The sequence below is a fragment of the Eptesicus fuscus genome, chromosome 20 (genome assembly GCF_027574615.1).
Source record: "Eptesicus fuscus isolate TK198812 chromosome 20, DD_ASM_mEF_20220401, whole genome shotgun sequence".
Taxonomy (NCBI): Eukaryota; Metazoa; Chordata; class Mammalia; order Chiroptera; family Vespertilionidae; genus Eptesicus; species Eptesicus fuscus.
In genome coordinates, this window is record NC_072492.1 from 37579267 (window position 1) to 37715566 (window position 136300).

The following is a 136300-nucleotide window of genomic DNA, read 5'->3' on the forward strand; positions in this document are numbered from 1 at the left end:
CCCAGGCCCCACCCCTAGTGGGGTCTGAAGGAGAGGGCTTGGGGTTGGGGGAGGCAGCAGTGAGATGCTGGGAACTGGGAAGAGGGCCTGGGGAGGTGGCCACAGCCAGGAGCAGGGGAAGGGATCACCGGGTCACGGTTGCCTCTTTTTGGGGCACAAGACAGAGACATAGTCATTCACTGGCTAGAGTTAATCCATAGGGAAGTTTCTGTCCCTCGAGGATCTTCCAGTACTTTGTGGGAGTGACCCCAGGACGGGGAAGGGGAGCTAGTCATGGGTGCTGGGAAGAGGGGGCTTCCCAGGGTCTGCTGGATGGTCTGCCTGGGGGGTAGTTAAGACAGTTCTGGGAAAGATCTGATGAAGGGTGGGGGTGGAGTTGGCAAAGAGGTACCCAGGTCCAGAGGTATGGGCCGATGTAGACAGATGGGAAGTGGAGGGGATTCCGGTCCTTTCATGTCAGTGAAAGGTTCTTGAGGGCCGCAGTGGGGAAATAAGGCTGAGGTGCTAGGAAAATACATGAGGAGGCCATTGTCCCCTCCCACATTTCTGTGCCCACCTTCTGGAGTGAAAGGATTGCTTCCACACTTACCCCTTCACTGAGTGACACTGCTGTGGTCCAATCAGCTTCGGACGGAAGCCCCTTTCCTTCCCTCTCCCTCCACCCCCCTTCCCCCCGCCCATATTCTTGGTCCTGGCTGGGTGTGGAAGTACAGGTCCTGCCCATGTGGGCCCCAGTTTCTAGGTAATCAGATGACCCTGTAGGACTCTGGACCAGGGAGGCCTGAGTGCCACCCCCATTCCCAAACACAAACACAGGGCTCTGGGGGAGATTGGTCTCACAATCCCCCCTCTGTCCCCCTTCTACTCCAAGCAGTTGCCTTACCCCCCTCCCCCAACACTGCTCATCAGCCCTCAGCCCCCAGTTCTCTCTCATCACAGGGGAGCTGAATCCATAAGCCTCCCCATACACCACCACTTTCCCTCCCGGCTCCTGCCAGGGGCTGCCACATTCCCTGCCTCAAGCCCCTTCCCAGCCTGTGAGCTGGGTGCCTACTCCCTCACGTTCTCTCCCTCCACCCGCCTGCCTTCTCCCTGGGTGCTGAGCTGTGGAGCAGAATGATTTCCTGTAATTGGCCAGCAATCCGGCTGCCCGACTTGTTCTATCGACATGCTGGTTAGCTGGAAATTGTATTGGAATCTGAGCGACAGGGAGGGGAGGGGAGGGGAGGGGAGTGAAGAGAGGAGACTCTTTGGGCCCCAGCTCAGTGCAGCCTCAGCTCTGTGGGTGGGATAGAGGCGCCACCAGCCACATCTTCCCTTTATGGGAAGGAGCAGGAATGCAACCCACAGGGCTTCCCCACCTCCTTCATTTTGCTCCTTCTCTCTGGCCGTCTCTGGGGGTCTCCCCTGCCCACCCCTATGTGCCCCTACGGCCTCAGGTCATCACTGCCACCCCATTCCCTCTCCTGCTCCTACCACCAGTTCCTCCTGGCCTAAAGGTCTTAGCAAGAACCAGGGGTGCCCAGCAGACGTGGCTATCCCTCTCATCCAATTTCTAGCCATGGAGGCTCATCATGGAGTGCCAGAACCTCCCCCTGCCTCTCCCCAAGCAGAGAGAGGCTAAACATCAGAAGAACTGACAACAACTCCTAGATAAAGCGCCAAGGTATAGTTAATGGGGGCAATGCAGGTAGTGAGAGGAGCACTGTTTGGGGAGCCCAGAAATTTGGCCTTTATGCCTGTTGGTTTTTGTACTGCATGGCTCAACCTCTGAGCCTCTGGGAAATTCTAGCCTGGCCTCCTTCACAGAATCAGGAGATTTCAAGGAGATAACCACAGGAACGTGCTTTGTAAACTGTAAAGCTTTGCGAATTACCCGAGGGCCAGCCCGCTGGTGGGATGGGGCCTGTCTGTCCCCTTCATTCCCCAAGAGGCAGGTGTGTGTGCTGCCCTCGCTGGTGTCTTCATTGCTCCGCGTCAGGGTGGTAAGGCCCCACCTTACCACCCTGAGTGCAGTGTCCAAGCCCAGCTGAAGGGTGGGAGCCCAGGGGCTCTTGCCCTCGGAAGGGTGGGTAGGGCAGGATGCGGACACAACACAGCTTCTTTTTATTTTTAATACATATTTTTATTGATTTCAGAGAGGAAGGGACAGGGAGAGTTAGAAACATCAATGGTGAGAAAGAATCATTGATGGGCTGCCTCCTGCAGGCCCCACACTGGGGATCGAACCTGCAATCTGGCCGGGTACTGAACCTTGATCTTCTGGTTCATAGGTCGACGGTCAACCACTGAACCACCCCAGCCGGGCCCAACACAGCTTCTTAATTAGCGCCCAGGACCAGGGGGCCGTGCCTCTGCGCGCCCCCCCTTGTCTCCTCCCTACAGCCCCTGCAGCAGCTTGGTGCTTGGTGGAGGGGGCCCTGCAGGGAGGGAAGGCAAGAATGCCACTGGGAGAAAGTTAGTAACTTCTTCGCCAGTGCCCACTGCAGAGGTCGGACCCCAACCCGGGCGGGTGCTGCCACCTGCCGGCCGGAGGGGATGCTGCCCGCTGGGGTGTAGGGCTGGGGCTCCAGGTGGCCTGGCTCTGGCTGTTTCCAGGCTGTTCCCAATCTGTCCCAGGGCCTTCGGAGCACCATATATGGCCTAACCGTGTTGTCACGCCCCTCGGGAAAGTAGGCCTTTTTCTAAGGCTACCTTGGGCGTGAGGAAGTGGTGAGGAGGGAGGCGTGAGGACAGGAAGTGGGGTTGTGGCGTGACCAGGGCACTGGGGAGGACCTTCCAGGTTGGCCATCCTCTGACATTCTTGCATTAAACTCGACAGACAGGGTCACAGAAGAAAGTAATCCTTCGGAATTTGACAGTCTGCAAAGGGTTTTCATGGTCATTCATTAGGTCCTTTGACCTAAGCATCATGCCTACCTGATAGAAGACACAAGGCCAGGAGGCCAGATAAAGAGGAGACAAGACCAGGTCACAATCCCAGAACTGCTCCTCCTGGAGGAGGCTCAGGGGGACAGTGGGCAGAATCCTGAAGCTTGGCTGCAACCCGAATCAGATCCCTCCACTTCTCTGGGCCTGGAATCGGAATAATCAATGTTATGTCACCTCTGGAGTATTGCACATCTAGCAAAGTCCAACACATTACAGCCATTCATGGAGAGTCATCTTCTCAATGGCTGGGGTAATAGGACACTTGGTTACCTCAATGTGGGGTCCATACCTTTCCTCCCTTTACCCCTCCTGCCAGGTCCCACTAAACCCAGGAAGCAGCTGCTTTCTGCCTTTCTCACCCTGCCCCAGCCCCACCCCAAAGCTCAGCACCTCCTGGCCCAGGCTTTGCCCCTGGGGGTTTGCGGTGAGTTAATAAGCTGGTCTCCAAGGTATGAGCAGCTCTGGGAAATGGGGCACTAAATATGGCCACCGGAGCATTCACATTTGTCACATTCATTTCTGGCCTTAATAGGCTGCTGGCCGCAGGATCACATCAGCAGGTCTGCTAGCGCTGGCCAGGGAAAGCTGATGTCTACACTGGTCTAATTGGCTTGGGGAAGGAAGATGGAGTAAGGGGGTGTGATGCTGCCCCAGCACCTCTACCTACCTCTCCCAGGGGCACACAGGGACCTAGCTGGAATCCTCCTGGGGCCCCAGGAGAAGGCAGGGGGCTACTGTACCTTCTGGGGCCCAGGCTTCCGTGTGGGAGGAGGCCAAGTGGTATCAGCCAAGTCTGGGCACCTTAATTGGTCCATGGTGCTAGGGGAACAATGGCAGTGCCGGGTATTTCAGATCAACACACTTTATTGAGCACCAACAGCAAGGCAGGTTCTGTACCAGGAACAGAGATGAATAAGACGATCCCTGCCCTCAAAGGGCTTACAATCTAGTAGAGAGACCAACCAGCTTTGGGCTGATTACTATATTATGGATTCAGATAAAACATGATGGTGGTATCAGAGAGCACCTAACCCAGCCTGGGGCTTCAGACAGCCTGAGCTGGGAGCCAGTTATAGGGGGAAAACCACACACACAATTCCAGGTGGGGGGATAGCACAGCGAAGGCACAGAGGTCAGAAACAGCCTGGCGCGCGTGGACTCCCAAGAGTTCAGGGCTAGGAGTACAGGGAATGGAAGGTACAGAGTGGGGAGAGGTGGTGAGCAGGGTAAGGGGCGTGCTGGACAAGTGCCCAAGTGGGAGAGTGGGTCATCCCAGAAGAGGCTTTGCCTCTGCCAACTACCGCATCACCCACAGGGAATCCTCACAGCATCCTGTCCAAGGCACCAACCTAAGGGAGAGTCCTGTTTGAAGATGGTAGTCCTTGGTCTTAAATGATTTGCCATGGTCCATGAAGGAGGTTTTGGCCACAATGGAGCATGTGTTCAGTTCCTTGGGCCATGTCCAAGCCCAGGGAACCTCCCAGCTTTAAACACTGCTGGGCCACAGGGATAGTGTTCCTCACCCCCACCCACAAGAAATTGATCATAGTCTCCCACGGTTGCTTTCATGTCCCATGACATAGGAGACAAGACCAGGTCACAATCTCAGATCTGCTCCTCCTGGAGGAGGCTCAGGGGTACAGTGGGCAGAATCCTGAAGCTCGGCTGCAACCCAAATCAGATCCCTCCACTTCTCTGGAAAATGGGGCACTAAATATGGCCACCAGAGCATTCACATTTGTGGACACTGTAAGTGGTTCTAGAGGGAGGAGCCCTAGGGAAGGTAGGAAGGAATATCTACAGACAGGGATGTTTCTTTGCCTCAGACAGAATGTACCCCAAAGAAGGGGCAGGGCTCCAGCATCTATCTATCTATCTATCTATCTATCTATCTATCTATCTATCTATCTATCTATCTATCTATCTATCTAGAGAGCGAGCGCTGAAGAGGCTGAGGAAACAGGATGCATTCGTTACCTAGCTTCCGAGGAGATCCAGGGGCTTCCTGCCTTGGAGTGCCCAGCTAGGGGGAAGGCAGGAGGTAGCGGGTGAGCAAGTAGAGGAGGCTAACAATGCCGGCCAGACCTGTGAGGACCCCGAGCCTCAGGGGCAGGTACTCTAGGGAGCGCTCCAGCTCGGCGTGCAGAAGGATGACCTGGCGTTTGGTGATGCTCCACTCGCCCGAGTTGTCTAGAACGTGGCGGGCCATGCGGGCTTTGTCCTTCAGGGGCAGCTGAGCATTGATCCGAGCCTCTGCGTCCTCGAGGTTCAGGTTGTTCCGTCGCATCAGGCGTGCCAGCTGCGTGTCCCGATCACTACGGACAGGGCAAAAGGGCTGATCAGGCTTTGTAGGCCCCAGCCTCCCTCCCCACCAGCAAGTTAAAGGGGTGGGCAGCCCCTTCTCTCAAATCAATTTAGGGTCCCACAGCCAGGGAAGGGGGCCTGGCAGCTCACAGGCTCCCCGCACCTCACCCTACTCTGTGTGGACTCTGGTAGCATGGTGGGCTTAATATAAACAAGGGAGAAAGGCTGCAAAAGCTGCTTTCTGCCATCTGGGGCCAATCTGCTTTACCACCAGACCTGAGATTTCCTAGTTAAAGATGGGAGGATTTGATCTCCTACATCGGTGACCTTTACTGGAAGGCCTGTGCCTGCAAGCGCAATGCTTTCTGCACTTCCCCTGGGGGCCGGGCCTGCTGAAGAAAAATATAGCTTCCTGGGCCACCCTCTCCCTGCCGCCCACTCCCACCCCCACTCCCACTCCCACATATTTAGAGCAAAAGGACCCTGCCGGAAATGGTGGCTGCTGTGCTTGATGCCACCTGTGAAGAGGGACGGGCCAGCCCCAAGATGCTTCTAATGGAGCAAAGACTTGCAAATTGGATGCCCCCAGTCCTTGGGACAGGACAGAGCTCTGCCCATTAAGCTGAACAGCCCCCAGTCTCCCCACTCCAAAGGAAATTCAAAGGATGCTTCTTTGGCCCACTATGGTATTACCTGGGTCCTTCCTCAGGAAACTCCCTGTCCTGCCTGTGACTACACAGGAACTGCCCGCTGTGCTCTGGAATAGGGTAATCTCTAACACCCCCCTAGCTCCGTTCTAGCTCTGTGACCACCTAAGCCCCTCGACGGGAACATAGGAAAAGGGCCGCAGCAGCTGCTTTCTGCCATTGGGGCCTCTCTGCTTTGCCACTAGGCCTGAGATTTCCCAGTTATAAGATGGGATGATAGATCACTATAATTGGGTCCTCTCTTAGGGTCTGGCCTACACCAGAAGGCCTCCTGGGATGTGAAGACAGACCTAAGGACAGATATGACCTGAACACTAGCCAGTTCCGTTCCGATTCCACTCAAAATGCAGAACAAAATGCTGCAGAAAGTCATTTCTGGCTGGATGATCAGGGAGACCTTTCAGAAGAGATGGCATTAGTAATGGCCTTGAAAAGTAAGTAGGACTCTGATTTCCTTTCTTATGGGGACAGCGTGCTGTCAAGGTCATGGGGCCAATCCCTGCCTGGCTGAGAACGAGAACTATATCCAACCTTAGAACTATATCGAACAAGAATATTTCCGGTCTAGGGCTGGGAAAATTGGGGTGAGAAATGGAGATGGCTTAGGGACCCCTGAGTGCACATCCTTTGGAAGGTGTGGCCTAGACCAGAGGGCCTCTTAGAATGTGACCCAGAAATAACCCCATGTGGACAGTTTAAGGATTAATGCTATCTGTAGTAACGAGATTTTTACCAAACACTTATTCCACAATCATGCTTTGGTGAATGCCCCATACTATTTCAAACGCATCAGGATTAGTGTGACAGGTAAAGGAATCCACGAGGGAAACCTCATTTGTAAATTTACATTGTAAAGTGTAGATCCCTTTTATGAAAAGCAAATAATTACACTCATTTATTCATATCTCTGGCCTCTCTTTTGAGCCAGACACCCACATGTGCCAAAATTGGGGCATGAACAGCACCCAGGACTTTGGCAAAGGTTCCTTGGCTGGTAAGTGGGGCTGGGGGATCTCCAGGAGAACGGGAAGAATCTACAAAGTCCCATTTATCTGCCAGGAGCCATAGCTATCTCTGCCATTAGCCAACAGACCCACCTCGAAGGAAAGTGCAGAAAGAGGAAGGCGGCAAGGGTAGGTGACTGCAGATGCAATCTGTTTGCTCACCTGCACTCAAGATCCTTTTTATTTGGATCCCTTGGTACAAAGTTCCAATTGTATTAAGACTCCAAGGCAAGAGAATTCCAAGTCTTCGTGGAGTTTGCTTGGCCTCAGTTGACAGTCTTTCACAAACAGGACAAAGAACCCAGAGGGGTTGCAGGTTTACAGGGGGAGACATGGGCCCACGCGGGAGCTATGAGGAAGCCAGTGTCTCTACCCCAGGCTCAGCAGACTCAGACGAGGTTTTAAATGACAGTCTATGGTGGGGAGCTGGGGGGCAGTGGGGAGGGCGGGCAGGGTGATGCTCAGGACACTGAGCACTCTGGGCCCCATCTCTAGTGTTCCAGAAACCTCCCAAGCATTAGCCTCCTGAGAGCCACTCAGTGCCCACGTGCCCGCAGAGCCAAGTGCCCACTCTGTGTCTGCTTTACTTGTGGGCGGCATCCAGGAAGTTTCTGGGAGACAGAGACACTCATCTGTTCTCTCACCCCCTGGGACTATGACTCATTTTTTTCTGACAGTTTGATCCTCCTCTGTTTGTCAAACCTGGATTCGGGTTTGCTTCATATCCTGGGGGATTCTGAGAACAAAGCTCCTTCCTTAGCTGGGCTCTGACAGTTCGCTCTCTGCAACTTTCCATCCAAAGGTGTTGCCAGTGGGAGACCTTGGACAAATTCTGTTACCTCACCCCATGTACCACCCGCCCTCCCCACTCCCCACCCACACACACACACGTTTTCTCTTCTATAGCTCAGAAGTATCAACGTGAATACTTCACGTTGAAAAGTAAATTGGGTGAAGTAGTAAGTGTGGGAGCTGTTTGGAAAGTTGAGAAGTGCTGGAGGAGGGAGAAGGGATCCAGTGAATAACAACATGGTAGCCCAAGGCAAGGCTTGCAATCTGGGCTGAAGTGCCTCCAGCAGCCAGCAGGGGGAGTCCTCCCCAAGCACTAGAGAAGCCTGGGGCCCATCCCTTCCTACACCTACCCGGGGGCATATCTGGGTCAGACACAGAGGTTGGTTTCTTTGGGCTCTGGGCACTGCTGCCCCTACCTCCTGTGCTTCTGGGCCGCCCTGTGGGGAAAGGGCACAGTGATGTGGGCCATTTCTCAGGTGCATGCCTTACTCAGGGACCCTGCTTTCTAGCCTCAGTTAGGCCAGGCAATGCCACACACTCACCAGTATACCACCACTGTGTGCTTCATGTACTTGAGCAGTTTCTTGGTCTCAAACAACAGAGGGATATCCAGAATCACGTAGCGGTATCCTGGAGAAAAGGTGGGAAAGCCACAAGGTCAAGTCTGCAAGCACACACTGAGGACTTACTATGTGTTAGGTGTGGGAACTGAGTTCGCCACTGGCTCCTACCATTGAAAGCTCCCCAAAGAGGGGGAGGCCTTCCAAGGACAGGCATAACCTGACAGCTAGCCAGTTCCATTCAGAACAGAATGCTGCACAAAGTTGTTTTTTGACTGGATGAGCAGGCAAGACCTTGTAGAAGGAATGGCGTTTGTACTGGCTTTGCAAGGCATGTAGGACTTCTGATACCTGAAAATGAATGGGTGAAAGTGAGGGTTCCAGGAATGGGAACAGCAAATAACAAGGAAAGCAAGGTCCTATTGCTCTGGCTGAGGTGGAGGCCTGGAGCAATGTGAGGCAAAACTGACGAGGTGGTCAGGCAGGCACAAAGCATTGAGTTCACCTTGAACTTGAATCCAAAGAGTCATTTCTGAGGAGGGAAATGACACAGCCAAAATTGTAGGAGAGTGGGGAGAGTTTCCAGGAGTAACTGGGCCCTTTCTGCCCTGCTTCACCCACCTTTGTTTAAAAAAAAAAAAAAAGTTTTTTCCCATCAGCCAGGTCCAAGCCTGGCTCCCTGCTGAAGAGTCCCATATGGCTATCTCTACCAATTCTCCATGAGAGACTCACATGGGGGTGGCAGCAGCAGCCCCGACCGGAAAGAGGCTGCTTCTTAGGGTCCGAGGCAGACCTCCAGCCTGGGAGTGCAGGGATGGGTCTGGAGGTGCTACGGTGGTGATGGCTGAGACTAAACTAACTCCAGTGGGACAAAAGCACTGGCTGGCCCTCCTACTACAAGCCAGGGCCGGTCAATGGTGGCACCCTCACCCACTGGGAGCGGGCACATCCCTGGGCTGCCCACCCAGTAATACTGTGGGCTCCACACTCTTAGTTCTCTTTATGCCAGTGACCCCGGTGTAGGTGCAATAAAGCTGGCGGGGGTCCAGGAGCCGTAAGAGGAAGGAACAGGCACTGCTCTGCCCAGAGACCCCTGCCTGGCTTGGATGGTGCCCCACTGCAAACACTTCCACCTACAGAACCAGACACACATCACGCACCAATTCCACGGGTGCCAAGGGTGACGCAGGGAACAGTGACCACACAAGCTGCTGGGTTTCCTGCTCCCTAGGATCTGTTGCTCAGGAAACCTTCTACTCAAGGAGCGGCTAAAAGAATGGGCTCTGATAACACGCCGGGGTTTGAAGCGCCCCACTTTCTTACCATGTCACTTCGGGCCCCTTAATAAACCTCATCTGTGTAAATGAATGAAAAGACTACCTACTTCACAAGAAGATGGGAAGGATTAAATGAAGGAAGTCATGTAGACCACACCGCACCCCCTCACCCAGACCCTCATTAATAATAACCATAAATGATGGTTATTATTACTACTCTTCTCTGAAGAGGGGAGGCCTGCAGTACTGGCTCCCCCGCTGCCCCCCCCCTCTCCAAAACAAAACTTAGAACAAGAGCCAGGGCCAGATCCTCTCTGGGCCTCTTATCTCTCTTTCCTGCTCTGCTCCCATCCCTTCCTCTCCCCTCACTGCCCTTTCTCCTCTGCCCCTCTCGGGAGCTCGTGGCCAGTTCTTTGGTTCACCGGCAAAAGGGCTTTTCAGCTGTCACATCCCTCCTGCTTGATAAGCTCTGCAAACTATCCTGACTCTATTAAGACATCCGCCTGCCTACACAGAGACCTCCCCAACAGCTGGTGATCTTATCTGACGTTTGATTATACCAGCTCTGACAGTTGTATTTGTTACAGTCATCAGGGAGAAGCTGGGACTGTGGAAGCCACAGCTGTCGTCCCCGTTTTTCACCTTATCGAGCTGAAAAGAGCTTTCTGGCTTTTATTTAAGTGGTGGTGGCTGGCGAGAGGGGAGGCTGGGTGGATGACACTGCGGGAGGACTTTGGAGCAGGTGACATTATCCGACGCTTAATTTCATAAGGGGAAAGCCACTGTTCTCCCAAAGCCCTGCAGATGGACTTGCAACTGGCCTGGGAGTGAACGCGAAAGGGCACAAATGAAAGGCAGAAGGCTTCGCGCCTGGGTGGGGGCAAGAGGGGATCCTGGCACAGACACAAGAGGCAGAACAAAAAAAGAATCTAGAGACTCTCCTTGAGGAAGGAGGAAGGGAGGGAGGAAGGAAGGGAGGAAAGGAGGCAGGCCTGCAGCAAGGTACTGAGATGCAGAGCAAAAGCCGGTCCAACGGGGAGGATGCACCATGGATGTCTGTGAAGTCATCCCTTTCCTTCTGGAGAAAGCTTCTGGCCAGACAGGGGTGGGGTTCCCCACTCTGTACATGAGAACTTGATGCCTGAGAAAGTAAGGGATTTGGCCACGATCACAGAGCAAAAGCTAGAAGGAAACCTAGAAGCCTCGCTCATACCCTCTAGGAAGGAAAGTCTCGGCATCATGACTGACAGTGGGGAGACACGCAGCCAGGCCTTCAACGCTGAGACGCAGACTGGAGGCCACATATGCCAAAGGCTGCAGGGGCCCTGGGCTAGCCTCTCGCCTGATCCCAAGCCACTGCTCTCTGCTCACCCACTTCTCCTGGTGACCGACTCCATCGTGGACACTAAGTATTAGGTTACCCTGCCCAACACCGTCCTGAAGAACAGGACCTGAACTGTGGCCTCTGGTTGGGGAAAGGTTAGCAACAGCTGCGGAAGGTTCCTGCCAACTGACCACAGACCCCTGCTTTTCAAACACTCTCCTCTTCTTTCGGTCCAGCAAGGCCCCTGGCTGCTGCTGCACATGCCAGGCTAACTCCACTGAGCCCTAGCCTCAAAGGCTCATCCTCCACTCAGAACCCCTCCACCACCCGCCCTGGCCATCCTGGGCCCTCTCCAGTTTCCTGTCTGCTAACTCCCTTTCCCAGGAGGCTTGACCAGCACCAAATCCGACTCTGACTGTGGTTTCTATTTGTGGGGTGATGGACAGTCACTGACGTGGGCTCTTAGTCACCCTAATAGCTCTGCAAGGTTGGCATTATTAGTCTCACGATGCAGATGAGGAAACAGGCAGAGGGGCTGGCTCATGGACAAAGCCAAACAGGTAGAAACTGTGAGGGCCAGGCCTCAAACTCAGGTCTTATGACCCCATTACTCATCAGCTGTTATTACTCCCATCCCTGCTAGAAAAATCAACTTACTTCCTGGGGATCATGGCTCAAAAGGGTCTCTTCTCATTAAACTGTCAACCTCCTTAAGAGTTGAGGGGCACGTGCTTCTTTCCTCTGGGACTGGTACGGGGCTCTGCATGGGGGGGTGCCAATAGTGTGAACTCTACAGCCCGGACATCCAGCCTCCCCCACCCCCGCCAACCTTTCTGCAGAGGAGAAGGGCCCTGGCCCTGGCCCTGGCAGGAGAGGGCTTTGCCCACACCTGTCCCAGGCCCTGGGTCTCACCCCGAAGGAAGTACTTGAAGGTCTCCTTCATCATTTCCTTGCGGATCTCGGGGTGAGTGATGGTGTTGAGCAGATGCCGCCGGTCGGGCTGGTTAAATATCAGGTCCCCCAGGACCTTGCGATTGATGTCTCCGTTCTCCAACAAGACCTCAGTGCCAAAAGCCTCCACGATGCGCCGGTGGGCGGGGTATCCTGGCTGGACAACTGTGGCAAGAGAGGAAGGCTGGGTCACTCTTCGGAGCCTCTAGGCCAGCCAGAGGACCCTCAGTAACTAGAGGCAAAATGATGGGGGGAACCAGGGTTGCTCCTTTCAATAGAAGCGAAAATGAAATGAGGGGAAGGAAGAGAGCAAAGTGCACAGAGTCCCTCAAATTGGTCATGGGGGTGCAGTGAAGGCGGGGAGACCTCTAACGAGATGGAGGAATAAAGAGAAAAGCGAGCCGAAACCGGTTTGGCTCAGTGGATAGAGCGTCGGCCTGCGGACTGAGGGGTGCCAGGTTCGATTCCGGTCAAGGGCATGTGCCTTGGTTGCGGGCACATCCCCAGTAGGGGGTGTGCAAGAGGCAGCTGATCGATGTTTCTCTCTCATCGATGTTTCTCTCTATTCATCTCCCTTACTCTCTGCAAAAAAATCAATAAAATATATTAAATAAAAAAAAATAAAGAGAAAAGCGAGAGGACAAGCATGAGGCAGGGAGCAGGACGTCAGACGGGGTCAAAAGGGAAGTCTTCCCCAACTCTGAGGCCTTGGAAGGGCTTATGAAAAGGAAGCACAAGGGAGCTGCCATGTTTAATCCCACAACTTGACCCCTCCACTCACCATGTCGGGCGATGACATCGACATCAATCACTGCACAGCCCAGCTGCTGGAACACCTGGAGCACGGAGCTCTTGCCGGAGGCAATGCCCCCTGTCAGGCCCACCAGGAACATCTTCCCAGGAAGAAGGCGGTCAGGGAGGCTAGGGTCCCAGAAGGAGGACAATCACTGGAGTAGCAGTAGGGCAAGCTCAGCCAATCAGGATGAGCCACCACAGGAATGCCAGGAGGACCTGCCTGTGGGACAAGAGCAGGCCTGATCAGTGCCGGGAGAGGAAGGCAAAGGCAGGGGAGGGAGACACAGCCTGGCCGGGCAGTCAAGCCCAGAGCTTGGGAGGCTCTGGGCCCATCCTGAAGCAGAAAACCCTTTCAGGAAAGGCCCCAGTATTATTTAAAAAAACACTCATAAAGAAGGCAAACTAACACAGTCTAAATTTAGCCAAGTGCTGAGGAGGCAGAACAAGGTCGGGTGCTGTTAAGCAAAGTGTGCTTTCCGAGGTGGCAGTAACTGACGTAGGCACACTGCCAGTAGGAAGGGGACACCTGTGACCCCAAGGCACTTTCCCGTGCCCACAGAGCAACTCTCCCTCCCCAGCCTCCACTTCGTTTTAAATTGATTTGAGGGAGAGAGAGGGAGAGAGGGAGGAAGGGAAGGGGGGAGAGAGGTGGGGAGGGAGGGAGGGAGGAAGAGGGAGAGGGAGAGAGAGAGAGAGAGAGAGAGAGAGAGAGAGAGAGAGAGAGAGAGAGAGATCTATGTGAAGGAGAAACACTGATCGGCTGCTACCTGCACGTACCCTGATGGGGGATTGAGCCCGCAACCTGGGCATGTGCCCTGACCGGGAATGGAACCAGCAACCTCTTGGTACACAGGAAGTCACTCAATCAACTGAGCCATACCAGCCAGGGCCCCAGCCTGCACTTTCTAGTCTGCCTCACCCTCACACCAGCAGTAGGACTATCTGGGTGGCTATTCTAGACCGAGATGAGTAATCCCTCCTCCTCAGCCAAGTGGACCAGATGAAAACCTCAACGGCAAGCAGTGGCTCAGTGGCCACCAAGTCTGAGGTTTAGAGAGGTATGGGTCGTGCCAAAAAGGAGTGCGAGGAAGGGGTGACAGGCTTGGGTGGGGATAACTTTGAGCGTGGTGTGACTTGCAGCTCTCAGACTGAGCAGCAGCATACAGCACAAAGGTTAGGGGCATGGACCTCTTCAAATCCAGTTCCTCGCTTACATGTTGTGCAACCCCAGGCCAGTCACTTGCCTCTCTGAATCCCAGTTTTCTCAACCATAAAATGGGGGTGATAGAACCTGTCTCTCGCCCTGACCGGTTTGGCTCAGTGGATAGAGCGTTGGCCTACGGACTCAAGGGTCCCAGGTTCGATTCCGGTCAAGGGCATGTACCTTGGTTGTGGGCACATCCCCAGTAGGGGGTGTGCAAAGAGGCAGCTGATCGATGTTTCTCTCCCACCGATGTTTCTAGCTCTCTATCCCTCTCCCTTCCTCTCTGTAAAAAATCAATAAAATATATAAAAAAAAAAAAAAAGAACCTGTCTCAGAGGCTGTTGTAATGACTGCATGAGAAAATGTTTATGAAACTCTTGGTACACTGCCTGATACCGTAAAGGAAGTGAGGATGGTGATGTGGGGTGGAAAGTGGGGGTTAGTCAGATTGCAAGGGAAAAAAAGTTTTCATAAAATTACGTCCCCATTCCTGCAACCTCAAGACCATCTCACAATAGATTAGACATCGTCCTGATACCCCTAAGTTGCAGGTTCCATCTCCAGTCAGGGCACATACAAGAATCAACTAATGAATACATGAATAAGGTGAACACAAGTTGATGTTTCTCTCTCTCTCCCTCTCTCTCTTTCTCTCTCAAAAAAAAAAAAAAAAAAGTCATGTTGCATTATCTGAAGTACACAGGGTTACCATGTCTTGAACTTTGTTGCCAGACCGAAATAAATTAAGTTGAAGGTCAGGTCTTCCCACCCTTCCTTCAGCGTCAAACCACGTCTCCAGAACCTTGAAATCTGTCATGACTTTTTGTTGTTGTTGTTAAACAGCAGATTTACTGTCCTAATTACATTTTGCTTGAGCTTATACTGAAAGGAGTTTGCTTCCCTGAGGACACACCAAATGACAGGGGAGGCAGCTGCTCCGATGAGGGCTGAGTGGGTGGGTGGCTTGGGACCAACCTAAAAGTTTAAATCTACCCGAGCTCCTTCTCCCCCAGGGAAGCCAGGGCGGAGAGAGGGAAATATCCACCAGCTTCATCATCCAAATGGAGAGCTCTAAGCTATTAAACCACTTACACAGCATTTCTTCTCAATCTGAGACTGGAGTCATCTCCAGGGGGTCTCCCTCCAGCTCACAAAAAGGAGTGAAGGATAGGTTCCGTTGTCAAAAAAAAAAATTCATCTACTCCACTGAAGTTGGACAGCCTTTTTAATCCCAACTTTGTCCTGATGTCTCTAAATCAATGAGTCTGCTGAAGACCCACCTGGAACAATGGGAATGGGACTTGAGAATAGGTTGTGGCTGAGCGAAAAGGCAAAAGCTAGTTCTCCACAGGGTCCTGACATCTCAACAGGGGAAGCAAGCCACCGTCTCGGGTCAGTGGGGCTTTGCCAGAGTTGGTTGAAAGGGCCTGGAAGGCCATGTGGCTGACTACCTCCTGCCCGTCCACAGAGCCGGGACCCTGTCGAAATCGACTGAGTCTGAATCCTGGCAGTTCCACTGTGTAACAGAGCTTGGGATAGACTCTAACTCTTCACTTGCAGCAGCAGAGATGGAGGACCAGAGAGCGGAAGGGCCTGGCCCAGAGCCACAGCTGTTCGTGGAGGCTGGATAGAATTCAAGGCTCCTAACTCTGAGTCTAGACCCCTGCTTTTCTGTACTCAGGGAACGAAAATTAATTTACCTTTAGTCCAGGACATAATAAGGATGGTGAATCTGTCTGCAGGCAAATCAATTCAGAGCCAAAGAAAAATGATTTCTCGATCATATTGGTGTTTTTCCCTCGGCAGAATAAGGGTGGGGTCTTATGGAGAGCAAACAGGGCACAGATGTGCATTCCAGGCTCCGCTCAGCCCAGGCTCCTGGGGTAACCTAATGAATATCCGCCCTTCTCCGTGCCTTGGACCATCTGCGGAAACAGACCAACAGCTGCTTGGCCTCCATCAGGAAGGCCACGGGGATGGTGGAGCACAGGCCTGGCCCCTGGGCTTAAAGGGGCTGGACTAACAACAGCTGTTCCTGTCCAGCACACCCCTCCGCACTCATCCTTCACTAACCACTGACTGAGCTCCCCGGGCTTGGCATCATGATGCCAGGGACTCTCAGGCAACCAAAGGAAAACAGAGGCCTGGCCCCTCAGGAAAACTGGAGAGGCAGACAATAACGAAGGCAACCTGCTGACAGGCAAGCAAGAGTCGCCATGTGGTCCTCACGCTGGGCCTGGATCTGTGTGCATGTGTGTGTGGACCCACTCACAGGTTTGCTCACAAACCTGCCCAGGAGGGAGCTGCAACCAAGAGCCCACTGTCCCTCACGGCTTACCAAGAACATGAAGGCTTAGGTTCCAAGCTGCCGCTAAGTCCCACCCACACCTGTCCCCGCAGCTCCTCTCCAGGCACCACGGAGAAGTGACCGCCTCTGGTAACCTTCAGTGACCCTCTTCCTGCTCCGGCTCAAGTCCATGCTCCAGAATCTGCTCATTTCTCCTTATTCCACGGCCATCTACACGGAGGAACTCCTAAAGCTGGTTCTGATCTGAATCCCCTCGGAAACGTTAGAAAAGGTACAGAAACCCAGGCTCCACCCCAGCCCACTGAATCTAGGGTGGGACTTAGCATCCCAGCCAGCCAGGCACCAGAACCACTGCTGAAATGCAACGCTGTGGGCTGGAAGAGGGGAGGCCTGGGTCCCAGTCTCTGAACGCTGCCGCAAAACTACCTGTAGGACTGCAGGAGTCCTTCTCACCAGCCTGGCCCTAGGGCTGGAAGTTTGGGGTAAGCTGAGCCCCAAACATCTGCCCTTCTCTGAACCTTGGCTTCCACACCTGTAAATGACAGAACTGGACTTCCATCGCCAATACCAGCCTCGGCTCCTGGGGGAGGCTGTGAGTCACTCTGGTGCCTTCTTCCTCTGAAAGCGCTCTTCCCAGAGCAGCCAATAAACGCCCTCCCGAATAACCAAAGAACGGCATGACCCTGGGGCCTGGGAATCTTCCCCCTCAACATCCCAAGTTGTTCACAGAAGTACTTTTGTTTCACTATTTCCAGCACATTAGATAAAATAAGCTCCATGAGGCCACAAGCTATGTCATTTTGCACCCTTTGTCTCCAGCATCTAGCACAGTGTCTAATGTCTGTCTGTCACTTACCAGGTGAGTGATATTGGTCAAGTTACTTAACTTTTCTTCGATTCATCTGCAAAACCGAGCTAATGGCACCTACTCTCAGTTGCTGTGAAGAAGAAGTGAGTTAACACATGTAAAGTGCCTAGGATAGTACCTGGCACACATTAAGCACACAACCAATGTTCTTTATTAGTTATGAGAGAGTGTTTGATGAACTGTTTATAGAATGAATGACTGAATGACCAGGAGAGGGGAGGGAAAATACTTGGGGTCCCATTCTCCTGTCAGTGCCAAAGGGGAGGCTGAAACCAAACTCCCAGCCTCCTCCCTTTTCCATCACGATGTGCGGCTTGCTGCTAGTAAATCCCTCTGGGGAAAAATGGAAACAAACAAAACACCCAATGGGTTAAACAGAATAAGGAAGTGATAACTGAATGAATCCTCTTCCTTTCCTCCCTTGGGAGAACTGAGGGCTTACGTTGGAAGTGAGTTCTATGTTTTGCATCTCCCAATCAACAACCCAAACCTGCTTGTGCTGGGGCAGGACCTGGCTCCCTCATTAGCCGGCAGCTTCGTTTCTTCCGCCTTTTGCGGCCTCTCAGGATCTCATCCTGGGCACGACTGACCAGCCATGAATGGCTCTTCAAAGGGTCTGTATCCATTTTGCTCCAATGATCAATATAATCATCCATGAATATGAGTCACTGCCTGTCTAGGGACCCAATTATTTTCTCGTGGAAGCAGTGGTTGCAAAAATATATTGTTTTCCAGTTAACTAGTAAGTGCTATTTTTATCAATGGTTTTCCCATTGCTAATCTTGTGTGATTGGTGAGACGCTGCTGTTTAAACCTGAGTCCAAGTTCCCCTGCCTGCTAGGTCTATTTCGTTACCACCTTCTCCAGGCTGCCAATTATTTGAAGGGGCCCCAAGACAAGGGGTTGGCAGTCAGTATTCCTCTTCCTTCTCCCCTTGCCAACACCAAGGGAAGGGCAGAACAGGTCTCTCTTCTTGAGCACTCTCTGAGCACAAACCATCACTCCAGAGAGCTTTTATGGGTGAGCATGGAGGCTGTTTGGACTGGACTACTATGCTGGCATTTAGGCAGAAACAAGATCAAAGGGACTGTCACCTCTCAGGAACTTCAAAGCCACAGGGACCTTCGCTGACATCTCAATCCTGTCCCTTAAACCAGCCATGTGGCCTTGGGCAATAGGCCAGCATTGTGGAATTCTGCTAACTTGCGTATAAAAAAGGATTCATAATGACTACTCACAGGGGGTTTTGTCAGGATTCAATGAGGTAACATATGTCACGGTCACCTCATCCACACTCAGTGTGCGACATGTCACTGAAGTCTACTCTATTTCCCTAAAGGGCACCTTCATCCTTTCAAATGCTTAGGCCCCAAACCCGAGTGTCCTCCTGGCTCCTGGCTCCTGGCTCCCAATCTCTATCCAGCCCATCAGTGCCCCCTGCCTCCCACCTTCACAACCAGGCCAAACACCCCCTTCCCATCTACCACCATCGTCTTGCTCCCAGGTTACTGCAGTAGCCTTTGAGTGATTTCCATGTTACCACCTTTGTTCCCCAACAGTCTCTTCATAATACAGCAGCTAAGCTAGTGTGTCCCTTTAAAAATGCAAGTCTGATGACATGACCACTATGCTCAAAACCCTCCAATGGCTCTCATCTCACTTAGAGTGCAAGTCAAATCCTGATTCAGGTAGATGCTCAACACTGAGCCACACAGGCCGGATATGAACCAACTTTATTTCTTTTCTTAATATATTTTTATTGATTTCAGAGGGGAAGGGAGAGGGAGAGAGACAGAAACATCAATGATGAGAATCATTGATCAGTTGCCTCCTGCATGCCCCCTACTGGGAATCGAGCCCACAACCCAGGCATGTGCCCTAGACCAGAATCAAACCCGGGACCCTTCAGTCCGAAGGCCGACACTCTATCCACTGAACCAAACCAGCGAGGGCTGAACCAACTTTTTCAATGCTTACAGCCATGGAATAAAAAAGTTGTGCGCATTCTAGCAAATATACACGGATGAATGCATGAACTAAAACAAGTACTTCCACTCAGCTTGTGAAAAGAAGCATTTCAAAGAAAACTTTCTTTGTTTAACAATTATCAAAACTAGTAATGTATTTATATTTTTGATCCATTGTGTATTTCAAATTGTAAAAACTCAATCTCAAGGAAAATGTTTAATATTATGACAACACAATTTTCAAAAATGTTTTAATTTTTTAATATATATATTTTATTGATTTTTTACAGAGAGGAAGGGAGATGGATAGAGAGTTAGAAACATCGATGAGAGAGAAACATGGATCAGCTGCCTCCTGCAAGCCCCCCACTGGGGATGTGCCCGCAACCAAGGTACATGCCCTTGACCGGAATCGAACCTGGGACCCCTCAGTCCGCAGGCCAATGCTCTATCCACTGAGCCAAACCGGTTAGGGCAAAAATGTTTTAATTTTTGTTGCAGAGAAGTAGGATGACAAACCAAAGGTTTTCAAGCATAAAATATATTATACTAGAAAAAAAATTCTGTGGAGAAAATAAAATAGAACTATGAGTTCAAGAACGAAAAGGGCCAGGACCGGTTTGGCTCAGTGGATAGAGCGTTGGCCTGCGGACTGAAAGGTACCAGGTTCGATTCCGGTCAAGGGCATGTACCTTGGTTGCGGGCACATCCCCAGTGGGGGGCGTGCAGGAGGCAGCTGATCGATGTTTCTCTCTCATCGATGTTTCTAGCTCTCTATCCCTCTCCCTTCCTCTCTGTAAAAAATCAATAAAATATATATTTTAAAAAAAAAGAATGAAAAAGGAACGATGCAAAATTTCAAGTGTTAAATAAAAACTGGTTCGTGTATTTTTTTTCCCCAAAGGATGAGGGAAATCAAATCACTATGGTATTTAGATTCCACTGAAGATTTAAATTCCTGATGTTTTATTTTTTAATGCCCATGTTTATAATTAACTATAAATTATATCCTTTGCAACTACTGAAACTTTCAGAGAAAAATCTCAGCTACCTAAAAATGTGCAAGTGTATTATGAATAGACTGTAGCAAAACAAAGCTAAGCTCACTGTTTGCCTGCCTTCAGCTATCAGCCCTCATCTTTTCTCCTTCAGGCTCAGGCAAGGAAGACTCTGAACCCTTTACGTTTTATCCAGGGCAGATTCCGACTGCTCCAGATAGAAGCGGATTTGGTGGGAATTTAGGGCCCTGCTAGGAAAAAACCACCCAACCGGCCTGTCCACTTTCTATTCATCAGCATCAGCCAGCTAGCTCGCTCTCTCTCTCTCTCGCGCTCTCTCTCTCTCTCTCTCTCTCTCTCTCGTCTCTAGCATTTCACTGTTTTCCAGGCCTTTGTTTGCACCCCACCAAATCAATCTGATTTATTCAGGTAAAAATCACCAGCCCTTATTCAAAAGCTTCCATTTCCTCACCTTTAGGACTTAGTCCAAGTTAATTTGGGTGAAAAGTTTCCCCTAAGTAAGGGAGAGAGAAAAAACTTTGAAAACTTCATAAGCAAACTCAATGTTAAGGGTGCCAACGCCTCTATCTGGGGAGCTGGGAAAGGAAGATAAGGCAGGCGGCCCAGCCGGCCTCTAACTGTGCGCCAAGGGGGTTCTCACCAAAACGTGACAACGCCTCTATCCTCCTGGGGAGGAGCGCGGTTTGAAAAGCGAAGATGATCGCTCAGAAAAACAGTTACCCAGCACAAAACTTTCCATCCACCCTGACATAGGTAGTATCATTCTCATGTGTTCAGATGAGCAAATTGGAGAGTCGGAATCGTACCCAAAGTCACTAAACTGGGCACGGCAGAGGCTGGATTCAAAAATGAATGTTAGGTCTGACCACAAAGTTCTAAAGTGAAGTAAGTGGCTTTGGACTGAACCTGGGTTTGAATCCACATTTCCCATCCCTTTCTACTTGTAACCCTTTCTCCACGGCTGCAAGGCAGGAAAAAGAACACCTTGCTCAGCAGGGTTGCTCTTAAGGCAGTGAGCCGTAGACGTCAAAGAGTTTGACCCGGTGGCCGCTACACAGTATGTGCTCACTAAACTGCAACCAAGGCTTGAAATAAAAGGCGCGCACTCTACGCCACGCTGCACGCCCGGGGCCCCTCGGGCGGTGGTTCTGTGCGCCCAGAGCCCGGCCCAGCTCGGGGCACGGGCCGAGTGGCCCGGAAACTGGAGAAAGCGAGGCAAGCCCGCCCCATCCCCGGGGGCCCAGCCACCAGCCCCCCCGCCCCCCGCCCACGCGGCGTGCTACTTACCCAGGGCCTCTGATCCGGCCGGCGCCGCCGCCGCTCGCCCAATCTCGGAGGCGCTTACTGGGGGGTAGGCGGGGCTTCGTCAGCGCGCGCTCGCGAGCCGGAAGTCCAATTAGCGGAAGGGGCGGGACCGAGGGTGGGCGTGCTCGGGCGTAGTGGGCGGGGAGAGAGAGAGAGGCCCTTCCTCCCCTGGCCAGGGTGCGACCGGAGAGTAATTCCTCCTTGGGAGCCGGGTCCCACGCGGGAGAATGCGGGGGGAGACTCAAAAGCAGGCCTGGCCGTCCTTGGCTGTGCAGCCTCTGGCAAAGGTAACGATCGCCATGGTGAACTGAGCACCCTTTACCTGACGAGTCTTAAGAGCACGCTCACTGAATCTTCCGTCCTTGAGGTGGATGCTGTCACCATCCTCATTTTACACGAGAGGAAACTGATATTTAGAGATGGGTTCCCCCGCACTTACAAAGAGCCAGTTGGTGCAGAGTTCAGATGCTGTGCACAGAAGCCTAGCAAGTCATTTAGCCTCTCGTTCTGGCTCCTCTGCGAAAGTGCAAGCAATCGCTACTGTGTTGCTTGTTGAAAGGATTGGAAACCCCCCTTTATCCGCGGTTTTGTGTCCACGGTTTCAGTTACTCATGCTCTACCTCCGTCTGAAAATATTAAAGGGAAGATTCCAGAATTAATTCATAAGTTTTAAATTGCGGGCATTTGAGTAGTGTGATGAAACCTCGCGTGTCCTGCTCCATCCCACCCGGGTTGTGAATTATCCCTTTACAGCTTATCCACCCACTACACCCACCTGTAAGTGACTTAGTAGCCATCACAGTTATCAGATCAACTGTCCCAGTATCAGTCCTTGTGTTCAAGTAGCCCTTATTTTTTCTTTTCTTTTCTTTTTTTTTTTTTTTGCAGTGGAGATATATTGGCTATTTTATTATAAACAGCACCACCCAGGAGAACTGGAAGCTAATGCACAAAAACCTGAACTCCCCAATAGTGTATATAAGGTTATATAAGGTAAAATCACAAGACACTGTGGGTTAGAGCCGTGGTTGGCAAACTGCGGCTCGCGAGCCACATGCGGCTCTTTGGCCCCTTGAGTGTGGCTCTTCCACAAAATACCACGGCCTGGGCGAGTCTATTTTGAAGAAGTGGCATTAGAAGAAGTTTAAGTTTAAAAAATTTGGCTCTCCAAAAAGAAATTTCAATCGTTGTACTGTTGATATTTGGCTCTGTTGACTAATGAGTTTGCCGACCACTGGGTTAGAGGATTTAGGATCATGCTGGGAGCTGACTGGTCAGAGGTGAGGTAAGGGTAATAAGTCATTTCTTCAGGTACTGAGGACAGTTCTGAGGTCTGTTCCAGTGTCTCTCCTGGTTTCTTGGTAAAGTAGCCAGGGGTCATTCCACCTTAGGGCTCAGGAGCTGAAATATAACTTAGGTCAAGGTGTTATCGTTAGCCTGTCATAGTGTGGACCTTGTGACCATTAGTCAGATTCAGGCTAATGTTCTTGCTGATTATCCGGGGGAAGGCTAGGTTTCTGAGTGTATATATATAAAGAGATATGATTTCTAGAGCTAAGATTTGAAGCTAAATTTAATCAATATCATAAGGACCTTCGGATTCAGGTTTGTCTAGAGCCTATTTAATACTTGAAATATTTAAAAGATACCACAAGGGTCAGAGCATGAGGAAGCTTAGGTGAAGCCATCAACTAGGACAGAGGTGGTGGTCTATACTGGAATGCCTAAGGATCTCAGCTCTTACGCCATAGCATCCTTACCACTTAGGTTTCTACTATTTAGTGTGCTAGTTTAAATTATATCCTCTGACTCCCACGTACAACCTGTGCACCAATCATGGAGCTTATTCTACATTTCCCCTTTGCTCCCAATTTAAGTTGTATTTCTACATTGTCAGAGAATGCTCTTCAATTCCTATCTCCATATTTTAGTCTTAGATTTATAATTAAAACTATTCAATTTTCATTATCTGTTCTTTTGCCAAACTTTTCCAATCGTCTCTTAATTAGGTGAAACTTGACCCCTTGTAGAATTGTTAGCAGGAGTTCTTAAATATAAGATTTCTTGAGTTCCGAAAGTTTAAAACTAAAATCCTTGGCTCACTTTTTATTTGAGTTTTTTTAAAATGTTTCTTCACTCGTACTTTCTGTAATCCTATCATGTAGTGTTCGTTTCTTTTTTTTAAATAATGTTTTATTTTTCAATGACAGTTGATGTACAACATATTAGTTTCAGGTGTACAAACCATATAAATGATTAGACATTTACATAACCCTGATAAATCTAGTACCCATATAACACCATAATATTTTTTTAATGTTTTTATTGATTTCAGAGAGGAAGGAAGAGGGAGAGAGAAACATCAATGATTAGAGAGAATCATTGATTGGCTGCCTCCTGCATGCCCCACACTGGGGATAGAGCCTGAAACCCAGGCATGTGCCCTGCCCGGGAATCAAACCGTGATCTTCTGGTTAATAGGTCAACGCTCAACCACTGAGCCACTTTGGCCGGGCTGACACCATAATATTTAATAATTATTTAATAATGGCCCCAAAGCCTAAGAGTAGCGAAGTTGGCAATTTGGTACACCAAAGAGAAGCTATAAAGTTTATTTTAAGTGAAAAGGTATGTATGTAAAGAAAAAAACATTCATAGGGTTTGGTACTATCCGCGGTTTCAGTCATCCACTGGGGGTATCAGAAAGTATCCCCACAGAGATTTCAACCACGTGCATAAGGGACACATTCAACGAATATTCAGTGAGCGCCAAAGCTTTGCTGCACCAGGACCCGGCCCATAAACGTGTCTCCTGCACAGCAACTCTTCCTTTATAGACAAAGAGAGCCCCCCCAGTGACACCAACAACAATCAAGACTTAACTATACAAAGGAGGACCAAGATGGAGGCATAGGGCGGAAGCCTGATTGTTGCCTACCACAACAACTTTGAGACTACGACAAGAGAGCAGAGCAGACACCATCCAAGACCACCATAGGGCTGGCTGAGTAGATGCTCTACAACTAGAATAAAAGAGGGGTATGTGGGATGATGCTGATGCCGGTGACCCAAAGACCACACTTTAAGAACTACGGCTCAGGCGACACAAAAGAACTATGGCTCAGGCGATACAACAGCGGCCTGGAACATGCTCGGCGCAGTTCCCCCGGTGGTCTCCGGCTGAGGGGACGGCTCCACTGGCAGCCAAGCACGGACAGACGAACCCCTATGAGACATGGGGTGGGAGACTCCGCGCTTGCTGACCTCTGAGTCCGTCAAGAATCTCAACGCCTCGGAAGCGGCCAGCCACCAATGCAGACCCAAGGGCCGACGCAGCGACGCCAGACTGGCCCACCGCCATGCACCGGGTGCACCGGAGCTTTGCCGAGCCGCCGCCCGACGAGTTCTGCAGAAGCCATACTGGAGCTCTGGAAGGATGGCCAGGGGAATTGCTGAGGGGGGATTGACCGGCAGGAATTGGGATCGGGAAGACGGGGCCCCGCTGAGACCCGGGTGCGGGCGGGGTTGCGCGCCTCTGGGCTCGGGTGTGGTCACACGCCTCTGGGTATAAGTGAGGCCTCAAGTCCCTGGGTCTAGGTGAGGCCACATGCCCCTGGGTCCAGGTGAGGCCGGACTCCGGGTCCGGGTGAGGCCAAGTGCCCCTGGACCCGGATGACGCTGGATCCCTTGCCCGGGCGAGGCCAAGCGCCCCTGGGTCTGGGAGAGCCCACACACCCCTGGGTCCAGGCGAGACCATGTGTCCCTGGATCCGGGTGAGGCCGCGTGCACCTAGGCCCGGGTGAGCCCAAGTGGCCCTGGGTCTGGGAGAGGCCAAGCGTCCCTGGGTCCGGGTGAGACCATGTGTCCCTGGATCCGGGTGAGGCCTTGTGCACCTAGGCCCGGGTGAGCCCAAGTGGCCCTGGGTCTGGGAGAGGCCAAGCGTCCCTGGGTCCGGGTGAGACCATGCGTCCCTGGATCCGGGTGAGGCCTCGTGCACCTAGGCCCGGGTGAGCCCAAGTGGCCCTGGGTCTGGGAGAGGCCAAGCGTCCCTGGGTCCGGGTGAGACCATGTGTCCCTGGATCCGGATGAGGCCTCGTGCACCTAGGCCCGGGTGAGCCCAAGTGGCCCTGGGTCTGGGAGAGGCCAAGCATCCCTAGTCCGGGTGAGACCATGTGTCCCTGGATCCGGGTGAGGCCTCGTGCACCTAGGCCCGGGTGAGCCCAAGTGGCCCTGGGTCTGGGAGAGGCCAAGCGTCCCTGGGTCCGGGTGAGACCATGTGTCCCTGGATCCGGGTGAGGCCTCGTGCACCTAGGCCCGGGTGAGCCCAAGTGGCCCTGGGTCTGGGAGAGGCCAAGCGTCCCTGGGTCCGGGTGAGACCATGTGTCCCAGGACCCGGGTGAGGCCTCATGCACCTAGGCCCGGGTGAGCCCAAGTGGCCCTGGGTCTGGGAGAGGCCAAGCGCCCCTGGGTCCGGGTGAGACCATGCGTCCCTGGATCCGGATGAGGCCTCATGCACCTAGGCCCGGGTGAGCCCAAGTGGCCCTGGTTCTGGGAGAGGCCAAGCGTCCCTGGGTCCGGGTGAGACCATGCGTCCCTGGATCCGGGTGAGGCCTCGTGCACCTAGGCCCGGGTGAGCCCAAGTGGCCCTGGGTCTGGGAGAGGCCAAGCGTCCCTGGGTCCGGGTGAGACCATGTGTCCCTGGATCCGGACGAGGCCTCGTGCACCTAGGCCCGGGTGAGCCCAAGAGGCCCTGGGTCTGGGAGAGGCCAAGCATCCCTGGGTCCGGGTGAGACCATGTGTCCCTGGATCCGGGTGAGGCCTCGTGCACCTAGGCCCGGGTGAGCCCAAGTGGCCCTGGGTCTGGGAGAGGCCAAGCGTCCCTGGGTCCGGGTGAGACCATGTGTCCCTGGATCCGGGTGAGGCCTCGTGCACCTAGGCCCGGGTGAGCCCAAGTGGCCCGGGGTCTGGGAGAGGCCAAGCGTCCCTGGGTCCGGGTGAGACCATGTGTCCCAGGATCCGGGTGAGGCCTCGTGCACCTAGGCCCGGGTGAGCCCAAGTGGCCCTTGGTCTGGGGGAGGCCAAGCGCCCCTGGGTCCGGGTGAGACCATGTGTCCCTGGATCCGGGTGAGGCCTTGTGCACCTAGGCCCGGGTGAGCCCAAGTGGCCCTGGGTCTGGGAGAGGCCAAGCGTCCCTGGGTCCGGGTGAGACCATGTGTCCCTGGATCCGGGTGAGGCCTTGTGCACCTAGGCCCGGGTGAGCCCAAGTGGCCCTGGGTCTGGGAGAGGCCAAGCGCCCCTGGGTCCGGGTGAGACCATGTGTCCCTGGATCCGGATGAGGCCTCGTGCACCTAGGCCCGGGTGAGCCCAAGTGGCCCTGGGTCTGGGAGAGGCCAAGCATCCCTAGTCCGGGTGAGACCATGTGTCCCTGGATCCGGGTGAGGCCTCGTGCACCTAGGCCCGGGTGAGCCCAAGTGGCCCTGGGTCTGGGAGAGGCCAAGCGTCCCTGGGTCCGGGTGAGACCATGTGTCCCTGGATCCGGGTGAGGCCTCGTGCACCTAGGCCCGGGTGAGCCCAAGTGGCCCTGGGTCGGGGAGAGGCCAAGCGTCCCTGGGTCCGGGTGAGACCATGCGTCCCTGGATCCGGGTGAGGCCTCGTGCACCTAGGCCCGGGTGAGCCCAAGTGGCCCTGGGTCTGGGAGAGGCCAAGCATCCCTGGGTCTGGGTGAGACCATGCGTCCCTGGATCCGGATGAGGCCTCGTGCACCTAGGCCCGGGTGAGCCCAAGTGGCCCTGGGTCTGGGAGAGGCCAAGCGTCCCTGGGTCCGGGAGAGACCATGTGTCCCTGGATCCAGGTGAGGCCTTGTGCAACTAAGCCCGGGTGAGGCCACGTGCCCCTGGGTCTGGGAGAGGCCAAGCGTCCCTGGGTACGGGTGAAGCCAGATCCTGGGTCCGGGTGAGGCCGTGCGCCCCTGGATCCATCCGGGTGAGGCTGGGTCCCAGGCCCGGGTGAAACCACGTGCCCCTTGGGTATGGGTGAGGCCACGTGCCCCTTAGTCTGGGTGACGCCGTGCCCCTGGGTTCGGCCGAGACCAAACCAGAGGGAGTCGGACCTCCGTTACCACCATTTGTCCACCATCCAGAGCTGAGGGGTCAGTGCTGACATGTACACATAAGGAACTACTGGACATCGAAATTGGGTCTCAAAAGAACTGTTGGTCCAGGGGGAAGCTCGCTACAGATTGATTCATTTGCCTGTCAGCATAAATATTATTGCTCGTCTCACATTCAGTTCTTATTAGTATATATCTAGTGACATATGATCTCGTTCATCTAGAGGAATTGATGAACAACATAGACTGAGGAACAAGAACAGAACCAGAAGCAAGGAGGCATCGATCGGACTATCGGGCCTCAGAGGGAGGATAGAAGAGGGTAGGGGGAGGGTGGGGGGGAGGGGGAGAGTTCAACCAAAGGACCTGTATGCATGCATATAAGCCTATCCAACGGTTAAGTTCAACAGGGGATTGGGGCATGCATGGGGAGAGGGGTGGGAGGGGGATGAGGACAAATATGTGACACCTTAATCAAAAAAAAAATTAAAAAAAAAAAAAAAAAAAAAAGAAAGTATCCCCACAGATAAGGGGGGACTACTGTACATAAAAGCATCTAATGGTGCCTTACATACAGTAGGTGGCCCTTAATTAACTCCTGCTCTGACTCCTTTCCCTCTCCCTAAACTGTACGTCTGTGCTCTGCTTCCTTTAAGGTAGTAATTGTGTCTCTCTTCACCCCTAATATCCCAAGTGCTTAGAATAATACCCAGCATAGCATGGATCCAATACATTGAGGAATGAAGTACTTCAACACCATTCTCTGATCACTTCAGTCACTGAAACCTTTTTTTGTTAACATCAGTAGCACTGACAACCACCACCCAATAAATAGGATTGCATCTCATGATCAAAAGAGCCATTTGGTCCAAACATCCTTCCAGAGTTCGAATCTCCTCCACATCATCTCTCCTGTCTATACCTGGATATCTCCAGTGTCAGGGAACTCACTGATTTTTGGAGACAGCTTCATGCTGTCTTTGAATTCTAGTCCTGGCAGTTAGAAAGTTCTTCCTTAGATCTTTCCTAGTTCTAATCCATGCGGTCATGCAGAACAATTCTAATACCTATTTCATAGAACCATATCTAATGGCCCAGTCCCCGTCCTGGATCAAACAACTTACAAATAACCTAAGTTTGTGGTTTTTAATCTTTTCCCTACTCCAGACATATCAGAGGGATACCCAGACCCATGGCTGGCCATGGCAGTGATAGAGATAGGAACATGCCTGCCCCTCCCCCCAAATCATCAGGCTCTTCCTGGGGCATCTACACTAATAAAAGAGAAATATGCAAATTAACCATACCTCCGTGACACCCACCAGCCAATCAGGAGTTACTATGCAAATTAACCCAACAAAGGTAGTGGATTAATTTGCATACACAGGCGCGGAGCGAAGACTGAAGGCTCTGGCCTGAGTGAAGACTGAAGACTGAAGACTGAAGACTGAAGACTGAAGAGGTTTGGCTTCTCCACTGCAGCTGGAGCGAAGGCCTGGGTCCTGGGTGCCAGAGGAAAACTGGTGCTGGCAGCCAAGAGAAGGAAGGCCTATTGCACGAGTCTTCATGCAACGTGCCTCTAGCATTGTTAGGAAACCTCTGCAGATGATTCTGCTTTTCCCAGATACTGCCTCACAGTAATGTGAGCTATTGGTGTACAAATGGGGGCTTTGTCTTCTAAGTAGGCATCCTTGTGGTCTGATTTGTCAACAGCAGCTGCATCTCGCTCTGGGGCGGTCCCAGAGGAAAGGCTGAAGGGCTACTGCAGGGGCTTCATCCCAGGCACCTCCTAGGAACCGAAGTTCTGCCTTCGCAGTTTTGAGGTGATGTCTCAGGGCTTTTTCAGCTCAAGCACACATCCTGCATTATTCGGGATGGCATGGCAATAATGATCTTTGAGCTCTCTCCATCCTGACAATGACCTACATCTCCTTCACCTCTGTGTCCTTAGCATCTAGCGTGATGCCTGGAATATAGCGCTGCTCCAAGTTGTGTGTGATGAACAGTCCTCTGAGTCCGCTAGAGGTGACTCCTTTGACTCCTGGCTCTTTGACTCTTGGTCTTAATATTAAACTTACTTTCTGTGTGTTTATTTTAAATAAATATTAATGTGCAATTAAACTTATACTGTACCTCACAAATACCATTAATATTTATTCTTTATTAAATAGCTTTTAAAAAATCCTCCCAATGGTTGTCACCAGCTCGAAGATAAAGTCCAAACGCCTTAGCCTGAAACTTAAGACCTTCTGTGACTTGGCCCCTGACCACCCCTCCAGACATGTCTCACCAGGTGTTCCCCTTTGGGAAAGGCCAAGGAGGATGGTAATTTAGTCATTGCACCAGACTTTGTGTTAAAACACCACGTTCAAGCCTGAACTCATGCTAAGAAGCCGTGGAACTTTGGGCAAATCACTGAACTTACTGTTTTCTCATTGTAAACCCTCCCTGCTCATTGCACAAGGTCAAACAAGGCAGTTGACGGCAGTGATTAAAAGAGATCATGTATCATTGCATTTTGTGGGCAATAAAGCACTGTACAAACATAAGGGGTAACAATACTGTGTTCCTGCCTCTGCCCTTTGCTTGTATCATTTCCACACCCTGAAAGCTTTATCCCTTCTTTCTTACCATTCACTCATGTACTCACGCATACATCCAACAAATATTGATGGACGTAGCAGGAGCCTGAATGTACTGTTTTCTCATTGTAAAACAGGAGTAAACCTGTGTGCTGGCCCTGATACATAGGCGAGGAAAATCCAATCTGTTCTCTGCCCTCACAGAACATAGGGTCTTGTGGGGGGAAATGATTACAAACTGAATAATCATACAAACAAAAGTAAAATTGCAGCTGTGACTTAAGCTCAGGAGTGGGTCCATAGGGCCTGCCCTCAGAAACTATAACAGGGGACCCAGGATTTAAGCTGTCTCCAAGGCCAAGTTCAAAGTCTGCTTTCTCCAGGAAACCTTTTCTAACAGTGCCCCAGAGAGCTGCACCCTCGCCCTGCCCCCAATTTCAGTTAACTTCTCTATCTAGCTCATTTCATCAACCCAGCCAGGCCTTATTTTGTTATCAAGTGAGCCTGGTTTTCTGGATTTCACTGTGCCTTCTGGGCAGGGAATGCCTGGCACACTCTCTTATATACCATAACACCAAAGCAGAGGCAAACTCCATGTCACATGAGCTCTAGGCTCATGTGTCAGGGATGTCATTTAATAATGGCCCCAAAGCCCAAGAGAAGGGTACCCTTTCTGAGAGTGAGCGCTAGAGGAGACAGGAAGCTGCCTGAGACCACCTCCCCATCCCTTATTTCATGATTGTGCCCACTGGCCCTGTTCTTCAGAGGAGAAAAACTCTCTTCCCTAGAACATCCAGTCGACTTCCTAGAATGCCATCTTGCTCCAACAAAAATTGGATCATATCTCTCCCCAGCTAACAATCTTCAGTGGCTCCTGAGTCTTCAGGACAAAGCCCAAACTCCTCAGCATGGCATCCACATCCCTTCATGGTCTGACTCCAGACTAGTTCTCCAGCTTCAACTTCCAAGATGCTCCTCACACTCTAAGCTCCAGTCATATCATTCTTTTACTTTAAAATATATTTTTTAAAATATTTTTATTTGGAGGGAAGGTAGGGGAGGGTGGGTGAGTGGGAGGTAATCAACCAAAGACCTTGTATGCATGTATGCATAACCCATGGATGCAGACAGTTGGGGGATGAGGGCCTGGGGCTGGTGGCAGGGGTGTGTGTGGTTGGAGGAGGTTGATGGGGGGGAAAAGGGGACATATATAATCTTTACAACAATATTTTTAAAAAAGAAAAAAATCAAACCTATTTGAAATGCCTAAATAATATATATTTTTTATTGATTTCAGAGAGGAAGGGAGAGAGATAGAAACAACAATGATGAGACAGAATCACTGATCGGCATGCCCCACACAGCATCGAGCCCACGACCCGGGCATGTGCCTTGACCAGGAATCGAACTGTGACCTCCTGGTTCATAGGTCAATGCTCAACCACTGAGCCATGCCAGCTGGGCCAGTCACATCATTCTTGTTGTAGTACCTCAAAAGCACCTTACTCTTCGGCAGCTGGACTTTCACACCTTCAGCCTAGAATCTACCCATTTGTCTGCTTCCCCTATAAAAACTCAGCTTTTCCTCCAGGATCCCTTTTCCCAGGTTAAGAGTCCCTCTTCTAGGCTCCTGCTACATCCCGTGTTCCTCACTCTCTTATACACTATTCTGTAACTGTTAGTCTGTGTACTGACCAACTCATGGAATGAACCCAGGGCACGGACTTTGTTTTATCCCTGATTCCCTAGTTCCTCCCACAGAGCCTAACATGTCATGAGTGCTCCAAGGTACTGAATATGTACAACCTGGCTGGTGTCTTCCTAGGCCCATTAGAAGAAAGGGTACCTGATATGTTGGGAGTACAGCAAGGGCCTTGATCTGTGACAGACATTATGAGAAAGTTTTTCTTTGATTATCACAGTAGTCATGCGGACTTCTTGGGAAGGGAAATACTTTATTAGGTATTGACTGTCCCGGACACTTTACTAAGTGTCTTGTGTGCACTGTCTCATTTTATGAATGAGGATATTCAGGTTCAGAGACTTGCCTACGGTCACTCACTAGGGAAAGGCAGAGCCAGAACCCAGGGAGGCCCTGGCCAGGTAGCTCAGTTGGTTGGCATGTCATCCCCAATACGCCAAGGATGTAGGCTCGATCCCTGGTCAGGGCACATACAAGAAACAACTTCGATGTTTTTCTCTCTCTCCGAGATGAATTTTTTTTAAAAAATTAGAATCAGGGAGCCAGACTCTGAAGCCTGTTCTCTTAACCACTATATTCTGTCCCCAGAAACAACCGTGAAGGGATAATGGAGGTATCTATATGAGGAGCAATTTCCAGAATGTGCAGAACTTCACAGGCACATCCCTCAGTCATCCTCTGGGCCTGGCTGTACCCCACTTCCTTCTTATAATGCTCCTGTCAGAACGGGTGAGTAGGAAGAGCCAGCAGAGCTAAATGGGAGAGTCCTGTTATTCCAGTGTGATGAGGTGCTCAGAAAGCCAGGAATGTTTATTTTGAAAAGAATAAGAATTTTAGGAAACCAGCTATCAATTGTAGAATATGTAACAACTACCTAGGACGACACAGGATTATGTTTCTACATAACCCCGTAAGGCAGAACTCAGCCAACTTTCCACCAATGAGAGCTGTCTGAAAGAGGAAGGCTGTCTTTTATTATTATTTTTTAATCCTCACCTGAGGATAAGTTTTTATTGATTTTAGAGAGAGAGGAAGGGAGAGGGAGAGAGAAGAGAAGCATCGATTGGTTGCCTCCCGTATGTGCCTCAACCGGGGATAAAACCCACAACCTGGGTATGTGCCCTGATTGGGAATCAAACCCTTGACCCTTTGGTGTACAGGACAACACTCCAATCAACTGAGCTGCACTGGCCAGTGCTAGGAAGGCTGACTCTTATGAGGGAGTGGGAAGGAGACTGTAAACTCAAAAGGCACTATAATCACATGTGGTAATATTCAGTTATCAAGTGGTCTTTTTTTTTTTAAGTACATATACTCAATTTCTTTCTTTTTAAAAAAATGTTTTTATTGATTTTTTAGAAAGAGAGATGGAGAGAGAGAAACATCAATGAGAGAGAAACATCATAGATCGGCTGCCTCCTGCTCATTCCCCACTGGGGATAAAGCCCACAGCCCAGGCATGTGCCCTGACCAGGAATGGAACCTCTTGGTTCCTGGGTTGATGTTCAACCACTGAGTAACACTGGCCAGGCTCAATCTCTTTTTAAAAACATAAGATTAAATTTTATTATTCAGAAATCATGGGTTCTACAAAATCTAAGTGAGGATTCTAACTTGAAAAATCCTAAAAGAGAGGGAGTAAGAGCCTCTCTCAGGTCCCTTCTAATTCTGAAATTCTCAGAGGTGCTGGATTCCAGAATTTTGGATTTGGATTTGCATTCTGAGCTTGGTCATGTTCACCCTGCCGGACTACTTCCCAGAAAAGGCTCTCCGCTGAGCAAAAACAGCTCTGTCTGCAGTGAAATGCAAGGCAGCCTCTCTTACTTAAGCTCTGAACTGCAAGAATGGCAGTGTCCACAGAAACCAACCAGCTCCTTCATTCCCTATCATCACTCTTCCTCGGCCCTGTTTCATTAGCCTTCAGTTAACCTCTGCGTATCTGTGAGAAAAGAAAATGCAGCGTTGGGAATTGGAATACCTGATGTGGGTTCTGGTCCTGCAACTCGGTATCATTGTGAATTTTTTTTTCAAGCACAATTTTCTTCAAGTCCCCTTCCCTATGTACTTCCCAAGGTCACATAGCTACAACAGGTGAAACTAACACATGTAAAGTTTACTGTTATTATCTCTGACCTCCTCCACTTACCTGCAGCTGCAGGTAAGGTGGTGTGTGTTCACAGCAGTCTTGGCCCTGCAGGGATGGGTATAGGTGACAGCTCAGCTCTCAGCCTGAGCAGGTGTCTTTGATTGCCTTCCAAAGCCAAATATAAATGATTTAAGATGATCTGATTTGGAAAATATTTACTTCTGCTCTTGCGACTAATATAAAAACGAAGAGTTGATAATATTTAGCTCTTTTGTTTCCTTGAGTCAGATGGGAACTGTTTTTCCCATGTTGAGAGTTTCCCAAAGGCAAAGATCACTTCCCCTTTTGGCCAAGGAACTCTTTGGTGTTAAGTTGTCTTTTCCGCCCTAGCCAGTTTGGCTCAATGGATAGAGCGTCGACCTACGGACCAAAGGGTCTCAGGTTTGATTCCGGTCCAGAGCACATGCCTGGGTTTCCGGCTTGATCCCCAGTAGGGGGCGTGCAGGAAGGAGTTGATCAATGATTCTCTCTCACCATTGATGTTTCTATCTCTCTCCCCTCTCCCTTTCTCTCTGACATCACTAAAAATATATTTTTAAAAAGAGATGTTGCAGTTACTTTCTAATAACTGATGTCCTTGGGTAAATGTATCAGACAATGGGACTTTCGTAGTGATAAAGAAGATGGCCTAAGGAAAGACAAATTAAGATTTATATACTGATTTTTCCACTTATTAGCTATGTAACTGTAGTTTACCAACCAATATAGGCCACATTTCTTCCTCTATGAAAAAAAAAAAGGGGGGGGGGAATAGAGCCCACATTTCAGGCTTGTTCAAGAATTAAATGAGGCCCTAGCCAGCTTGGCTCAGTGAGCGTCAGTCAGCCTGTGGACTGAAGGGTCGCGGGTTTGATTCTAGTCAAGGGCACATGCCTGGGTTGCCGGCTTGATCCCCAGTGTGGGGTGTGCACGAGGCAGCCGATCAATGATTCTCTCTCATCATTGATGTTTCTATCTCTCTCTCCCTCTGCCTTCCTCTCTGAAATCAATAAAAAAAATATTTAAAAAAAATTAAATGAGAAGTTTGTAAATCTTTACCGCAGAGCCTGGTATATAAGTGCTCAATAAAGAGTTAATTGTGGAGGGTTGCTGCGGAGAATGAAAGGGACACTGTAGGGTGGAGCGGGGAGAGGCCACAGAGGGGATAAATGGTGATGGAAACAATAAAATAAAACAAAAGAAAGGGCACTGTGTGCGGAAGAGCTTGGTGGAGACAGGCACCTGGAGGTCCTGAAGCAGCAAGGTCTAACCCGGCAGTCAAGTCTCCTGGCTCAGAATCAGTGCTCCGCACACCACCATCCACCGCCCCTCCTGAGGCCTCGATCTACCAACCACCAGAGGCCGCCCAGAGTCCCGAGTAAGGAAGGCGACCAGGAGCCAACCTGGCTTCTTGCAGGAAAGCCCCTCTAAGAAGGCTTGATGCATTCAGGCGGGTCACACACGCGGGCCTCAGACCCTCTTACTTTCTCGGGAATGGTAACGGTCCTTAACGGCAGTCAATAACGGTTCTCCAATCGCCCGGGCACTAGCAAGGGCAGGCTGAGGTCAAACCTTGGATTTTGGAGCCTCCACACCCGAAACCCTGAACTTACACCGAACTACAATTCCCAGCATGCCTCACGGCGACGGCCATCAAAGCGAGGCCCAACGCCCAGTGTTTCCGAGTAGTGCTGGCCCTGGCCTAGGACGGCTTCCCCTCATAATTTCTGGGTATTGTAGTCCACCTTGTTCCGGTTTCCCCGGGAATGAGCCGCGCCCACTTACGTCTCCCTTCGCCACAAAAACTACAAAACCCAGAAGATAGCGCCCGTTCCCCTCGTCCAATAGGAACACCCCATGTAGCGAGGCGCGGAGGCCGGCTCTTGGAACTCAAGATGGCGGACGAGAGTGAGACAGCAGTGAAGTCGCCGGCCCCTCCGCGGCCGCAGATGATGGAAGGGAACGGAAACGGCCATGAGCACTGCAGCGATTGCGAGAACGAGGAGGACAACAGCTGCAACCGGGGGTAACGAGATCCTCGGAGTCCAATTCCTGTCCAGTCTCCCACCACCTGGGTCTCTGGGGTGCGGGGAAGTCACCGGGAGCTTAGTATAACCCCACCCCCACGTTCTTATTGGCTGAGGCATTGAGATTCTGCCTGGTGATTGGTTGCTTTCTTTGTCATTTACCACGGGTGGGTGCTTAGTCTATTAAGGGCCGGGGACATTCAATACTTTTATTATGTAAAAGTTCTTCTGTGTGTGCTTCAGACGCGTCCCGGGAAAAGAGTCTGTAGGATAAAGGTTTTCGATGGCACAACACAGGTCAACATAACAGTACAGTTCAAAGGGAACGTTACGTATAGAGGTGCTGTGTGAACAACGTGATTAGCAATAAATAATAAAACCCTTCGCTGCACTTCATCCTCAATGAGGAAGTTAACCAGGCTATACAAACCATAATTATGTTGTAAAATGTCACTACCAGAGGATCTCCAAATATTAACTCACCTTATAAACCCTACACAACTACTGTGTAATAATGTTTTGGTGTTTACGGTGTCTGTTGCTCCAAATAATTCACAACTTTCCTGAACAATATATAATTAGGTCTTCCGGCATATTGGTTCTGTTAACTTTGCGAAGTCGCCTCAAGCTTCAAGAAATTGAGTGATGGTGCTTCTTGGACAGTGTTTGGAAGTGGGTTTCATACTGCATCTCCTGTACTCTAGGGTCTTGCCCACAGGTAACTGTATGTTCCTCGGGCAGAAGAAATGTATCAGGCGTTTGAATGTTGAATTCTGTTTCCAAATCAGTTTTCACTCTTGTTAGCCACACCCTGTCATTCCTCTTCACATGGCTACAGTGGCTGGTGCTGATGCTCACTCTCCCTGTCTGTATCTATATTTATATTTATGTAATTTTAATGGAAAGTCATGAAAGACTGTTTTGAATGTATAACTTTGGCCAAATCTGTGGTCTGATTTTCATAGCCATCTTGTCATTTGCAGTATTGATGGTATTGCTGGAGGTAAAGGTAGAAGGTTGATGTCTTTGGATAAACTTTTTTAAAAAAATTCCGAGAGAACATAGGATTATTAAAGTGGCTTATAATCCACCTGTGATGAACCCTCAGGTTAAAAGATCTTTCTGTTTCTCAGCCAACATTAAAAATGGGAAGAAGGTAGAGAAAAGGAAGCTTGTCTGTTTTGGTTTCATAAGACTGTTCTTTTGCTATAACTCACAACAGATCTAAGGTAATAAAAACCTTGTTTTGAAGTTTGGGATTCCTAAGAATGGAAGAGCTGAGAAAGAGGAAATAGGAGAAACAGAAAGAAGGGAAAGTGCAGCCCTTCTGAATGAGCGTTGTTGAATTAGAAAGTCATTTCAGAAGTGAAAGGACAGTTTCTTTGCTCTATGTGTAGTTGCTTTTATTTTATTTTTTTCTGCTAAACGGTTGCTCTGACCAGTGTCTATAGCTCATTAATGGGTTTTGTTCCCTGTAATCTATGAATCATTTTGCAAAACTGCCCTGGTTTATTAAGGTATAACAAAGTGGTAACCTTGAAAAACTTTGAATGGGTTTCTTTTATTGCTGGTTGTTTTGTTTACAGTTGTAATCTGGGTGAACAGACTAAGTTTATTAGCATCTGGAACCTAGAGGTCTTTATAATAAATGAGTTTGGAGGTGGCAGGTGAGAACCAAAGGACCCAGCCTGGAGGACAGAGTCTAGTTTTGGCATTTAGATTCTGAGGTAGACTCAACATTTTCCCGTTAATTGTCAGAGTAAACGGTTTTGGGAAGAAGCTGTGTGGCACGGTAGGAAAAGCATACACTTTGGAGTCATTCAAACCTGGGGTCAGCCCTGGCCTGTGTGGCTCATTTGGTTGCGCCTGGTCCTGTGCACTGAAGGGTCTCGGGTTCGATTCCTGGTTAGGGCACATGCCCCGGTTATGGATTCTGTCCCTGGTCGGATTGCGTATGGGAGGCAACCGATTGATGTTTCTCTCTCTCCCCCTCTCCCTTCCTCTCTCTCTAAAATCAATAAAAACATTTTAAAACAACGACAAAAACCCTGAGTAAAAACCTGGTTCTGACACTTAATAATCTATGACCTTGGGAAAGTTACTTAACCTTTAGTTGTAGGGATTAAATGACATAGCATTTGGAATGAAGTCTTCCCCCTCCCTCTTAGTCTTCAAATCTTCCTTCTCCCAGCTTGCCTGCCTGCCCTGATCACGTACTATATTTTTTGTAACTTTTATCTTAACATTAGTTCAGCAACATATGTGTCTAGTCTGTGCCTCACCTGACTCTCAGGTGCCTGAGATGCCTGGCTCTTAGTGTGCCTTAATGAATATTTGCTGAATGAATGAATGGCAAGTGTTAAAGTTCTTAGCCCAATGTTAGTGGAGTTTCATTTCTGCTCACTGAGGGGAAGGATGTCAGATTTTTCTTACATGTACACTTTCTGTCCTCAAATAAGTCCCATTGTAAACCTTACTACAGATTCTGTGAAATACCTTTGACAATCAATGATCCCCCAATTCCCTGTGGAAGTTTTCCACTGCTTTTTGGCTTCTTGAAAATTTTATTGTCTTTACTTGTATTATTTAAAATGTTTTCAAAAGTGACATAAAAGTTGGAGGGGAATATCTCCCTTTGATGCTCATAATTTTAAAGTATAATATGCAATTAGTTCAAACTAACCATTATTCTCTTAGGCCTTTCTTTCAGGATGGGCTCACAGTGCTTTATATTAATGAAATGAGCTACATTCATGCACTGGAATAACAGGAAATTCAGTTGTGCTAGTTTCTCATGTTCCTTTGTGTATAAGTTTAGTTCTTGACTTTTCTTGTCATGTTTTTCTTCCCTAATTAAACATTTGGTGAGTCTAAATTTCATATGTACATATAAATGTGTAAGTGCACATGCATACATATACATTGTGTGTGTGTGTATATTGATGTATCTAACTGCAGTTTTTCTGTCTGCTTTTTTTTTTTTTTATTCACTCAACAGAGAAAAGGAGGGCAGTATTTTTACCCTGGTACTTGCCTGATATAAGTTAATTACCCTCAGCAATTGAGAGGAGGGTCAGACTTAAGATCATTTTTATGCCACATCCCCCAGCAGTTCATGATTCATCTACATATATGGTTCATTTGCTTGTTTGTTTTTCATGAAAGGCTTTCCAGGAAGTATCACTAAAGAATAAACCTTACCAGCTGGCAGATTTTGGTAATATTTGGTACCAAATAGGTAATATTTATCTGGCTGTTTTGGAACAGGAAATTACTTTTAAACTCTTTGGTTCCTAGGAGTGTTTGGCATTTATTTTGCAATGTCATCTATACCATTGAGATGCTGTTAAGCCATGGGTCAAGAACCCTTTAATAAGGGTCTCTTTTCCATCCTGTTCTCTTACTCCAAGGGGACAGGTTAAGATGGGTTCTGAAAAGCTTTCCTCCTTCCTATTTATGCGTTATTATCCCGTATGAAGAAACTTAACAGAAAAGAATGGTCTTTTTTTAAAGGAATTCCATAAGCTATCCTTACTTGCTTTTTATTTATTTATTCAGATTCTCCAAAGAGTTGTTCTTTCCATATTTATTTGATGGCTTATAACTGCATCTAGCTCTTGGAAAGAAGAAATCTTTTAGTTTCTTAATCGCTCTCTTCAGCTTTTGGTTTTTCAAAACTAGATCAAAACAGAAATGAAAAGAGAAGCCTCATCACTGATATCAAATAAGTGTTCTAATTTTATTTTCCAATTAAGTGGCAATTAAAAAGAAACTAATCAAGAGCTGCTTCAAAGAGAAGAGACTGGAAAGCAGAAGAAATGAAAAATTAGAGCCTATTTCAGGGAGGCTGCTGCTCGGGGCAAACAAGTTTTGCTGATTTTTCACATTGTTTAATGTGCTCACTCCAAAATTTCCCAGCTTTACTAAGTCTGCAGTTAACCCTTCCCCTGCGAAGTTTATCGATTTTAGGACCATAGATTTAGTAACTTGAGGAGGATGCTTCTTTAGCTTTTCCTCTTTAACTGTTTATTTTAAATCTCTACCCTGCTAGCCTCTCTTCTGATTTTTCAAGGAGGGTGCTTTGTGATTGTTGCATTTAGGGCACACTGAACACAGTGTTTTCTATTGAGGGCACACACACACAAAGAAACTAAATTCTCCAGTGGGGTTAGTCCTTCAGAATTTTTCTACTGCTACTGACTTTGGGAGGCAACTGAGGAGGATTCACTGTTGTTAAGTGTTCAGTAAATGTTATACTTGGTTGTTATTACTGTGTGCTGGGCACTTGGACATCGCTGAGCCCTTTGCATGGATTATCTCAGCTAGCCTTCCGTTATAACTGGTTTAGCTTATGTAATGAGGCTTGGGATTTGCATCTTCACCTCTCCATATGACACCCTGAAAGACCCATTATGAACTTACAGATTTCTTCTCCCTGCTGCATTGACTTCTACATCCTGACTCCGTAAGACTGTGAGTCCTGTCTTTGGATCCATTCAGTAACCCAGGGACTCACCCTAACTAGGAAGCCAATTGGTGATGGAGGCGGCTTAAAGGTGGCCCCTGTAAACTCTCCTTTATGGACCAGAATTTTTTTCAGAGGTCATTCTAGTGTGTGAAATTGCTGCCTTTATTGAGTCATTGCTCAGAAAATTACTGAAAATGGTCTCTGAATAGCATTTGACTTGACCTCGGAGTTGCCAGGTTACAGTCTAGCTCACCACACCAACCCAGAGGTTATGGAATTTACATTTCTGTCTCATTCCCATTTTAAGCTCTTGAGTATATTAGAGCTTGAAAAAAAAAAAAAAAAACAGACAAAAACAAAAAACCCACAGTTTTCCTTTATGACAGGAATTGGCTTGTTCATCCTCAAAATTCTGGCTAACTAGCCCGGAGAGGGCAGAGGGTGGCAGTAAAAGCAATCTTTTGTAATCCCTTCCCACAACCTGCTGTCTTCCACAGGCCTCCTAGGGTACCTTGATGGCGTCCTGAGTGTTTTTTCTGTCATGCAGGATTCACAAGCAGTTTCTTACATAAATAACCGATTGGTGGAAATTTGCAGAGTTTGCATTACGTGATCCTGCAGTCACAGCAGTAGAGAGGGTAGGCAGCGATTCCTGATTCAGACCATGCGGTTTCTACTTGGGCACTCGTGTAAATGCCACTTTGTTCACCTCTCCTTGAGCCTGCTGAGTACTAAGAGGATTGCTGAACGTATCATACCTCATGAGTAAATTGATCTGCAGAAGGATTTCCTGATGTCTAAAAGTGGAGTCAAGAGGATATTAGAGGCTAGGATTTATCTAGTAAGGTTCTCTGGAAATTTTGAATTTTAGCCCAAAGAGTTCATTTCCAGTTTTTAGGGGGGTAAGTGACTGAAAATTGTGAATTTTATTTTCTGGACTCTTTTTTCCTGTTGATCTCATAATTAAAACTAAACCCGTGGTCTGTGTTGAAGACATTGGAACCATTTGATGTAGTTATAGTGGAGATTTTTTGTTTTAACTCTTACAGGAATAGGATAGGTGCTAAGGAGAGAGAAGCAACAAATAAAGTTGATCATTTAAAATCTTAACCAGTAGCTCTAATGAGCACAGCATGTCCACTGCTTTCATAGAATATTAATATAGCTGTCCTATGGAAACATTACTAATGATGTTTTCTGACCCTCTTTTAAGCTCTAGCTTTTCAGAGTTGTATTTTAGTCCATTATGCCTGGAAAGTGTCAGTCAAGCATATATTTGTTGAGTTTTTAGCTGTGTGCTCAGCACAACTAGAACAGCTGTAAAGATGTGGTCACAACACTTAGGAACTTTTTAATTTCATTGGGAAGCCAGGAAGCAGCACATTATTATATATAAAGTATTAAATTGTTTGGGAGATTAGACTCTTAAATCAGGCATCAAGGGGACATCTAGTACGCAGAGGAGGGAGGCTTTCCGTATAAAAACAGTGTGATGAAACAGTGTTCTTTTGGCTTTGGAGATGCTCAGCTAAATTCTCACAGGGAATAAGACTAGTGTTGGGGGAGGAATGGGCCAGGTCTTTAGAGATTGGTGGCCTTTCTCTGGGTACTAATTGGTTAATTGATGACCAATTTGCCTCACATCTTGGGTCTTGGTTTCCTGTCTGTAAACAAGTTAAGTTAGATAGCCCTGAGATTCCTTCCAGCTCTGGTGGTTAGAGCCCACAGTAACAGCTTTCTGTTCCTCAGCCACGCACCTTGGAGTGGATTTTGTCATTCAGTGGGATTGAGAGGAGGTCCCGGTTAAGATGCTTACTACTCATCTTGTCTGGAAGTTTGCTGCTCCTGTTGTTCATCTGTCAGCTTGCCCTTCCCTCCCACCCACGCATAAACCCTGGCACTGCATTCTATTTCTAGAAATAAGTACTGAGGTTCATTTTCCATCCCCTCCCCCAGCCCTAACTTTCTACCACAGCATCCATAGGATTTCTTATATGTTTGAATTTAGAATATTTTGGCCTCTGGGTCTGTCATTCTGCTAATTCGTCCCATGTTCGCTAGGTTGTTCGTTAATGACTGGGTTGATCAACTTTACTTTAGAATGTAAATTTCAAAATTTTTCTGTGAACTCCCACATCCCTTTCCATTGCAGGCACACATCACTCCCCCAACATCCGCCCCCCAGCCCCAACCCCAAAAAAAGGGCAAATTTCACTAATTCTCTGCTCATTATTTTGGAACCAAATGAACCAAAGTTAGATTTTGATTTTTTTGTATTCCAAGGTCTGGTCGATCTCTTTGGAGTATGTTAAGGTGACCAGCAAGCTTAGAGAACTCTCAGAGATTTCTGTGTTAATTTGTAGAATCCCAGCATGCCCTGGGACACCTACCCAGTCCCTGTGAACTTCAGGTTCCTTTAAACATGATGCCCAATTCTTAGAGAAGGCTAGCCTGGCCTCTGTGGGGTTCTCTGGTTTGGTTATCCCCAAATCCAAATGGAGGCCATTCTTCTGTGAAATGATACTGGCTTCCTACGTTTCTTGAAGATCTACTTTCAAGGTCTCTGAGCTTGGTTACTTGTGAATAATTACAATCACCTTAAAAGCTAACCCTAGTGGGCTCCTTGGAAGTCTCTTCTCTATTCTATTTGGGATGTTGGCTGTGAGAGCATGCTGAGCTCGTAACGTGTTCTCATGGCTATGGCTCAGTACCTGGGAGCTCATAAAAATGGCTTTTTAAGAAAACTTCGCTTTGTTCTTCAGCTGTCTCTGTAGGCTTGATGTACAAGTTGAAACAGGATTGTTGCTCAGTAGCTGCATGTGCAAAGTCAAGCCAATACAAGGAAATGATTTTAGTTTGGATCTTGGAGTTTGCCAGCACTAGTATCAATAATGCATAAAACAGAACAAGAGTTCAGCCCAAGATCCTTCCACAAAAATGGAGTTGTTGAGGAGATGGCTTCATAGAAGTGTCTCCACTGAAGAGCAAGAGCAAACAAAGGCAGGAAGGTAGTGTTTTAGTGATTTGCACACCGGTAACGATGTCTGAAGTTGGAGGAAGTATCTTCTCTCTTCCTTATGTGAAGTTGTGTTTAGTAAGTATCCAATTGGTTACTACATAACAGTGATTCACCTTGACCTTTGATTCTTTTTTCTATAGAATTATATAAAAAAATTACTCTTAAGGTAATTGATATACAGAGACCAGAGAATTCATTCCATATGCTAAAACAGTGGTCGGCAAACTCATTAGTCAACAGCGGCAAACCGACCACTGGATGAATAAGGATTTGTAAATTGTATCAGCAATGGAATGATGGTTTGTCTCCTAATATCAACCAGTTTTTAAACCTTCTAATGCTGCATATAATTCTGAGATTGAAGTGAGACTGTCTCTGGGAAAAGAAAACCACAGCGTTGTCATAGGCTGCAAATGGACCTCTGTGTGGTAACAAAATTGAGTTAGTAAAAGAAAAAATTATCTTCAGGGCATAAATGACTTTATGCTTCCTGTTTTTTGCTATGGCCTTGGGGGTTTTGCTGAGCATCTGGTTTTATGGAGTTCATCTAATTCCTCCTCTGAACGTTATCAGTCTTTCTTCCATGATATGCCTTCTTTATCTCATTGATATAATAGGTAGGAGGGTGCACTTGCATGTAACTTCATGACCTTACATTTGGAATAAAGTAACCTCCAGCCTTCACTGGATCTTCCTGATTTCCCAGTCTTTGCATCAGGAACCTGATGAGAGAACATGGCCAGACAGGTGGCAGCACAGTTATTCCAGAGCAGGGGGAGGTAAGGGTGGATGAACAGATGGGCTCTGAGTGTCAGTGGCCTAAGGCAGTGGTCGGCAAACTGCTGCTCTCGAGCCAAGAGCCGCGGTTTGCCGCTCTGTTGACTAATGAGTTTGCGGACCACTGACCTAGATTCTTAATTCCAATAATTACAGGCTTTTGTTCCTTGTGATTAAGCCCCTATCCCAGTGGTCAGCGAGCCGCAGTTTGCCGACCACTGGCCTAGGGAAGAGTTGGGCTTGATACCTTCCAGCATAAGAAGCTGCTGTCCCTGTAGGCTTTCAGGCATGGAGGAACACATGGAAAGCCACTTTCACAGCGGCGAGTCCCACAGCTGTAAGATTTTAAAATGATGCAGAAAGGTGAAATCAAGGAGATCCAGTAAAGATTGGAGGTAACTGTAGTCCTTGTGTAAGGGTGTGAAGTCTGGATTTGAGTGCTCCTACCAGGATTCGGAAGAAGACATTCTACAACAGGAAATGGCAGCATGTGGTTACAGATCGCCTTCTCCCTACACAGTATGAAATTATAATTGATATTCATAATGATCCCAAGGCATTTTAAGACCATGAATGCTTTCTGAATTATAAAATAAAGCTTAAGTGGTATTTACCATAATGTATGGGAAATGTATTTTATACTGTCTTAATTCTTTGAAAGTTGGTTTTCTAGAATATGCAGCTAAAACAATATCCTGAGTTTAGCTGATTCTACAGATTAAGGTTTAGTGTACTCTCAGATTGAACTCCTAATTTTGACTGTTTTGTTTTGTTTTCAAATTGTTTTATTACCCACAGAATTGTAAATATTTGTTCAAGAATCTTGATCAGATAATTAATTATGAGAAATTATAAAATATACAGGAGATAATTATGGTTCATAAATTTTATTTGTCAATTAGCAGGGTACATCTGAACTTCAAGGAAGAGCTAAAGTTTCTTCGTATAAAGCTTAGCCTTACTTTGAAGTATTTAGGAGTGAAGCATAATGTCTATAACTTACTATGAAATAGAGTAAATAAGATGGATAAATGAATGGGTAGAGGGATAGATGGACTGACGTGATAAAATAAAAATAACAAGATTAAAGAATCTAGGTTAAGCCCTAACCGATTTGGCTCAGTGGATAGAGTGCTGGCCTGTGGACTGAAGGGTCCCAGGTTCGATTCTGGTCAAGGGCATGTACCTTGGTTGCGGGCACATCCCCAGTAGGGGGTGTGCAGGAGGCAGCTGATTGATGTTTCTCTCTCATCGATGTTTCTAACTCTCTATCCCTCTTCCTTCCTCTCTGTAAAAAATCAATAAAATATATTTAAAACAAAAACAACCAAAAAAAAAAAAAAAGAATCTAGGTTAATTGGAGAATCTAAGTGATTGACATGAATGTTTACCACAAAATTCTTTCAACTCTTTTGAATCTTTGAAAAATTTTATTTGTTCTTCAATCTCAGACAATCCTATGAAGCTGATATTAGCCTTATTTTACAATGAAGAAACTAGGTGCAGAAATGTTGAATAATATGCTTAAGGCCACCCAGCTAGAGGGGACTGAGCTGAACCCGGAATCTAAGGCTGCTACTTAAGGAGAGGTTATGTGGTGAAGTAAAAATAACACCCAGTTCCCATTAATAATCATCTTTGGAACCCAAGTTCAAAGAAGCAATCTTTTGTTACAAGACGTATTTGAGTCACCCAGTACCACACCTGGCATGCAGACATGTTCAGTCCTACTTACCTCCTTGCTTATTCCTTCAGCAGTTTCTTGTTCTAAAGTAGGACTGGCATATCTAAATGGATCAGAAAGACTTCTGAATTATTTTTTTAATATATATATGTTATTGATTTTTCACAGAGAGGAAGAGAGAGGGATAGAGAGTTAGAAACATCGATGATAGAGAAACATCGATCAGCTGCCTCTTGCACAACCCCTACTGGGGATGTGCCCACAACCAAGGTACATGCCCTTGACCGGAATCGAACCTGGGACCTTTCAGTCCGCAGGCTGATGCTCTATCCACTGAGCCAAACCGGTTTCGGCAGACTTCTGAATTATTGACTCATTACAGAAAAAAATTAGACTAAAGATATTATGCCTTGATTTCAAATCTAATTACAACTAATTTACTCTTTTTTAAAAAGTCCCTAACATTATGTATTTCCAGGTGCTGTGGCCCAAGAATACATCTTTATTCAAAAGATGTAAAGTCCAGGGAACATGCAGATCTCTGAAGAAGAAAAAACATTGCAGTTACTAATTCATAAAAGTTTTGGGAAAATTTTAAATTCATTAAGCTTAATACTTTTGCACCCTGGGTGCAGAGTGAGCATGAGGCAGGAGAGATCCCCGCCTGAAGCGTTTTTCCTGTGACCCCCTCTAGGTCTTTAAGACCAAAAAGTGCCAACAATGGCCTGGTTCCACATGTGTTTCCTTGCCAGATGTTTCACTTGCACTGACTAAAAGGCAGGATCCTTGGATGAGCTTCCCTCAGGTGGGGACAGACCCAGTGTGGGGATTCCCAGAGTGGGGTGGGTGCCAGCACCTTTAATAGATTTTCTTGTCTAAGGGACCCCATTTCTGAGGACGAGGAGAGATACTGTGAGGTTCGCGGCGCAGGGAACAAAGACAGAGAGTCCAGGCCAGTCAAAAGGAAGTTTAATCTTGCACTCCCGGGCGGGCGAGGGTCCCCGGTCCTGAGGGTAGGGCTGGGAAGTCGCGCTGGGCGGGAGCAGAGTCACTTTTTTTATACAGGTGTTCAGTGAGGGCAGAGGACCATGAGCTGAGGGCGGGTGGAATTTCCACCGCGGGCAGGGGTTCCAGGAATGGAGCCAGTATCTGCGCCACCATTTGCCTGGAGCCCTGGTCTGTCACGGGTTTCAGGAAGGGACCCGCATTTGTGTCGCCATCTGTCTGGTGCCTAGTCTGTTATCTGTGTCACCATCGGTTGCGTGCATCGGCTTCTGGAAATCCTCTGACCTAACATCTCGGCCTTTTGGTGATAGGGGGCGCCGAAATCGTCCTGGCTACTTCCTGCTGACCAGGGGCGAAGAGTGGGGGGTGTTAAAGGCCAGGGTCAGGCAGAGGCAGATCCGAGGGCAGCCGAGTGTAGGGATGGAGCAGGAGCTGGTTTACAGTCACCCGTGACATCTCCGCGATCTGGGAGCGGATGAATTTGAGGAGGCAGGGGGCTAGGAGAAAAAAGACACAGGTGAGAATTAGGGGCCCTATCAGGGGTAGGGTCCAGGTAGCTAAGGGGCTTTGGAACCAGCCGAAAAGAGAGTTGTCCCGGGAGTGTCTTGCATGTAGCGCTTCACTCAGCTTGGTCAGACCTGGAATTGGGCCTCCTGGGCCCAGACATATTCCCGGGAGATGTAGATGGTCCCTGAAGGGGTCAAGCTCCAACCACTCCCATATAGTTTTCCCATAACGCCTGCAACCCATCGTTGGTCCCAGGGGTCCCGGACCCTGATGTTGAAGGTCCCATTCTTCCAGAAAAAGGGGCCAAACCTGACCTCATTATAGGCATCATGGATGACACAGTCTGACCAGCGGCAACCCCCATAGGTGTTGACGTCTTGATTACACCTGTCTGGGTCCCGCTGGTCGTAAGCAAAACAGACATATGGTCGGCCCCAGTTGGACACTGACTGGAGGTAGACGGCAATCAGGATCTCCGCCTGGCAGCCGGCCAGGGGGCAGTCCTGAGACCCCACCAGCACCCGGCAGTCTTGTGTGCTGTCCTCGTCGCAGGCTTCATGGACCTTGAACCTCCACACATAAGCGGGTGGGTGTAGGTTGCCCAGGGCCGGGAGGAGAAGGAGGAGGGGGAGGGCGGCTAAGGCAGACCTTAGTGGGGCCCAACACCTCACATTTATAGAAGTCATGCTGCTCCGGGGTCCTCTTGAGTCTGGAGAGGTGGTGCCACGACGGATCGCCAAGTAGTTTGGCCGCGGTGGGGTTGAGAGGATTACTGTGTGAGGTCCCGTCCACCTGGGCTCCAAGGCCTTGGGATGTAGATTCTTAAGGAGGACTGAGTCCCCCGGCTGGAGGGCTGGTCCTCGGGAGCCTTGGTCGGCTGGTTCTGGCCTGGGCAGAAACCTGTCAGCGTGTTCCCGGAGCAGCTGCCTGAGTAGAGACAGGTATGGAAGATAAGAGCCAGGAGAGGAGGGTCAGTAGGGAGACGATGGTTGAGCAAGAAGGGTCTCCCATATAGGAGTTCAAAGGGGCTTAAGAAGGTGGGGCTCCTTGGTGTAGCCCGGATTCTGGTCAGGGCCATGGGCAGGAGGTCCGGCCAGGAGCTGCGAATTTCTAGAGAGAGTTTAGTTAGATGGTCTTTAAGGAGGCCATTGGCCCTCTCGACCTTACCCGATGATTGTGGGCGGTAGGGTATGTGCAGTTTCCAGGAGATGCCAAGAGAGGTGCTAACCTGCTGAACGACCCTTGATATAAACGCTGGGCCGTTGTCTGATTGTATGGAGGTGGGGAGACCGATCCTTGGGATTATGTGTGTTATAAGGGTCTCAGCCGCCACCTCAGCAGTTTCCTTGCAGGTAGGGAAGGAAAGGAGTAGTGGAAGCCAGGGACCTGGATGGTTGGATAAGAGGTTAGACACTGAATATTCTGGTTTAGCTTAAGAAGTACCCAGCAACCTTGTCCTGCCTGGCTTGGAGACTGAAGCCTCACTTTCTTGCTCAGAGTAAAATGGCCCTTGTACAATTCTTATCAACAGTTAATTTAGAACTTCTTTCTTTCTTTCAACATTTCTCTTTTCCTTCTCGTCACATACACAACCTTCACAAAGTTCACACTTTCCAATTAGCCTTCAAACCTTCCTTCTATGTCCTTCAAAATGCATAACCATGCCTCAGACCTTCCATTAAGTATTTCTAAACATGTCTAGCAATCAGTGTTTCAGTATTGTATACTATTTTAAAATATTTAGAAAAGGCAGAGGGAGGAGGGAGCAGGCCCCGCAGCCTGTTCCCAGGCCTCTAGCCGATTGTATTTTATTTTATTTATTTATTTTTTTTTAAAATATATTTTATTGATTTTTTACAGAGAGGAAGGGAGAGAGATAGAGAGTTAGAAACATCGATGAGAAAGAGACATCGATCAGCTGCCTCCTGCACACCCTGTACTGGGGATGTGCCCGCAACCAAGGTACATGCCCTTGACCGTAATTGAACCTGGGACCTTTCAGTCCGCAGGCCGACGCTCTATCCACTGAGCCAAACCGGTTAGGGCTAGCCAATTGTATTTTAAACCGCAGCATTTTTCCTAGAGATAATGATCTCAGTTTCTGATAAGTCTGTGCAGTCAAGAAAGTTGTTCTTTGGGAAAGGTGGAGTGGGGAAGAAGCAGGGAGGCTGAAGGGCTCTGAGTGAGCTGCAGAGTGGCCCCTAGTTTGGTGAGGATATCCCGTCCTAAAAAGGGGCCCAGGGCACGAAGGCATGACTAGGAACGAGTGGGTTATAGGGCTATCGTCGGGGAGACGGAAGGGTCCGGTGGCCAGCAGACAGGTGGATTTGCCGTCAATACCCATGACCGAGATCGTGGAAGGGAAAAGGGGCCTTGAAAAGGAGGGCAGGACAGAGAAGGAGACCGGCTTACCCACTACCTTGAGCGTTACCCTGGGCTCGGTGAGGGTGATGGGGGTCATAGAGTCTAGGCATCTTCAGTCTTCCGCCAATCCCAGCATGGCCAGCGGTGGGTCATGACCTGGAAGGGCGGCCCCTCCACGCTGAGACGCAGAGGGCCCGTCACTTTTCCAGGGGCAGTCACTTTTCCAGTGGCCGCTTTGACCGAACGCTGGGCAGGGCTTGGTTGGAGCCTGGGGCCGGGAGCACTGCCTTGCCCAGTGGCCTTCATTTCTGCACTTGAAGCATCCTCCAGGTGGCGTTAGTCCTCTCGTTGCACCCCCACCACGCACGGCCCCCTTGGGACCAGGCGCGGCTGCCGTCGGCCACAGGGCCGCAACCAGGGCTTGGGTTTGCAGGTTTACCTTCTGTCAAAGGCGGGCTTCCCGATCCAACTCTGCCTGCTCCTCACGGGCATTAAAAACCTTAAAGGCCATGTTCATTAGATCTCGGACCGGGGTCTGAGGGCCATCCTCAGCTTTTTTTTAACTTTTTCTGAATATCTGGGGCCAACTGTGAGATAAGTGGGTGGCTAGCTGGGGAAATTCTAAAAGAGAAAGTTGGGTGGGGGAGGATGAGGGAAGGGAGGGAGCGGACGGCGGGGCGGAAGAAGCTGTGAGGAGAGGGCCTGGGTAGGAAGGCGGACGAGTCAGAGGGGAGGAAAGATTTTCGGGGGGCCGTTCAGATAAGGCAGAAAGTGGAGGGGTGTCCGTAGGTAGAGGAGGTTTCTCGCAAGCAAGGAGAACCTGGGCTGTGGAACAGAAGGAGCAGAGGGAGGGACAGGAGCGCAGATAGAAAAAGGCCTGGACATATGGGATCTCATGCCACTTCCCGGTTTGCCGGCAGAAATTACTGAGGTCAGTAAGGATGTTAAAATCGAAAGTCCCGTTATTGGGCCATTTTGACCTGTTGTCCAATTCAAACTGAGGCCATGCCACGTTACAGAAGTAAATGAAGGGTTTAGGGCGCAGATCCTGGGACAGGCCTAGCTTAGCCAGATTGGTGAGCAGGCACCCTAGAGGTGTGCTCGGATCAGGTTTTTAGAATTTTGATTACCCATGCTCCATACCTGAGGTCAGTAGCCGAGGCTAAAGGACCAGCATCCCAGTCGTCCAGACAAGGCTACGGATGGGGACCCGAGGGACGGCAGGGACGTCTCCACTACCTCCCGGGGTCCGGACGGAGACCAAAAGGCCAGAGAACTGAGGGGCGGCAGGGACGTCTCCGCTACCTCCCAAGGTTCGGAACCCCTCCTGGAGGGGTCCGGAGGGCTATGCCCGGAAGGCAATCTGTGACGCGGGCCGCAGTTTATGTATAGAGACGCTGGACAACCGTCAGGGATCGGCAAGGGCCGGGACTTACCGCTGATGCTGCCAAGCTGGGGGAGAAGCCGGAGGATCCTAGAGAGAGAGGAGAAGGGGGCACCCCGGACCGTGAATGGTCAGATGGAGTGCTCGCACCCTCCCGGATTTCGGCACCAAATGTGAGGTTCGAAGCGCAGGGAACAAAGACAGAGAGTCCAGGCCAGTCAAAAGGAAGTTTAATCTTGCACTCCCGGGCGAGGTTCACAGGTCCTGAGGGTAGGGACATCAGGACCAGGGAAGTCGTGCTGGGCGTAAGCCTAGTCACTTTTTTTATACAGGTGTTCAGTGAGGGCGGAGGACCATGAGCTGAGGGCGGGTGGAATTTCCTCCGCGGGCAGGGGTTCTAGGAATGGAGCCAATATCTGCACCACCATCTGCCTGGAGCCCTGGTCTGTCACTGGTTCCAGGGAGGACCCGCATTTGTGTCGCCATCTGTCTGGTGCACTAGTCTGTTATCTGTGTCACCATCGGTTTGCATGCATTGGCTTCTGGAATTCCTCTGACCTAACAGATACCTACCAGAATGCTCGAAGGGAGAGAATAATCCAGAAAGAAAAGCCAGTTAGGTGAAACATTTGCCGTGAAGAAATCTCAAGTAGGACTCGGAAGTGGGAGCAGGAATCTCAGAAAATGAGTTCTGATCCCAGCCTTCTCCCAAAGGACCATCTCTGCCCCCCTCACTTCTACTCATTTCCTAACACAGAGCTTTGTTTTCCTTAAATGCCCATTTCCTTTCCTTACCCCCAGACACATAAGCCTTGCCTCCTCTTTCCCACAGAAAGGACTGTAAATGAACTAGGGATCCTGGCCTCCCAAATCAGGGATTGCCTCTGAAAGCCCGCTGCAGGCTGCTGCCACCTTGGGGTCTTGCCAGAGTGAGGGACCCGCTGATGGGCTTCCAGGGCATACTTGTGTTTGAAGCCTTTTCCACACTCAGGCCGCCTGTTCGCGTGGATGTGCTGGTGACTGAGGAGAAAAGTAGATGATGCGCAGGCCACGGTCAGGGCAGGGGTAGGCCTGGCCTGGGTGCGCCACGCGCCTGTGGATAGCCAAGAGGGAGGATTAGCTGTTGCAGCCACAGTCTAGGCAAGAGTAGGGTGGTCTGCGGTGGGAGTGTCTGAGCCAAGGCTCAATGAGAGCTTCACCTAGAGTTCCAGTAAAGCTCTGGGCAGGCAGCTTTGTGATTGGGGCCAGGTGGCAACCACTCCTTGAGAGAGCTCCCATGTTCCATCTCTCTCTTTTGGAGTCTTCTTCAGCCCTTCTTTCTCCTCACTCCCATCCCTGGATCCTGCAACCAACCTTTCCCTCGCCTCTGCTGCAAATTGCTGGCTCTCACCCTCTGGACCCTGGGCCTCCTAGCTCCACGCTTCCACCTCCCCTTCCATCCAAGAAATAAAAATTGGTTTGGGGCCTGAAAATCCAAGGGGGAACCCAGAGGAGAGGTTTGATCCCACAGCATAAGAAACCAGTAGATGATGATTAATTTTGACTTTTTAATGGAAGAATTCCAAGGAGGATGGCAGAGAGATGCTAGGCATTACTCCCAGGCTAGCAATGCCAACATCAATTTAGACGTGGCAGAAACCAAACAGTAATTGCGAATGCAAGCTGCAAGGTGAACCTTAAAATTCATCAGTAAAATGAAGAAAACCCAGAATCAAAACTGTTTCCTAAGATCAACAAGAATTGGGAGAAACATTTCAGAGCAAATGAATTGAAAATGTCAAAGAAACAGTATAATATGTGATTTGTGTCTCACTGAAGATATTGAGAGAGAATACAGAAAGTCATAAGAGATGGTAGAAAACCTAAATGTGGCTAAGAAACTGTTTTTGCTGCATTCGCTGGGTGTGTCACACAGAAGGAAAACGACATGAGTGTTACCACGTTCATACTCACCCTCAGGCTTCACGTAATCTCTTTGTGCAGGAATGGCTGGTGATTCACTTTTCCCAGGATCCCTACTCCTGGATTTTGACTATGATTTCACCCAGTCTTAATCAGCTGACAGTTGTCCTCAATCCTGCAGGCCTGATTTAGGCATTTTTCATGATTGTGTGACTATTTTGGACACAGCAATGTTAAATTACCTTTTTCTTTGTTGCTTCCTTCATTTCTAATACTGCCTTGTGCTTTAGATTCAGCCAGGGAAACTCGTTAAAGCTAATGCATTGGGAGGGTAGGAGTGGGGGTGAGGAAGGGTTGCCACAAAGACTATTATTGGCTGTCATCCTTTTAAATTTAGGGCTCTTGGTGGTATGAATGCCCTGTTAACAGGTATCATTTGCCTTTGGTGCCAGCAACCTGACAGTCTAAAGAAAATAATCATAGAAAATAAAAACCAGAATAGAAACAGTCCTTTCAAACAAATAGGACATTCCTTGCACAGCACTCCCTCCCTGGGAGCTGGTGGGAGTAGGAGGAGAGCTGTGTTTTCTGGTGTCCTCCAAATGCCTCTTCTGGGAACCTGGATGATTCTCTAGTCTGCTCTGAAGCCAAAGGCTTGATTAAGGAAGGTCTGGCTCCACAGAAAGCTCTTTGTCAGTGTAGCCCAAAACAGATGATTTTTCTTTTTTTAAACCCTGCATTGGTATTTACTTGTTTTACAGTGGTTTGAGTCCAGCCAATGACACTGGAGCCAAAAAGAAGAAAAAGAAACAAAAAAAGAAGAAAGAGAAAGGCAGCGAGACAGATTCAGCCCAGGATCAGCCTGTGAAGGTAACAAGGAGGCTCTGTTTTCTTGCTACTGAGAGTTGATTTTTCAGATGAGAAGGGTTTGGGGTGAATGTGTAGAAACGATTTAGACTGACCATCTCCACTGGTATTACTTAGAGATGGAGGACTTGGATCCCTCTGCCGCCCTCTGCCACCCTAGACCTAGGTGATGAATCTGCTCTCATACCTTAAGACACAGCAGGTTAGACACTGACTCCCAAGCATGGCGTCCTCTGAGGATGCACAGGTACATAACTGCATGTAGTGCTGTGCAAGGTGCCGGGTGGAGAGCAGTTTCGCTCTGCCAGCCCGTTACCTAGAGCAGTGGTTCTCAGCCTTTTCCATCTAAGTCCCCACCACTGTGGGAATATGAGGCCTATTCTTTTTAAGGCAGACCTTTATGTATTGCAAGCTTTCTCTTAACCAGTTAACTGCTATGATATTTTGAATTTAATTTTAAAAGGTCTGCCGCTTATGGCGTACAAATGGTTAATGCATAGTCCAGTGATGGGCAACCTTTTGAGCTTGGTGTGTCAAACTTCGCCAAAAAACTGAGCATAACTCGGGTAGTGTGTCACTTTGAGGAAAAAACATTATTTCACAAATGTTTCATCCTCAGGAGCAGCAAATGTTTCATCCTCGGCATGCGGCCGCTGAGGTGTCATCAGAAATGGCTACGCGTGTCAGTGCTGACACGCGTGTCATAGGTTCGCCATCACTGCCATAGTCATTGTAATGAAAATCATGAGTCACACGGTCAGTTTCCCAGTTCCACTAGCTAGAACCACTGGCCTAGAGTTTTCAACCTAAGACTGGACCCGGAGGTATTAGCAAGGATTGTTTTGTTTTGTAAATAAAACAACATTTTAAAAAAAGAAAACCTATTATTTCATGTTAGTACTATCCTCTTTAAATATATCTTTAAAATTTATTTTTAGAGAAAGAGGAAGAGAGAGGGAGAGAGAGAAACATTGATGTGAGAGCTTAACTGGTTGGTTGCCTCCCGTACACACCCCAACCAGGGATGGAACCCGCAACCTGGGTACGTGCCCTGACCAGGAATTGAACCAGTGACCTTTTGTTGTGCAGGATGATACTCAACCAACTGAGCCACACCGACCAGGGCTAGTCCTATCCTCTTTAGACTAGATGGGGGAAGTTCATAACATACCCATAATTCCTCTTTTAGAATAGCCTCTCAAACAGTTTATAAGCCTCATGAGAAATTTGGTCTCATTCCAATCTACCTACACTTTCTTTCATGCCTCAAATGTTATACTCCAACTTATTGAGATATGACTTCAAGTAATTTTTTACTATTTTCAGTATCAAACCCCCTATGAAAAAAAAGGCCATCATATTGACCACAGCGTTGGCTAGGTTCTTGCCAGGCACTTGAACATCCCTACAAGGTAGGTGGGGGTCTTCCCGTTCTAAAGAGGAGAGAGGTGGCTCACCTAGGTTTTCCAGTCAGGAATCCTAGCCTAAGCCTATGCTTTGGCTTTAGGATTTTTATTTTTATTTTTGTTTGTCTGGGGATGGGTATTTGGGTGACTCCACGGGGGTGGAGGGTGTGACCTTGAGCCTATATCAAAATGGTTCTCTTTGAAATTAGAAAATATTAATAAAACACCATTTACATAGCTCTTCCATTTCCTTCTTTATAAAAATGAAGTAGTTCATTGTAGAGAATTTAAGGGGGGAATCATAGCAAGAGAAAGAAAACTAAAATCACTTATAATCCTGTGGATGAGAAAGGGGCCACATACTAAATCAGACAAGCTCAGGGGAGGCCTACATGGCAGACCTTACAAGCTCAGAGGCCTAAAGTAACCACATAGGATGGTCTGAAATTAAAACTTTCTAACTGGCCCTCGTCAGTTTAGCTCAGTGGATAGAGCGTCAGCCTGCAGACCAAAGGGTGCCGGTTCAATTCTGGTTGAGGGCACATGCCTGGGTTGTGGGCTCAGTCCCCAGTAGAGGGCGTGCAGGAGGCAGCCAATCAGTGTTTCTCATCATTGATGTTTCTATCTCTCCCTCTTCCTTCCTTTCTGAAATCAATAAAAATATATTAAAAAAACAAACACTTGCCTTGGCTGGTTTGGCTCATTGGATAGAGTGTCGGCCTGGGGACTGAAGGGTCCCAGGTTCGATTCTAGTCAAGGGCATGTACCTTGGTTGCAGGCACATCCCCAGTGGGGGGGTGCGCAGGAGACAGCTGATCGATGCTTCACTCTCATCAATGTTTCTAGCTCTCTATCCCTCTCCCTTCCTCTCTGTAAAAGATCAATAAAATATATATTAAAAAAACAAACGAACAAACACTTTCTATCTGAAAAGGAGTCATGGTGGGTAGTCATGTTCTAGGCCAGTATCTTCCCCGATAAATCTTTACCTTAACTGAGCTTATCTTATGGTCTTTTTGCACCTACATTTATGATAACACACCGTTTGTAATTTCTTTCCTTCCTCCCTCCTTCCCCACTGCACCAGAGCAAAGACCACAAAATCCCTCGTTGTTGTTGTTATGTTCATTGTTAACTATCCTATACCTGCAAATGTAAAAGAAGTATGTGTTTATTAGGTTTACTTTTTATCCAGGCCCAGAGATTCCCCCACTTTCTCCCGCTTCCCTAATCTATCACCAGTGGATTTTATTTAACCCCTTACACTTCCTCCTTTGATTGTAATTTATAAAATAAGGCACGTAACTGCCATTCTCTGGAGCATTTTTTCAGTCAGTTGAGATTTTGCTTCCTGGCATTTGTCGTCAGTTTAGCTCAAGTAAATTCATAAAAATTCTTACAGGCTTAAACGTGTCTTATGTTGACAATCCTAACTCCCAAGGCAATGTAAACATGTTGTTTATAGTCTTCCTGTCCTTCACAATCTAAGTGGGGGAAATAGTGTTAGAAAAAATTATGCATATTTTTAATAATGATAAGAACCAGAAGCCATCAAAAAAATGACAAATTACAACGTATCTATAAAAAGTAAAAAGACCATTTTTAAAAAGATAAACTGGGAAAATAAATATATTAATCAATTTAAAATAATGAAATGAGTAGACAGTTCACAAAGAAAAAATGTAAATGTTTAGTCAGTGTATGAAAAGACGATTAAACTCAAAATGAAAGAAAGAAAAATGAAAGCAGTCTTTTTTTTTTTTCCTAGATTGGCAGAGATTAAGATTTGGTAAATTTTATTATGAGAGTCTAGAGAAACATGTTCTCATAACAATATTTACTGGTTTATTAACCTGTTTTTAGGGGAAAGTTGACAATACATATTATAATTTCAAATGTACATACCTGTTAATCCAGCAAACCTCCTTTCTTAGAATTTATCCTGCAGGAATACATATCCAAATGAGCAAAAATCGACGTACAAGAAAGTTCATTGCAGCATGCTTGTAACACTGAAGAACAAAACCACCAGAATGCCCATTGGTAGGGGGTTGGCTAAATAAACTGTGGCCCATGCACAGTAGTTAGAATGGGCAAGTCTGTGTGGCCACATGGGTAGGTCTCTTAGACATAGTGTTTAAAGAAGAGCAGTTTGTAGAATAATACTATATGATCCAATTTTAGTTTTTGAAATATTGTGTGTGTGTGTTTGGAGCTTGCATGTAAAAAAGTCTGAAATTATATTTGCCTCTTCTACCTCTCAAATTAAGACTGTTGATGACAAGGATTATATTTGAGGGATGGGGTTGTTGGGTTTTTACTTTCTATATATATTACACATTCCTGCATTGTTTGGAATTTTACACTGAACATGTATTCTGCCATCAAACATCACAAGAAGGGGAGAAACCCTGCAGGAAACACCCCCCTATCATATTGCTCATCATCAGCAACTTTCTCCAGTTGTACAATATGTGACCTCTGGGATTGGGATAGAGGAATCATACCCCTTCTTTGAGTTGTATCCCTTCAATATATTGTGTGTTTTTTAATTGATGATTTCAGGGAGAGGGAGCGAGAGAGAGAAACATCAATGATGAGAGAGAATCACTGAACGGTTGCCTCCTACATACCTCCCACTGGGGATCAAGCCCACAACCTGGGCATATGCCCTGACTGGAATCGAACCATGACCTCCTGGTTCATGGGCTGAAGCTCAACCACTGAGCCACACCGGCCAGGCAAGCTGTACTCCTTTTAAGTGTTGAACCTATAATTAATCAAAAGTATTTATTAACATAATGAGCCTTTTCTCTCCCCGACTTTGTCTTGTCTAGATGAACTCTTTGCCAGCAGAGAGGATCCAGGAAATACAGAAGGCCATTGAACTGTTTTCTGTGGGCCAGGGACCTGCCAAAACATTGGAGGAGGCCAGCAAAAGAAGCTACCAGTTCTGGGACACGCAGCCTGTCCCCAAACTGGGTATGTATGTGCTTCCTTCCCCAGTAGAGGGTGGGAGGCAAGGGGTGTGCCTTCGCTGTGCTAAGGGTTCCATACTTAATTTGTGAGGGCTATATTGTCCTGGAGTGCCTTGGGGGTTATTTTTAGAGGGTAGTCTTGAAAGTGCAGTATAGAAAAGGCTATTGTTCAGGGACCTTATCGTTGCACAGTAGCACACTGAAACCAAATAATGGTTCTTTCAGTCCATCATCATCCAGTACGAATCTACAAAGAAAAACAATGCATTGGCACATGATGAATGGGGATGTCTGCCCATGAGTCTGCCTTCCCACATAGACTTTATAGAGAGACTGTCTTATTTATCTGGGCAGATCTTTAATCCTGGGATGGCGAGATCCTCAGCCGCTTCCCCTTATCTCTTGCTTACTAAATACAAAGTAATTTGACATTTTACTTAACGGTGATGGTTCAACAACTGGAATACCATGTGCAGGTTTGGTTGGCACCCTTTAAGGAAGTTGTAATGAACTCTTAAAAGGGTGGGATAGCTAGAAAACCTAAAAGGATTCCAGAAGAGACTGGACATAGCAGAGTTAGATAACCTGCTGAGACCAAGCTACAGCTAACCTTGATGGCTAACTTCAGAGGGTTGCTGTTGACAAAAAGTTTCCGGAGTGGTTGCGTCATGATTCTGGGCCCATTGATAGCCCAACTCCTATTTTCTATGTGACTGGGAAAGTCAGTCTGTGGGAAAAAAACGTATTTTTCACACCAAAAGTGAATGACCTTCAGGGTGTTCATGTTACTGCTCCCCTTCAGAACACAGTGTGATTTGACAGTGTGTTGGGTAGGGAGGAGGAGGCGGGCAGGGGCAGGGCCAAAGACGGGTGAGGGACAGCTGTGCCCAAGGAGATTCGTCTACTCCAGTGGTGGGGAGTACACAGTTCAGAGCCTTGCTACTCAAACTGGTTCTCAGACCAGCAGGATGGGCATTGCTTAAGGGTGTGTAGAATTCAGAATCTCAGGCCCTGCTCCAGACCTTTAGAATTAGAACTGACGGGGGTTGTGTCCACTTTGAAAGCTTCAGAAGCTCTGCTCTGAAGCAGATGCAGTTCTTGGGCAATCCGGAAGTGAGCTGAGGGACGCCCTACAGGCACAGTACTGCTGGGTGGTCAGGAGCGGTGAATCACCACGGAGGCTATTCCAGAACCTGCCCCAACCCATCCACCTTGTCTGTCGGGCTGCTGCAGGCACGTAGGTCCGGGCCCAGCCTAAGCCCTCGAGCAGGGCTTTGGGTCACGGTAATGCTGTTCCTAGGGCATTACTGGTAACCAGTTCCCGGGACCTCTTGCCCTTCATCGAGCAGGAAGAAAGCAGAGAGCCACATGCTCTGCCTCTGAGTGAAGTGCATGGAGAGACGGGTGGTGACCGCCGGATATCTTGGCTCCTTATCAGATGGGGTTTGGGTTGATTTTATTTTTCACTGGGAATTTGCAAATGGGTAACTTAACTCCCTTTTTTACAGACAGTGGAACCTGGGGATGAAGCGAATTAAGTAATAGGCTTCTGTTTCTCTTCATTCCAGTTATTCTTTATTTTTTTGCCTCAGTTTCTCTACCTGTAATTATAGGAAGTGCTGCATTTTTGTTGTTTGTTTGTTTGTTTTCAGAAAGTTCATGAGAAAGCCACACAGTTGCTCACAGGAGCCTTAATGCACTCAGGAAGGTGCAACGATGCTCAGTGCTATTTCTTTGAACTTGCCTTCTGTGCAGTGTATGGTGTGGGGCTTTGTGGAAGAGCCGTCGCTCTGAGCATCTGATCAGTCTGCCTTTTCGGTCCATAGCCAGTTCAGTCCTTTGTTTCCGTGAAGCAGCCCATAAAGTACCACGTTCCTGGTGTCGGCTGCTCTGCGTGACTGAGGTGCTACCCTCCTCCTTGCGAGTGCCCTTGGTGTTGTGCGATTTCTAGCTAGTTGCCTTTATATTTTCCACTGAAATGGGCTAATGATTGTAAAATTCAAGTATTTCAAGTGAGCCGTGTTTTCACCACTCCCTACCTTGTTGGGACTGATATAAATTGTTTTCCACTAAAGAGACCTAGAATTCTTTAGAAGTTTAAAAATCACCCTAAATTCCCCATTTAAAGGCTTTCTAAACAGCAAGTGTTTTAGGCTGTGTAACAATTCTGTGTGCTCCAAATAAATTTTTTAATCTCTTTTTCGGATCATATCATTTCATTTTTATTTTAAAAAGTTGTTTTTTTTTAATTTATTGATTTTAGAGAGGGATGGTGGGAGGGAGGAGAGAGAGAGAGAGAGAGAGAGAGAGAGAGAGAGAGAAACATCAGTTTGTTGTTCTACTTATTCATGCATTCATTGGTCGATTTTTGTATGACCAGGGATCGAATCCGCAACCTTGGCCATATCAGGACAATGCTCTCCAGTGGTCGGCAAACTCATTAGTCAACAGAGCCAAATATCAACAGTACAACGATTGAAATTTCTTTTGAGAACCAAATTTTTTAAACTTAAACTTCTTCTAACGCCACTTTTTCAAAATAGACTCGCCCAGGCCGTGGTATTTTGTGGAAGAGCCACACTCAAGGGGCCAAAGAGCTGCATGTGGCTTGCGAGCCGCAGTTTGCCGACCACGGCTCTAACCAACTGAGCTACATAGCCAGGGCTCCTTTTACTTTTTAAAAAATACATATTTTTATTGATTTCAGAGAGGAAGGGAGAAGGAGAGAGAGATGGAAAAATCAATGATGAGAGAGAATCATTGATTGGCTGTCTCCTGCACATCCTCCACTGGGGATCAAGCCTGCAACCCAGGCATATACCTTTGACCGGAATCGAACCTGGGACTCTTCAGTCCACAGGCCAACGCTCTATCCACTGAGCCAAACCGGCTAGGGCTCATTTTACTTTTTAAAAGTCACCTTTGTCCATTTCATTTGCCAGCTCTTGCCACAGAACTGGTGCATTCTAAGATTTCATGAACAAGTGGTGAAGGAGTGAATGGAAATGCTTGTTGCACGCAGGACCTAGTAACCAGCCTAAATTAAAAGATTTGGCCTTGAGATTATTATAGTACAGTCATGTGCTGCACAATAATGTTTCAATGAAGAATGGACCACACAGCCCTGCTGGTATGGTTCAGTGGATTGAGCATCATCCCATGGACCAAGAGGTCCTGGGTTCGATTTCTGGTTAGGGCACATGGCTGGGTTGTGGGTTCAGTCCCCAGTAGGGGGCGTGCAAGAGGCAGCCCATCAATGATTCTCTTATTGATGTTTCTAACTCTTTCTCCCTCTCCCTTCCTTTATCTGAAATCAATAAAAAAAAAAAATATATATATATATATTTTTTTATATATATATATTTTATTGATTTTTTACAGAGAGGAAGGGAGAGGAATAGAGAGTTAGAAACATCGATCAGCTTCCTCCTGCACACCTCCTACTGGGGATGTGCCCGCAACCAAGGTACATGCCCTTGACCGGAATCGAACCTGGGACCCTTGAGTCCGAAGGCCGACGCTCTATCCACTGAGCCAAACCGGTTTCGGCAAAAAAATATATTTTTTTAAAAAAGAAAAGAATGGGCCACGTATACAATGGTGGTCTCATAAGACTATAATGGAACTGAAAAAGCCTTATCCCCTAATGACATTGTAGCACAACACATTGCTCATGTATTTGTGGTGATGTTGGTGTAAATACACCTGCACTGCCAGTTGTATAAAAGTATAACACAAGTAATTGTGTATAGTACATAATACTTGATAATAATAACTGGCAATGTTACTGATTTATGTATTTACTAAACTATGCTGTTTATCGTTATTTTAGAGTATACTCTTTCTACTTATAAAAAAAAGTCATTTGCTGAAAACAGTATGTGGTATTATGCTGACAGCAGCCTTCTACATCTTGTGTTTACCACATTTCTTGATTCCATCATTTTCTCTTGTGCTTGATTTAATGTTGTGTTGTGTTGTGCAGTATTGTGCTATACAGGCTTGTAGCCTAGGAGCAATGGGCTATACAATAGAGCCGAGGTGTGTGGTGGGCTATACCATCTAGGTTTGTCTAATTGCACTCTGTGATGCTCGCACTGGGAGAAATCACCTAATGATGCATTTCTCACATGTCCCTGCTGGTAAGGGTGCATAACTGACTGTACCGTGGGGAAGACCACCGGTATCTTATCCATGAAATAATTTAGGAAAATAATAATAGCAAAAAGATTCTGAACTTAAATGTATTTTGGAAAAGGAAGTTCAGTATAAGGAAAAACAAACTTGCAACTAGATAAGATGAGAGTAGAAATCCTTGGTACTTTCCAAGGACCTGGCCCTTGGCTTTGTACACTCAGATTTTATATGGCAGTAAATCGGAAGTGGATTGACTTATATTGAACTACTTCACAAGGGCCACTTTATGAATAAACCAAAAGACCAGTTTCTAAACTAAGGAAGAAAAATACCAGCTCTCGCCTAAACAAACCTGCTGGGGAGCCAGATTGTAAGTAGGTAGCCGGCTGCTTCTCTGCTACGTAATCCCCCCAGTGTTGCCTGTAATTTCCAGTTTGTGACCCTTAGCATGTTTGTCATGTTTCATGTCTTGAATATTTTCCCAGAAGGTGGTACATCTTGTAGAGTCGGGACCTTGTCTTTCCCTGGCTATATCCTGGTGCGTGATGTCTGATGCACACTGGTGTTCAGTGAATGTGAGTGGAAGTGTTGGATGGTTAGTGCTGAAGGTGTTGTCCTCAACTCATAGCCATAGCTGGCCATTTCTGCTTCACCTGCCCCACAGATAGGCTACTGGGCGGGTCGAGAGCTGCCTGTTACACATTAGAATGATCTATTCGGCCAGGAGTTTGAAAGTCAGTAAAAGCATGAAGTGAGTGTCTATAGTGTCTTATGCTAGAAGCAAACAGTGTACTGAGTGGGTTCCTTTTGAAGACTCAGTTTTCAAAATGTACTAAACGCTGCCTTCTTCCAGGTGTGAACATAAGTAAGCTCTGAATTGTAGAAACTAAATACCTCCAACAGCCAAAATTGAGTGTTTGATGTCCAGCGTTTATCCAATGACTGATTCGGCTGTGGGTGGGAATCGGAGCTGTATCTCCTCAGCACCCCCAAGCACTCCCTACACATTCCACAGAGCAGCGGTGTCTGTCCGGGGTGGGGTGTTGTGTCAGAGCCTAACTTCCCGGCAGCATTGTGTGGACTCGGTGATTCAGCCTAAAGGTCCTCGCAGGACTCTGTAAACCCTGAGGACCCGCGTTGGCAGCAGCTGCTAACGGGCCACATTGCTAAAAGCTAAGGCTGGCAGGGCCAGGATCCAGCCTGGCGCCTAGATGCCATCATCTGGTTCAGGAATGGGCCCAGTACATTGTTGCTGTTGTCACAAAAGCAGCTTTGTTACAACTTCTTCTCAATTCATCGAGGTTGATGGGCCAGGGCCATGACAGCACTTTCTGCACCAACCAGGAGGCAGGAAGCCAAATTAGTCAACATTAATGTTTGTCACTCAGTAACCAGAGGGAGATAGAAAAGGATTTCCAGAAAACCAGCCACCTTGGATCCCAGTGATTGTTCTGAAGTTTTGCCATGAATTGGCCCTTAGTTAGGGGCCAAGGGAAGCTGGAGAGAGGGTCTGCAGTTGCCAAGCACAGAGTGTTCTTCAGATGGGGGGCTCCTGGGGACAGGAGGAACTTGTTCTGGTTGATTTGTGAACTGAGCTCCCTCCCTCCCCCAGGAGGCAGCGGGTCAGGCTCATGGCTGTGCTCTTCTTCCAGGAGAAGTAGTGAACACCCATGGTCCCGTGGAGCCTGACAAAGACAACATCCGCCAGGAGCCCTACACCCTGCCCCAGGGCTTCACCTGGGATGCCTTGGACCTGGGGGACCGTGGTGTGGTGAGTAGTCCCGGGCAGGCCACCGTGTGGATTGGGCCCTTTCACAGAGAGCCCTGCAGTCAGAGACAGCTTCTACTCAACCTTCTTCAAGGACTCTCTTAAGAGCTGAGCCAAACAGGTCTGAGCAGACCCCCCCCCCACACACACACCCAATTATTTCCTCAGTTAAAAGCAAGTACTAACCCTGGCTGGTATGTCACACACACATGCACGCACGCGCACACACACACACACACCCGCCCACCCACCCACCTCTCTGCTAGTATTGCCTCTGGGGCCTGCCCAACACCACAGAAATAGCACTTGGCCTCTCTGGCAGGTTGAGAGTTTACCTCTATAGCTCTTCAAAGTGGCTATCCTTTTTTCAAGCTTTCATTTTTTTTTTTAATTGGTTTTAGAGAGAGAGGGGAATCGGGGGAGAGAGATGGGGGCAGGGAGGGGAGGAAAACTAAGAGAAACATCTGTCGGTTGCCTCCTGGATTCAGGGCACATGCCAAACCCGGATCCTAGGCATGTGCCCTGACTGGGAATCGAACCGGCGACCCTTCGGTGCATGGGATAGTGCCCACCCAACTGAGCCACACTGGCCAGGGCCACATTTTGCTTGTTCATCATTCATTCATTCCCTTGTCTTAACGAGGAGGTGTTGGTTAGTTGGATGACATTCTTGGTTGTCTGTCACTTTATGTACTTAAGTGGGCCACTCTACCCTGTGGCTCAGTTTTCTATTACAACTGCGGTGCTCATGTGCTCATTTCAGAAGAGTCCCTGCCGTGCCTGGGATGGAAAGGATTTGTGAGATCAAATAGTTTTTGGTAGTTTGCCTTGTCCTTCTGAAAAGCTTGGAGCCCCAGGGTATCAGAGTTGGCCCCCATCTGGCAGAATACCTCTAAGACAGCACCTGCTTCTCTACAGCTGAAAGAATTGTACACCCTCCTGAATGAGAATTACGTGGAAGATGATGACAACATGTTCCGATTTGATTATTCCCCGGAATTTCTTTTATGGTGAGTTTAAGGGCTTTCTTACAGTTCTGGGCCAGAGAGCAGAACCACCACAGAGCCCCAGATTTCTCATCCCCACTGAGCCAGCCTTTGAATGGCAAGTTAGTGTGTAATTTCTGAGTTCCTGCATCTGAAGGAGACGTGCTTCTAGTGGAGCTTAGCATCGAAACCTTAGAATGACTGGGTGAGGGAGACTTTGTGGAATTGTTACCCAGAAGAAAAGATCATCTAGTCTTTGGGGACTTGGTGTAAGAATGGGGAAGAGCAATGAAAGCTACTGATATTTAAAAAATTAAAAAGGGATCATTTTCTATCCATTTTCTGAGTACGCTCGGTTGTATGAAAATGGCCTTGTGTGGCTGGGCCACATTTAACATCCAGGAAGGTAGAGGAATGAGGCTGACGTGTAGAGAGGCTGGAATGTAGCGGGGATGGAGGAGGGAAAGAAAGACCGGCAAGCAGAAAGGGGAGTGATGGGGCCCGGAGGGCAGATGCAGACCAGTGTTTCAGGGGCTCCATGATTGTCTCCCAACCACGGGGCCCACTGGACTCAGAGCCAAGGAGGCCAGTTCTCTGGCCTAAGCTGTCAGAGGGAGTGAATACAAAGTTGGATCAGATATAAAACCTCAGTATGACAGTCTGGATTGGGTGGGTAAGTAGGCCAAGTGGGCTGAGCAGCAAGAAGGGACTATGACTCAATTCCACTGTGTCCAGGAGGGCTTGGCCCTAAAGGGAATTTAGGTGCTAACCCCCAGGGACGTGGTAGCAGAAGGTTAGAACCAAACTCAGCTGTGGACCCCAAACAGCCCGCCCTGGCTGCTGGCGAGCAGCACCACAGCCCCTGTCTCTTCTAGGGCTCTCCGGCCGCCTGGCTGGCTCCCCCAGTGGCACTGTGGGGTTCGAGTGGTCTCAAGTCGAAAACTGGTTGGGTTCATCAGCGCCATCCCAGCAAACATCCACATCTATGACACGTAAGCACCAGCGCCATCCCCCAACTCCCACATCCCTACCATCCTGCTCCGTCTGGGAGGGAGAGGAAGAAAAACAGGTACACACACCTTCCACTAAAGAAAGAGGGAAGGTCCATGAAGGGAGGGAACTCAGGCCTGGGAATAGAAATTCATAGTTAAGAACCATCTATTTTACTCAACTGTTGCTGATTCTCTTGTCGGGGACCTGGGCTGGATGAGGGCCTCCCTGAGGGCCAGTGCACGACCTGACCAGTTGCTCAGCGTTTGCACTTCAATGGGCCGGAGCCAGGGGGCTCTCATTCAGAGAGTCATGAGGCCTTCATTCTCCCTGGAAATGTCAGAACCATCTGCCATAGTCTTCCAGACTTATGGGTTGTGGATTCTTGTTGGTGTCAAAACCCTTGCAATCCTAGAATACCCTCGACTTACTCTGTGAGTTTTTCTATCTGCTGAAGGTGGGGCTCCCCCAGCCTGCCACTGAAGATCCATCAGGGAGATGCTGGCAGTGCCTTCAAGTAGAGCAGTTTGCTTGAGTCCCACTTCACCTCTGGAAGTAGAGTCTGGGTTGTGGTGAGAGCGGCTCCTTGCCTGGTGCAGCAGAGCCGTGGCAGAGAGTCCAAGCACCGACTGCTGAGCCTGATGGTGGCAGAGCACGTGCCTGCGCTGAAGGCCCGGTCCCTGCAGGGTGGCTGCACGTGCTTGTAGGGATTGCCTTACCTGTTCAAAGCCTGGTCACGGTTTTTCTCTCTTTAGAGAGAAGAAGATGGTGGAGATCAACTTCCTGTGTGTCCACAAGAAGCTGCGTTCCAAGAGGGTGGCTCCTGTCCTGATCCGGGAGATAACCCGGCGGGTTCACCTGGAGGGCATTTTCCAAGCTGTTTACACTGCTGGGGTGGTATTACCAAAGCCTGTCGGCACCTGCAGGTAACAGTCTTCCTGCAGGCCCTGCAGGCCCGCCATCTTCAGATCGCTCCTGTCCCCCGGCGTGTCCGCTGTAGTTGAGCTGTGTCACTGGCGGTCACATCTCGGCCTCAGCCCAGTGCTTGCCCGAGAACATCTTGCTTCTCTGGTGTCTGATAAGAGGGGTTGTGGGTACCCACAGGAGCAGGTAGGAAGCATGGAGGAGTGCAGTTAGGAAGGGCAGACTGGGAAGTACATCATGCCCTTTCCAAAGGGATTAGCCATTCTCAGCTCCTGTTCATTCCTGCCATTTAGAAATAAGAGGTCAATCTGCTGTGGTTTTGTTTTAGTTTTTAAGGACACACCCAAATCTGGATTTTTATGGTAAATGTCCGCAAGTTTTAAATGGTTGGCTCAGTTTTGTTGTGAATATTGTGTGGGCCAAAGAGAGCATGTCTGATCCCTGTGTGACCCAAGGAGAACCTCTGACTCAGAAAGTTGTTTGAAACAATCACAGCCTGTGCCTTGAGAACTTCAAAAGTAAAAACACCAGGCCACTGCAGTAGGGGAGGGAGGAGGCGGCTAAACGTTTGTAGAGAACTGTAAGTCCTTTATGTCTTCTCCATTGACTTGATTCCAGGAGTGGGGCGTGCTCTTCCCAGGCAGCTACTGTAATGGGAGCTGCTTCTGAAATTGAGAAAGAAAAACAGGGAGAAGGAGAATCCAGGAAGAGCTCCGGCCGCTCCACATTCACTGCAGGGTGGAGGGTGTTGGAGAGCAGGGCAATGCCCCTGGCTCAAGAGATGTGTGTCTCTTGTGCCACCTGCTGGCCATCTGGGGATCTCCATGCCATTGTCTTTTTGTTGTTGTTGTTGGTACTTTGCCATTTTATTTTTTTAATCTATCTTTATTGTTAAAAATAGTCATTGTTCTCTTAATGGGTCTTGCCAGAATCCACTGAGGACAGGACATTTGTGCCCCCACAGGTACTGGCATCGGTCCCTAAACCCACGGAAGCTGATTGAAGTGAAGTTCTCCCACTTGAGCAGAAACATGACCATGCAGCGAACCATGAAGCTCTACCGACTGCCAGAGGCCAGTGGTGCTCCAGGGCGCTAGGCAGGGGCAAGAGAGGACCGAGGAGCCTGGTCCTCAGCAGGAGAGGAGCAAGGCTTTGGGTTGGGGGAGGGGTCAGAAAACGGACTCAACCCATAGTTTCCAAATTCCTGGCTTTCCATTTCCATTGTTTTCTATCGCCTGTAGCAAGGGCTTTATTTTAGTTTGACTTCCTCAGTTCGCCTGCACCTGGGCTAGCTTCTCTGTTGATGGGCTCAGAGAACACCTCTTTTCTGCAATTTTAGCCTAAATGTGCCTAAATAGAAAGACGAGTCCACTCACTGAACTGCACTACCTCCCAGAGCCCAATGTAACTAAGCCGTAGAGTGTCTGCTGCCCCCTCTGCCAAGTCAGGTAGAGGACGGATGGCCTGTGCTTTGAGGGAAGCCCAGATTTCTAACTCCAATGCCTCCATCCAGGCTTTGCCATCAAAGGATGGGCAACCCGGAGGGAGCTGGTTTTCTGTTCTGGACCTCAGTTTGCCTAGTTTCCCAGCAAAACCAGTGTTCATGCTCTCCAGGTGCATCTGGCTTCCAGGTCCTAATGGATCTTCAGATCGCTCCTGTTCCCTCAGGCCTCTTCAGGCAGCATCACAGTTATTGGTTGTTGGCTTATGAGAGGGCTGCCTGCCTGGACTGGGTTAAGCCACTCAACTGGATTAGTCACCCTGGGATCAAGCTAACTCATCACTGGATGGGGGTCATTCGTGTCCCATTTTGAGGGAGTGTTGCAGCGGTTAGACACTGTCCAAAAGCAGCAGATTCGAGGGCCGAGTTGCGGTTATTGTGACAGAGTTGTCCTGATTTCTAGGTCATCGGAGAGCATTCTTAAGGTGTGTAGCAACAAAATGCCTCTGGTCTCCCCGCCTTGGCGGAGGAACCTCGGCGTGACTGCTGTAGGGTCACTGTGGGAGCTGCCTGGTAGAAACAAGTGAGTCACTGTTCCCCAGCAGCACCAGGATGGGCGAGGGATTTCAGCAGCGACAAGTCCTGAAACTGCTGTTTGAAAAGCAGTGCCTACACGGGGAAGCAGTTACATCAGGCAGTGCCGGAGGCATATACATTCTAACTCCACCCTGTTTTCAGATTTGGCTGACCCCACTTCACAGATCGAGTCTTTGGGAATATTCTCTCAGCCCCAGTATTAACTTCAGAGCATCACAGGGCCTCATTCCACCGAAGCCTTTTTTTCTCTTTTTCTGTTTAAGGGTAAATTCCGGGAAGTCAGTGCTTTTCTTCGGAATTTAACTTGCATGCGTGTTCTGTTGGGGGACTACTAGTGCAGTGGCATTCAAGTGGATAAAACCAGCACCCAGTTCAGATGTGGGCCCGGGGGTTCCACAGTGCCTGCAGCTGAGAGCCGTCTGTGAGGCGCTCTAAGTCTATAGGACGAGATTCAGTTCCGTGGGAGGAGGTGGTGAGGGCTCAGAGGAGAGGAGCCAAGAGAGTCTTCATTGAAGCCCAGGAGTAGCTCTGGGCTGGGCCTCCCCCATCGCACCCCTCGGGTGGCCTGGGCTTCCTTCCATCTTGGCAGCGCTCACACTTTGTGCTGGGTAATTCTTTGTCATGGGGGCTGTCCTGGGCAGCATGTAGGATGCTTTAGCAGCATCCCTGGCTTCTGCCCATCAGATGCTAGTAGTACCTCTCCTGCTAGTTTTAACAACCAAAAATGTCTCCTGGTGTTGTCAAATGTCCTGGGGTGGGGAGCCAGGGAGGCAGAACTGCTCTGTTGAGAACCACTGAACTGGGAGGACAGAAGGCACAGTCAGAACAGCCAGCCGGTTCAGGGATGGAAGATCCTGTGCTCTGTGTGGAGTTTGGAACAAGGGTGGGGTGTGGTGGGTTGTGCTTCTTAGGAAGACGGCCTAGGGCATGTGGATAAGAGGTTGAAGCCACAGCCTTAACTAGGAGGGCAAAGGCCAAAAGACGCTGGAGAAGCAAGACTTGCACCTGAGCGGATACGGACAGTGGAGAGAGGGAGTTGCCTAGGGGACTGAGGATTCTGTGTGAGGGCCTGGGTAGATAGATCCAAAGTCGGGTAACAAGGGAGACTTGACATTTTTGGTGCCCATAGGACCTGAGAGGAGTCAGGATGCTCCCAGTCAGCACATCTGATGCTGTTTTGTCTGTCTGCCTTCCAGTCTCCCAAAACAGCTGGACTGCGACCAATGGAAAAAAAGGACATTCCAGTAGTTCACCAGCTCCTCACCAGGTACCTGAAGCAGTTTCACCTCACGCCAGTCATGAGCCGGGAGGAGGTGGAACACTGGTTCTACCCGCAGGAGAACATCATTGACACGTTTGTGGTGGAGGTGAGTGGGGAGGGGTGTTCCAGGCCTCTGGCCACTCACAGAGAGGTACCCTCCTCAAGCGGCTAGGTTTCCTGGCCTCAGTGACTGAAGAACCGATTGACGGGCATGTTGGCACCCTAGACTTCCTTGGCCATCCATGCTTGCTCCTCCCTAAAGACAGGAAGTTGTAGTTTGCATTTGCTAAAATGATCCCTCTGGCCTTGCTGTGAGCCCTTCTCCCTCCCACCACCCCTAGTCCCCACTGGTGACAAAGAGAACTGAGCCCCTCTTAGGGAAGCCTGCAATCCTTGCCTGTCGTGGCTTGGTCAGTGCTGGTCAGGCATTGGGGTCACACTTCGGGGGAATGTGAGCCACAAGAAGTCTCTGGGGAAGCGCAGGCCAGGAAAGAGAGCTGACAGATTCAGCCCACATTCTAGCCTGGATTTTCCTTCTGGCTCTGTCCTCAAGTGCCCCGGCCAGTGTCTTTTCTCCTCCCTGCATATTCTGTTTCAGTTTCCACCCAATTGTTTAGGGGGGCAGAGCTGCCTGTGGGTGACGTGAGAGCAAGAGAAAACCATTTGTTCCCAGACTACAGGATTCCCATGCATGTGTGACATTGCCTCCTTTTGCTGTCTTCCCTTCAGAATGCAAATGGTGAGGTGACGGATTTCCTGAGCTTTTATACGCTTCCCTCCACCATCATGAACCATCCAACCCACAAGAGTCTAAAGGCTGCTTATTCTTTCTACAATGTTCACACCCAGACCCCTCTTCTAGACCTCATGAGTGACGCCCTTGTTCTCGCCAAAATGGTGAGGAGCAGACTGGAGGGAGGGTCAGCTCTGGGGGGCAGTGGCAGTGGAATGGTGGTGAGCACAGCTCAGGGTTTAGCTGCCCATGGGCCAGGAGCCTGGAGCCTACCTTGTCCTCTTGCTCTGCTTAGGGAAGAGCCCAGCAGTTGTCAGCCAGCAGCTAGAAACTAGGAGGGAGCAAGGAGCATCCACATGAAGTGAAGGCTTTGAACTCCTCCTGATTTATTTCAGTGAGTTTCGTTCTCACGGGAGGCGCTGCCAAGGAGCCTGAATAGCCAGGCCTGCTCGGGGAGGAGAGGGGTCCTTACGACTTCCCCAGCGTGGGAATGGGGAGATTGGTCTCTGTCGTGGTGAGTCATTGGAGCGCTGACTGTAGAGCATGGGGGAGGGGCCCAGGTGTCTTATACCCAAGAAGTCGTCCTCAGTCAGTCCTTCATTATGGGCCTGCCTGCAGGGAGCCCCGCCCACTGTGGGGCAGCTAGACCAGCGGTTGCAACCTTTCGGACCTCACGGACCTCTAGAGGTCCACGGACCACCGGTTGGCGACCGCTGAGCTAGACGATGGACAGTCCCGTCCCTGCCCTGGGAGAGCTTCTGGTCAAGGTGGTGAGGGGTAGGAAGTGTCTTCATCACAGGTGTTCGCTGAAGGCCTAAGAGTTGAGGTGTCCAGGGAGTGAGGGAGCAGTGCAAGTGCTGACAGGAGCTAGCTTCTCCAGGGAAGGGGTTCCGGGCGTGGTCTCCAGAGAGGACTGTGGGAGTCACTCGAGTATTTCAGGGAAGTGCGGCCGGAACAAGGGGAGCAGTGGCTTGGACACCGAGCACACAGTGTGCTTGGAGGCGCACTGGGGAGGCAGGGAGGATGGCCTCGGTGTCCTGAGAGCCGTCACTGGCGAGCGGGCGCTCTCTGGAGTTGGAATTCAACACGGAAGCAGCCAGAGCTTTGAAGGAAGAGGGCTCTGCGGCCCCCTTGGGGTGGTTCTGACAGGATAGAAAAGGGCAGGAAGGTGAGGCAGCTTTTTCCTCTCCTCACCTATTCTCTGCTCCTTGCCGCTGTACAGAAAGGGTTTGACGTGTTCAATGCACTGGATCTCATGGAGAACAAAACCTTCTTGGAGAAGCTAAAGTTTGGCATAGGGGACGGCAACCTGCAGTATTACCTTTACAATTGGAAGTGCCCCAGCATGGGCGCAGAGAAGGTATGTAAGCTCCTGGGCCTGCCCAGGCCAGGGAGTTGGTGGAGCAAACGCAGGGCATGGGTCTGGGATCCAGCATCAGTCTGGGCCCTTGTTAACTGGTGTTCGGCCCCCTGAAAGCCCCCTCCCTCGAATGGCCAGACTAGCGTGGGGGTGGCAGAGGGTTGGGCTCCAGAGCCACAGAAGCAGGAAGGTGTCTCCAGCTTCTCTTCCCACAGTGAGTCCCTTCAGCTGCCTGGGGGCCGGGCATTGGGACTGTCTCAGGGAACCCTGCGAGTGAACTGCCTGTTAGCCAGGAAGTTAGGGTCTGAGGGTTGAGGATTTTTCCCTCTGCTGGGCTGCTGCCCTCATCCCAGCCCTTCGTCCTCCACCAGCTCCAAAGGGCAGCCCAGGACCATCGTGTGGTCAGCAGTTAACAAAATAAGTGCCGGCCAGAGGCCTGTGCTCGAGATGCTGGCAGCTGCTCTCCTTAAAGGATGTGGTCAATGTATAGGTTGAGCGTGAGCCTCGGCTGTGAGTCTGCTCCCACAGCCAAGCAGCACTGGGCTCAGCCATTTGGCACTTCAGGTCCGTGGGGAAGTGGGAGAGGCTTCAAACAACGGTCAACTCAACTCTGCCTCTCCGATTGGCTCTCCTAGGTTGGGCTGGTGTTACAGTAACCAGTTGCCAGTGAGATTCTGGATAAAGCCACTGAGAATTCAAACCAGGAAATGGAATCCCACCACTTGTTGGTCCAATTTTCACAAACGTGAGAATCCCTGGCAAAGGGAACAGAAGTGAACCGGCTTAACCAAACCGCCACTGAACTTGACAATTGTTTTGCGATGGCGTAGGCTGCGTGACGTCACCTCTGGCCGTGTCTCTGGTCTCCCTGTTTTCCAGTTAATCACATCCTTATGCAGCCGTGATCAAGGGAATGTAACTGCTGAAAACTAGCTCGTGATTGGCATATTATGGAGTTAACGGGTGAATAATAAAAGTATATATATTATATATATATAAATATTTTAAATATCTTTCCTGTTCCAAATGTACAAGGATGTTCGGTCTCTAATGAAAAGCTGAATCCAGATCATTCCTGAAAATCGGAATCCAGGACAGTGCCAGACATACACATTGCCACAGGGAATTGTCCTCTTCTGAGAGCAGGCTCTGGCTTTTCTTGGGGGAGCAGAAGGGATGTGGGCAAGTCTATCCAGTTCCCCTTCTGAACTGGCTGGAATGATTGGCTTCGAGAAGGCAGAGTAAGGTGGAGGGATGTGCCAAGCTTTGGGGAGGGCCTAGATCTCAGACTGCAGGTGGAGCCCTAGGTGGGGCCAGTCGTACTCAGAGGCTTTCCTGCGGGCCGGGCCTTTTCTGCATTCAGAAACAGTGGTGGTGATCTGTGGAAGCAGGTTTCATTAAATGAGTCCCTTCTCCATCCGCTTGGCCTGCCCCCTGTTGGAAGTCATCCTGCCAACTCTTTAGCCAGCTGTTGCCGATCTTATAGGCATGAGTCCCCCATGAGATTGTTTTTCCATTTCCAGGGGTGACTGGCAGTTTGAAGGGGACCTTTGACCTCCTTGTAGCATTTGGGACTTTGTGGAGACCATGTCAGTGCAAGGCCTGGTTAGCTCATCTTAGAGCAAAGAGCCAGCACCCTCACGCCCCAGGGTGGCTGGGCAGGGACGGTGTGGGTTCCCAGGCCCCTGGCCTGTGCCTTCCAACCCATTGGCCATCTCTTGTGCTCCTTTCCAAGACAGCCTGCAAGGAATGGCAAGGAGTGGTGGTTAGCCGCCGATCTGAACTTAACAGAAATGATTTCACGTTGCCATTGTCTGAGTGTGGTTTTCACCGATGATATTCGGTGGATTTGGTGGTGGTGGTGACGATGGTTATTGATGCTGCCAGTTTCCCCACAGGAGTGGGACCTCCGGTCACGTGGCTGTCGGGGTAGGCATTCCTATTCCTCACTTGTGCTCAGCCAACTGGCTTAGGGAGGATTTGGCTGTGGAATTGTCAGCAACCCACATCCAGGTTTGTATGTGACTTTTGCTCTAGGAGAAAGGAAGTGGGTGGATAACGTGGCGTGAGGGTTTCCTCTCGGCTACTTGTAGGGGGAAGGAAGTCTTAGCCAGGAGGCCAGACTGTCTAGTCTTACCAACTGCAGCCATGCTCTGCAGGCTGGCAGAGCTGTTTGAGGCTGTGGGTTCTGGTGAGGTTGGCCAGAGGTCCATTCTGCAGTCCCCGAAGCTGGAAGAAATCGTGTGCTTGGCATAGGGCTGTGCCACCTGCTGCAGTGTTGCCCACTCTTGGTGGACTGGATGGGGATTTCATCAGGCCTCTAGGGGCCTCCCTTCTCCTGTTGTCCCTGCTCTGCAACCTGCAGGCACCAAGGATCATGGCTGACCTTTGACTCCTGACTCCAAGATACCCAGACCAAAGAAGCTGCTGTTCTTAGCAAGATGTTCGCTGCATTCCGCAGACAGAAGGAGTCAGAGAGGCGGAGGCTTGCCTTACAGCTTCTGAGACGTCAGACACAACGCCGAGTCCCAGAGCAGCTCGCCAGGGCAGGCTTCTAAGGACATCAGAGAAGACAGTGCCCAGCTCTTTCCTACCTGGGGCAGACCTGAAACTTGGAAACACTCCCTGTCCGGGCCACGTCCTAGCCTGACTGCCTCCAAAACTGGGGTGCACAACAGCCCCTGGAGTTTGCCTGGGTTGACCCAGATCATGGGATGGAAACTGTGAGGCCTGTGGCTCCTCTGGAAGAAACATCTCCTGGAAAGGCCCCAGTGTCTCCCTCCAAAACCACGTGGCCCCTCCTTGGACTCCACTGTCGTTCATGGTGGGGACCCTGCCGCACCCTCAGCACCACCACCAGGCCTTCGGGAATTGGCTCAGTGGCTGCTGCTCCCTGGGTCCTTCACCAACCCCTTCCAGGACTCCAGGTCAGGGAGAACCACTGTTTGGGATTCCAGGCCTCCTCACGAGGCGCTGCAGGATGGTGGAGCCAGGCTGGCTAGAACCCAACAAGGGAAGGACCTGGACGTGCCTCCGGGTGTGGCCCTCGTACCTGTCCGCCTCTGCTCCTGCTGACACTGGGCTTTCGGACACGCGTGTCTCTGTGTGTTTATCTCCTGCCTTTGGATTGACTCTGCATCTGATCCCTGACTCCCTGGCAAATCCCCGTGGCCTCCCTGTCTGCGTTGGGGGAGAGCTGGTTAGAAAAAGAAGCCTCGGTTCTGGATTGAGGTCTGTATAGGGCTTGTTACCCACACACGCCTGCATTCAAAGACGCTAATGTCTGGTTTGAAGGCCGGCCCACACCGAGCCACTTCAACACGTAGGTTGTGGAAAATGCCAGGCCTTTTCTGCACTCCCTTCTACCTGCCAGCGCCCCCTTACTTGCTGGTTCACTGAAGCCCGAGGGTGGGTGTCCCAGTTGTCTGTAATTCGTTGCTCCAAGGTGACCAGCATTTAACCACCCCAAGGGGTGTCCCAACGCCTGGATAGCTTCAGGAAGCTGCAGTCTAGGAGCGGGCGAAGGGCGGTCAGACCAGGGGAGGGGCAGGTTTGTACCTGTCAGTGCCCACCTGCCCCCGACAGAGGCGGCCCCAGGCCTCGGTTTTGCCCTACGGCAAAGTGAAAGCGGGCCTGCAAACACTGCCCCTGGGAGGCTTTGTGGGACAATTTCATTCAATTAAATAAAAAATATGGATGACTGCAGGTGCTGCATCTTGGACAGGGAAGAGGGAAGCTTCACCTTTTTGTCTTGGCTTTTCTCTGGGCTCTGGGCGAGGCCCCCATTTCCAGGGCGGGGGAGAAATACCAAATGCATTGTTGCGCTCGATACATCTCACTTGTTTCTAATAAAGGAAGCAGCTGAATAAAACCTCCGCCCTCCTGGTTTTGCTGTGGACAGCAAGTGGCTGCGGAACGAATGGCAGCCCCAGCCTGGGCTAGAGCTGTGGACCCCTGAGGGGCAGCCCCCCCTCCCCCCCCTGAGTGGCAGCGCCCCCCCTCCCCCCCTGAGTGGCAGCGCCCTCTCCCCCCCAGTGGCAGCGCCCTCTCCCCCCCGAGTGGCAGCGCCCCCCCTCCCCCCCTGAGTGGCAGCGCCCCCTCCCCCCCTGAGTGGCAGCGCCCTCTCCCCCCCGAGTGGCAGTGCCCTGCAGGAGAGGCTGTCGTGATCACAGCTCTGGGCAACTTTTGAAGACTCGTGGCAAGGCTGCCCCCTTTCAGGGCAAACTTGGCGCCTTCCCCCAGTCCTCTCAGGCGCCAGTGAGGAGCCAGTAGTGACCCAGCTTCACTCCGGGTAAGAGGAGCAGCTGGGCTCTGTGCCAGCCAGCACCAGGCACCTGGGCCGAGGAGCAGGGGGCCCCTTCGGTCTGGGTCAGCAGTGGCTCCCCTGATGGAGGGCGCAGGCACTGCCCTGCCCACTCGGCCCGATGCCACATCTTCCCTTCTGGGCCAGGGGTCTGAGCCACCAGGGGTGCTTTTAACCCTACAGGTCACCAGGCCCGCTGCCCACCTACTGAGCCAGCTTCTGAGGGGCCTTCCCCTCCCTGCTCTCTTCCTGTGGAGCTTCCCACGCATTCCCCGACCCATGCTCCTTCCGGGCCCCCATGGCTGGTGCCTCAGCCCTTCCCAGGGAACCTGGGCCCTGAGCTGCCTCCAGGGACTGCTCTCAGGCTCTGCCCTTGCTCCGTGTCAGTGCTGTTGCCTGAGTCCACATTTAACCCTAGAAGGCCACCTTTCGGACAGGTTTGCTCTGGACTCTGTCACCTGTTGCCTCTGCACACTCGCCTCGTGTCTCTAGCCCGGAGCAGCCGCTGCCTCCCGGCCTTCATCTACGTCTGGCTGCCGGTGGAAGGTGAGCCCCAAGTCTGGGATTTGTCTATGGAGCAGACAGAGGCCTTGAACCCCGCTGAGCCTGGAACGTGGGGGGTCTGTCTGGGGCCCCTCAGAGTCCAGTGCCCACCCCCTTTAGGGCCATAACAGTTCCGTTCTGGCAGAAGCTTATCCAGCTGCCTCCCCGTTCCAGGCCCCTCCGAGGTCGGTGGGGCAGCTTGTGATTGGTGTCCCCGAAGTCTTCGCCTGCAGCACCCCCTGGCAGTCAGACAGATCCAAGCCCTGCTGGGGAGAGCCCACGGGACTCGGCCCCCTCCCTCCTCACGGCCCCGGCCTCACGTGCTCGCGGGGGCAGTGATAAAGGCAGCTTGCTGCTTTATTTTTTAACGTAGTCTTGTTCTACTGCCCGCTCAGGGCTCTTCTATGAAACGAGCTAAAAACCTACTTCTCGGTCCCCAGGGCTCCCCACCTCAGCTCTCCCTGCTTTAACAAGGGAAGGGAGCTCAGGTTCAGAAGCTGGAGAAGAGCCCGGGAAACCCTGAGGAGGGAGTCTTGGGGGTGGGGGTGGGGGTGGCCAGGGCCTGGGTGGGTGCGGCTGTGGCTGGACTCCTTTCAGGGGCTGAGGCTCGTATGTCCTGCTCCCCAGGTCTCCTGGCAGTAGCAGACCTGGCTCTTGATAAACACAATGAAAGGTGGCCCGGCTCCTTGAGTCCTGGGCCATCTCAGGTGCAGGGAAAAGATAACCCCCTGTTCTCTAGGAGGCGCTGAGGCGGCCCTCGGCGCCAGGCCGGACGGGTTCACCACCGCCCTCCGCTCCAGAGGTCTCACCACCGCATGCAGCTGTATCCGCAGGGCGTCAGTCGGGCCCTCGGGAGTGCTGGACTCGGATGTGGACAAAGATCGTGGCTGGTGACAGCGAGGCCCCGTCCTTGGAAAGCAGGTGGATGTGGCGGTACCCTGTGGGGAGGGTGGCCAGGCATCAGATCTGCTGCCCATCACCCTGCCCACATCCCATCTCTGGGGGCTGGGCCCCGCTTGGGCCTCACTCAGGAAGGCGCTGAGGAAAGTCACGGCGCAGGTGAGCAGCGTCTGTGGGCCCGGCCCTCTCTCCCTTCCCATCGCCACCCACCTTGCTTCAGGCTGTTGAGAGGCAGTGTAAACTGGCCCACAAAGTCATTGGGGGACGTGGTGTCATAGTCTTCTACCACAAACCGGACCAGCACCAGCTCTGGAGCCCGCAGCTGGAACTGCAGGGTCTGCCCCCAGTGGGGGTTGAAGCCTAGGGCACAAACAGGCGTGGTGGTCGGAGCCAGCTGGCCTCTGCCCTGCACCTCCCTGCACCTCCCTGCACTCTGATGTCTGCCCCCCCCCCACCTCCACCAGCAGGCCCACCCACCATTGTTAAGCACGTAGTCGGTCTCCTTTCGAGCACAGTCCATGGGCACCCCGTGGATCTCAACACGCACCAGGGGGTCCACAATGGAGCTCGGCTTCTCAGCATTCAGCTTGGGCAGCTGCTGTGCTGTCAGCACCTGTGGGGGGTGAAGAGCTTCAGCCCGGCCCCCCTGGGGCCCTGCCTGCCCTGCCCACCACGCAGTCCCCAGCCTCCGCTCTCTTCCTCCACTTCAGGCGGGTGCCCTGGGACGAGCCAGCTCTGAGCCCAGGATAGGGCGTGGCCCAGGCTGCTAACCTGGATGGTGAGAGTAGTTCTGGGGGGTCCAGGGCTCTCGGGGTCAAAGTCTGTGTCAGGCTGCCGCAGGCAGGCAGGTTTCAGGACGTAGCCGCACTGCCCGTTGATGAGGAAGCGCCCAGCATTGAGGTCCATCTCATAGCCTGGTGTCTGGAAGTTCAGGGCCACTGTGGACACAGCGGGGTCAGGACGGGCTCTTAGTGGCCCTTTCTTAACCCTCAGTTTCAGGGGCCTCACTGCCCTCCCCCCCACCCCCCCGCCCCAGCCCTGTAGGCACAGGACTAGCTCCTCTCTAAGGGCCCAGATCCGGGTACTGCTGCTCTGTACCCACCGTGACTTGGTGGGGAGAAAAGAGGGTGTCATGGCAGCCATGTGATCTAGATTCTATTGTCACCTCGTCTCTCTTTTTTTTATTTTTATTTTTTTTATTGACTTCAGAGAGGAAGGGAGAGGGTAAGAGAGAGAGAAACATCAATGATGAGAGAGAATCATTGATCGGCTGCCTCCTGCACACCCCACACTGGGGATCAAGCCCGAAACCCGGCATGTGCCCTGACTGGGAATCAAACCGTGAGTGACCTCCTGGTTCAAAGGTCGACGCTCAACCACTGAGCCCCTCCAGCCAGGCCACCTGGTATCTCTTGAGGCTGGAAGGTGGGCTGCAGGGGGCATATTAGAGAAGCCTCCCCCTGCAGGGCCGGGCCTAGGCCAGAGCTGAGCCCTGAGGTTTCTTCTTCTTTTTTTTTTTTTTATATATTTTATTGATTTTTTACAGAGAGGAAGGGAGAGGGATAGAGAGCTAGAAATGTCGATGAGAGAGAAATATCGACCAGCTGCCTCCTGCACACCCCCTACTGGGGATGTGCCCGCAACCAAGGTACATGCCCTTGACCGGAATCGAACCTGGGACCTTTCAGTCCGCAGGCTGACGCTCTCTCCACTGAGCCAAACCGGTTTCGGCTGAGCCCTGAGGTTTCTACACCTGCCCCACGGCGACCACACTCCCCTCCCTGGGCAGGCTCAGCATGGGATTACCAGGGGTATGTGTGCACGTATGTGTCAAGGGGGCACATGGGCGTGGAGATTTCTAACTTCTACCTTCATAAAAAATGTGAGACTTTCACATTGTCGGGAACAAATGAGCCCAGCCAGTGTGGCTCAGCGGTTGAGTGTGGACCCAGGAGCCAAGAGGTCACTGGTTTGATTCCCAGTCAGGGCACATGCCTGGGCTGCTGGCTCCATCCCCAGTGTGGGGTGTGCAGGAGGCAGCTGATCAGATTCTCTCTTATCATTGATGTTTCTATCCCTCTCTCTTCCCTTCCTCTCTGAAACCAATAAAAATATATTTTAAAAAAGAACAAACAAGCCTGATTTGTTTTTCCTCACCCTGCTCAGATGTTTTTAATAAATGTTATTATCAACAAAACACTGTTTTCCACCTGGTAAGCTGTGTGGCCCCATCACTGCTGGGGCTACTACAACGCCCCAGAGGCCACCCCACCAAGCACCCGGCCCACTCCCAGCTCTGCAGCCACTCACCCAGCTGGCAGCCCGAGTTCCACATGTCCTGGGGGCTGTAGTTGGCCGAGTTCATCCGGAGCCCCAGTGGGTAGACACGGGTCAGCTGCCGGGTATTGTGCCTGACAAAGCTGTTCCCTGTGGGGGGTTGGGTGGTATGGTGACAAGCGCCTGGGGTATCCCTCACCTGGTGTCAGGGGCTGTAACCCCAACTCCAGGGACAGGCTGGGGACAGGGGCTGAATTTCCACTCCCACTTCCCCTGCCCCAGCTCCTCTTCTCTCTGACACAGTGGCTGTGGGAACCTCATGAGGAGGCTGCTGAAGTGCAGGAAGGGCAGGGACCGCTCCCACAGCCCTGCACTGCATCCCAGCCCCAAACCCCCACATTCCTGACTCAGCACCTGGAACACCTGGCCCCAGGCTGACGTCCTGTGTGTCATCCCTCGGCCCACACACCCCTCCAGCCACACCGGCTTCCTGGAGCCCTTCCTGTGTGCCATGCCTCCAGGCCCTGGTGCAACCTGCTCCTCCTGTCCGGACACCCCTCCCTTGTCGCCTGGCTGCCTCCTCCTCACCCGTCCACCCCGTGTCTTCTCAGGCCTCACCTGTTCAGCAATCTCTCCCTGATCTCACCCCCTTGTGCTGGGCTCCTCCAGCCTCAATCATGGCCCAGCTGATCACCTGCATCATAATTACCCAGCTCCGTCCGTCCCGTCACTAGGCTGTGCGCCCAGTGAGGGCAGAGCGCAGCCCCTTCTTCCCTGGGCCCTCTCCCTGCATGCCGGGCCTGGTGCCGGGCACTCATTCTCCGGGGTCTTCCTGACCTCTTTACCGCCCCCGAGAGCCCTGTCCATCTCCTTTCCAGACCAACTTCAGGAGGCTCCCCCAGGCTCCCACAGGCCCCCACTGGCCTCCTGCCCCCAGGTGCCAGCTATCCTGGCTCCTACCTGCCTCTCGAATGAGCTTCTTGGCCTTGCGCTCGCTGAGGGAGCTGACCTGGAAGGGCTGGGGTGGGACGGGGGCAGGGCGCAGGGTCCGAAGGCGCGTGGCACAGCAGTACACGGCCAGGGCCGACAGTTCCGGGGAGATCTGCTTGGCCTAGGTAGGAGATGAGCCTCAGAGGGTTCCTCTAGCCACAGCCCCCAGCTCCTCCCTTCCCTCCCTTCGCCACCTGCCCAGTCCACCCCACTCACCTGCCGCTTCTGCTCGGCGGCCTCCACCCTCTCTTCTTCCTCCTCCTCTTCATCATCCTCCTCCCGGTCCGACAAGATTCGACCATCCTCGTTCCGAGCAGCTAGCAGCTTCTTCCCCTTCACCAGCACCCGGCCCTTCAGCTGCTGTAGAGACAATACGGAAGGGTTAATTAAGCAGGTTGGTCAGTCATTCAACCACCACGGTGTGAGAGGCTGGCGGGGGGTGAGGAGAAGGAAAAGACACACAAAGATGAGTGGTTTCTAATAGGAAAACAAACAAACAGAGGAAATAAGCCAAGAGGTCATCAACAGGGGATTGGCTAATGAGGTCCCTCCAAACATCAGAATCCTACACGGCAGCCGTTAACATGAGGGAGGCAGCTCGGGATTGAAAGAGAAGCCGATCTCCAAAAAAGATCTCACCTGGAAGGAAGAAGCAGGTAGAACAGGAATCACAGGACCCTGGTGGTGTAACATTTGAAAGAGAAGGTAGCTATGGGGAGGGTCTATATGCATGAGGAAACTGCTGAAGGTGGTTCCTTTGTGTGCAATAGGACGGGTGAGCCCCAGTGGGGAAAAACCCATTTTCAATTGAATACACTTGTGCACAGTTCAGTGTTTGTTTACCGTATGCATGTTATTTTCATGCTAATAAAAGATCAAGTTACACACACACCAGGGTGAGTCAACATATTTGGCATATTTGGGACAGGGAGTAGGAGGAGAGATTTCCTCAAGGAGCCAGAGAAGAGGACATGTCCTGAGGGTTTGGAATGAAAGGAGGCAGGACCACCTCTGGCCAGAAGGCGGGGCCGGTTTCTAAGGCCCCAGGAAGAGGCAGTTGAAGCTGCAGGAGAATCATAAGCAGGTGGCGCTGGGCAAGCAGATGGCTGGGAAGGGAGCTCCAGGTGGAGACGATGTCAACCAAGGCCTTCAAGGTGGGAACGGCTGAGCTCACAGGGATTCTGTGGGCAGGGAGGCAGCGCAGGGAGGTCAGGGCCAGGTCACGGAAGGCTTTCAATGCCAGGAGAGAGGGTGGGTGGGTCTAGTCAAAGATGGACAGCAGGAGACTGATAAGGCCACTGGGTGGCAGATGTCAGATGAAGGCAGGAGCAGGGGAAGGTTAAGGCAGAGAGAGGTGAGGGGCCCTGAACGGGGAAGTGGCATGAGCAGGGGTGGATGGCGGAGCCCAGACAGACCCTTCCCCCACCCAAGCGGAGGCTCCGGGAGCCTCACCTCTGGGGATGGCAGCTCTTCAGGGTTCTGGGAGTCCAGTGCCTGCGTCACCAGCATGTCCCCCAGGATGGTGCGGAGGTGGCAGGCCATGACAGCCTGCTGTTCCAACCCACAGTGGTTCTCAAGGGACAGGATGACAGGGTATGGGGACAGCTGTAGGGGGAGAGGCAACAGCTCAGAGTCACTCACCCCTTCTTCCCTCCTCCCATCCCAACCAGAACCCCTACCACATGCAGCCCCAGCTCCTTCAGGACAGGCAGGCCAAACCAGGGCTCTGGAAAACCCACCGGGGGTGGGGGGAGACTGAGTCAGTGGGATGTGGGACACAGGCTGGGAGGGGCAGGCAGTCTGTACATGGAGGGACAGAGGTCAGACATGGGGCCTCGGGAAGGGGTGGACTGTCTGGGAGGCCGAGGGCAGCTGCAGGGATGGTTTTCTTTTATAAATGCTCTTTATATGTTAATGACGTTGACCATGTCATTAGTATGCAAACTCCCCCTCCCCCTTCGTCATGTGTTGGTGGTAAGATCTGTGTAGCTTGACTGAAATTGCAGTTTTATGTAGACACTATAGTATGCCTAGCTTCTCTCTCTCTGTGGCTTACTCTTTGGCAACAATAATTAAAATGTCCTTCCCTCCCGCAAAGTTTTCTTCTGGGAATTCTGAGATTGTAATACGTTTACTAAATATGAGGGTGGGAGAAGGAAGCCCCTCCCTCAGCTTCATTCTACCCCCCTGGCCGGCTGTCCCAGCAGCACCTGGGCAGGGAGGGACTCTCTGGGCAGGGGTTTCTTTCGGAAGGACTGAGCGGGGCTGGGCTCACCGTGAAGGCGTGGTCACGCACGGCCTGGACCACATCTCGGAAAAGGATCTTGGAGGTGAGCGTGTGACCATGGTAGATGACGGGCTCCCCTCCCGGCCCCTCCCAGCAGTCCAGCTCCACACAGCGGCACCCCTGGGCGAAGGCTCTGTGGACAGACAGGCCCGGTGTCATGTGGGTGCACAGATCAGGGAAACAGACGGGGGGGCCCCAGGAAGCCCACCGTGGGAGTTGAGCCCCATTTCCCCACCAAACGGGGCTCCCAGAAGTGTTCACTGCCGCCCTCCCTCCACCAGGTACCTAACGTAGGCCTCAGTGCTGCTGAGCCCCCCAATCTGGGAGTCGGTGAGGTAGGTGTTGTGGGAGGAGGAGATGAAATAGCGGGCGAGGGGCTGGTCCATGTCCTGGAACATGCACGTGTGGGCCGGGTTCAGGGCATCGCCCTCTGGTGACAACAGGTACATCATGAAGCCATCCAGTGTCATCAGCTCGTGCTGCTTGGCTGCAGGGAGGGGCAGAAGACAGCATCAGGCCACAGAGGGGACCCCCCTGTCCAGCCCCAAATGCTCCCAAAGCTTAGTACTGGTGAGCTACCGACTGCATTCTACAAAGTTGTGCCATTTGCCATTTCATCTTCAGCCAAACCCTACGAGGAAGGTACATTACTATGGCACTTTACAGACGTGGCAAGAGCAGAGCCCACTTATCTGGGAACCCAGATCTATCCGACACCACGCCCCGGGCTGTGTCGACCCCACCCCCTCTGTTAGACCCCCACCTGTCTCATTGAGCTCATAGGTCTGGATGAGCTGCTGGGCGTGGGCCAGCGTGGCACTGTCCTCGCCCTGGTCCTCCAGGAACTCCAGCAGCTCGGGCGCGCTCAGTACGCGGTCCTCGCCCGAGTACCGATGGAAGATCTCCTCCAACTCCGGCCGTTTCAGCAGTCGCCGCAGAAACTCCTCAATCTCAGTCCCCTCCAGCCGCTCATTGTTGGAGTGGTCACACTCCTAGAGAGCAGAGGGAGAAACTCAGAAGAGGGGACACCTGGGGAAGCCGGCCTGCACTGACACACCCATCATCTACCAAAGCAACCGTCTCCCGTCCACAGGCAGAGACACAGAGCTAGTGAGCTCCAGGGGTAGCCTGCAGGGCTGATGCTCAGGAAGATCTCTCCGGTTCAGTGCCTGTCACTCGGGACCATGACCTGCCCTAAGAATCAAGGGGCAGGTCATGGTGAGGCAGCATCGGTTTGGCTCAGTGGATAGAGCGTCGGCCTGCAGACTCAAGGGTCCCAGGTTCGATTCCGGTCAAGGGCATGTACCTTGGTTGTGGGCACATACCCAGTAGGGGGTGTGCAGGAGGCAGCTGATCAGTGTTTCTCTCTCATCGATGTTTCTAACTCTCTATCCCGCTCCCTTCCTCTCTGTAAAAAATCAATAAAACATATTTTAAATAAATAAATAAATAAAAGAATCAAGATGGGGAGGAGCCCTGTTGGTGTGGCTCAGAGGTGGAGGTTCGACCTATGAACCAGGAGGTCTAAGTTCAGGGCACATGCCCCGGTTGCAGACTCAATCCCCACTAGGGGGCATGCAGGAGGCGGGCGATCAATGAGTCTCATCATTGATGTTTCTATTTCTCTCCTCTCCCTTCCTCTTTGAAATCAATAAAAATATATATTTTAGAAAAGTAAAAGATGTGGGAGGAAACCAGTGTCCCTGGGGCAGGACTGGGCTCCTGTGCTACAATCCCCCTCCCACTCATTACCATCCTCAGATTCCCACGCTCACACCCACGGCCAGTGAGCAGCAAAGAACTGAGGATCCACAGGGAGCTGTCGGGCCAGGGGCACAGGCGCCGTGGTCCCGTCTTTCAGTGTCACAGGCTGGACGCTTCGTCAGCATCCACACAGGGGTCTGCCGTGTGCTCTGACGGCCGTGGATGCAGAGCCCAACCCCGTGCGCCCCTGTCTGTGCTCCCCCGGGTGTGGAGGTGCCACCCGTGCCACAGTGGAGGAGGGTGAGCACGTGTGCCCGTGAGCCGACTCCTCCCTTTGCTCCTGTGTGCAAACCACCCAGGTCACCTGGGCAAAGGGTTTTAATTTTAAAGAAATGAAAACTACAGCTCCGCTGCTCACTTGGGAGTGGTGGGAAGGCCCAGTCCTCCCTACCCCTGGGGTCTGCCTGAGGGGGAGGAGGGACGCCCTGGGCCAGCACTCCCATCCCGGCCCCACAGCCTCGGGGGAGGGTAAGAAGGTAAGGAGACCCAGGTGTGGCCTTTCTGCTGCAGGAGGCCCGATGGCCACAACAGCTGGATGGAAAGGAAAACGGACGACTGTAATGGCCAGGGGAGGACAGGGCAGAGGTCAGAGAGGTGGCAGTGCCCACCTTGAAGAGGCGGTAGGCGTACATGTCATTCATGTCCACGTTGACCATTCGGAGCAGGCTCTTGATCTCCTTGAAGCTCATCTTACTGTCCTGGTTGGAGTCCGCCCGGTGCAGATAGGAGTGGATCCAGGTGTGGGTGCTCAGGAAATACCAGCAACAGGTTGGGCACCACCCCCCTACCTCCACCACCCCCGCTGGCAGGAAACTGACAGGTTTGTCACCATCACCTGGCCTGGGGGCTCCCCAGTGGCCTGTGGGCTCCCTGAGCACAGCAGCGGGCTGTCCTCCATGGGACTGGGCTCCCCAGAGCCAGGAGGCCATGTCCCCACCCTCAGTTTTTAAGACAAGGGGCTAGGGGCTCCGGTTCAGACTGTGGACCCCGGAAGGACAGGGCCACCTCCCCCGAGCCTGGGGTTCTCCTGGCCCGCCTCCTTCCACCCCCACCCCACCCCACCCCCCCCCACATCAGCCCCCGGGGCAGGATATTGGTCGAGGCGCTCGCGCTGGCTCATGGCCTCCAGGCGCGCGCGCAGCTTGGCCAAGCCGCGCACCCAGCGCTGCGCCTCCTCGGCTGTGGGTGCCGCCAGGTCCAGGTTCTTGCGGCGGCCCTTGAAGGCGATGGTGAGGCAGCGCGCCGGCGCGAAGGCTCCCCCGAAGCGCCGCAGGCCCTCGGACTGATGGCCCTCGCGGACCGCCTCGATGTGCTGCACGAAGACTGCGGAGGGATGCCCACGCGGCCGGGTCAGCCCGGCCCACGCTCTGTCCCCGCCCCCCCCCCCCCCCCGCCCGCCCCCCCAACTCACAGATATGCTGCGACGGGGCGTGCGGGAAGCGCCGCTGGAACCACACCGTCAGGCCGTCCTCCTGCAGCCGGTACAGCCGCTCCTTCTGCCACGTCCGCGAGCGGATCTTGCAGAGCCGGGAGCCCCGGAGCATGGCGCGCACGTCCTCATCCTCCGTCAGGCCTGCAGCGCGGGAGGCCGGGTGCACTAGAGCCGCGCCCCACCAGCACCTCCTTCCTCCCTTCTCCCGGCGAGAGCTGTGGCCTCCCCCTCTGAGCCTCTTCAAACCCACACAGGCCTCTCTGCGCAGCGGAACATGCCCCCAGTACTGGGTTTGACTGGAGGCTTGGGGTGCCTCCCCCAGGTCCCCCTGCGAGGTGTGCCCGGAACAGGCCCTTCCTCCCGCCAAGCAGTGGTCTCTGGGGGTCCCGGAGCAGAACAACCCCTCAGGCCTCACTGTCACCCTTCGGGCCACTCTCCTCCGTCAGGCCCTCCAGCTTCAAGCCCAGAACCTGTCACCTACAGCCTTCTCCCTTATTTGAAACCCTGACCATCAAGAAAGTCGTCTCACTATCTAACCTAAATCTCTCTTGCTGCAACCCAAGCTCCTCACCTCTGCTTTTCCAAAGACAAGGAGGCCAGCAGAGGCCGCTCTGGCTTTAGGGTCACCGATGGAAGCCTCCAGGACCCGCCTTGGCTAACCAGAGGCTGATCTCCAGGCATCCTATGTGTGCTCTGGTGAGGCCCCGCTGAAAACACGGTCTCCTGTGAGATCTGGCATTTGCCCAGCACTATGACAACCCCATGTCACCCCTCAGCCCACAGGTCCTCTCCTGGTGTCCACCTTCCCTATAAATGTTAGGGGCAAAAATAGAATACTGGGGACTAGCTGTGGTTGTGGGAAATAGTCATCACGCCCTGTTAACGAGACTGCCTTGTTCTGGTTAAAGGACATTCTAACCTGGCTGGGAGTTGTACACCCCCACCCCCAGCCCCGGAACCTGGGAGTCAACCTTGGACCTGGGAGTCAACCTTGGAATGGAGTCCATTCTCATTCAAGAACTGCCTGTTACCATGCCAAGATTAACAACCTTGTTACCCAAATAATGGAGTCCCACCCCAGACTGATAGCCGACTTCCCCACGCCTGGAATCCCGGCTTCTCCATGTAATCTTTGTCCTCCTACCCAACGTAAACAGCTGGCTTATGGGAGGGGGGGTTGCAGAGCAATGTTTGTGGGTGACCTGCTGCTCCCGAATATTGTCGGCGTTATCGGAATAAACGCTCGTATGTGATTCAACCCTGTCCCTGCTGAATTGGCTCAAGTAGTGACAGGCAGCCTGGACCCCTTGGTTGTCCGGTTTGATTAAAACAAAATGCGTACAAAGCACCTACTGCACACACTCCCGCCCTGCTCGTGTCTTAACACACAAGGAAACAAGCTTCAGACACTGGCCAGAATTCTTTTTTTGTTTTTTTTCCACTGGCCGGAAATCTAAGGAAGTGGTGGAAATATTTGCCCTTGGCTATGAACTGAACCTTTCAGCTCCCCTTCTCCTCCTCCTTCCCCCGCCCCCACCAATACCTGGGCACAGGAGGGAGGCGAGAGCAGAATTTAATTAATTAGTTGTTTATTTTATATTCAACTTATTTTAACTCAAGGAAAGTTCACGCATTTCTCTAAGCCTCCTGGTCTCCGTGCATAAAATGGACATCTCAGTGGGACCTGCTAACAATCCAAACTTCAGTCAAGACGCTGCCCGTCCTGGTGGGCCACACCCTGCTTGGATTTGCCTCCACAGGGGTCGAAACCAAAGGTTTGAGAGCCGGGGGACAATAGCAGGGGTGGGAGCTGGACAAACAGCAGGGCCCCGCCCTTTGGAAAGGAGGGGGCCAGCCAGAGGTGGATGACAGCCCAGTTTCCAGGGAACCGGAATCTGGATTTGTATGTGAATCCTCCAGACTTTTCAATGTTGGCAACTAAAGCAAACAAACAAAAACCCCAAAATACTACTCTGTGGGCCAAAGGACTGCGGGCTTCTCTTCCTCCCTTTATTTTATTTAACAAGCCCCCCAAACCGGGTTCGGGGGTGGGCTTTGTGGCCCCAAGGCCCCTGCTTGCCCACCTGCAAACTCTGACCTAAGGAATCGAGTCTAAGTCTCCGGGCTTTCCTCTCTCAGTCTCTCCTGGAGCCTCTGTGCTCTCCTCCTTCCTCTTCCTCCTTCCAGAACCCTTCAAGGTCCCGCTCAGACATGACCTCCTCTGGAAATAATTTGCCCTCAAATGGGAGTTCTCCCTCCCTGACCACCAACAGCACTTTTTACTTTAATTAAAACAAACAAACATCCCACCTACGTTGTCATTTCGGTGGACTTGAATAAACCTAAGGGCAGGGATGAGACCAGTCTCCTAACCTCGGTGCTTGTCCTAGAGCCAGATTTGCAGGCAGTTTTCTGAAAGGGGAGGCAGATGGACAGACAGCTCTACCTCCAGCCCTGCCTCTTCTATCCCGAGGTCAGAGCAGAGGCCTTGTGGGTCTGGGTGTCTCAGTCCTGGCTGGGCTTCAGTATCACCTGCGGGAGGTTGCAAAACCCATGGCCCAGAGATTCTCATCAAGCAAGTGTAGGCTGGAGCTAGGCATCTGTGTATTTAAAAACCTACCCTGTGACTTTGAGGGCAACTGTGATTGAGAATCAGGATGTCGGGGGCAGGAGGAGAAGTCTGCCATCCTTGGGAGGCTAAGGTCCCCCCTGAGGCCAGCCCTGTGGCCCTAATGGCTCCGCGGTGTTTCTCAGGGTTTAGACGGTGGCCCTCTGGAAGGGGCAGTGCCCACTTGGTGCCCCCTCGCCTGGAAGGAGAGGTGAAAGGAAGCATATGCCAGGCCAAGAGACTCACCAGACCCTCTGACACCCTATTCCCTTATCTGGGCAACCGATGAATTCTCTCATCCTGAGAAACAACGGGGTAGGCACAGGGCAGTCAGGGAACCTGCAGGGCCACCACCACTAAGCCCACCCCTCCTCCCCCTGCTCCTGCATTCCCACCACTACCAGACTCTGCAGCTGCGGCCACCCCCCCTGATCTGGCCAGCCCGCTGATGCCAAGTCCATAGTTGGGGGGTGTGGTGGGAGGAGGGGGATAGTGAATGACTAAGGCCGGAAGTGGAGGTGAGTCACGCAGGGCCTGCTTTGTCCAGTCTTCTGCAAACAGGACATGGAGACAGACAGCCTGGACTCTTGACCAGCCTCCCACTGGGACAGGTTCCCATGCGGAGGGGGCCCCTGCTCCTGGCCCTCATCCCCAGCTCCCCACGAACCTGTTGTGGGAAGGGGTGACATTCCAGTCTGTCCACCCAACTGGTACTGGTCCCTGGGTCACACTATCCCCCAGCCACACACCCAGTGGAAAAGCCAAAAAGAATGAGGGACCAGGGCCAGGCTGGGCCGGGGCTGAGTCCTTGGGTGGATGCCTCTATTTCCCCATTGCTGAACCCTGGGGTAGTGAGGGGTCTAGGGTGTCAGACAGGAGGGGCAGGACCAACAGAAGTAAAGGGGTGAGATCAGGAGGCGTCCCCAGGCCCTGGGCAGAGATGCTGGGAGGAGCCTGGCTCTCTGTCCAGCTACCCAGTCAACATTCATAGGTCCGGCCAAGCCCAAACCTACAGATGTTTCACCCACCACATTCCCACCTGCTCGGAGCAGGTGCACAAGCTGCCTGCCTCCTGCAGTTTTGGTGGTTCTCTATCTATCCACTCTGCCTTCAAGCTGAGCCGGGCAGCACCGAGCTACCTCGACTGAGCAGGTAGGGGAATAATCACGAAACAATAGCAGTGAAAACGAGGACAGACAGTAGCCAAAAGGTGGGAAGGACCCAGGTGGCCGTTGACAGATTCATAGATAAGCTGTGTGGTCATGGGCATGCAGACAGAAGGGTAAGACGCAGAGAGCAGGGTGTGTGACAGGAGTGCTAGGTCTCCAGTGAGGGTGTGTGTAGGTGTGTAGGTGGTGTGTACATACAGGGTGTGTGCACTGGTGTGTGTGTGTAGGGGGAGGGGGTTGATTGGGGTTGGTGGGAGGGTGGAAGGTGGATCAGCTTGGGGAGGAAAATAGGCCACGTGTGTGTGTGTGTGTGTGTGTGTGTGTGTGTGTGTACGCCAGTGCACACTCAGGAGGGGCACATGGGGCTCCAGAGGAATGTGAGACACGCAGGGAACAGCGACAGCCGACAGCTCCATGCCAATGGGGGAGGGGCCGGAAGGGCAGCCTTTCCTGGTGGCTGGGGTCCTGAGGCTCTGGGAGGGGACACACACCTGGCAAGGGTTCCCAAACCCCTTCCCACCTGAATCCTCCAGCCAGCAGGCAGCCCCCCAGCACCCCAAAGTCCAAACATGTCCCCCTTGTCCCCACTGGCTGCCACACCCAGGGCTGGAGCCCAGCAGAGCCCAGAGCCAGAGTCCATAACATTCCTTGGAGAATCAACAAAGTCAGGAAAGGCAGGAGTGCTTCCCCTGCCCCTGGGCGGGACCCGTGAGGTGAGGGTGGCAGCACCCTTCCCGGCGGGGCCAGAACAGCATGAAGCCTGTGCAAGGGCAGAGGTTGTGGGAGGTCACTCCCAGAGCTGACGGAGGAGAAGAGGGGGGCACAAGGCATAGCAGCCAGCCCCCCAGTCCTGCCTGGCATGCTCCTGCTTAGCCAGGAGGGCTGCCCTGCCCTCCCCACCACCAGGCCAGGCACCTGCCAGCGCCGGGGGCCGCTCTGAAGACCCCCACCCAGGGCAGCCCCACTCACCCCGCAGGGGACATCCTGGGCAGGCCATCGGCAGAGCCCTCTTGCCCTGTGGCACTTGGTGGTGTGTGCAGGCAGAGGAGGGCAGGGAGGAGGATTCTGCCCACTCAGTGCTCTGCTCACTGGGCGGATTAGGGACAGGGTGGAGCATTAAAGGCACAGAGTCAGACAGGGGCTCTGGGGAGACAGGGTTGTCAGATAAAATTCAGGATGCCCAGTTAAATTTGAAATCCAAATAAACAACAATTCATCTGGCCAACTGATACTAAAATATCATTTGTTGTTTCTATGAAACTCACATTTCACCGGGCACCCTGTATTTTCTTTGGTGAGCCTGTGAGGGCGCCCCTGGAAACTGGCAGGGCCCTGAGAGGGAAAGTCACTCATTCCCTGAGCTCCGAGTTCGGACTGAGCCAGGCTGCCAGCACATCCTCGCTTTGAAACTCCTGAACCTCAGTTTCCTCATTTGCAAGATGAGGCTCATAGTACCGTGGGCCTCATATGATTGTGAGCATTAAACGAGCTATGCGAAATGCCCGGGCATAGTGTTATCAAGGTGTTAATTAGCATTCATTCACTCTGGCAACCAAGATCCATCATTAAAAACCGGCCTTTGGCAGCAGGCAGGCAGAGGCTGTGTGGCCTTGGGCGGGTGACTTCCCCCGCTCCCCCTGGAGTTTCTCATCTGTGATGTGAGGACAGCCGCACCTTCGCCTCAGCAGCTCCGGGGATTAAGTAGGATCTGGGCTGATGCAGGCTCAGCCCGGTGACGGCCCATCAGGTGCTCACTGGGCTCCTCTTCTCACTCTTCAACTATTCCCTGGCTTCCTGCAGGCAGGCCGAGCCAGCAGCCACCCTGGGGCAGGGACGGGAGAGGGACCCCGGGCTTCACAAATGACTCCCATTCAGCGTGGGTGGCTGTTCTCTCTCCTCTCCCTCGTCCTGGCCCCCCTCCCCGACCTTGGGCCCCTCTGAGCCTTTGACTTCTGAGCCACTCCCTGCTCTAGTCTCTCTCTGGACCTGATCTAAAATAAAACCTGTTCTCTGTTAACATAAGGGGTGTGGCCATGGCCTAGAAGGCCATCTCAGGACGACCCTGAGGGTGCTGACAGCCTGAGGGGCTAGACCCCGTGACACCTGGGTTTCTTCTCCACCCCGTCCCTGGACTCTGAGGCCTGGGGAAGGGGCGTTCCCCACACACTGGGCATTCCTCCCCGCAGCTGCTCAGCAGGACAAGGCAGTGGTGAGGAGGAAGGGCAGCCAGATGACATTCTGACACCCACATGGTTCCTGACAGTGTCGCTGTGACCGAGCGCCCGTGCAGCCTTACTCAGCCTGGGCTCAGCTGCAGTTATCTGTCCACAAGCGCCTGCCACTAGCCTGTGCACTCCCTGAGGGTAAGACACGGAGTGATTCGTCTCCAGAGCCCGGGCCCCGCACACAGATCGCGCTGAGCCAACGTGTGTGGAATGAAGAGGCAGGCAGGTGTGCAGGACACCACCTCTGCTTCCCACCGCACCCAGAACCCCTGGGAGTGGCTGACTCCTCTGGCTGTCTCAGTGGCACCTCAACTCCCACAGCGCTCCCCCTCCCCCCAAAACATCACAGCGCCTTAGCCCAGAGAAGGACACTGTCACCACCAGGGACACCTTTCCAATCTCACCGACTGCAGAGTCCAGCCCCATCACTGCCCTAGGAGGTTCTGGAATCCATCTCTACTACCGCAGCCCAGGTCTGTCTGCCCAAGTGACCCCGCAGCCTCCCTCCTGTGAGTCTCCCTGTTTCACCCCTCCCTTCATCCAACCCAACCCTACTTGGCACAACTCCTGCCCTCCAGAGAAAGTCCCGAACTCAAGGAGGGGCCTTGAAGACCTGGCCCTGCCTGCCTCTTCCCCTTTGGCCCTCGCTGGTTGCCCAGCATCTCATTGGTCCCCTCCCTTTCTAGTCCTGCTTCTTTGCTTCACGTCTGACCTCCTTCCCGATGCTCAGCTCTCTAAGGGCCAGGACGGTGACTGTCCTATGCGTTGCTGGATTCCCAGGACACAGCACGCTACAGGCACTCGATGAATGTTTGTTGAATGCACGCGTGATTGATGGAGGGAGGGCAGAGATCATGTTTTCTGTCTGCATAAGGAGGATGCCAGGCATGTTGCTCAGAACATAGTGCTCAGTAAATCCAGGTCAAATGAGTGAGCGGAGGTAGAAGTAAGAACAAGGCGGGTAGAGAACAGTGGCAAAGAGAAAGCAAGACTGGCAACTGGGACCCGGAATTCTGCTCCAAGATTCACACAGGTCTCCTGGGCAGCCCCGTCCTTCTGTTCCCTCAACCCCGCACCCGCTCCCTCCATCACTAACTGTTCCACTAACAGCGGTTCCGAAGATACACCAGTTCACAGTACTTCACATTTTACAAGATTCTTCCATACGTACAGCCCTGTTTTTCAAGCCACTCAACCGCCTCGTCAGTCCTACTTTGCCCAGACTCGGAGGGTAGCCGTGGCAATGCGGTGAAGCACAGCCTGCATGCCAACCTTTGCCTTTTTACCACCTGTGTGGTCACAGACAAATGCCTTGACTTTCCAAACCTGCGACACGGGGATTGTACCATCTACCTGTCAGGAGGTGAAGACGGATGACACCACACAGGTAACTTCCCTGGGCTGCCTGTCTCTCAGAGAAGCTTAAGAAGTCACAGTTCCATCCCCTTCCCCCAGGGATTCCCCCCCAATCTGAGGTGGGAATTCTGGCTTTCTGACACTGAAGACAAAGTTCTCACCAGTGCGACAGTCCCACCAGAGTCCAGCCCCCCGCGGGGGCTGCTAGCCTGGGGGGAGGGGGGGGCGGGGGGGGGCTGGCCTGCGAGGCCGGTGTCTTCCACACTCTCAGACCCCGCTAAGGGCTGCCAAGAACCCGGGGTGCCCTGAAAGGCACGGGGTGTAGGAAAGGTGGGTGAAGGACGCCCCAAGCCTGTCTCCCACGCCCCTCTCGGTATTCTTAGGGGACCCCCCGCCTCCATCCACACCCCTCGCCCGAACTCCCACTCCAGCACGCCCCGCGGGCGCCTCCTGGTGGGAAACAAAGACCGTCCTGGGCGCCCAGCTCGGCCCGGGGGCCTCGGGTGACCGCAGGTGCGACCCCAGGCTGGGCCGGTGCCGGCATCCACACCTCGCCATGCTCTCCCCGCAGCCGGGGGAGCCCCCCCCCCCCGCACGGTTCCCAGAAGACCCCGGCCCACCCGCACGGCCCCGCCGGCCACTGACCCATCTTCTTCAGCGCCCGCAGCCCGGGCCTCCGGGGGCCGCCGTCCTGGAGAGCGGGCGGGAGCGGGGACGCGACCGGCGCCGCGACCTGGGCCGGCACCGGGGGCTCCCGGCGCCGGCGGCTCCTCCAGCGGCCACACAGCATGCCTCGGGCGGGGGCCGGGGCCGGGCCCGGTCTGCGCGCGGGGACAGGCAGCGGGGGCGCCGCTCTGGCCCGGCCCCGGCTCTGCGCGGCCGCCAGCGAAGAAACTTAGCGGCGCTGGGAGGGAGTCGGAGGAGGGAGTGAGTCGGGAGGAGGGAGTGTGGGGAGGAGGGAGAGGAAGGGAAGAGGCTCAGGGAAGGAGGGACTCGGGAAGGAGGGACGCGGGGGCGGGGGCGGGGCCGAGGACCGCGCAGGGAGGCGCGAGGCGCGGGCGGAGGGGGTGGCGACTCCCGGAGGGGGGGTGGGCCCGCCCCGAAGTGTGGGGAGGGGGCCGGTCCGAGCCCCGCCCTTCGCCCCCTGTCCGTGAGTCCCCATTCGCCAGACGGTCCCGGATCCCCGCCTCGCCCGTAACCTGAGCCTCCAGGAGGGGCGAGGGCTGCCCCGGCGCAAACGCCTTTCCCGGGACCCCGCACTCAGGCCGGGCTCGGGACCCCTCTCCTCCCGCTCCTTCCCCAGTGCCCCCGGGAGGCTTCAGAGGAGAGCCAGACAGGGCGGGGTCTGCAGGGGCTCCTCCCGGGCCGAGGGTGCTGGGCCCCTTCAAGCCGGCAGGGCCCTGGGAGCTGAGCGGGTGGCAGGGCAGCCCGAAGCCGGGGAGCGGGGCAGCGGGAAGGGGCGGGTGGAGGGGAAGGCTCTTGCTGTGACCTCACGGGGGTCACCCTCCCCGCACCCGGCCCGTGGGGACCCCTCAGGTGTAGAAGTCTCGAAGCTGACAGGTCTGGAGAGGAGGGGGTGGCTCCGAGACTGCAGTTGCCGGCAAAACCTAGGTTCTGGGGTTCGCGGCTTGGACGGGTTGGCGCCCTCACCTGCCGGATCGTCCCGGCACGGCCCCGGCGCGCTGCGTACACGTCGGTGACATCAACCCGGGAGTGAGCGTGGAGTGCGGTCCTGGTGTCATGTGTTGCACTCACTCTACATACAACCACCTGCACGTGTGTTCCTGGAGAGGGGGAGGGACAGGTGACGGCGTGTGCGAGCACGGTGTGTGCTTCCGGTGCCCTGGGTGGGGGCGAGGAGCTGGGCGCACACCGCCCCCGGCCGCGGCCCCTAGCGGGCCCGCAGGACCCAGATGTGCCAACTGCTTGCCCCGGGCTCTCCCCGGTTCTCAGACATCCTCCACTCTGAGGTTCCTCGTTCTGGGCGGGGTCCTCACCCTTTCTGGATATTCCACCCGTTTCTGGATGTTTTTCTGAATGTCACGTCTTCACTTCTGCACTTGTTTTTTTTTCACTTCTGCACTTTTGATCCTGCAATTTCTTCCTCATTCTTCTCCTGGCTTACCATCCTTTTTAAAATTTGATTTGAGGGAGAGAGAGAGAGAAATTATTTATGCAATCACTGGTTGATTGTTTTTTAATCCTCACCGGAGGATATTTTTTCCATTGACTTTTTGTGCGAGTGGGAGAGAGAGAGAGAAGAGAAATATCGACCTGAGAAAGACACATTGACTGGTTACCTCCCCAACGTGCCCAACCGGGCTGGGGACCAAACCTGCAACCGAGGTACCTGCCTGCCCTTTACTGAGAATCGAACCTGCGACCCTTCTGTCCGCGGGCCAACGCTCTAACCACTGAGCAAAACCAGCCAGGTCCATTGGTTAATTCTTACCTGCGCGCTGACGGAATTGGCGTATGGGGAGGAAGCTCTAACCAACTGAGCAGCCCGGCCAGGGCTCCTGGTTTAGTCCTAAACCTTCCGCAACTCAGTTCCGATGCCCCTCCTCCAGAACACCGCACACCGCACCCCAGGACATGACTCCCTGTTTTATTATTTTTTAAAATGTTTGTATTGCCCTGACCGGTGTGACTCAGTGGGTAGAGCGTCGGCCTGCGGACGGAAGGGTCCCGGGTTCGATTCCGGTCAAGGGCATGTACCTTGGTTGCGGGCACATCCCCAGTAGGGAGTGTGCAGGAGGCAGCTGATCGATGTTTCTCTCTCATCGATGTTTCTATCTCTCTATCCCTCTCCCTTCCTCTCTGTAAAAAAAAAAAAAAAAAATGTTTGTATTGATTTTAGAAAGAGGGGAATAGTGAAGGAGAGAAACATCAACAAGGATCGGTTGCCTCGCTTACGCACCCTGACTGGAACTGAACCCACAACCTGAGCATGTGCCCTGACCAGGAATCCAACCGGCAACCTTTCGGTGCACGGGAGGCCGCTCGACCAACTGAGCCACACGGGCCAGGGCATGACTCCCTGTTTTATCTGCAGTGACTGTCAGGTGTCTGAAGGGACTTGGGTTGAGCTGACAGACGCTGGTTTCCACCAGGGGGCGAGAGTGCTCCGTGCTATTTTACTATGTCCACCAGGAGGCGCTTCCGCCCGTCTCTGGCAGTCCAGGGTAGAGAAGCCGACCCCCGGATTCACCCCTCCTGATTGGGAGAGGCGCAGCTTATTTGCATACTCTTGAAAGGGATGCGCTGAGTGGCTAGAGTGTAGAAGCCAAATTTGAAACGGGCTCTCTCATTGGCTCAAATGCCACATCGCTCAGCGTCTCCATTCGGGCCCGACGGGGCCGGGAGGTCAGTAGGAAGCCTTCGGCTAGTGGCGAGAGAGGACCCAGGTGTCCGGCCGGGCAGGGGTCTCCGCAGGGTGAGTGTCAGGCTGCCGGGCCGGGGTGCGGGGGCCCGGATGGGAGGACTGTTCGCCCGCCTGACGCCTCTGGGCTTGCCCATTCGCCTGCCTGGGAGTTGTAGATGCGCATCTAGAGGGGTACTGCGACCCTAACCACCTGCCTCTCCACCCACCCCCCGCGGTCCTCTCCACCCACCCCAGCCGCACCCACACTGCTTGGGTAGGAAAAGGACTCTCTTCAGCCACAGCTTCTGACCTCCTCGGGTATCTCACTCAGGTCTCTAAAGAGCTTAGTTTGCCCCTCTGGAAAGTGAACCAGAGTGGTTTGTGGAGGTCTGTGCTGGGGTGGACCCTGGAGGCCTGCTCACACGGAGGCTTGTTTTTGCAGAGTTGCGCAAAAGTAGGGTCCCCAGGGCTCAGAGCAGCTGGAGATGGGTACCGAGAAAGAAATCCCGGAACCGGACTGCCAGAAACAGTTCCAGGCCGCAGTCAGAGTCATTCAGAACCTGCCCAAGAACAACAGTGAGTGAGGGCGGGGGACCTGCATTTGGGGGTCAAGACGGCCGGGGTCTGCCTCCCTGGAGACTCTCTGATCCCTTTAGTTTTTGCAGACAAGTCTCTGCCTGGGTCACCCGATGGGTCCCCTCTACCTCCTGCCCCTGGTAGACCCCTCACCATCTCTGCCTTCTCCTAGGGTAGCCCCCTTCCTCCCCCCTCCCCCCACCTCCATCCTCCTGGAGCTGGAGGGTGATGCTCTGCTCTCCAATCCCCAACGTCCTGCCCAGGTTATTACCGCCCCTCCTATGAAGAGATGCTTCGATTCTACAGCTACTACAAGCAGGCTACCATGGGGCCCTGCCTGGTTCCCCGGCCTGGGTTCTGGGACCCCATTGGACGATATAAGTGGTGAGCTCCCCACCGGCTGGGCAAACAAGCCTCCGTTGTCAACTAGCCTCTCACAACTCTCTGCCCCCAGGGATGCCTGGAACAGCCTGGGCAAGATGAGTAGGGAGGAGGCCATGTTTGCCTACATCACTGAGATGAAGGTGGTGGCACAGAAGGTAGGGATAGGCTGTGGGCTCCTCTCTGTCCCCAAGCTCCCAGCCAGGTGGCCTGCCCCCCACCCTTCCATTGTTGCCCCCATTTATATTTCCTGCCCGTTGACACCCCATGGGAATGACCACCTTCATGCTGTTCCCCCAACCTTGTCTTGGTCTGACTAGGCACAAGGTGGAGGGTATGACAACAGGAGCAGCGGGGAGGGCCCAGCGCAAAGGGATAGGGGGGCAGAGATGGAAGGGGCCAGCTATTCCCCAATAAACCTTATCCCCTACAGGTGATCGACACAGTGCCCCTGGGTGAGGTGGCAGACGACATGTTTGGTTACTTTGAGCCCCTGTACCAGGTGATCCCTGACATGCCGAGACCCCCGGAAACCTTTCTGCAAAGGGTCACAGGTCAGGCCCCCCAGGATGGGAGCTCTGCAGGTGCTGAGTCAACTGTCAGGTTCAGGCTGAGGGAGCTGCTCGTTGGAGGGGGCCTCAGGGGTAGAGGGCTCCAGGTGATGTCCCTGTAAGGACCCCAACTACTGCCCCGATGGGGTGGGTCTCAGGCAGAGTCTGCGGCTCATGGGGAACAGAGGCCTGACCTCACTGGGAGGCACCAGCCCCACCCCTGGGTGCTATGTCTCTGCAGGTCTTGAAGAGCAGGTACTGAATGGAGATACTGGGACTACCCCAGAGTCTCCCTGCCTTCCCAAGGAACCAGCACCCCCAAGCCCAGGTCAGTGGTTGGGCAGGAGGGGCAGAGGCCAAATACAGGCCAGGGTTGGGGGAGACCTCCTGGTGTGGTGAGGGGGAGAAGGCTGGATGCCCTGCTGTGCCTGTCAGACCTCATGCCCGCAGATAGACACCTGCTCTGCTCCAGGGGAAGCCAGGAGGAGGTTCTGAGACTTTTGTTCTAGGACCTCACTCCTGGGACCCATCTGTGCCTCTTGTGGCAGTATCTCTGTTGTCCCCTGAACAGGTGCCTCCACCCAGTTCTGCACCCCTCCCCTCCCTCCATAGCCTTCCTCTGGTCACTAACCTACCTACACCCTCCCCAGAGTCTCAGCCACCCAGGGACCCGGACCCCGAGGTTTTCTGTGATTCCCTGGAGCAGCTGGAGCCTGAGCTGGTGAGATAACCCCTGTATCTTCCCGCTCCCTCCCCGCTGTGCCCTGGCTGCTCCCACTGCTCCCTTTGGACCTTGTGGCTTTGCCCCAGCAGGTTTGGGCAGAGCAGAAGGGCGCACCTGGAGGAGAGCCTGACACCAGAAACCGCCCTGTGCCCCCAACAGGGAAAGGTGAGTGAATCACTGCTTGACCCTTAACCCCCTCTGCCTTCCCCATGGTTCTAACGCCAAAGCTTTTCCTTGGCTGCCCTCTTAGGGCAGAGATGAAAGTCTAGTTATGGCAACTGGAGAGAGCAGCCTCTGCCCAGGAAGGGTTGCCAAACGGCCGGACACTGGATGGGCAAAGTCCTTGCCTGGCCTTCTCTCCCTGAAGGCCATCAGGAGCCATCAGGCACTGAGGAAGGGTAGCTGGGGCAGGGAGTGCTGGCCCCCCACATGGCTGCAGCTTCGTGGCGTTGGGAGTCAGACTCTCTCTCTTTCGGGGCCTCCCATTTGGGACTTTCTAAAGACAATAATGAGTGCTGCCCTGTCCCCTTCCATAACGTTCAGAGTGCCATGTCCCATAAAGGGCACTTTCATAAATATCATCTCCTTTATTCCTCTGAGCCAGCAGCCCCTGAGGGAGATGGTATCTTCTCCTAATTTTCAGATGATAACCTGAGGCTCAGAGAAGTTAGTGACTTGCCCAAAGTCACACAGCTACACCTGGTAGCCTGTTACTCAGCCAATGTGGATGGACTTTACAAGAGTCACACTTGGTACAAGGAATTGTGCCCTACTCTTACTTTTTCCTGGACCTGCCCCAGCCTGCCCACACCCTGCCCCTGGCTTGAGTTGCCTCCTGAGTCCTCTTCCCTCTGTGTCCGTTTTCCACAGAGGGGTTCAGAGGCAGCCTGCCGGGGCCCCAGGAATTGGACTCGTGGCTGGTGGGGACAGTTCGAGCACTGCAGGAGAGCATGCGGGATGTCCAGGGGAGACTGCAAAGCCTGGAGAGCATGCCTGCCCCCTGCAAGGAGGTGAGCCCCCAAGGCCGAGGGCAGGATTGGGGCAGAACTCTGAAGGTCTCTGTCCTAGGCTCTCCATCCAGCCACTTCTTTGTCCCCACATCTCTACCTGCCCACACCTTTGCCTGCTCCAGAGACTGGTGTGATTCACATCACAAGCAGGGAATCCGACGTGCTTCCTCTTGTCCTGCCCTTACCTCCTTTTACTTGAAGAGACACTGAGCAGGAGGACTTATTCCAACAGTTGGAAGGGCCAGGATGTGTCTGCTCTTTGCATTGGGGCTGGGGGTCTGTTGTTCCCCAGTTAGACTTCTGTTCCCAGATTTAGGGTTTACTTCCAACCAATTCAGCCCTTGCATTCCTCACTCCCCCCTGGACTCCAAGATCTGCTTGCCCCTTACACCTCAGCTTCTGCCATTTCTGGAGCCCTTCTATGTGCCAAATACCATTAGTTGCATTATCTCAATCCACAGAACAACCCTATGAAATAGGTTTTCATTTCCCTGTTACAGATGAGGAAACTAAGGCTCTGAGAGGTTGAGTAACACAGCCTGGAAGACTCTCCCAGAGCTGCTGTGAGGATTAGATAATACTTGTAGTTACTTCCCCTGAGCTCAGCACACACCACGACCTCCTGGAATGGAGTTCATTGTTATTAGTATTATTATTAAGTGATGGAGCTGGGAGTGACCCTAGCTCTGCCTGCCTCCAGAGCTGGCACCCACCATTAACTCTGAGTGGGTCTGTTCTTGAGAAGCCTGGGATGGTGGGGGCAGGTGAGGGCTGAGTTGCTGGATGTGGGCAGTCATTTGGGTGACCCCTAATCCCCTTGGCACAGTGAGTATCAACCAGGGTGGCAGGAATTGCCTCACATTCACAGTGGCTAACATTTCAACACCATCCCCACCACCCTCCGAGGCTTTTTATATTTTGTTTGCCTTTGACTAATTTTACATGCTAAAGAGTTTGAAGATTTCCACCCTGAAATACTTGGGTTTGCATCTCTAAAAACAAGAACATTCTATTACCTAATTTTATCACACTCAATAATTCCTTCATATCATCAGATGGCCAATACAAATTCAAATCTCTCCAGTTGTCCCCAAATTGCCTTTTCCAGCTGCTCTATCCGGCCAGCCCAGGAGTACAGGCGGCATCTAGTTCCTCTGTCCTTTTAAGACTTTTTAACCCAGACCAGTCCCTTTTTCTTGCTACTAACTTGCTAATGAGACTCAGCCAGTGGCCCTGTAGAAATGTTCCACGTTTTGGGTCTATCTGCATCCTGGTAGGTGGTTTACATGACCAGGTTTCATCAGAGGTGATGTCCTTCACATCAGGGAGCACGTATCCATGTCCGCCGTTAATGATCCTAACATGGACCACGAGCATGGGTAAAGGGGTCCCAACATTGTAAAGTCAGCTTTTTCTCTTGGAGCCAGCGAATGTCCAGTGCTCTGTCCACCCCGTTTGTCACACAGGTTTTGACAACAATTGATAATCCTTGCCTGAATCTATAATTTATTTAGTAGCTGCAAAAAAGGCTTACTTTTAAATTATATTATTCCTTTAAAATAAGCTCTTACTTTTCTGTAGTTTCCTTGATCATCTAGGATTTCCCTGAAATACAGTGCCTTATGAAAAGGCAGCATATGAGCTTATTCTCTTTATTACTATTTTTTTTAAATCCTCACCCAAGGATATTTTTCCATTGATTTTTAGAGAGAGTGGGAGAGGGAAAAACAGAAAAATATCCATGTGAGAGAAACACATCAATTGGTTGCCTCCTGCATGTGTCCTGACCAGGGCCTGGGAGGAGCCTGCAATCGAGGTCCGTGCCCTTGACCAGAATCGAACCCAGGACCCTTTGATCCGAAGGCCAATGCTCTATCCACTGAGCAAACTGGCTAGGGCTAATAATATTTTTAAAGTAAGGAATTTATTTAAGAACCTCCTCAATGGTGACAAATTTCCAGCTTTCTCTTTGAGTATCAGTGTGGACTCGTGGATTTTAAAGATTCAATATTTCAATCAACTGCAATCCTTTTTAATGCTCAGATCGTCACAACTTTGGTCAGTGGAGACCCTTTCAAGTTGGGACCTATCATGACCTCATTAACCCTTAATAGCTTCCTTGCTTTCTGGCACCAGGTGTCCCACATTCACCTCTACCTTTCCTGCCCCAGACCTGGAACCGGCCACTTCTCCAAGGAGTCCTGGCTCCTTTCAGCAAAAAATATTTAGAGATTAAAATCTGAGCAGTCTGGGGTCCTCATTTGAAATATGTGGCACAGCCTTTACACCACGAGGGCCTTAAGGCCACACCAGCAGGGCCATTGCTTCGTGGCCCAGAGGAAACGGCAAGAAGCCAGTCCCTCCACCTGGCAGCCCCTCCACCTGGCAGCCCTCTTGGCATCAGGACTGCCCAGGGAGGAGGATGTGGAAGTGAGTTGGAGCGCGTCTGTCAGGGACACACTAGGGTCCCTTCCCTTCCAGTGGTGCAGATGTGGGGGTAGGGCCTCTCTGCTCCCCTCTCTGAATTAGAAACTCCTCCTGAGTTCTGGAGCAGGTTCCTGAGGAGGGCCGGCTGTGCTGAGGCTGGGCTGGCCCCTGACTCCCTCCCTCCCTCCTTCTTGGCAGCAGCGGCCCCCATCCCGAGCTCGGCCTTGGCCCCTCAGGCTCTCCGGCCCTACGCTGCTCTTCTTCCTCCTGTGGCCCTTCATTGTCCAGTGGCTCGTCAGGCAGTTTCGGACCCTGAAGAGGTGATTCTCAGTGGAGGAGTCTGCAGCCAACGGAGGAGGCTGTGTGCCCCCAGTCCTGCTGTGCCCGGAGCCTTCCTAGGGTTTAAGAGAAGAGCACTAACCCCACCCACCACCACTAACAACCAGTGTTTGCCTCGGCACCCCTCCCCCAATGGGGAGCACGGCAAATGAGACCCCTCCTTTCCCAGCAGCTTCACGGGGATGCTTCGTCCACCTCCCACCCCTCGAACCACCCCCGGTTTCCTGGGAAGGTTGCAGTTGCAGTGCACGTCCCGGGTTTGGGGTTGGCCGGTGACTCGGGGCGGGGCTGCCGAGTCTCCGCTTCGGCCCTCCCCAAGCCCTGGGTCACCTGACTTCTCCCCAACCCAGCCTCTCCCCGAGGAGGCTCAGCTGTCGGGCAGGTTGGGACCGGGGCCGGGGCCGGGGATTGGTTGGCTGGGAGGCTTCGGGAGGGAGGCCCCGCCAAGTTGGGGGCCGGCGGAGAGCAGGCCCCCGGGAGGGGCGAGAGCTGCGTTTGCTAGCCTTCCCCTCCCCACGCACACTCAGGTCGTCTTCACCGAAGATCCACTTACAAATGAATGTTTCACTAAATAAAATAAAACAATCTTTTGCCATCTACGAAGTGAGGCCGAAATCGAGTCCCGAGCGCCGGAGGCACAGTCCCTCCCCTCCTCCCCCACCCACGTCCCTTAGGCAACCCGAGGCCACTGGGTGCTGTTCCCGAGGAAGGTGGTCCCTGCTCCATGGGCGGTGAAGGGAGCTCAGGGCCGGGGGTCTCGGAGAAAGACGGAGGGGAGCGGGGTGTCCTGGGAGGGGTGCGGCTAAGGCGCCGGGGGGCGGGGGGTGGAAGAGGCGCGGGCCACACCCGCCGCAGGGAAGCGCCAAGGACTCGCCCTCCCGGCCCCGTCGGGGGCCCAGAAGGAGACGCGCAGCTCCGTCACCGTAAGACGAGTGGCTGCTCCCTGGGGTGGGCGCGGAGGGCTGGGGTCCAGGCACCCGGGCCCCGGAAGTGCCCACTGCCCGCTTGCCCTCAGCTTGGGCCCCCTTCCCGTGATCTCTCCCCCTGGGCTTCCCCAGGGAACTTTCTGGAAGGCCAAGACCAAGTGGGAGCCTCTGCCCCGCCCTTAGGCGTGGGGGCGGGGACCTGCGCCAGGAGACCCCCTTTGGTGTGGGCCGAACGCGGGAGTGGGCACAGGCCTCCCAGTAACACTGCTGCTGGGGCACTGCGTTTCCTTTCTCACCTCCTGGCAACTTGGGCCCTCCTTGGGCCAGCACCAGCCCTGTCACCCAGGCCGTGGGGGCGCCTCGGAGGCCGCTGGCCAAGGTCCCCATCTGTGAAGGCGGCGGCAGCCTTGAGACCCCTGTTGCTGCCACCACCTGGGCCCCAGGACCTTCCTGCCCCTGGTGAGGAAGAGCAGTTCTGAATGCCCCTCCTGGGAGCTACCTGGGTCAGCCCCGGGCCTTGCCCGCTCTCCCGGGCTCGGCCATCACTCTTGTCCTCGGTCCTTTTCTCCAGGCGGGGTCCCTCAGAACAGACACAGAGGCCCCGGGTTACAAGTAGAGAGGCCACGGCGGGCAGCGGGAGAGGGAAGAACTGGTGCTGGGGACGCAGGTGTGGGGCGGAAGCCACTCCACCTCTTGCACACACTAATTGTTGTGACTTGGGCAAGACAAGATCTTTTAAAAATATATATTTATTGATTTCAGAGAGGAAGGGAGAGGGATAGGAACATCAATGATGAGAATCATCAATCTGTTGCCTCCTGCATGCCCCCGACAGGGGATCGAGTCCAGGCACGTGCCCTGATTGGAACTGAACCATGACCTCCTGGTTCATAGATTGATGCTCAACCACTGAGCACACTGGCCGGGCAAGACAAGATCTTAATTGCTCTGAGCCTGGGGTGTCTTGTTTGTGAAAGAAAGATGGTGATCATAAGGCAGTCAGTCCTGGGGTTGACATGACCAGGGTTTGTAAAATGCCTGGCAAAGGGTTAAAACTCAGCTGATGGTAAGGTGCCTGGCCTCCTGTTTGATAGCATTCTAGAATTCCACAAATGAGTCCACACAGCTGCGCCCTGTCCAGTCAACAGGCTGGGCTCAGATATACCTTCCAAATTCCCTGATTGAGGGTACCCAGGAGTCCTTTCGAGTCTAAAAATGTGGTAACACACCGGAGGTCTCTAACTCCCTGATAGAAGCAGAGGCCCCAGGGCAAGGCCTTCCTGCCCCGGGGTTTCCAGGGAGCCCCTGGGGCTCACCCAGTGCTCCTAGCGGGAGGGGCAGCACTGGCTCCTGAGGAGCCTCCTGCTGGACTGAAGAAGCGGCAGGGAAGGCAGGCTTTTCAGATGGACCTGAGTTTTTATTTTTATTTTTGACCTGAGTTCTTAGAAGCGCAGGGAAAACAGGCTGGGATGGTCAATTTCAAAACAGCTGGCTGTGCCCCACAGGCACTCTTGCTCGCCTCTCCCTTGGGCCTGCCATCACCACTTTCTCACAGAACCACTCCTGAATTCCCAGACAAATCCTTTCTTTGATCATGATGCTTGCTCTTCATAGACTGCCCTTCTTTATGCCACTTTGCCTGAAAACGATTCATCCTTCAAAGACAGCTAATAAGTCACTTCCCCTTGAAACCTGTACACAATTGTCAACTCCTAAGCAGCTTGGCTCACCAGCTCCTATCTGATTTTTGTCCCCTGCCATTTTGGCTCACTGTGGTTTGATGGCCTCTTTACACAGTCTATGAGCAACAAGGACGACGTTATCCATCATCATGCGCTCCTAACAAATCTTTGCTAAATGAAGAAATAAGAGCCTAAATCATGCTGAAATTGTTAGGAATGAAAATGAACTAAATCTAGAGTTCTTGGGGGGGGGGGGGTTAGAATTTTTGTGTTTGTGACAAAGAAAAATGGCCCGTGTGTCACAAAGACCTTCACACTAGCTGGAATTGCCACTTAGTTGTCATGTGACCTTGGACAAGTCACTTAATTTCTCTGAGTCTTAGAGACTTCCTATCTCTAAAATGGAGACAATAATTTCTATCCTTACTCACTGGGCCGTGGTGGGGTCAAATGGTTCTGCGGTAAAAGCACATTATACGGTAAAAAGCTGGTGGAATGTCAGCCGCTATTGCTATTAAGGGAGAAATAATAAGAATGGGTCACTGGGTGTGTGGTTAAGAGGGAGAAGTTAAGATTAGAGTGGATTTAGGCCTAAGTAATTAGGACCAAAGGTTTGAGCTACTCCCAGGCCCGGTCCTCTGGGCAGGTGCTTGGAATCTGGAGAATTTTCTCAAGAACAAGCCTTCCTCCCTCTCCCCATGAATCTATCCCACAGGCCTGGGCCAACCCCCCTGGTCCCGTTTTTGGATAAAGCATCCCCCTTGGGGAAGCCTCTGGCTCGCTTCCCTCCCGGTGTTGCCCAGCACCCACTGATGAGGAAGAGCCTCTGTGGCGATACCCCCTTCCTCAGTGAGCCAGGGTTGATTACTTAAATTCACTATGAATTTCGAACCCCTTTCGAACAAGGAGGTTCATCAGCTGGCCCGGACTCCCCTGTCCATCTCAAGAAATGCTCTGAACAGACCACGTCGGCCCCAAGAGGCCATTTTCTTCGATAGAAGCTGAGGCCTCGGGAGCGAGGCCTTCCTACCCCGGGGTTTCCAGGGAGCCCCTGGCGCACACCCCGCGCTTCCCGGATACCGGCCAGGCGAGAGGCTCTCAGCCCACCATCTTGCAGCGGCGGCATCCCTGGGGCAGCGGCGGCACCGAAGGGCTACCCTGGGGCTGGGGCCTGGGCACTTTCCCCCGTAGGTCTCGAGGCCGTCCGAGGGTGGGCGTCACTCGGGACTCGAACCTGCCTTCTCATCTCCTGAGGCCTAGTCCGAGGTTGCTGTGCTAGCGCAGTCACACTGTCCCTTTAAGGCGGCACTTTTTATACTTCATTTGTTTACTTCTTCATGCGCTTTTCATTTTTTACAAAATGTGTCACAATATCCGTCCGCAATCGTCGGCCCGAGGTTCTAGCAACACATTTTTAAACCATTTCTGTAATCTTAAGAACGGAAAGTTACCAGCCATGGGTCCCTAGGTCTCTTGATAAGACTTAATTTTTTTTTTACACTTTAGGGACTACTTTTTAGGAATAAACCATTTTTTTGACCCAGTTAACAAATGATTACGACCTTCAGCACCTTTCCACTGAGTACAGAATACGATAACATGCTTTAAGACGCACCTTTTCATTAAAATATTCTGTGTGGGCCCTCACAGACCTTCGAACCTTCTCGTATTCCTGAAGCAGAATGGTATGGCCCAGGACCCGCCCCATCGCTCTGCATTGGTTTCCTCCCTCCGCGAAACGTGTGACTGTTAACCAATGGTCACTCACGTTTTTCCAAAGAGGGACAGGCGGCGGAGGGGGGTGGCCTGGGAGACGCTCCCTGCGCGATCAGGCATTGGCTACGTCGCACGGCGCGTGTAGCGGCGGGCCCGAAAGATGGGAACTACGAGTCCCAGAGTCCTGCAATGGGGGCCCCATCCCGCATGCGCATGGGCGGCGGCCAAGCTGCTATATAAAAGCGGCGCAGAGCGCTGGGAGGCAGCAGTTGGAAGTTGGCAGGTGGAAAGGCAGGTTGGGAGGGGCAGCTGGGGGAGGAGGCGGAAGAGGAGCTGTCGGGAGGGGGAGGAGGGAGGGAGGGAGGAAGAGAGGAGGAGAGCTGAGCAGAGCATTGAGCCAAAGGGGAGATGAGTTTGTCTGTCCTCGGATGAGGCTCCGGCCCGGCCTAAGGAACTGGGAGCTCGGGTTGGAGCGACACCCGTGGAAGTGGGAGGTGGCGGCTCTGGGACCTTAACCCCTTGTGAGCGCTGCGGCGGGGGATTTAACCCTTTGTGGGTCCGGCCCCTCAGCGGCAGCGTCATCGGGTAGTTTTAACCCCTTCGGGGCTGGGTTTAACCCTTTGGACTTAACCTCATCTAGCCCACCAATTTCTCCATTGTGGGGGGCGCTCTGCGGGGAGGCTTGGGCCGACCCCTTCGTACATTACGTGCTGTTCCTGCTGCTGCACCCCTTTGGACCTGCTTAGCTGATCGCGCTGTGGCGCTTAACCCTTTACTGACTTGAGCGCCCCCAAGTTGCAATTGGAGTTTGCTGACAGGACTGGCTAAAGGCATCACTGCAGGAAACACCGAAGTGGAATCTGTTGGACATTTTTTTCTTCAAGAAAAGAAAAACCTCATTTTTCTTCAAGGACTTACAGCCAAAATTCTTCGAACTTTGAGGACTCTTGTTGCCATGGCCGAGCCGCTCGCGTCGGAATATCAGCACCAGCCTCCAACTAGCAACTGTGCAGGTGCTGATGCTGTCCAAGAAGAGCGGAACCCCGACCGCCCCCCAGGCGCAGAGGAGCCGGTGCCCGAGGACGACAGTAGGTGGCAATCAAGAGCGGTCCCCCAGCCGGAGGGCTGTCCAGGGCCCGAGGGGGAAGGGAGCCTGGAACCCCAGCCGTCTCCTTTGCAAACCCAGGTCTGCCCAGAACCTAGCTGCCTGGAAGCGGACGAAAAGGGCCAGAATGGAGATGACTTGTCCGCTGTCGGAACAGTCCCGCCGCCAGCGGGAGGGGAACAGAGGCCCGAGACTGAACCGCTCCCCCAACCGTGTCAGGACTCCGAAGCCAACAAGTTGGGGGCTCCTGCCGCTGGAGGCGAGGAGTCGTGGAAACAGCAGCAGAGACAGCTGGGCAAGAAAAAACATCGGCGACGCCCTTCCAAGAAGAAGCGGCATTGGAAGCCCTACTACAAGCTGACTTGGGAGGAGAAGAGAAAGTTCGACGAGAAACAGAGTCTTCGAGCTTCGAGGATTCGAGCCGAGATGTTCGCCAAGGGCCAGCCGGTGGCGCCCTATAACACCACGCAGTTCCTCATGGATGATCACGACCAGGAGGAGCCGGATCTCAAAACCGGCTTCTACCCCAAGCGGGCTGCGGCCAAATCGGACACCAGCGATGAAGAGTTCATGGAAGAGGCGGGTGAGGAGGATGGGGGCAGCGACGGGATGGGAGGAGACGGCAGCGAGTTTCTGCAGCGGGACTTCTCGGAGACGTACGAGCGGTACCACGCGGAGAGCCTCCAGAACATGAGCAAGCAGGAGCTCATCAGGGAGTACCTGGAGCTGGAGAAGTGCCTCTCCCGCATGGAGGATGAGAACAACCGGTTGCGGCTGGAAAGCAAGCGGCTGGGTGGCGGCGACGACGCGCGCGTCCGGGAGCTGGAGCTGGAGCTGGACCGGCTGCGCGCCGAGAACCTCCAGCTGCTGACGGAGAACGAACTGCACCGGCAGCAGGAGCGAGCACCGCTGTCCACGTTTGGAGACTAGACTGGAACTTTGCGGAGGGGCGGGACAAAGGGGACTTTTTACAGTGATGGGATGTAACATTACACACGTGTGTATATAAGACAGTGAACCTTTTTATGCCACATAATCAGAAGAGAAAACCCCCCCGGCTTTGGTTGGTTTGGTAAATTTAGCTATGATGTAGCTTGCGTGCTTTTTCCTGTTCTTTAATTATGTGAAACTGAGGGATGCGTTACTTTTCTTTAGAAGTTGTTTTTTTATGTGTAATTTGACCAAGTTACAATGCATTTTCTGTTAAGAATCCTCTTAAGCTGATCTATAAGGTGGCCAAATCTGAGAACCATTAAATTCCTTCTAGTTATAATAAATTTAATATTTGTAAATGTAACATAGTTTAAGTGTGATTTCTAGAACTAATTCAAAATAGTACTGATTTACACGATTGCATTTTGGGGGGATAAAGAAATTATTAATTTGGAAAAAAATCTCTTAATGGGAGACTTTTCAATTTGCTGATTTTCCTCTTGAGTTCTAGTGTGCTACAATATATAGTTCAGGCAAAATATAAAGATTTAAATAGCTTCTAACTTAAGTGTGCTTGCTTCCTAGTGCCTTGGTTTTCTTCCCCGATGTTGGAGAAATAAACCAGTATTGGGTGTTTGGGGAGTAGAGAAAGTGGCTACAATTGGAAGATTAAAATTTATTCTGCTCATTAGCCATTCAAAAGTCTATTAACAAAAATATAAATCTAATTTGGCAGTTAGACAACTGACAGCATCCTTTCATTCCTACAAGTAGGTTTTTCGTAATCTCCATCCCACCGACTCCTCTCCCCTCCCCTTTGAAGCTGGGAGTTCGTTCCTAAATACCTGGAAGAGGCTCTTAGTAAACCTATTGCTTAATGCAAGCAATGGCTGGATAACCTTATGGGGCAGCTCTTTATGTTAAGATGTTTAGAGACGGGGGATTGGATTTATGAAGGAAAGAGCTGTTTGGAGCATTCCAGGGACTTACCCTACTTGTCAAATACTTAGGTGCTCCCTATACCAAAAAAAGGAATAGGAGCTGCCCACCTTTCTGAGGGTAGAACTGAAATGATAAATGCCCGCCCCCCTTACTGCAAATCAAATATAAAGCTTCTGGTTAAAGAGCTAAATTAACTCCTTGGGGGCTGAGTGGGAACCCTGCACCTATTTCCTATACAGCTGCTATTCTCAGTCTCCTAAACTGCGCTGATAGCAATTCTTGAATAGTTCTGCTCTTGAAAGTGCAGGGAGACCCTGGGAATTTCTGCCCGCAAATCAAAATAACAAGAAATTAGGACTGTCCCCTCCTGCCCACCACCTTCAGCTGCCCTGTGTTTCCTCGGGGTAATTGCACTACTCAAATCACTGGCACAGGGGTTCCTTAACTTGGGGCCCTAGAAACCATAGGGAGCCTTGGGGCCCACAAACCCAAATAAAATTATATGTAGACTTGTGTTATATGTACATTTTCCCAGGGAAAGGGTTCAAGAGAATGAGATTGTCAAACTTGAAGGTTTAAAAACTGCAGGGAAAGGGAAAAAGCCTCCCACTACGAAGATCCTTTTGCAGATAAATAGTGGAGGTGATGGAACTTCAAGAGAGAAATGCACCTTATGATGCATAAGAAGCATATACAAATCAATGAGTCAAAGGAAATTATGCTGGTCAAGACTGACTCAAGGCCCTCAAAGCTGGGCTGAGCTGGCCTCTGGCCCTATTCTGGTAATGGCCCATGGGAGACAATGTATAATCAGCTTTTCCTTTGGCCTAAAATTTACATGTCTAATTTGAAATAGTTTTCTTCGTGTTTTTAATATTTCTCCTACTATGACATCATGCAGCAGTCCCAGAAACCCCGCTGCTTGATGGAAGGGCAGCAACACCGCCCTCTGGCTTTTTAGTGCAGAGCAGAAGCCTCATTTTGATTGCACAAGGATGCAATGCAGCAGTGATAACCTCTAATTTCAGAACCTCTTCTTAAGACAGATTGATGTAAAAGAATCTTGTTTCCTCTACTATTGGTCTTGGAGAGACTTTACAAGTACATTTATCAGGAAAAAAACACACACCTGTTTTACTTTTAGGAGATAAATGCAGTCTCATTTTTAAAAATACATTTAGTTTTAAGTAACTCATAAATTGCTATCTTGAGCTATACAACTTTCTGAATTCTGCTTTCAAAGACACTGGTATTTTACTATATTTATTGCATTTATAGTCTTAGAATGATGAGTTTTGTGTGAAATATGAGTTTCTATCAACACTTTCTACATTGAAACACTTGACTAGTCTATTGCTCTCAGGGCAGAAGACTGAATTACCTATATTAATGGGGGGTTGTGATGACAAATGATCCTCAAATCCACTCTACCCTTTCACTAAAGTATGTCCTGCCAAACATTTCAACTGAGCCGCACAAAAGACTATGCTTACACAAAAGCAATTTCAGTTTCTAATACTGGGACCTGGATATCTAGCCAGGGCAAAGCACTGCCTAAACTTGGAGACAGCTGGCTGGATAGCTTAATCCTCCTCTGAGTAAGGGAAACTTCTCTTGGGCTAGCTAGCCTAGAACATAAAAGAGGCTCTCAGGAGACAATTACCTTCAGATTTCAGTTTGAGGAGAAAAAGCCAGGGAGTTCGATTGGTTTATTAGACTAGGTAACTCTAAAGAGAGGAAAATGGTAAAAATTAGACCAGACTGGAAGTCAAAGAACCCGGGTTCCAGTCATACATTTGACATATATGTACTAGCAATGCAATGCCAGACACATCTCTCAAACTCTCTGAGCCTCATTCTTCATCAGCAAAAGAGGGCTATGGCTACTTTACAGAACTGTTAAAAGTATTAAACGAGTAGTATGAAAATGTTTTACACATGCATTTGATTTTTTTTTCTCATCCGAGGACTTTTTCTTTTTTTAAATATAGTTTATTGATTTTTTACAGAGAGGAAGGGAGAGAGATGGAGAGCTAGAAACATCGATGAGAGAGAAACATCGATCAGCTGCCTCCTGCACACACCCCACTGGGGATGTGCCTGCAACCAAGGTACATGCCCCTGACCGGAATCGAACCTGGGACCTTTCAGTCCGAAGGCTGATGCTCTATCCACTGAGCCAAACCGGTTTCGGCGAGGACTTTTTTTTTTTAATTGACTTTAGAGAGAGAGGAAGGGAGAGAGAGAGGGAGAGAAACATGGATCAGTTGCCTCCCATACGTGCCCAACTAGGGATCAAACCCACAACCTGATTGGTATTTTTTTTTTCACTTCATCCAGTATTTATAAAAATATAAATTTTACATAAATATAAAAATCCTTTGTTTGGGGAAATGTAAATAAACATGCTTTATCCTAATGACTTCAAAAATTAGAGAAACCAAAGAGTGAATCCAATAAATTTAAAAAAAAAATCCGTAACCCAATAGTTTACCTTCAAAAAAATCAGGAACTGGCATATTTAGTCAAGCATTAGGTAATACACTACAGGTGTTCCCCTGGCCACTGCCACACAGAATTGCTGGCAACGAAATTCACAATAGTGTGATGGAAGAGTTGGCTAGAGTAAGGATGGTACTTGTACCTAACTAGATACACTGCGTATGGTGTTTTTTTATTATTATTTTTTCACATTTGACAAGATCATTGGAATAAAATTCCACTTTACTATTCTTTCCCACATGAAGTGTAAATCATTGATGCTAGAATGAAAAGTGACTTTTAAGAGAAAATGTCAAATTTAGGACCTGAACACAGTGGAGTCTGCTGACCAAAGTGTAATAGTCACCCTTTGCGAATGGGACCAAATCTATGGTCTAGGAGGGAAAGATTTAATCTTTGGCCACGTTTTGCCAGTTATCTTTGAATACTGGAAAGCTTACAACCTCTTTCCATCTCTTGTTGAAAAAACAAAGGCTGGGTTTAGACAAATCAATGCTGTAGCTTTTACAACTCTTCCCGAATAAACTTTTTCTTTTTTTTTCTTTTTTTAGAGTTGGTTCAATTATCAAAATTCTTTCAAATGGTTGAGATGCTACAGAAAACTGTTGGTAAGTCTTTTGAAATAGTGTGATCTTTTAAAATATATTTTATTGATTTTTTACAGAGAGGAAGCGAGAGGGATAGAGTTAAAAACACGATCAGCTTCCTCTTGCACACCCCCTACTGGGGATGTGCCCGCAACCAAGGTACATGCCCTTGACCTGACCGTAATCGAACCTGGGACCCTTGAGTCCGCAGGCCAATGCTCTATTCACTGAGCCAAACCGGTTTCGGCTGAAATAGTGTGATCTTTTAATACAGCAGCACCAAGAACAGTTACATTGGCTTACACTTTTTTTCCCCCCCAGGAACAAACATTCAGAACGGAATTGCAAACACTCCTCTGAGGTCATATTCTATTTGATACATTCACTGATTTTGTGTGAAGTGTTAAAAAGCCCTGGCTCTGCAGTGAGCAAAAGAATATTCCTGAAGGGAAATATTCCTGAAGCTTTAGAATGCTCCATGCAAAAGAATTGGAGAACATGATAGCATCCCTGCTCTTATAAACTACTCAGCAGAACTTGTCCTAACCTCCACAGAGTCATAAAAAGAGGTTAATTTGAAATTCTGAAATCTGCTCAAAACATGTAATTCTGCATATCTGGATAACTCCAGTACAATTTTCAGGCAAAGGCAGAAGACCAAACTGGAGGATGGAAGTGAATGTGTAAGAGGTTAGTTCTACCTTCCTTTCTAGTTATTACTAAAAATGTACTTAACAGAACAGCAAACATTTGAACAGCTTAGAAAGCTAGAAAAGAGAATGGTGAGAGCTAAACACAAAGAACAGCCCAGCCAGTGTTGCTCAGTGGTTGAGCATTGATCTATGAGCCAGGAGGAAATGGTTGATTCCCAGGCAGGGCACATGCATGGGTGGCAGGCTTGATCCCCAGAGTAGGGCATGCAGGAGGCAACTGATCATCAGTGATGCTCTCTTATCAATGATGTTTCTCTTTCTTTCCCTTCCTCTCTGAAATCAATAAAAATATATCTAAAAAATAAACACAAAGAATGACAATGGATTAACTGTAGAAATCAAATAGTTCAGAAGCAAGTATTTTCATCCTGAAGAGGGCTGCTGCAAAGAACCAATGAGCCCTAGCTGGTTTGGCTCAGTGGATAGAGCACTGGCCTGCGGACTGAAGGGTCCCAGGTTTGATTCCAGGCAAGGGCACATGCCCAGGTTGTGGGCTCGATCCCCAGTAGGGGGCGTCCAAAAAGGCAGTCAATCAATGATTCTCTCAACATTGATGTTTCTCAATAAAAATATATTTTAAAAAAAAAATCAATGAATCCTGCTCACACATAGCCACTTCGTCCCCAATAGTTGGACATCAGGCAAATGTACAACATCCAGGACTTTGTGGCAACAACTACTTGGTACCCTGAGAGATGGACCCTCGTTCAGCCCATTTGGATGGGCACCCTTTGTACTGCCCATGGGCGCATTTCAGTACGGCAGACCTCCCAACTACTCCAAATAACCTTCAAAGCAGAAGTGCTAATGTTCCCAAATAAGGAAGTTATAGCAAGTAAATGTTTAGACAGATGGCTACTGAAGAACAGTTATTTCTCAAATATTGATGAGGTAGCATTAATACCATTTTCAAATTAGGAAACAGGCACACCCAATAAATTCAATAAAAAATAAAAATTTAAAAAAGGAAACTGAGGCATACACAAAATAGTCTATTGTAGAATTTGTCATACACTCCAAAGCAACTCATCTGAAAGGAGAGAGCTGAGAAGGAAGTCGAAGGTTTGATTGAACATTAGATGAATAGACTCAGCAACAAAACAGTTTGGCCTAATCTTTAGGATTTGGCCTCTAGCCAAACCAACCAAGTCAGTGGTAGCACACAGAAATAGAACTTGGAGTTCCTAATTTCCAGTCCTGTTTTGTTCAGTAGATAACCAAACTAGTTTTATTTCCAACTTTTCTTATCAAGGAATGGAAAAGCTTACAGGTCAACCTTAAAGGGGATAAGCTTTCATTTTTATAAATGAGTAACAAAGTTCTGTACTGGGTATTCTCCACTTAGAAACATCCAAAGGTTTAACTAGATTACTTCAAAATGGAGGCTGGATCACTCCTCCATTAAGTTCTTGACAGAAGAAACACAAAGGTAATCTTCAGAACCTCTTTCAGCTTCTATGACTATTAAACTTTTAACTCCTACCAAGTTAGTGTCAGCTTTTCCTAACTAGAGTCTTTTCTTGATCTGAATTACAGTGTAAAATGAACATGACATAAGCCAAAAGTCAACCTACAGTATGAATCGAGTGTATTGAAGCTTCATTTAGGACTAAGTGGCTCAAATTTTCGATTAAGAACTTAAATCAGTGTGATCACATCTTTGCAATCCGGTTCTAAGACTTTCTCTGAGAATAGCTCGGGGGTAGAGGTCATTGTTAAGGCTGTGAAAAGGTCACTCTCACAACTTTTTAAAACATTTACTTTATAAAGAGGAGGAACAGGGGATTCAGTTTCTTGCTATTAAGGCCAAAGACTTAGAAATGGTTTGACCATCTCTTAACTGGCAATGAGACTCATCGAAAGGTAACCTCAAAGAGGAAGTCACTGCCCAGTCACTCCCCTCCTTCAGAATCTACCTAGGCATAATTTTAACGGACATTTTAGCAAAAGAATTATTAAAATATCCCTGAGCTATAAACCTCCCTGCACTTAGATTTCCAGCAGTAGGAAACGACAGTTTAATCCGCAATTCCAAAAAAGAATTTCACATTCAACTTCAACCTTTAAGGAGCTACCACAGCTGTAATGTTAAGGCTGAGTTGGTGCTTGTTTTTCAGAGTAGGTGTCCCCTATCTCCAAAACTCCATGTATGTGAAAAGCAGCTCCCAACTGCAAATTCTATTTTAGTAACATCCAGGACCTATCGCAGAGATGTTCATTTACTTGGCATTTCAAAATCGAGGCTCCCCAGTAACAATGCTCCAGCGGCAAAATACTCCTCTATTTAGCTGGTGGGAGACAAGTCCTTTAAACTGGAAAGAATCTGTAGTCTTATAATGATTACATTGGAATTCGTGCGTTTTTTTTTCCTCTAGGAGGGCAGACATTGCTCCAAAAGCTTTGGTATAAGTTATGGCTCTGATTTCAAAATGCAAACAGATGTTCCCGAAGCGTCCGCTATGGGCCACTCCCCTTTTATTTCCATTAAGTCCTGGCGACTCTTAAGTTTATTTTGTGTCCCAAGTCTGTAAAGGGCAAAAAACCCATACCCCCTTTGATGTAAACTTTCAGGAAAAGTGGGGGGAAAAAAACACTTTTGGAGTTTCCCAAAGTGGCTTGGCGACGTACGAGGTCAGGTCGTTCCGGGAATGGGCGCCGGTTAGGATACACCTTGAGGACAAGAGCGTTCAGGTTTCCACGCACCGGGCTCCCGAAGGTTTCTACACGCGCCCACCTAGGGGTCCCGGGTCGGTAGGAAGTGGCCCGGGCCGCGGACGGCCTCGGTGTACGGGGTGGGGAGCAGTGGGTGCAGCGGCCTCTCGGACCCCGGACCCTCCAGCTAGCTGCCGGCCAGGCCAGAGGGACGCGCGGCCAGGGCTGCAGCCTCCACCCTCCCCGGCGGCGCCAGTCTTTGGAATCTGGCGTCTTCGCCGCTTCGCCCGTCGAAGTGGGGGGTGGGGGTGGGGGTGGGGGTCGCCGCCATACCCAGGCCGAATGGGGCTGGGAAAAGAACTTGACAGAGCTCGGCCGCATGATCTGCGCCCTCGTGGAAGGACAGCAGAAGAGACCCGCTTCACCCGCTCTCTCCCCAGCCTGGGGTCTCGGGAAACTCGCGGTAATCACCCCCAAGAACCCCGCCCTCCGGGAGAGGAGAGGCTGCGAGGCTGCCGGGACGGTTTGAGGACCAGGCCCGGCTGGGAAGACTCCAGCCTTCACCTCCCAGGTCCCCGATCCCACTTCCCGCCGTCTCCCGGCGTCGCCACTTCAGGCAGCCCACTGGGCCCGGTCTCTCCCCACGCCCGGACCGCCCCCCAGGGGGTGCTCTCACTGTGCAGCGAGTCCCTCCGCTGCCTCCTCCCAGCCCAAAATGGCGGCGGCGGCGGCGGCCACCGATCCTTCTCGTCGCCTTCCTCTAGGACCGGGGATCCCTCCGCGCCCACAGCCCCTCCCCTCTCAGCCGGGTCTATTTTCGGCCTAGTAAAGATGAACGCCATCAATGAACTCTTTAATTGAGCTTGGAAGGCGAATCCGGTTGTGCTTCCGCACGGCAAACGTTGACATATTGACAGGCGAGTGGACCAATAAAAGAGGGCAGAGGTGAGCGCGGGACGACTCCCGCGCAAGGGTAGATGGGTTTTGGAGTTCTCGGTGTAGCTGCTGACGTGACAGGATCTTGGGTCGCCTTCCAAGGCTAGAAGAACTACAATCCCCAGCAGGCACCGCGCTGCAGAGGCTGTTCCCTCCCCCCCCCCCTTTCTCCCCGCCCCCCAACCTTAGTGCCTGAGCGGCTTGACCGGGGAGAGCTGCTGCAACTGCAGCCAGAGGTAGGGCTGAGGCGCTGGGAATGGCAGACCGGCGATTGCACAAAAAGACAACAGATGTAGTCGGTGTGCATAGCCCTTGCCCTTGACAACAAATAGGTCAGTTCCGCCTTTGCAAAACCTCTTTCCCCGACCATTTCCCCTCTTCTAAAGAATCCATCCTTATCACATTTGGGTTTCCTTCCCGGCTCCCTATAATGTGAAGCCCCTTTCCTCTGTTTCCCACCCTGAGAGGACGTAGGGAGGCCGGCCATGCCCTGTAGATGAAAAGGCCTCAGTCCCAGACTCAGCTCAGGCCCCAGACGTGTTTCTTGAGGCATTGACTTCTGGAGCCCAGCCCGGGTAGGGGTTGGGGGGCTGCAGTTAAGATTGAGGCCTCTGGAAAGGACCCCCTCTTGTTGGAGCCACCGACCCAGTCCACTCCGAGTCTCTCCAGGTCATTGCTGTGTATAGAGTGGCCTCCCCAGGCAGTCTTCTTTCCCACTCCGGTTGTTGGGGGAACAAAGCCCAGTCCTGCCTTACTGGTTGCCAGCCTGGTCCTCAGTTGACTTCCAGGTGAGCAGAATAGGATGTAAGCCTGGCCCTGAGGCCTGAGAAACAGGACTGGGAAGATGGTTTCTTTATCCCCATTTGGCCCCTTGCTGGCTGCAGGTGTGAAAAACAGGGTGGAGGCCGCCTTCCGGGCCTTCCTTTGAAAATGAGGTTGTGCAGGTCTGGTGCTACAAAATGGCTGCTGTTGCCTTGGTAAAAAAAAAAAAAAAACTCCTGGGCAGCCAGTCTTCCTGAGAATTCTCCTTCAGGACTTAGGTTTCTGTTGTTGTTTAAAGCAGGTGTCACTAGTTAAAGGCATCTGCTGAGAGATTTGGAACAGAAGAAGGTGGCCCCTCTGAACCAGACCAGCTGTAATACAGACTGACCAGCAGCCATGGAGGAGGCCAAGGTAAGCCTCGCCCTCCCAATCCCCGGAATGCCCTGAACATGGATTGTGCCGTCTGGGATCCTGGTGTGTTGGCAGATTTGGAAAAAATCGCTGAGTAATATGCCAGATGCTAAATCTGTGCTATCTCATGACATCCTAGTAGCCCTTCAGGATAGGACTTATTATTTCCATTTCACAGAAGCTAAGGTTCTTTTTAAAAAATATGTATTATTTTTTGTCTTAACCAGTTTGGCTCAGTGGATAGAGCGTTGGCCTGCGGACTGAAGGGGACCAGGTTCGATTCTGGTCAAGGGCACATGCCGGGTTTGTGGGCTCGATCTCCAGTGGGGGTGTGCAAGAGGCAGCCGATCAATGATTCTCTCTCATCATTTATGTTTCTATCTCTCTCTCCCTCTCCCTCCCTGTCTGAAATCAATAAAAAAAAAAACATATAAAAACTATACATATTTTTATTGATTTCAGAGAGGGAGAGAGAGATAGAAGCATCAATGATGAGAGAGAATCATTGATCGGCTGCCTTCTGCACACCCCACTCTGGGGATGGAGCCCGCAATCCGGGCATGTTCCCTGACCGGAATCAAACCGTGGCCTGCTGGCTCATAGGTCGACCGACGCTCAACCCCTGAGCCGTGCCGGCTGGGCCACAGAAGTTAAGGTTCTAAGAGCTGAAATATCTTTTCTAGAATCATGCCATCAGCAAGCAACTGATCCAGGGTTTAAACTTAAGGCCTTCTAATAACAGAACCCTGCCTTGTCCAGGCTGAGAACCAAGTCTAAAACAGGGGAAAGAGTTTGAGCAGTTGGTTCATAATTTGGGATGTGTTGGGGGATAAGATACCACCCAGGAGAGACGGAGAGACAGATTGTATGAAGCCCTTAGAATGTCACCTGATCTGGCAACGGGAGCCCAAACCCTCCCGGACCGTGCTCCCTCTCTCTCACTGCCCCCACCTTGCCCATTCTTCTCCCCTAGTCCACAACTCCTTATAGCTGAGAAGAGAACTCAGCTCCTCTGACTCACCCTATCTAGCCACTTCCAGTGTTTCCTGGATTTAATTTGGACTTCATGACATGCCAGGGCTAGAAGGTTCAGAGAGGGCAAATGACTCACACAGGTCACACAGCTTACCTGCAATAGTGGTAATGGTAGTAGAGGAACAAGCCTTTAGGAGGGAGGCAGCATGTGGGGCTGAGGGGCAGGGCTGATTTGGGTGAGGGGAAAGATCATTAGGGAGCTTTGGCTGAGTGGGGGGGGGGGGGGGGGCGCGCGGACTGGGGGAGGTAGGTGTTTTGTTTTATGCACACAAAAACAAGCCACCCTGCCTTAAGAGTTCCCAGCGGACTGCCTCTTTCAGGGTGGGGCAGAGCTGTCTCATTGGACCCAAAACACTGGTGAGGACAGGGCAGTCACTCTTAATTGACCTCCCTGCAGGTGAATTAACAATACAGTACAACACATGCATCACTGCACACACACACTCCAACACACATCCACACACACACTCCAACATGCATCACTGCACACACACACACACAAACACATGCACACACACATTCCAACATACCTCATTTTCCCTGATGTTCTCTTTAGGGTCTCCCAAATGCATGTAACACACCTTCAGCTCTTATAGGGCTGCATACATCCCCCAATACATACCCTATGCTTATATGGACCTATGCCCAGAGGTCTCTGAACTATGTTGTACATTATAAAACAACATCCCACTGGTAGTAGTTATTATTAGAATTCCCCAAACCACAAACTTAGAGCAACTCATTCCCCACTCCCCACTCAGTACTCCCACCCTCACCATGACATAGATAACCAGATGCCCTGAACACACACTCGCGTGACAGAATCCTTTGCGCATCTTAGATAAGTTCTAGAATTCTCTCAGCTGCAGACTAGAGTTTGACCTTTCCTCTCCCTAGTTAGGATCTCTTTCCTGCCCATCATGTGGATGAATACCAACTTCTGCCTGGAATAAATGCACCATCTTCTTCACCCTAGGATGACAGAAAAGAGAATCTTGTGTCCCGGTCTCTTTTTGGATCCCCTCTTATGGGCTTTATGTCATTTAACATACACTTATTAAGTGCTTACCTTGGGCCATACCCAGGGACACAGTGGTGAACTGAACAGACAAGTCACATGCTTACAGGAGGAAGGCAGATGGTAACGTGCTAAACGTGATGTATGATGTTAACTGTCACGTGATAGGGAGTTACTGGGAAGGGGAGATGACAGGGCTACTTTAGATAGGCTGGTCAGGAACGGCCTCTCTGAAGAGGCGACGTTGGAACAAAGCCCTAAATAAAGGATGAAAAGAGTCAGCTGTCCGCCCTAACCAGTTTTTCTCAGTGGCTAGAGCGTCGGCCTGCAGACTGAAGGGGCCCGGGTTCGATTTTGGTCAAGGGTGCGTACCTAGATTGCAGGCTCCTCCCTGGCCAGGGCCCTGGTTGGGGCTTGTGCAGGAGGCAACCAGTGATGTGTTTCTCTCACATCAATATTTCCATCTTTCCCTCTCTCTTCCACTCTCTCTAAAAAATCAATGGAAAAATATCCTTGAGTGAGGATTAAAACAAAACAAAAAAGAGTCAGCTATCCAAATACCCGGAAGCAGGATCAGCGACATAATTTGTGCAGCTCAGTGCAAAGGGCTCTTTATTAAAAACCAGTAAGAAGGCCCTGGCTAGTGTGGCTCAGTTGGTTGTAGGTTCAATTTCCAGTCGGAGCATGTACCTGGCTTGTGGGTTCAATCCTGGGTTGGGGCAGGTACGGAAGGCAGCGAATTGATGTTCTCTCTCACATTGATGTTCCCCCCCCTCCCCCTTCCTCTCTCTAAAATCCATAAGCATATCCTTGTGTAAGGTTTATTTATTAAATATATTTTATTGATTTTTTACAGAGAGGAAGGGAGAGGGATAGAGAGTTAGAAACATCGATGGGAGAGAAACATGGATCAGCTGCCTCCTGCACACCCTCTACTGGGGATGTGCCCGCAACCCAGGTACATGCCCTTGACCGGAATCCAACCTGGGACCCTTCAGTCCACAGGCCAACGCTCTATCCACTGAGCCAAACCGGTTAGGGCTCCTTGTGTAAGGATTTAAAAAAATATTAAGTTCAAGACAGTGACAGCAGAGCATTAAGCAAAGCATGGGGCTTTTTTGATGGGAGGCATTGAAATTGCAGAGTGACATACAGAGGTGAAATTCCTGCTCTTGCCTAGTTTGCTTAGGGCCCATTGGGGGCAGACAGGAGACAGGTTAGCCATAAACAAACAAATGGTTGCAGAAGGCTGAGAGCTACAGGTCGGGGTGGGGAGGGGGTGAAGAGGCAGGGAAGGATTCCAGGCACAGACTGGCTGTGACCCATCCTCCTCATGTTCTCTCTTTAGGCCTCTGACTCTCCTAAGAGCCCAGAAACACCCCCTGAACCTCATGACCCTGCTGGTTCCCTGCCCCTGACACCCCGGATGGAGAGCCACTCAGAGGAGGAAGATCCTTCCGGGGCTGGCGGTGGCCTGGGCTGCAATAGCAGGGGTCCCCGCACCCAGAACCCCCGGAGCTACTCCGTGGAGGCGGTGCTGGGCCGCAAGAAGCACCGCCGGCGGCCCTCCAAGCGCAAGCGGCACTGGCGGCCCTACCTGGAGCTGAGCTGGGATGAGAAGCAACAGCGGGACGAGAGGCAGAGCCAGAGGGCCTCCCGGCTCCGAGAGGAGATGTTCGCCAAGGGCCAAGCCGTGGCGCCCTACAACACCACCCAGTTCCTGATGAACGACCGAAACCCCGAGGAGCCTGACCTGGATGTGCCCCAGGGGGCCTCCCACCCAGGCTCCAGTGAAGAGAGCGAGGCCGAGGACAGTGGCGGGCCGGTCCAAGCTCCTGGCGAGTTCCAGCAGAGGGACTTCTCGGAGACCTATGAGCGCTTCCACACGGAGAGCCTGCAGGGCCGCAGCAAGCAGGAGCTGGTGCAAGACTACCTGGATCTGGAGCGGAGGCTGTCGCTGGCGGAGGAGGAGACCAGGAGGCTGCAGCAGCTGCAGGGGCGCGCCAGCCGCCAGTCCTGTCGCCAGGTGGAGGAACTGGCTGCTGAGGTGGAGAGGCTCCGGACAGAGAACCAGCGGCTTCGGCAGGAGAATGAGATGTGGAATCAAGAGGGCAGCCTTGGCAACGGGGAGCCAGGCACCTAGGGGTGCCCCCTTACCAGTTTAGCCCAAGGAGACAGTTGCATTTCATACACATGTAGGCCCGCTGGGTCTCAAGGTGGCAGGTGGTGGATGAAAATCACTCCCAGCACCCCCCGTGTCCCCTGAGAACAGCTTGACTTCCACCTTGTCGTTTCCACAATTTGTTCTTTGATGGCATTTTTTTTTTTTTTTTTTCATTTCAGAGAGGAAGGGAGATGGAGAGAGAGATAGAAACATCAATGATGAGAATCATTGCTCAGCTGCCTCCTGCACGCCCCACTCTGGGGATCGAGCTCACAACCGGGGCATGTGCCCGTGACCAGAATCGAACTCGGAACCATTCAGACCGCAGGCCAATGCTCTATCCACTGAGCCAACCCGGCTAGGGTAATGGCATCTTATTTTTCACAGAGAAAATAAATGGTTTTGGTGAAATCAAATGCAGTGGCTGGGACTGGTTTCACTGGGGCTCTGAGGTCGAAGGCACATTCATCCCAGAAAGGCTTGGGACTTGGGGTCCTGATGCCTCCTTGCCCCGAGCCTGGGAGGACAGCAGACTTCTGCACTGGGGCCCTATCGAGCTCTCCAGGATGCCTGAATTCTGCTCTGTGTGGTGGGGAGCAGTCAGACTGCTCTGAAGGTTTCATAGAGGGGGGTGTAGAGGTGGGAGGGGGCTCCATCAGGAGCCCCCGGGTTCAGCCAGAACTTGACTTAAGATGCCAGATCGCTGGGAGGAGCTGGGAGCTTCCCCAGAGGAGAGAGGGCTGGGATCTTGGAGAAGGCCCAAGTCCAGGGGTTCCTTCAGGGTGTGCTCCCAGGTTCCCTTGTGTTCTCCCTGTCTTCCCCACAGTCCAGAGGGCTGGGCTAGATGAGGTATGGGTGCCTTGTGTCTCCTTGTCCTGGATAGCCCCTACCCCCCACATCTGGCAGCCAGGGGAAGGGCACTTACAAGGAAGCATGCAAGGGAAGTTTTCTCCTCGTGGGAAATCAGCCCAAGCAGCAGAGGACAGTGAATGGATCCTAGCGGAGCTGTGGCCTGGCTTTCCTGGAGCGCTCTGCAGCTGTGCACCCTCTCCTCTGAGCCCAATCACCGGCACGGTTAATCCCCGCTGAGGGAAGCCCCTCACCTACCTGCACATCATCGACAGCTGAGTCAGCCTGGATGATGCAGATACCTCCAGCGTGCCAGCAGTATTGGGCTCTGAAGCGAGCTCATACACCCCTGCTCGATGGAAACGGAGATGAACCCTGTATGTTGCCAGGACAACTTTCATTTCTGCCCTGCCACACCCAGGCCTCACCAGAAAAGCAAGGTGCGAGAACAGATTCTAGGAAGGGATGGGATTCAAGAGAATAGAATAAAATCTCCCATCCCGGTGGGGTCTGCCCCTGGAACTCTGGCCAAGGGTGTCAGCCCCCTTCCGTATACCTGTCAGGAAGGGCCAGAGGCATGACTGTCCCACTTTGCAGGTGGGAAACCCAAGCCTTAGAGTGTGACTTTTGGGACTCTAAGAATGCTGACCTAAGGCCTGCCTTCCCCTTTGGGTTACCAGCCAGGGACCCATCGGCCCCTGGGCAGCCTCTCTGCTGCTGCATTCCTCAGCATAGAGCCTGAGGGAGAGGGGAGGGGCAAGGCCATGGGCCAGGACCAAGGGTATGTACCTGGAGGGTGTGTGTGTGTGTGTGTGTGTGTGTGTGTGTGTGTGTGTGTGTGTGTTAGTAACTAGGAGGGAAGAGAAGATTCCAGAGGGCTGCTGGAGTGTGTGGGGGATGGTGTGGGTGCGGGGGGATGGGTGTGGAGGTGTGTCCGGAGATGGCTTGGGCCAGCTGTCCCTGAGTAGGCAAGATCTTCTCACAGGGGAGGGGCAGGTGAGAAGTTCAGCCCTTCTTGGCCCAGAGCTGAGGAGCTTGGAGACAGGAAAGCTGCCAGCTGGCCCTCTCTACCCCAACACACACAGACACACACACCGAGATTCCCCACACCCCCAAACACACACTTGGTCAGGGTTGTACCTAGGTGGGTTAATATTCCCAAGGTGGCCCTGGCCTGTGTGACTGTTGGTTGGGCATGATCCTGTGCACTGAAAGGTTGCCAGTTCAATTCCCAGTCAGGGCACATGCCCAGGTTGCAGACTTCATCAATGTTTCTCCCCCCCCCCCCCCCTCTCTCTCTCTCAATAAAAATATGGTGTTTGTTTGTTTTTTTTAAAAAAGGGGGCAGGATGGGGCAAGATGAAAACGAAGAAAAGGGTGTGAGCTGGGAAAGTGTCAGGAGGAGCTGAAAGGGATTCATGAAGAAGTCAGTGTCACCCCCTCCCCCCATCTGGTTCCCTGACCTCAGTGCCCTCCCACCCAGTGGAGCTGGGGGTCTCCAGGCTCAGCTCTGGGGAGAGGCGGCTCAGCTACAGCTGGTGGCCAGGCACAGGTTCATTGTGCCTCCCCCCTTTCCCTCTCCACTGGTCCTGAGCCTGAGCTTCTCCCTACCCACCACAATGATGTAAGCTCCAATTTACAGCCCCCCATCTCCAACCCCACCCCTCCCCGCTTCAGCTGGGAAGATGGGCTTGGACACACTCCCTTCTCTTCCTCCGGCCTTTCCAGAGCAAATGCCCAGTGCCTTTCTCTCTCATGTCCATTTGCTTTCCAGGACCTTCTTGGTCACCCGGGCCAAGGGAGGGAGGCCCAGAAGGCAGATGTTTGTTTCATAAGAGTGATTGCAGAAGCTTCCCACCACTCATACCCTGGCCTGGGACGCTCATTTCTTCTCCATCCAAGACCCCCACCTCAGTGGAAACTCCTGTGTTCAGTGGACAGACCCTGCCCGCAATAGGGTCAGGGAATGAGGAGAGGTAGTGAGGTGGACAAAGGAGCTGAGCAGGCAGGAAGAAGCTGCCAGGAAGTAGGGAAGGGGTCGAGGTGAAGTAATTCAGTTCATGAGGAAAGAGGGTAGCCAGGTCCCATTGCCTCTATTGGGTGCAGGCAAGGACGGCGCTGTCCCTTTAAGTGGGGGTGCCAGTCAATGCCCTCCCCCAGCCAACCCAATTCCTGGGCACACTGAGCATGTGCAGGAGCTGTGCAAGTGGAGGGGAGGGAAGCAGAGGGATAGATTCCGGAGGGAACTCCTCACCCCCCCTACTTCCTGTAGCTGCCCCACTCTCCTTCCTGGGTCTGACAAAGGGGCCACGGTGCTCCCCCAGGTTCTGCTCCCATCACCTTCCCCCATCCCAGACCCCAGTGGGTGCTGCCTGCAAGGGTGTGATGGGCAGGCCCCCTCTGCCCTGGGAATTCTCAGGCAGCTCCCCCGCTGCCCAGAGGTGGCACACACACTTAGCCCAGTGACATCCTCACTTCCCTGGTGTAGGCGGTGGATAATCTACCTGTTGCTTAACGTGTTTGCTTTCATTCCACTGGTGCCAGAGGTTTTAAAAGATCCATATACCCGTGACGACGCTCTGCTCTGAAAATTAAAAACAGCTAAAAAGATGAGGTCCCTGCCCCACCCCCAGGAGCTTCAAGTCTAAAGTCTGAGGGAAGCAAACAGCTCAGAGGCTGAGTGAAGACAGCCAAGTCCTCCTCCCTGCTTCCTTCCTCAGCCCCTCCTTCACCTCCCTCCCCTACCTGGGACTTGCCCACTCTTCTTATTCCTTTAATCTCTTAGCTACAGGTACTTTATTATTATTACTATTATGTAATTTATTGATTTGAGGAAGGGAGGGAGGAAGGGAGGGAGGGAGAGAGAAACATTGATTTGTTTTTCCACTTATTTATGCATTCATTGTGGCAGATTCTTGTATGTATCCTGACCAGGATGGAAACCTGCAACCTTGGTGTCACCAACTGAGTTACCCGGCCAGGACCTGTACCCTTATTTTTAATTGAGGTGAAATTCACCTAACATGAGATTCACCATTTTAAAGCAAATAAGTCTGTGGCATTTAGTACATTGACAGTGTGTGCAACTGCCACCTCTATCTAGTTCCAACAAGATCACCCCAAAAGGAAACCCATACCTATTAAGCAGTTATTCCCCATTCCCGCCTTTCTCCAGCCCAGGCAACCACCGATCTGCCTTTTGTCTCTGTGGATTTATTTATTCTTCATATTCTGGTGGTCCAGCCAAGAGGAAAAGGCTAGTCTCCTGGGGCCTGTGTCAGAAAAACACAGGTCCCCTGAGGGCCCATGTGGAGGTCACACTAGACCAGTAGACCAGTAGTCTGGAGACCTGAGATCTATCCCAGCTCTGCTGCTAATTCAGGGGCCTCCTCTCCTCCTTTGTTCAAAGGATGGGGGCTTCAGGCCAGTCCGGGATCCTGAGCTCTCCAGGGCCTGTTCCTGGGCAGGGGGCTTCTGTCTGGGATTGTGTTTACCTGCCTGAACAATAATATAACACCTCCTTGATCCTCTTGGCTCCTCCCTGCTAGGTCCAGGAAGTCAAGATGGCCCCAGGGGACATACTGTGGAGTCTGGGGTCAGAGGCAAGGGATGAAGAAACTTCTGCTTGGAGAGGTTAAGAAACTTGCCCAAGGCCTCACAATGCCTGTAGCAACCGGTTCTGATTGTATTTCAGCTCTTGCCCATTGTTCCTTCCTATCTTCAAAGAGATAAGTAAGTTAAGGACTTAGCATCAGCTGTATAGGAGGTGCTGTCAAATGGAAGCAGCCATAAATTTCACTACTTTAAAAAAAAAATATATATATATATATATATATATATATATATATGCATATATTTTTTATTTCAGAGAGGAAGGAAGAGGGAGAGAGAAACATCAATGATGAGAAAGAATTATTGATTGTCTGCCTCCTGCACACTACCCACTGGGGGATGGAGCCCGAAAACCAGACATGTGCCCTGACCAGGAATCAAACCATGACCTCCTGGTTCATAGTAGACGCTCAACCACTGAGCCACATCAGCCGGGCTTTACTACTTTTTTTTTTTTTAATATATATTTTATTGATTTCAGAGAGGAAGGGAGAGGGAGAGAGAAACATCAATGATGAGAGAGAATCACAGATTGTCTGCCTCCTGCATGCACCACACTGGATCGAGCCCACAACCCGGGCATGTGCCCTAACTGGGAATTAAACCGTGACCTCCTGGTTCCTAGGTTGATGCTCAACCACTGAGCCACGCCCGCCGGGTGCTTTACTACTTTCTTAATTAGTAACTAGTTCCATTCCAAGGTGGTTTATGGGAGTTCCTCTCACCCCACCTTCCCTTATCTTTTTTGTTTTGTTTTTTAATATACTTTTATTTCAGAGAGGAAGGGAGAGGGAGAGAGAGATAGAAACATCAATGATGAGAGAGAATCATTGACTGGCTGCTTCCTGCACACCCGCCACTGGGGATCGAGCCCATGACCGGAATCGAACCTGGGACCCTTTAGTCTGCAGGCCGACGCTCTATCCACTGAGCCAAACCAGCTAGGGCTCCCTTATCTTTTGAAAGGGGTTACACTTTGCCTTCTCTACTGGCCTTCCTAGAATGACAGCTTTTGTAGGGGCGGAGGGGCTGCCTGGACCTGAACCATTAGGGCAGGTGGGTGTGGAAAGCGTGGCTGCTCTCCCCCAAAGGAGATGCTATTTGTTGCCTTCACCTGGGGCTCAGTTCTCCCACTTCTCTATGGCTGAACATTGACTCCGGCCCCCCAAACAGAAAGGCCTTTGTGGACCAGGGAATGGAGGGGACTGAACAGGCTTTGCCTGGCAGGGGCACAGGCTGAGCAGCTGCTCCCAGCTGGCCAGTGTGAACTGGCTGTCTGTGAGCAGGGACATTCCAGAAACCACCTGTCCCAGAGATCCTCCCTGGACTCCATCCGAGATGGGCGGCCCAGATCAGCCCTCAGGGCATCTGCCATGTCCTGCCTCCGGACAACCAGGAGGGGCCCCCTCCCCTGCTCCGTCCTCGCCCCAGTGGCTCTGAGAGGAAGTTCCCAAGGAAACTAAGTTGTGAGGACATGATGAGCCACACGGACATCCAGAGCCCACCTCTGCTACAGCCCATCATCCCACAAGGAAGAAAAAGGGGTCTCCTTGGCCCCAAAATCTCCTGTGGCTCTTATTCCTCCCAGCTCCCTCCACGGGGTTCTCCTCAGGCCCACACACCCCAGTCAGCCATTCGGACTCCTTTTTCCCGGTGTGAGGACCCGGGAAGCTGCAAACTCCCTCACAACAGCGCCTGGGCCCAAGCCCTGTGGCTGTCCAGCTGGCGGCTCCCTCTCTTACCGCTGGGTTCTCAGGCCCCACTGTCCTTTCTACCGAGATCTTCCTTTTCTTCTCAGTCCCAGCCATTTCCCTCTTGGGCTTCTGAAAAAGAGGATCTTTTTTCTCTGGGCCCCGGTCCAACTGTCCTCACTTGTAATTCACATTTGTAGCCACAGGCATTGCCCCTCCTGGACTCACCCCACCCCCAGGGTCCCCCCTGGACAACGTTGGCTTCCCTGGCCTCCCTGGGCAATGCTCTTCAGCTGCCTCTGCTCCCTGGGCTCCAGATGCTTGAGGACTTTTTTTTTTTTTTTTTAATCCCCCAAATGGCTGCACAATTGTGGTCCTGACACTGTTGAAAAATTCTTTTTGTTATGATTTAAAATTCCATGTTTATGATAAACTGCCTTCATACATTTGTGAGTTTTCTATTCCACCAGTTAGTTCTTTATCTCATTTATTGATAGACCAATCACATTTTAAAAATTACTGCCCTGGCTGGTTGCTCAATGGTTAGAACATCAGCCTGTGGACCAAAGGGTCACGGGTTTGATTCCTGGTCAAGGGTGCATACCTCGATTGCAGGTTCTCCAGCCCCTGTAGGGGCACCTGCAAGAGGCAACCAATCGATGTGTCTCTCTCACGTCAATGTTTCTCTTTCTCTCTCTCTCTCCCCCTCTCTTCCCTCCCTTCCACTCTCTCTAGAAATCAATGGAAAAAATATCCTCAGGTGAGGATTTAAAAAAATTATTATAGCTGCATAACATGCTTTCATATCTGATAGCTCTGTTCTTGCTCATGGAGTCCAGGTTCCATTTCTTTGCAGAAATCCTTTGTCCAATAAATTATTCTTGCTCATAACCTTTTACTAAAGATTACTGGATAGTCTTAGATTTAAAAAATTTTCTAGAGCCCTAACTAGTTTGGCTCAGTGGATAAAGCCTCGGCCTGCAGACTGAAAGGGTCCCAGGTTCAATTTCGGTCAAGGGCATGTACCTTGGTTGCAGGCACATACCCAGTGGGGGGTGTGCAGGAGGCAGATGATCGATGTTTCTCTCTCATCGATGTTTCTAACTCGCTATTCCTCTCCCTTCCTCTCTGTAAAAAATCAATAAAATATATTAAAAAAAAACAACTGTTAAAAATTTTTTCTAGAGTCCATTTAAAAGCAGCTTGTCTAGATCCTCTCCCCAAAGCATAACTTTATGTCTTTATACGTGTGTTACGTGCTGTTGAGTCAGCTATGACTCCTGCGACTGTGAATGAGTGATGTCCACAGTGTCCTGAACGCAGCAGCCCTGCTCAGCTCCTGTAGACTCACCCATGCCTGTGGCTCTTTTTATGGAACAATCCATCTCATAGTTGGTCTTCCTCCTTTCTTGCTGTCTTATCTCCCCTCCCCCTCCCTCCCGCATTATTGTCTTTTTTAAAGAACCCTGCCTTCTCACAATGTGCCCAAACTAGGACAGCTTCAGTTTGGTCATTTTTGCCCCCAGCGATGTTTCAGGCCTAACTTGCTCTAGACCTAATTGTTTGTCTTTCTGTTACCTAATTCAATGTCCTATCTTGAGGTTGGATTAAATATCTTTCTACATCTGTGACTCTGTCTCATATTCTTTAACCATTTTTTAATTGTTATTTTAAAAATAAATTTTTATTGATTTCAGAGAGGAGGGGAGGGGGAGAGAGAGATAGAAACATCAGTGAGGAGAGAGGATCATTGATCGGCTGCCTCCTGCACGCCCCACACTGGGGATCGAGCTAGCAACCAACCCCGGCATGTGCCCTGACCAAGAATCTAACCATGACCTCCTGATTCATAGGTCGACGCTCAGCCACTGAGCCACACCAGCCGGGCTCTTTGTGCACAGTTGAATGGCATTAAGTACATTCACATTGTTGTACAACTATTACCACCATCCATGTTCAGAACCTTTTCTTTTCATCTTCCCAAACTGAGACTCCATTAAACCCATTAAACAATAATTCCCCACTCCCCCTCCCCCAAGTCCCTGGCAGCTACCATTCTTCTTTTCAAGAAGCCTTTTGATATGATTGCTTTCCTGCTGCGTTCCATCCAGCTGGAGTCCAGGTTCCCGCTCTTTGCAGAAATCCTTTGTCCAATAAATTACTATTATTTTTTAAAATATATGTTATTTTATTTTTAAAAAATATGTATTTTATTGATTTTTCACAGAGAGGAAGGGAGAGGGATAGAGAGTTAGAAACATCGATGAGAGAGAAACATTGATAAGCTGCCTCCTGCACACCTCCCACTGGGGATGTGCCTACAACCAAGGTACATGCCCTTGACCGAAATCGAACCTAGGACCTTTCAGTCCGCAGGCCCACGCTTTATCCACTGAGCCAAACCGGTTAGGGCAGTCCAATAAAGTATTGTTTCTCAACTTGACTGCTTATTGGAATCACCTAGGAAATATTTTTAAAGTTCGGATATCTGGGTGCCACCCCTAGAAATTCTGATTTAATTCTTCTGGAGCCTGGGCAGTGGAATTTTTAAGGCTCCCCAAGGAATGCTCCTGTGTAGCCAGGGCTGAGAGGCAGAGTTCTAAGAGCTCCAAATGTTCTCTCTGCCCAGCGTGTGTGGCCCGGAGTCCCACACGTGGGGTGCCTGTCCTCTGCCCACATCCCCAGGAGGACTCCCAGATGGCAGGACCTCTAGCGTGCAGATGCCAGACAAGGAGTCAGGGTGTTCCGTGAGCCTTAGTGGCCAGGCCAGGGGGTGGGCAGAGGTCAGGTTAAAGAGGGAAGAATTGCCCCGCCAGCATGGCTCAGTGGTTGAGCGTAGACCTACGAACCAGGAGGTCACGGTTCAATTCCCAGTCAGGGAACATGCCCAGTAGGGGGCGTGCAGGAGGCAGCCAATCAATGATCCTCTCTCATCATTGGTGTTTCTATCTCTCTCTGCCTCTCCCTTCTTCTCTGAAATCAATAAAATTATGTTTTTTGTTTTTTTTTAAAGAAGGAGAATTTCTACCAATCAGCTAGGAGTCAAGCTATCTCCGCAGACCCTGACCTGGTTGTACGAGGGCCCGTGAGGAAGGGCAGGAGGTGAGACCAGAAAAGAGCTGAGGGCCTCTCCAGCAACCAGATTCTGAAACTGCCTGGCAAAGAGCTGTTGCTTCATTGCTACAGCGGCACCCCCACCCGCACGCAGTGTGTGTGTGTGATGGTGACGCCTACCCATCTGGGCAGGGGGCTTCCAGCTGGGGGTTCACCCAGGCCTCCTGCTACGGGCACCCCTCTGTGTGCAAGCGCTGGGTGTGAGTCTTCGAGGAGTTTCAGAACCAAAGGCTATTTTTGCTTCCCTTTTTAGTGTCTTCTTGACTGTGCTCTGCCCACTTCTTCTCACTCACCCAGAGTGGAGATGAGGGAGGGAGGAAACCCCTTACAGGCCAGAGCCATCTGGGCTTCTCCAGAGTGGAGGCTGAGAGCACAGCTTCTGGCATTGGACTACCCAGGTTCAAATCCTGCCTGCTTACTTCTGCCCACTGCTGCTCCCCACCTACCGCCGAACAGGACCGGCCCTTCCCCACTGCCTGCCTGGGCACACGTACCCAAGCAGTGCAAGCGTCACACACTTCATCTCCTTTGCTCCCACAAGCGTTTTCCAGGATGAGGAAACTGAAGCTGCCCAGTGTCGTGGGGCTAATAAAAGATTGCACGGAGACTTGAACCCGGATGTCCCAATTCCAGCATCTATGCTCTTTGCCACCACCATATGGCTCACTACAGGTAGACACAGCCTTGCGCCTTTTTTTTTTTTCTCCTCTGCTCTGGGCTCTATACCAGAAAGACCAACCTGATTACTCAACAAGCCCTGCAGGCCCAGCAGAGAGCCACCTCTTTGTTCTACTTCCTCCAAGTTCTCTAAAGCTCCTTCTCCCTTCCTTCTTCCTTCCTGCCTCTCTCACTCTGGACAGAGTTGCTCTTTCAAATGTTGAATTTATTCTATAATATTATAGACATAAAACAAGCACCCATGTACCCACCACCCAGTTCATGACATAGCAACACTGTTGTTATTGTTAAAGCCCCAGCATCATGCCCAGCCGGCATGGCTCAGTGGTGAGTGTTGACCTATGAACCAGGAGGTCCCTGGTTCGATTCCTGGTCAGGGCACATGCCTGGGTTGCGGGCTTGATCTCCAGGATGGGGCGTGCAGGAGGTAGCCGGTCAATGATTCTCTCTCATCGTTGATGTTTCTATCTCTCTCCCTCTCCCTTCCTCTCTGAAATCAATAAAAATATATATTTTTAAAAAGCCCCAGCATCATATCATTCCCCAATTGCATTTCTCACCCTAGAGGGAACCAGGATACTAGATTGGTGACAATCATTTCCATGCATCTTTAGAAACACAGTAAGGAATTTTTGAGCTTAATTTAAAAAAAAAAAATCCTCACCTGAGGATATGTTTTTTCCTGATTTCTGAGACAGAGAGAGAGAGAGAGAGAGAGAGAGAGAGAGAGAGAGAGAGAGAGAGATTGGTTGCCTCCCACAGATGCCCTGGGGGTAGAACCTGTCACTCTTCAGTGTGCGGGACTACTGCTCCAACCAGCAGGGCCACACTGGCCAGGGCTTGAGCTTGATTCCTGACAAGGAAAGGTAGCAGGAGCTGGGGAGCAAGGTGGAGGAGTAACTGGAATTGAATCTATTTTGAAAATGTATTATGATGAAATATTTCAGACACAGAAAGGCATATAGAATAATGGAAAGAATTTCCTGCTTAGGACATAAAACATTAAAAATAATCCCCATTTAAAAAAGTCCCCAGGGTTTTCCTCCCTGATCACATCCTCACAGTTGAACCACCCACCTGAATTGGGGACTTCTCGTTTTGAGATGAATCTGCGGGGAGGAGCAGGAATTTGCCATCAGGTGGAGGTGGAGAAAGGTGTCCCTAACAGAGATCAGCAGGGCAGAGTCAGAGGAATCAGTTTGGGCAGCATGTATTGGGCATGGACGGCAACCTGGGACGGACCTGTGCGGGAGTTCGGGGCAGTAGATGAGCAGCCAGCCCCGCTCTCCCTGGGGGCCTCGAGTCTCTGTTTCCCCCTATCATTGCCCTAATAACGTGGAATCATAATTTTTTTTCATTTTTTTTATTAAGGTATTATACGTGTACATATCTTACCATTGCCCCCCTCCCACCGGAACCATAATTTTTGTTGGCTTGACTCTGAGATCCTACAGGGAGGGGCCATCTCAGTCATGGTTAGCTGAACATCCAACACAGTGGCTGGCACAAATGGGCTTTATTCAATATTAAACTGGTAAATGAGTGAACAAATCACTATTTAATTGATTTCAACCTCCCTTGGTGGGGTGGGATGCTGGTGGCAAGAGGAATGGAACGTCTGATCGAAAGTGTTTTTGAGGAGAACTGTCATTGTGTTATCACAAGGTCCAGTACACCACCACCTCCATCAGTGTTGCCTCACAGAGACCTTACCTTAATATGTGCCAGGAAGGGCGAGAAGCTGCTGGTAGACAGGCGTGGAGCGATGGGATGGATGACCAGAGGGCTTCTCCCAGCTTCAGCCACCACCAGTGCCATTCAGCAGTGTCCCTGGCTCTGATGGGAGGTGTGCAAATTATCGGCTTCCCACAGAAGCAGGGCCCAATCCTCTTCCTTAAAAACAATCCCCAGCCCTAACCGGTTTGGCTCAGGGGATAGAGCATCTGCCTGCGGACTGAAGGGTCCCAGGTTCGATTCCGGTCAAGGGCATGTACCTTGGTTGCGGGCACATCCCCAGTAGGAGGTGTGCAGGAGGCAGCTGGGGCACATCCCCAGTAGGAGGTGTGCAGGAGGCAGCTGATCGGTGTTTCTAACTCTCTATCCCTCGCTCTTCCTCTCTGTGAAAAAAAAATCAATAAAACATTTTAGAAAAAAATAACAAAACAAAAAACAATCCCCAAAGCCCTGACCAGGTGACTCGGTTGGAGCATCACCTTGATGTGCCAAGGTTTCAGGTTCTATCCCCAGTCAGGGCACATACAAGAAGTGACCAAGGTGCATAAATAAGTGGAACAAAGCATCTATGTCTCTCTCTCTCTTTCTCTTTCTCTAAGATCAAGAAAATAAAATAAAAATCCTCAGGGCCTATGCCTCCCCTCCGTGTGTTCATTATTTGGCTAACTCTGCTCCTGGCTACAAAGGCGGCCCCTCATTTGCATCCCTGAGAGGGGCCGGGCGAGCTCCCCTGGGTTCTGAGTGGCCAGGAGAGCTGTTCTCAGACGCTGCATTCCACACGGGCCTAACACACACAGAAAAGGCGTCTGCAGCCGAAACCGGTTTGGCTCAGTGGATGGAGCGTCAGCCTGTGGACTGAAGGGTCCCGAGTTCGATTCCGGTCAAGGGCATGT

General features: G+C 51.2%; 6 protein-coding genes and 1 long non-coding RNA gene across 17 annotated transcripts; 5 read left to right on the plus strand and 2 right to left on the minus strand.

Annotated features, from left to right (window-relative positions):
* Nucleotides 1-2140: 2140 nt before the first annotated feature.
* Nucleotides 2141-21356, minus strand: DCAKD (dephospho-CoA kinase domain containing). 3 transcript variants are annotated; one of them, XM_054709650.1, is made up of 7 exons: nt 21299-21336; nt 14942-15129; nt 12632-12865; nt 11812-12015; nt 8281-8368; nt 3672-5246; nt 2141-3075 (listed from the first exon to the last, which is right to left on the minus strand). In XM_054709650.1, exons 3-6 carry the CDS (start codon nt 12741-12743, stop codon nt 4955-4957), a joined length of 696 nt encoding a protein of 231 aa, XP_054565625.1. In that variant the 5' UTR covers nt 12744-12865; nt 14942-15129; nt 21299-21336; the 3' UTR covers nt 2141-3075; nt 3672-4954. The 3 variants fall into 3 exon arrangements, with proteins under 3 accessions (XP_054565625.1, XP_028012879.2, XP_054565626.1); XM_028157078.2 differs by lacking the exon at nt 14942-15129 and having other exon boundaries at nt 21299-21356; XM_054709651.1 differs by lacking the exons at nt 14942-15129; nt 21299-21336 and adding an exon at nt 15550-15610.
* A 14316-nt stretch (nt 21357-35672) lies between these two features.
* On the plus strand, nt 35673-76284 carry NMT1 (N-myristoyltransferase 1). The gene is made up of 12 exons (XM_008149245.3): nt 35673-35860; nt 53733-53841; nt 58082-58226; nt 64012-64130; nt 65046-65137; nt 65989-66105; nt 66859-67029; nt 67992-68100; nt 70262-70432; nt 71056-71223; nt 72282-72419; nt 73055-76284. Exons 1-12 carry the CDS (start codon nt 35730-35732, stop codon nt 73073-73075), a joined length of 1491 nt encoding a protein of 496 aa, XP_008147467.2. The 5' UTR covers nt 35673-35729; the 3' UTR covers nt 73076-76284.
* Nucleotides 60010-64002, plus strand: LOC129147331 (uncharacterized). Its single transcript, XR_008554701.1, has 3 exons — nt 60010-60125; nt 62845-62934; nt 63972-64002. It is a non-coding gene; the product is annotated as an uncharacterized LOC129147331 (long non-coding RNA).
* Nucleotides 76285-77596: 1312 nt separating the features above from the next.
* On the minus strand, nt 77597-95971 carry PLCD3 (phospholipase C delta 3). Of its 2 annotated transcripts, XM_054709608.1 has the most exons (16): nt 95924-95971; nt 94919-95177; nt 86895-87056; nt 86578-86806; nt 86092-86221; nt 84483-84711; nt 84005-84206; nt 83708-83852; nt 82885-83037; nt 81649-81792; nt 81403-81553; nt 80476-80592; nt 78937-79103; nt 78643-78778; nt 78376-78525; nt 77597-78203 (listed from the first exon to the last, which is right to left on the minus strand). In XM_054709608.1, exons 2-16 carry the CDS (start codon nt 95061-95063, stop codon nt 78103-78105), a joined length of 2361 nt encoding a protein of 786 aa, XP_054565583.1. In that variant the 5' UTR covers nt 95064-95177; nt 95924-95971; the 3' UTR covers nt 77597-78102. The 2 variants fall into 2 exon arrangements, with proteins under 2 accessions (XP_054565583.1, XP_054565584.1); XM_054709609.1 differs by lacking the exons at nt 78376-78525; nt 95924-95971 and having other exon boundaries at nt 94919-95248.
* Nucleotides 95972-97614: 1643 nt separating this feature from the next.
* Nucleotides 97615-104234, plus strand: ACBD4 (acyl-CoA binding domain containing 4). Of its 6 annotated transcripts, none has more exons than XM_028157076.2 (10): nt 97615-97709; nt 98080-98213; nt 98477-98597; nt 98668-98752; nt 99028-99148; nt 99387-99473; nt 99796-99866; nt 99956-100034; nt 100740-100879; nt 103505-104234. In XM_028157076.2, the coding sequence occupies exons 2-10, from the start codon at nt 98123-98125 to the stop codon at nt 103628-103630; spliced, it is 921 nt and encodes a 306-aa protein (XP_028012877.2). In that variant the 5' UTR covers nt 97615-97709; nt 98080-98122; the 3' UTR covers nt 103631-104234. The 6 variants fall into 6 exon arrangements, with proteins under 6 accessions (XP_028012877.2, XP_028012878.2, XP_054565627.1 ...); XM_028157077.2 differs by having other exon boundaries at nt 103508-104234; XM_054709652.1 differs by having other exon boundaries at nt 99959-100034.
* A 4083-nt stretch (nt 104235-108317) lies between these two features.
* Nucleotides 108318-110371, plus strand: HEXIM1 (HEXIM P-TEFb complex subunit 1). Its single transcript, XM_008149243.3, has one exon. It carries the CDS (start codon nt 108925-108927, stop codon nt 110002-110004), a length of 1080 nt encoding a protein of 359 aa, XP_008147465.1. The 5' UTR covers nt 108318-108924; the 3' UTR covers nt 110005-110371.
* Nucleotides 110372-117714: 7343 nt separating this feature from the next.
* HEXIM2 (HEXIM P-TEFb complex subunit 2) lies at nt 117715-123905 on the plus strand. Of its 3 annotated transcripts, none has more exons than XM_028157067.2 (3): nt 117715-117866; nt 119403-119512; nt 122914-123905. In XM_028157067.2, the coding sequence occupies exons 2-3, from the start codon at nt 119498-119500 to the stop codon at nt 123706-123708; spliced, it is 810 nt and encodes a 269-aa protein (XP_028012868.1). In that variant the 5' UTR covers nt 117715-117866; nt 119403-119497; the 3' UTR covers nt 123709-123905. The 3 variants fall into 3 exon arrangements, with proteins under 3 accessions (XP_028012868.1, XP_008147464.1, XP_054565753.1); XM_008149242.3 differs by lacking the exon at nt 117715-117866 and adding an exon at nt 118526-118671; XM_054709778.1 differs by lacking the exons at nt 117715-117866; nt 119403-119512 and adding an exon at nt 118526-118671.
* The last annotated feature ends 12395 nt before the right edge of the window (nt 123906-136300 follow it).

Excerpts from the sequence above, each read along its gene's own strand:
- PLCD3 (XM_054709608.1), bottom strand. The coding sequence starts at position 95,063 with ATGCTGTGTGGCCGCTGGAGGAGCCGCCGGCGCCGGGAGCCCCCGGTG. Across the intron at positions 86,807-86,894 it reads CGCCCCGTCGCAGCATATCT|TCTTCGTGCAGCACATCGAG; the intron begins GTGAGTTGGGGG and ends ATCCCTCCGCAG. Across the intron at positions 78,204-78,375 it reads TCTCAACAGCCTGAAGCAAG|GGTACCGCCACATCCACCTG; the intron begins GTGGGTGGCGAT and ends CCCTCCCCACAG.
- HEXIM1 (XM_008149243.3), top strand. The coding sequence starts at position 108,925 with ATGGCCGAGCCGCTCGCGTCGGAATATCAGCACCAGCCTCCAACTAGC.
- NMT1 (XM_008149245.3), top strand. The coding sequence starts at position 35,730 with ATGGCGGACGAGAGTGAGACAGCAGTGAAGTCGCCGGCCCCTCCGCGG. Across the intron at positions 67,030-67,991 it reads AAGCCTGTCGGCACCTGCAG|GTACTGGCATCGGTCCCTAA; the intron begins GTAACAGTCTTC and ends GTGCCCCCACAG. Across the intron at positions 71,224-72,281 it reads CCCTTGTTCTCGCCAAAATG|AAAGGGTTTGACGTGTTCAA; the intron begins GTGAGGAGCAGA and ends GCCGCTGTACAG.
- ACBD4 (XM_028157076.2), top strand. The coding sequence starts at position 98,123 with ATGGGTACCGAGAAAGAAATCCCGGAACCGGACTGCCAGAAACAGTTC. Across the intron at positions 99,149-99,386 it reads CTTTCTGCAAAGGGTCACAG|GTCTTGAAGAGCAGGTACTG; the intron begins GTCAGGCCCCCC and ends ATGTCTCTGCAG. Across the intron at positions 99,474-99,795 it reads ACCAGCACCCCCAAGCCCAG|AGTCTCAGCCACCCAGGGAC; the intron begins GTCAGTGGTTGG and ends CACCCTCCCCAG.
- DCAKD (XM_028157078.2), bottom strand. The coding sequence starts at position 12,743 with ATGTTCCTGGTGGGCCTGACAGGGGGCATTGCCTCCGGCAAGAGCTCC. Across the intron at positions 8,369-11,811 it reads CTTCAAGTACTTCCTTCGGG|GATACCGCTACGTGATTCTG; the intron begins GTGAGACCCAGG and ends CCTTTTCTCCAG. Across the intron at positions 5,247-8,280 it reads CACACAGTGGTGGTATACTG|TGATCGGGACACGCAGCTGG; the intron begins GTGAGTGTGTGG and ends CCCTGTCCGTAG.